General features: G+C 38.7%; 1 protein-coding gene across 1 annotated transcript; it reads left to right on the top strand.

The window, feature by feature from the left end:
* The first annotated feature begins 1,227 nt into the window (after window positions 1-1,227).
* LOC122097666 (fibronectin type III domain containing protein 3C1-like) lies at window positions 1,228-90,244 on the top strand. The gene is made up of 26 exons (XM_042668274.1): window positions 1,228-1,288; window positions 20,262-20,351; window positions 20,644-20,719; window positions 57,960-58,036; window positions 59,308-59,581; window positions 61,266-63,095; window positions 64,413-64,465; window positions 64,797-64,939; window positions 65,703-65,762; window positions 66,088-66,226; window positions 66,967-67,020; window positions 67,136-67,257; window positions 67,344-67,518; window positions 68,616-68,702; window positions 69,154-69,292; window positions 71,497-71,565; window positions 72,550-72,668; window positions 72,794-72,896; window positions 73,739-73,830; window positions 74,043-74,156; window positions 76,789-76,938; window positions 85,475-85,749; window positions 86,038-86,250; window positions 87,398-87,564; window positions 89,250-89,371; window positions 89,675-90,244. Exons 2-26 carry the CDS (start codon window positions 20,262-20,264, stop codon window positions 89,984-89,986), a joined length of 5,055 nt encoding a protein of 1,684 aa, XP_042524208.1. The 5' UTR covers window positions 1,228-1,288; the 3' UTR covers window positions 89,987-90,244.
* The last annotated feature ends 13,202 nt before the right edge of the window (window positions 90,245-103,446 follow it).

Here is a 103,446-nt window from a genome sequence, read left to right as displayed (position 1 = left end):
CCCTCCTAAGAGGATCAGGATGGGAGGGAAGTGCCTTTCAAAGGGTGTTCTGTCACCCTTTCTGACACTCAAAGGGGCTTCCTTTGCCCTGTCCAATGCTCAGAAGCAGAGACCTCTGATGTCGAGGTGTCTTTTCGACTACTGCTGCCCCCAAACATTGAATAATGAGGAGCGCTTGGGCTCACCACCCCCAATTCTTCTGAAGTTACGTCCTTCCTGGCGGTTTGTACGCTCTAGACGTGACGTCCAGGGAGTTTGGGGACACTCAAATGCTTAAAGCACAAAGACACCACTGCCAATATGGGGGGGGGAGGGGGCAGGGGTAATGGGATCTTTGTCAGCACCCGGTGAGGGGGGCAGTCAAGGAGTCACGAGCAGCCCTCCCCTCCTTCCCTTCCCCTTTCCCTTGACCTGGTGGGCTGGTTTAGTCTGTCCACACCCACTCGGAGCCGCGGACCTGTGACCCCGCTGAGGCGACTGCGGGGGGCCCCGCAGGCCGGCAGCCACTCTTGTTTTCTTTTCCTGTCACTTTTTCTTTCTTGCCCCTCCCTTCTCCGTCCTTGGGGCTCGGAACAGCTGCTGCCGTAGCTCCTAACTTTGTGCCTTTCTTCTGCCCCCAACGGCTGTTGGCGTGCTTGGAGACGAAGAAGGGTGGCCCCGCCAAGGGGGCGTGAGCAGACTCCACAGGGATTTCTGTGGCGGGAGGGGGCCCGGACCGTGAGGTGACCGGATGGAACGCGCCGAATAGCACGAGGCGGTGTGAGGCGGGGTGGAGGTTAGGGGTTGAGGGGGCGGGGCGGGGCGGGGCTGGGCGGGGCCACGAGGCCACGGGCAGAATTCGCCTGTTGCTGGGATGCTGATGGATAGGGTTACACGGCTGCTGGGGCCGCCTCAAGTAGGTGAGGGGATATTTTTGGAGGGAAGAGTTTCGGAGTTTGGGGTCCGAAACGGGGGTAAAGGGGAAAGGGAAGGCAAAAGTTTCTTCTACCTCGAGACCTCGGTTTAGCTTGGGACCTTATAAAAGGCGCGTTCCTTTGCCAGCCTTCGAGTGCCGCAAGGACCTTCCTTTCCGGCCATGTAGGTCCCGCCCCGCGCCCCCTTTCTTCGCTTAGCTTCACTTGCTTGTCTTTTGTATTTGTGACTACTTTTCCAGTCCTGTCTTTTATCCTTCTTAATCCTAGATGGAACCCTGTTGCTCAGTCACTTACGCTAGCTGAAACACACCGTCCCAATTGGGGAAATACCTGAAGAGTGACTTGCTTTGGGAGAATCGTTTTCAGTCTACTTTGTGAGTTGCTTGATTTGGGCGTTCCGAGGGTTCAGAAAACTATATACGGGAAATTTTGTCTAGTTATGCCCAGTGTGGTTTTTCATCCTGCTTTATTTGCCCTCCATTTTTTTATTTTTTATTTTTTCTTGCTTTTTGATAGACTGACTGGTAAGTCAGCAAGGCACTTATTAAACTAAAGGGAGAAATGTAAATGTCATGTGATTTTACATAGGACTGTTGCTCTACGTTGAGCATCTTTTAAATTAAAGGGATCATGATGTATTTGTGATTTAGAGTGGAAAGTTGTTTTAAAAATCATTCAGGTTCCCCCCCCCCTGCATTTTTACATCGTGCCTTGGAAATACCTGCTGTATCTCTGAATCATTAGCTTTTCTAAAGCCGAAAAGAAAACGAACTGATAAATTCCCTTGCCATCTCTACTGTATATTGTTATTATTATCAATTATCAATATTTTAATTGAATGGGTGCTCGATGAAACTCCTTAGGTCAAGTTGTCTGGGTTTTTCTCTTGTATAATTACAACTTACTTAATTTTGTTCTTTTTATAAGTCACCACTTGACAATAAACCAAATTACTTCTTTTCAGGGAGTTTTGCTGATGCCTAATTTGTTTAAGAATTTAAAAACTATTTTTTCAGTATTCTGACAAATTCTCAAAGAAATCAAGAAATTTAAACATTAACTCATAAAAACACCTGAAAGGGAAGAGAGGAAGGAATTTTTTCCTACCTCTAGGTGCCACAGACCAAACCTACTCCCCTTGCCTTGCTCTAGCGCTCTAGCACATGCCACCACCTCCCCCTTGGACATTCCACTTAATGAATATAAGTGAAATTTGATTCTCCAAGTAATATCTATGTCATATAGAGTGGGTGACAAGCGTATCACAAAGCTTTCGTGGTTTATTTTGTAAATGACCACTACAATTTTTGACAATACCTTATGCTCTTCATATTTGTGTTGCAAAGAGTGGAGAAATAGTTACTGGAATCTGGTGCATAGTTTTCCACCATCTATGTAATATATATTCCTATTAATCACAAATAAAGGAATAAAAGGTTCATAGAGTATGGCAAATTAAAAATAATGTATATCCTGAGAATACCTTTAATTAATTCCCATTAACAAAACTTTAAAGACTTGTCACCTACTGCTTTTCAAGCTCAAAAAAATAGAAGACTGATTTGTAAAGTTATTAATAATGTCTTTTTCATTCAAAACTAAAAAGAAGAATGATAGAATTTGTAAATCATAGCTTTTTTTCAGTAACTTTTCCACCTGTTTTTGTGTCCCTCTTGGAGCAAATCTGTGTTGAAATCATTCCAGACAGTGTTGGCTTCAAGTTCATCCTTCTTATGTGCCAGATTTAGCTAGAAGAACAAGTACCTTTTACAACTTTGCCTTCTCTTATTAAACCTTTGAAGGGCTTATTGTAAAATCATTTTAACCTCTTAATTTGAATTGGTCTATTCTCATAAGTACAAGCCTGACATCCTAGCTTCCCAAATCCAGCTTTAAGCTCTGGACAAAATTTCTTGTGTTTTATCCACTAAAATTAAATTGATAAAACTGAATTTTAGTTTCCTTTCAACTATATATGCAGAGTGCTATAAATTGAAATTGCAGTTCCTAATGTCATATATTTTGAGAAAACATAAATTTTAATGATCTACTTAACCTGTCAGCTTCCAAGAACTCTAAAACCTTAACACAAGAGAGGTATTGTGTGTGTTTTGCTTTTTATATTTGTTTTACGGTGATTTTGAATGTTTTCATTGGTGAATGAAAACAAAACTTATCAAACGCTCTTATTCTGGTATAACTGCATTACTTGACAAATTATGATAAAAGAAAAACTGATAAGTATAAATTCACTAAATATGCACTATTTTTTCTGTGCCAGTCTTGGGGCTTGAACTAAGAGCACTGTCCCTGAACTTTTGTGCTCAAGGCTCCCAGCTACCATTTGAGCCACAGCTCTACTTCCAGCTTTTTTGTAGTTAATTCAAGAGTCTCATAGACTTTTCTGCCCAGGCTGGCTTTAAACTGCAATCCTCAGATCTCAGCCTCATGAGTAGCTAGGATTACGGGCATGAGCCAACATTGCCCAGCTGCTCTATTTATTTATGTATGTTTTCTAAAAGGGAATAGTTTGTTATACTTACATGTTTCAATGACTTGAAATAGTTCATTGGGCTGCTGGCGTGGCTCAAGCAGTAGAGTGGCCACCCATGAACAACATTGAAAGAAGGGTACAAGCCCCCGTTCTGGCAAAAAAAAATCATCTATGTGAAAATTCAGATTTTTGTAATAACTGAAATATGCAATGTTTTATTTAACATTTTAATTTAATCATACTTTTTAATTCAGCATAATTTGATTTTCAGTTTCAATCTGAAAACCTAAATTCAGTAGCCTTTCTAAAATTAAAGAATTGGTAGCATTTTAAGATCAACCTTCCTAATGATAGCCACTGTTCCTCTATTTTAAAATATTATACTATTTTTTCTTTATTTTTTGCCTGTCCTAGGGCTTGAACTCAGAGCCTGGACATTGTCCCTGAGCCTCTTTGTACTCAATGCTAGAATTCTACCACTTAAGCCACAGCACCACTTTTCTGGCTTTTTCTAAGTAGCTTATTGAAGACAGTCTCATGGACTTTTCTGCCTGGGCTGGTTTCAAACCGTGATCCTCATATCTCTGCCTCCTGAGTAACTCAGATTACAGGCATGAGCCACCAGCACCTGGCTTACTATTCTATTAAATGCAGGAAATTTAGTAGATGTTGGAGAATAAAATAGTTTTGATCAAAATTATGTGACATCCAGGGCTAGGAAGGTGGCTCCGTGGTAGAGTGCTTGCTGGCATGCGTGAGGTCCTGGGTTCGATTCCTCAGCACCACATAAACAGAAAAAGCCAGAAGTAGCTCTGTGGCTCAAGTGGTAGAGTGCTAGCCTTGAGCTAAGAAGCACAGGGACCAGGCCCAGAGTTCAGGCCCCATGACCAAAAAAAAAGATTTCTATAAATACATCTCTTTTGCTGATGTCACAATCTTTTTTTTTTTTTTTTTTTTTTGTCAGTCATGGGGCTTGAACTCTGGGCCTAGGCACTATCCCTTGGCTCTTCAGCTCAAGGCTAGGGCTCTACCACCTGAGCCACAGCACCACTTCCGGCTTTTTCTGCTTATATGGTGCTGAAAAATCAAACCCAGGGACTCATGCATGCAATGCAAGCACTCTACCACTGAGCCACCTTCCCAGCCCTTTATAGAAATCTTAATCTAATACAATAACTTATTTCATCTTCATTCTTTAAAATAGTTTTACCTAACAGAAATCATTAATTTCATCAAAGGGCAAAGGGCAGCAACATTCAAATAGACACTCAGGCTCTTTCTAAGAATTGTGACACAAGCCCCACAACCGACCAAAAAAATTGTAACACATATAACATATAGCCCCCACAAATCATTGCCAGACTTTAGTTTTTTTAAGGTAGCATAAGTGTTTTTAATGGGGAAACTTTGGGGTTAGAAATGTCATGCTAGGGGCTGGGAAGGTGGCTCAGTGGTAGAGCCCTTGCCTTGCATGCATGAGGCCCTGGGTTCAATTCCTCAGCACCACATAAGCAAAAAAGAAAAAAAAAGCTGGAAGTGGTGCTGTGGCTCAAGTGGTAGAGCACTAGCCTTAGCTGAAGAGCTGAGGGACAGCGCCCAAGCCCAGAGTTCAGGCCCCATGACCGGACCCCCCCCCAAAAAAAAGAAATGTCATACTAGGGGCTGGGGTTTAGCTCAGCGGAAGAGCACCTGCCTGGTGAGTGCAAGGCCCTGAGTTCAGTCCTCAGCTCTGGGGGAAAAAAAAAAGCTATAGAAATGTCATACTACCACGTGGTTCCTGGCTCACTCTTGGAATCCTAGCTACTTGAGAGGCTGAGATCTGGAAGATTGTGATTTAGGTCAGCCAAGGCAGAAACGTCTACAAAACCCTATTTCCAGTTAGCCAGCAAAAAGCTGGGCTGCAGGCATGGCTCAAGTAATAGAATACCAACTATGAGCTGGAGGCCCAAGTTCAACTTACTTTTTTTTGGGGGGGGTCCGGTCGTGGGGCCTGAATTCTGGGCCTGGGAGCTGTCCCTCAGCTCTTCAGCTCAAGGCTAGCGCTCTACTACTTGAGCCACAGCACCACTTCTGGCTTTTTTCTTTTTTTGCTTATGTGGTGCTGAGGAATCGAACCCAGGGCCTCATGCATGCAAGGCAAGCGCTCTACCACTGAGTCACCTTCCCAGCCCCTCAAGTTCAACTTATTGATATTGGCAAAAGAAAAGAAAAGGATAAAAGCCATACTTGTTCATATTGATAAGCATTCTTCCCTGTAGTCCCTACCTTGTCCAAAAGACACTACATGAAGAATATAATTCTCTTTTATGACATCAGCCTCAGAAAACTAGACAGGTATCTATTTACAGATTTCTATATAACCCAATATTGAACTCAGAGCCTTGTGCTTTCAGACTTTTTACTCAAACCTAGCACTCTACCATTTGAACCACATCTCTGCTTCTGGCTTTTTGCTAGTTAATTGGCAGATAAGAGTATCTGAAATGATCTAGCTTTAGTTTTCTACAAGTAGTTAACCAATTTTGCCAGCACCATTTACTGAAGAGGCTGTCTTTCTTCCATTCTATATTTTTAGCTCCCTTATCGAAGATTAGATGGCTATAGGTTCATTTCTGGGTTTCAATTCTATTCCATTGGTCCTGAGGTCTGTTCTTGTGCCAGTACCAAGCTGTTTTGATTACTATGGCTTTATAGTAGAGTTTGAAATTTGGTATTGATATTCCTCCAGCACTGTTCTTTCTGTTGAGGATTGTTTTTGCTATTCGGAGTCTTTGATTGTTCCATATGAATTTTTGGATTGCCTCTTCTATTTCCTTGAAGAATGAGGTTGGAATTTTGATAGGTATCGCATTGAATTTGTAGATAGCCTTGGGAAGTATCGCCATTTTCATGATGTTGATCTTTCCAACCCAGGAGCATAGGAGGTTTTGCCACTTTCTAAGTTCTGTTTTGATTTCCTTTTTAAAGTTTTCATCATAGATGTCCTTCACTTCTTTGGTTAAGTTAATTCCTAGGTATTTTATTTTTTGTGGGGTTATTACGAATGGAGTTGCTTTCGTAAGATATGGAACCAACCCAGATGCCCCTCAGTAGATGACTGGATCAAGAAAATGTGGTATATATACACAATGGAATTCTATGCCTCCATCAGAAAGAATGACATTGCCTCATTTGTTAGGAAATGGAAAGGCTTGGAAAAAATTATATTAAGTGAAGTAAGCCAGGCCCACAGAAACATAGGTCCCATGGTTTCCCTTATTTGCAATAACTAGTATATGTCTGAGTCAAGCAGAAAAGGTCAGATAAGGTGATGTTAGGGAAATGAACCCTAAGATATGTATTCAAATGTTTTTTTTTCATGCGATTGTTTCTAACGCATTTATAAGATTATTTCTTTGTTGCTTTGTATGTCCCTACCCCACAGTATAACCCCTGCTTTCACTGTATTTGATGTTGGTGTAATTTGTGGAGGGGAAGGGGAAAAACAAATCGTTTAAATAGGGATACAGGTGGACCCATTGCAACAATGAGATGTACAAGTTGTTATGTCAAAAATGAACTTTACAACTTTGGTGCGGGTAGGGGAGGGGGGGTGGAGGGGGGAGGGGGAGCGGGGAGGATTGGGTTGGGGGGGCAGGGGGGGATGAGAAGGAATGGGAAGGGGAAACAAAGGAGGAGGCTACAATGCTTGATAAGAAATATACTCATTGTCTTGCCCATGTAATTGTAATCCCTCTGTACAGTATTTTCACAATAAAAAAAAAAGAGTATCTCAAATGTGTCTGGAAGTGGCACTGTGGCTCAAGTGGTAGAGTGCTATCCTTGAGCTGAATTGCTAAGGGACAGCACCTAGGCCCAGAGTTCAAGCCCCACAACCAACAAAAAAAAAGTGCCACCTTCAAATGTGTCAGTCTTAGCTAGCTTCAAACCTTAATTCTCAAATCTCAGCCTCTTGAATAACAAGAATTACAGGCCTGAGCCCCTGTGGCCAGCTCCACATCCATTATTTTCTGTACAAAAACTCCCAAGTTTGAGTGGCTGGAGTAAAATCAATATTTAGTTCGTGTGTGTGTGTGTGTGTGTGTGTGTGTGTGTGTGTGTGTGTGTGTGTGTCTGTGTGTCTGTGTCTATGTGTGTGTGTGTGTGTGTGTGTGTGTGTGTCTGTGTGTTGCAATTGATTTTTTACAATCTCTGAATCCTGCTATTTGTCCCAGTTGTGACAGTGGTACATATTTTTGTGAGGATAATTGCAGGGCCCCAGAACTCCTTATTTGAAGTAGGGAGCATAACAACTGAAGCAAAGAGGACAGTTATCAGTAGTCGTCCAGTTTTATGAAAGGTAATTTAAAATTCAGAGCAATGACTGTGTTCTATATGATAATACAGAGGGTCAAAACAAGAGAATTCAGATTTATATTTCTTGGCTTCTGAACTTAAAAGATTATTAAGCCAGGCATAGGTGGCTTATTTCTGTAATCCTAACTACTCAGGAAGCTGAGATCCGAGGATCAAAAAGCCAGCCCAGGCAGGAAAGTCCATGAGACTCTTAGCTCCAATTAACCACTGAAAAGGAAGCTGGGCACCAGTGGCTCACATCTATAATCCTAGCTACTCAGGAGGCTGAGATCTGATCATCACAGTTTGAATTCAGCCAAGGCAGATAAGTCCCTGTGAGACTCTGATCTCCAATCAAACCAGAAGCAGAGCTGGAGCTTAAAGTGGTAGAGCACAGCATTAAGCAAAAGAGCTCAGGGGCAGTGTCCCAGGTACTGAGGTGAAGCCCCAGGACTGGCTCACTCCTGTAAAATCTGAAAATCGCACTTCAAAGCCAGCCTGGACATGAAAGTCAGTGAGATTCATCTTCAATTAACCATCCAAAAAGTCAGAATTGAAGCTGTGGCTCAGGTGGTAGAGTGCTAGCTTTGAGGGGGGAAAAACACTTCAAGGACAGCTCCCAGACCTTGAGTTCAAAAATAAATAAAATAATAAATAAAAGACTAATATCTAGAAATGTTTTCATAAAAAACTTGTAAGCAAACAAATAGATGGCATTTATCAGTGACATAAAATTTCATTTGTAAACTTAATACTGTGTTGTTTATTATTATCAACACTACTCCTTATTTAAAACTGAATGACAGTAATTTTGTTTCCGTCATTAGCCTCACAGGTTAAACATGTTTTTTTTTTATGGAAATTATACATGAATTGAAAGCTAAAGGGTAAAAATTACACAGAATTTTTTTTGTCTGTAGTAGATAGAATTAACTTAAAATATAAAAGTAAATATATTTGGGTGTGTTCTCTTCTTTTTCTGATAGGATTTGCTAAGGGTCTGTCAATTTTGTTAATTTTTTCAAAGAACCAACTCTTTGTTTTGTTGATTCTTTCTATAGTTTTTTTTTTTTTGGATTCTAATTCATTTAATTCTGATTTAATTTTAATTATTTATTTCCATCTACTGGATTGGGGTTTATCTTGCTGCTCTTTGTCAAGGAGGTTCAGATGTCTCATTAAATTGTTGGTTTCAGATCTCTCCAATTTGTTGATGTAGGAACACTGTATTTGATGTCGGTATAATTTGTGGAGGGGAAGGGGAAAAACAAATCGTTTAAATAGGGATACTGGTGGACCCATTGCAACAATGAGATGTACAAGTTGTTATGTCGAAAACGAACTTTACAACTTTGGTGGGGGGGGGGTGTTGGGGGGAGGGGGAAGGGGGGCAGGGAGCGGGAAAGATTGGGTGGGGGGGAGGATGGGAAGGGATGGGAAGGGGAAACAAAGGAGGAGGCTACAATGCTTGATAAGAAATGTATTCCATTATCTTGCCTATGTAATTGTAACCCCTCTGTACAGTATTTTCACAATTAAAAAAAAATAGTAAATATAAGCTGGGTGCCAGGAGCTTACACCTATAATCCTAGCTACTCTAGGAGGCTGAGATCTGAGGATCACGGTTTGAAGCCAGCCTGGGCAGAAAAGTCTACGAAACTCTTCTCTCCAATGAACTACTCAGAAGAAGCTGGAAGTTGCACCATGGCTCAAGTGGCAGAGTGCTAGCCTTGAGAGCAAAGAGGTTCAGGGAAAATGTCCAGGGCCTGAGTTCAAGCCCCAGGACTGGCAAAAATAAATAGGAGATGAATTGGAAAAAAATGACCTTAAGTTAATCTTCTGTTCTGGTCATCAGATGATAATATCATGTTTAAATGTTAGAATAGGGGTAGGCAGAGTAGGAGTCAGATGTCAGGAAATACCTATAGTATATTTTATTTGTTTCATCCATAAGTGCTCTTCTTCTGAGCTGGGGTAGAATGCTTGCCTAATATGCACAAGTCCTTGGGTTCAACTCCCTGGACTGGAGATGGGATGGGGGGGACAAAATTCCTAAATAGCCTTCCTCAAAAGAAAAAGCTATCTTTTTTTTTTTTTTACAACTGGTTCCTTCTGAACACAACAATAACAACAAAAAAAGTCTATTTGTATTTTTTCTGCTGGTCTTGCGGCTTGAACTCATGCTTGGAGCTCTACCACTCCTCAGCTTCCAGCTTTTTGGTGGTTAATAGATTAAGAGGTTCACGGACTTTCCTACTTGAGCTGGCTTCAATCCACGATCCCCAGATCTCTTCTGGATAGCTAGAATTAGAGGCATAGCTATTCATATTTTTAACAATTATATATGTAGCCAAGTAATCCACTGCAGCCTAAAACTTTGCCTTTGTAATTTGATTTCTGAAATGTTAACAAGCCAAGCATGCACTTGTAACATTGACATGACAAAGAGAACTGTATATTATTGCTTACTAAAAGGTGCATAAACTTAAAGAACTCTCATCCTTTCACTAAGTCTGTACACAACTACCACACTGTCCTCTGGTGCTGCCCACCTTCACACTGCACAGTTACTTCCATAGGGTCCTTTGTGTGGTGACTGATGATGGGAATTAAGTGTAAAACTGGCTTCTTCTATAAGAATAGAGATGAAGTTGCATCTCAAATTATACAGTAAATGCCAGTGGAACACCAGTGGCTCACACCTAGGTAGTAATCCTAGCTACTCAAGAGGCTGAGATCTGAGGATCATAATTTGAAGTCAGCCTGGGGAAGGATAGCTGGTGAGAATCTTATCTCCATTTAACCACCAGAAAACCAGAAGTTGTGCTGTGGCTCTAAGAGGTAGAGCACTAGCCTTGAGCAAAAAAACTAAGGGACAGCACCCAGGCCCTGAGTTCAAGCCCCATTATAGCACAAAAAAAGAGTAAATGCCATCTTCTTGCCCCTCAAATGCAGAAACTAGTTAAGAAACCATAGCCTCTTTTATCAGATTGTATTGCAGTGTCATATGCCCTATCTCCTGAAGCCAAAACACACTAGGCCACTAAGTATATTTCTGTCACAGAAAAGAGTTGCATGTGTATTGAATGTGAAGTTTGTAACCCTGCACTCAACTGCTATCTAATCATCCAAAGATTTATCATGCACTAAGGTTCAGTATGTTTCTAAACGTTGTTCATTTTAGCGCATTTTGTTTATTACATAGTAGTAATAAGAACGTAGTAGTGATAGAATGTACCAAAACAAAGATGTTCTAGATATATTCACTGACAAAGATCATCCCATGTTTATTTTAATAAATCCAAACATTTTCCCCTGAGAATATTTTTCTATCCTAAATGAAATGACAATCTACGGCCATACCACCCTGAACGCGCCTGATCTCGTCTAAATGAAATGACATTCAAGGAAAATATCTTGATGCAGCTTACTAAAATGAGGTGAAAGAAATGGTAATTCTGGCACCAAGATAGTTACTTCTTGTAATGCAAAAAATATATCTAGACAAAAATAGTTTTTTGATTCCTTTCTCTTTTTTTGTACTGGTCCTAGGGCTTGAACTCAGGACCTGGGCACTGTCTCTGAGTTTTTTTGCTCAAGACTAATGCCCTATCAGTTGAGTACAGCTCCGCTTTGACTTTTTAGGTAGTTAAAGATAAGAGTTTCACTGGCTTTCCTGCTGGGCTGGCGTAACATCTTAATCCTCAGTTCTCAACCTCCTGAGTAGCTAGAATACAGGCATGAGCCACCAGGACCCTTCTTGAATTTCTTTCTTTTACAAACTGTGCTAAGGCAACTGTGGCATAGAAATAAATATTTGACATTGAAATGAAAAAGAAAAATTTACCTTAGAACCTTTTGGGCAGATGGTGGATGGAAAAGAAAAATGCTATACGTGTCCTACATACGTGCCACATGATCCCAAGGGCAAGCTAAACACATATTAGATATTCAGTATATAATAACAATATAATAAGATGCATACTTCATAGGTGATTGTAAGGATTAAATGTGTTGATACATAAATAGTACTTAAAAAGTTACCAGACATATGCTAAAAGTATAGTATATGTTATCTATTATTATTATTACTACTACTTTTTGTTGTTGTTGTTGGTCATGGGGCTTGAATTCTGTGACTGGGCACTGTCCCTCAGCTCTTCAGCTCAAAGCTAGTACTCTACCACTTGAGCCACAGTGCCACTTCTGATTTTCTTTTATAAAATTTTTTTTATTGTGAAAATACTGTACAGAGGGTTTACAATTACATGGACAAGATAATGAGTACATTTCTTATCAAGCATTGTAGCCTCCTCCTTTGTTTCCCCTTCCCATCCATTCCCATCCTCCCCTCCCCCCACCGAATCCTCCCCGCCCCCCCCCCCCCCCCCCCCCCCCCCCCGCACTTCCGATTTTCTGGCAGTTTATTGGAGATAAGAGTCTCACGGAGTTTCCTGCCCGGGCTGGCTTTGAACCGCGATCCTCAGATCTCAGCCTCCTGAGTAGCTAGGATTACAGGCTTGAGCCACCGACGCCTGGCACTACTACTACTTTTACTATTAGTTTTGTTTGATTAAGCCTCTTAAAATACTGAGAAGTCATTTAAGAAAATATATAAATGTAACTAGAAATAATACATTACATATTTCAGAATAGAGGAAAAGAATATGGGTGTACTCATCATAAAAAATAAAAGTTTAAGGTATGGATTTGCTAATCATCAAATTAGAAAATTGCTAATCACTACTCAATGTGTACATAAATTAAAATAACACATTATATCTCAAAAATACATGTAAATATATTAATACTTTTGTGTATGTGTACGAGGTTTGAACTCAGAGACTGCCCCTTAGCTTTTTCACCTAAGACTATACCCTACTACTTGAACTATATCTCCATTTCTGGGTTTGGTTTTTTTGTGTGTGTGATAGTTGATAGGAGATAAGCATCTCACAAAAGTTCCTGCCCCAAACTAGCATCCTCAGATCTTAGCTTCCCGAGCAGCTAGGATTACAGGTATGAGCCATGAAGCCTAGCCAAAAGAAAAAAAAGTAATTTTTCTATTAATGAAATTTGAGTGGATGTATACTTCAGGCTTAGCCTCAGAATTAAACTAGTATTTTGATACAGAGACTGAGAGTTGAGCTGTAAGAAGCCTGGAGAAAACTTCCATCTGATATTATTTGACCTCCTGTGCAATTTTATTTGGGGAAAGCGACAGATACACATAATTTTGCATCATCCCCAAGTAGCCTCACTCAGAACCTGTTTCCATAATCTGGATCCCATCATTGTAGTAATATTAAATTACTTTCAATCAATACTATAATAGTAAGCAATTTTATTTTGGGTCCAAATAAAATAGATTTCTCTGATATTAGCTATTTATAAATAATTAAATGAATAATAAATGCCCTGCATGATGTTTTTAGGTCCAATATTTTTTGTCAGTTGCAAGGCTTGAACTCAGGGCCTGGGTGCTGTCCCTGAGCCTCTATGTGCTCAAGACTAGCAATCTATCACTTGAGCCACAGCACCACTTCTGGTTTTGAGTTGTTAATTGGAGATAAGAGACTCACAGGGACCTTTCTGCCTGGACTGGCTTTGAACCATGACCCTCAGATCTCAGGCTCCTGAGTAGCTAGGATTACAGGTGTGAGCCAACTCCCAGCTCTCCTAGTTCTATTTCTAAAGTAAAAGTGGTTGGTTTTGTTTTTTTTTTGCATTACTGGAGATCAAACCCATGACCTTGCATATGCTAAGCAAGTGTTCTATCACATCCCTACATCCCTAGCCCAGAATATTTTGCTTTTAACTTTGAAGCATAAATCAATTCACCGTAAGCACCTAAAGACTGTCAATGATTATCTTTTTTGTGTGCCAGTACTACAGGAGCTTGAACTCAGGGCGTTCTACCCTTAATTGGCTTTTTTTTGGGGGGGTGCTTTGTTTTTTTGTTAGTTATGGGGCTTGAACTAAGGTTCTGGGCTCTGTCTCTGAGCTCTTTTGCTCAAGGCTAGTGTTCTACCACTTCAAGCCACAACACCACTTCTGGTTTGGAATAGTTATTTGGAGATAAGAGTCTCAAGGGGCCTTTTCTGCCAGAGCTGGCTTCAAACTGTGATCCTCAGATCTCAGCCTCCTGAGTACAGGGGTGAGCCACTGGTACCCAGCTCCTTGATTGGCTTTTTCAATCACAGCTGGGACACTACCTAGTGTGCTTCAGCCTCTAGCTTTTTGCTGGTACAACTACTTAAGATAATAAGACATTTTAAATAATTTTTTTTTGTCAATCGTGGGGTTTGAACTCTGGGCCTGGGTGCTGTCTCTCAGCTCTTCATCTCAAGGCGAGAACTCTACCACTTGAGCCACAGCACCACTTCTGGTTTTCTGGTGGTTAACTTGAGATAAGAGGCTCACTGATTGTCCTGCCTGGGCTGGCTTTGAACCGCGATCCTCAGATCTCAGCCTCCTGAGTAGCTAGGATTACAGGTGTGAGCCACCAGTCTGAGTGCCTGGCTCAAAAAAAAATTTAAGAGTCTTGGAATTATCTGCCCTGGCTGGCTTAGAACTGTAAGCCTCATCTCTCAGCCTACTAAATAGCTAAGGTTATAGGTGTGAGCTACCAGCACCCAGCAAATAGCAATGATCTTCAAGACAATGATTTCTTTCAATATTAAGCCTCACTATTTAGTATGTTTTCCTTTCCTTGAATATTGAGTATACACTTCATTAAATAAAAGTATTTTCAAATAATTGCCTATTTAAATGGGACATTTTCAGGTAAAAATGTTCATCATTTATTCAGTACTTCTAAAGCACCTGCTGTGTTCTCAGCAATGTAACATACAAACCAAATAAAAGTTACCTAATAAGGGATAAACCAAGACTTTGACCTCAAGTCTTTTGACTCACAGACTTACTGCTATAAAAAAAGAATTCCACCATCTCTTAGATAAAACATAATAAAAATATTAGGATGACATGTTTTCTTTCACCAAATTTCAATTTGCCTTCTCAGTGTCTTACATAATTAATATTGATGTCAAGGGAGTACAGAATATGCTTTCTATCAAGCCAGAAGTTAAATTTATACCACAGTTTGTTGACAAGAGTATATTCCAGAAATGATTTTTATTAATAATTGATTTCCAGTTTTAGCAACAGTTATTGGTAACTTTGGAATAGGACTTTGAGATGCCTGTTGTAAGGAATTTCTTTTTTTTTTCTTTTTTTTTGGTCCACTTGTGGGGCCTGAACTCTGGGCCTGAGCACTGTCCCTCAGCTCTTCAGCTCTAGGCTAGTGCCCTACCACTTGAGCCACAGCACCACTTCTGGCTTTTTACTTTTTGCTTATGTGGTGCTGAGGAATCGAACCCAGTGCCTCAGGCATGCAAGGCAAGCGCTCTACCACTGAGCCACCTTCCCAGCCCCTGTAAGGAATTTCTTTGAGAGAACCTTCCATTTGAGCACTAAGCAAGGAACATGAGGTTGTGAGCCAGAACAATGCATTCTGAATTGAAATATAAAAATTATGAAGGTGTAGAAGCATTAACATAAATTTAATTCTGAAAAAATAAGCATTGCTTCTTAATCAAATTAAATATTTAAGATATATTCACCACTTTTTTTTTAATTTAATTTTATTTTATTTGAGAACATACTGTACAGAGGGGTTACAATTACATGGGCAGGATAATGCATACATTTCTTACCAAGCATTGCAGCCTCCTCCTTTGTTTACCCTTGACCTCCCTTCCCAGCCTCCCCCCTCCCCCCCACCCAATCATACCCCCCCCCACACCAACATTGTAAAGCTGGTTTTGACATGACATTTTGTACTTCTCATTGTTGCAACAGGTCCACCTGAATCCTTAAACGACTTGTTTGTCCCCATCTCCTTCACCACTTTTTTTTTTCTTTTTTTTTTTTAATTTTTTTTTTTAATTTTATTTTATTTTATTCGAGAACATACTGTACAGAGGGGTTACAATTACATGGGCAGGATAATGCATACATTTCTTACCAAGCATTGCAGCCTCCTCCTTTGTTTACCCTTCACCTCCCTTCCCACCCTCCCCCCTCCCCCCCACCCAATCAAACCCCCACTCCCCCCCCCCCCACTCCGACATTGTAAAGCTGGTTTTGACATGACATTTTGTACTTCTCATTGTTGCAACAGATCCACCTGAATCCTTAAACGACTTGTTTGTCCCCATCTCCTTCACCACTTTTTTTTGTCAGTTGTGGAGCTTGAACTCTGGGCCTGGAGGCTGTCCCTGTGCTCTTCAGCTCAAGGCAAGCACTCTACCACTTGAACCACAGCACCACTTCTGGTTTTCTGGTGGTTAATTGGAGATGAGTCTCATGGACTTTCTTGGCCTGGGCTGGCTTTGAACCTCAGTCCTCAGATCTCAGCCTCCTGAGTAGCTAGGATTATAGCATGAGCCACCAGTGCCTGGCTACTCACCACTTTTTTTTTGGTCAGTCCTGGGGCTTGAACTCTGGGCCTAGGCATAGATTTTTTTTAAAAAATCCATTTTAAACCAATTACATATCTCTATTCTCTTACTATAGAATAACTTTTAATATTTATATTATTGCATTAAATAAACTATAAAAAGTCACGAAATAGAGTGCTCCCTGATAGTCCTTGCCCTTTAATACATTTTTATTGGAGTTAAATGTTTATAGTCCCATGGTTTAGCTTAAAGAAGTCTAAGCATGTCTATTTTGAAATTGTCCTCACCAATTTGTAAGACTTCTTATTTTAAGGAAAATATTATTTTTTGTGTTCTATAATTCCTTGTTTTAGCTAGACTTGATGACTTTTGTGCACATACAGAGAATTTATTAAGATGAATTTTGGGGCCATTGATGGCTCAACACCTGTAATCCTAGCTACTCAGGAAGCTGAGATCTGAAGATCACAGTTCAAAGCTAGCCCTGGCAAGGAAAGTCCAATAGACTCTTACATACAGTAAACCACCAGAAAGCAAGAAGTGGCACTGTGTCTCAAGTGGTAGAGCACTCGCCTTGAGCTGAAGAGCTCAGAGATAGCACCCAGGCTCAGAGTTCAATCCCCACAACTGACAAAAAAAAAAAAAAGATGAATTTTGGAGCATTAAATTTTAGCTATAGAAATACCACTCTATGTCTTATACTTGTTCTCTTGAGCCACTTTATTTTGAGCTGTGGCATGTAAAAGCATTACATTTATAGCCCAACTACAGTACAAAGTAACAAGAGAATAATGGTAAATATATGAAGAGAATACAATACCAAAACAGAAGCTTCTATAGGATTTTGTCAGGAAATTTTAAAAGCCTGAAAAGCAAAATTATTAAGGCTGCATTGAAAAAGGTACTTCACCTAATAGAGTAGTTAATTGACCTACTTAATGAGCTGGAAAATAGATTATGTTGGAATAGAGGCACTTAATGAAGCCACCCTAGAAATGCTCTACATTGTACAAAATCCTTGGCAACCAAACCATTGTCAAATTGCTCAGCATTATATAGTTATTTATCTTCCTTTGTAGAATGGATGAAAGCTGTAGTTCAAGCAGATGTTAAATTAGGTTCTAGATAAGAAAAGTACATTATAGGGCCTTTATTCCAAACTTTGCCCATAATAACACTTGTAAAAGTTCAGTTCTATGGCCTTTTAAACTTTATTCAGTACTTTATTATGTATACGAGAAAAGATAAATGTATCATGAAAATGTAATTGTAATATCAATCTTATTTGTAAACTTTGGTGTTTTTTAAAAAATTCAACTAATCATAGCCTTTAAGAAATTGAATAGCTAGCCATTAATTTAGTAATTAATTTTGAAATGATCGAGGTAATTAAGTTTTCCATGTTTTTTCTCTATGCCACCTAGGTAGTGGTAAAAATAAAGTGCTCTAAAAACTAAAAGGGGAACTTAATCCTACTTGCTTATAACAGTTAAGAGATAAAAATCTTTTAAAGTTTATATTTTAGGGCATCTAATGACAATTAGCTTTAGTTTCAGAACAAAAGAAAAACCATCTCAATCTGTACTTAAGGGTAGTTACCTCTCTCAGGCTGTCCACTGTTAATCTGTTGGCATATAGGTGTCATCTGAGATTGAATTAATTCTAGACCTAGGCTGGTACATAACTAGAGAAAAGGTAGAGCTGAAGTAATCAACCTTATTTAATCTTATTCAATTTTATTCAATCATTAAATAACATATTAAAGGATGGGAAAGGAGAGAGAGGAGGAGGAGGAAGAAGAAGAAAATGGAGAGGAGGAGGAAAAGAGAAGAATGGAGAGAGAGAAAGAGAGAAAAGTCAGCAATAGAAAGAACCAGAGAGAGAAAGAGAAACAGACAGAGACAGAAAGACTGATTTTTGGCCAGGCTCTGTTTTTAAATGCCATTATAGGCTATGTTTTCAATATTCCTCAATCCAGGCATTAGAATGAACTAGAAAGCATTGTCTTTCTCCATGAATGAAACCTGTACTATGGTAACAAAAGGGAGATTTAAATTAGCATAAAGTGCTTGTCACTATTGAATAAATATTTTAAAACATTAAATTGGTAACTCTCTCCTATATCTATAACCTAAGAAAAAATATTTTTCTTGCCAGATATACTCCATATTTTTTAGCATTCCAAATAATTTTCTTTCTTTAAAAAAAATCAAGTCTTTCATTTATGAGAATCTGCATTCACAAATAAAAAGCTTCCTAAGGCCACATTTAAAAAAAAAGCTTGGTCAGGAAGTGATGTCAGTTTGTTCCTGGAATTATGACATAGTGAACATTCTTTTACACTAACAGCGCATTTCATTTCAAGGCCTGACTGAAGCAGTTGGCTCTTAAGTATTCTCCTTCTTGACCGTCAAAAGATTCATTTTTCTTCTGATTTTTTGTCAAGATGTTCAAGATCCAGACAACTAGAGAGGTACAGAATATGTTGTCACTCAGTGCCGTCCATATTTTAACATGGGAACTATATTAAACTATATTAACCAAACTTTAAGATGTTTGGTTTAGTGTCTAAGAGTTAACATGATTAGTATCTGAGATAATTAAGGTAAATTTCTATGATCTTAACCTCTTTTTGTTGTTGTTTTGGTCAGTACTAGCAGTTGGAGCTCTGGGCCTGGTGGTTGCTAGGGTAGGGGGTGATACCACTGAACCACCCCTCTACCTCTGTTTTTCAATGGTTATTTTTAGGATAACACTGGTACTTGCCTGAATAGAGATTCACTTACTTTTAAACTTCCCTTGGCCACTGGGATCAAAGACCTTTGCCACTGTGTTCATCTTCCCTCCTATGAAAATGGAATCTCAGAGTTTTGTGACAGTTGCAAACCAAACCTCCCAGTTTCAGCCTCTAATGTAATTTGGGATGACAAGTAGGCACCACTGGCAACCAATATTGGGTTGAGAAGAGATCTACCTAACTTTATTGTCCAGGCTTCTCTTGAACTGCAATCCTCTCCCACGTAGCTAGAATTACAGGCACAAAACACAGTGCCCTAGTGATCTTATTATTTTTAAAGGCACTTCGTAATTCTTATATCTAGCTAAACAACTTGGTCATTAACATCATAGATTAAAAATCAATTTTTTTCAACTTTGGCTGAGTGGATCAAATAACTAATGGCTTGTTTAACTGAACAATTATCTTTGAAATTAGACTTTGTCTTCACATAAATGAAGACTAATAACTACAAACTTTATATTCTGCCATTTGAGATCAGTGATTATTTTGAAACATACCATAAAATACTGCCATAAAATTGGTCTCAAAATGAAAAATTGAAATACATTTTTCTAAGAAATATTTTGTCAGGTTTTATCATTTAAAACCATGACCGATTTCATTTAATTAATCTGTAAGTCTCATTTTCTTTTTAGATATTTCACTTATTGTGAAAGCCAATATCCTTAAACAAGATGGAATCGCAACTCGTTTCCACCTTTACTTACATGCCTCTTGTAACTCCCTTTATGAATCCTACACAGCAGGTATGAGTAGTTTTGTTTTTTTTTTATCTGTCTTTCATTAAAACTGGTTAAAAATGTTTTTGAATCTAGTATTAGTTTCTGTTTAGGAAGTGTATCATTTTATGAGTACTTACAGTAACTTCTTCTGTTTGTTTAAAAAATGACTAATGTAAATTGAAGTTCACAGCTATGCGTTCAATTTTGCAAAGGCTAAAACTATTGAATGTTAATAGCAATATCTTCTGTATATTAGAGTGGTTACTAAGAGTGAGTTCAGATTCCAAATTTAATCCTTTAATCTACTCAGGTGAAGTCCTATCTCGATATGTATGGTTTAAAAAAAAGATCACTAACTTTTCTAGAAATTAAAAAGGACAACAAAGATTATACTTTTACAAAGATGATGTTGGAAGTATCACAATGAAACTCATGATTTTTGTACAATTAATATTAAGTAATACATAAAGGTAAATGTTTTTTACATTCCCTACAAATGCTGAAATCAAAATTTGAATTTTTTTTTACTAGATGGAGAGTTACCAGGATGCCAGTAACACTCCACAAATTGTCACTTATCCAAAGAGATATAATAGATGGTCTTCTCGTCCACAATACTGGGTAAAACATGTTTGAATTCTATCTTTAGATAAGATATTTTTTTGTATTAAAGGAATTTTATTTTGGTGGGGAGGGATAGATAAGACAGTGGTCTTTTCACTTCAATACACCTCTTTTCTATGACCTTATAAAGTTTTATTTGAGTGGAGCAGAATTGTTCTTAGATATTGAATATCTAAATGCCCATTTATCTGCACATTATTAATGGTTCAAAATATTACTCAAAAGGATAATACTGATATTTTCATGAACTAAAACAAAAATATGTCATTAAAGAATTTCTTATTTCTAGATTATTTTGGTCCAAGTTAACCCTGGCGAGATTCTGACCATAAAAGGTGATGATGGAACTATTCAAAATATTCACGGTCAGTAAAAGTGTATCTTATTTTACATCAAAAGAGTGAGTTAATATATTAGTGTGAAATTAGTGAAACCCACTAGAGTTAGACTGAGTACTCTTAAAATAGCATAATCCTTATAAGAATCAATAAACAAAAAGGTCTCATCTTGCTAATCTTACTAGAAACCTTCAAAAATAAAATAGACAGATAGATAGATATAGATAGATACTATAGATAGTATAGATCAATACATAGATACAGATATAGATGAGAGAGACATATAGAGATAGAGATGGAGAAAATAGGAGAGATAGATGGAGATAGAGAAATAGCATATGCTATTGATAGAGGGATAAAGAGAGATAGAGATAGAAAGATAAAGTGCAAGAGAGACTTCAGTACAAGCATAAAATAGATAATAGATGAAGACATAGATGAGGGATAGATTGATACAAGAGAGAAAGATAGAGAAAAATAATAGAAAAATAGAGATAGTAAGAGAGATTGATACAGAGACAGAGATAGAAAGTGAAAGAGAGCTGGGCGCTGGTGGCTCACGCCTGTAATCCTAGCTACTCAGGAGGCTGAGATCTGAGGATCGCGGTTCAAAGCCAGCCCGGGCAAGAAAGACCGTGAGACTCCTATCTCCAATAAACCACCAGAAAACCGGAAGTGGCGCTGTAGCTCAAGTGGTAGAGCACTCGCCTTGAGCTGAAGAGCTGAGGGACAGTGCCCAGGCCCAGAGTTCAAGCCCCACGACCGACAAAAAAAAAAAAAAAAAGAAAGTGAAAGAGATACTACAGTACAGCACTAGGTAAAAAAATATAGAGAGATAAAGAAATAAATACATAGACTTTGAGAGGAAGAGAGATAAGGAGATAAAGGCATAAATAGATATATCAACCTAAGTATATAGATAAGAGGTAGAAAGACAGACACCAGGAGAGATAAGGTAGAGAACTAGAGAGATAAACAGAGACATGAATATAGATTCAGAGATAGGAAAATCAAAGATAAGTGAATAGATGAGAGATAGATGATAAAAGAGAGATATAGAGAGATGGAGTAATAGAAATAGAGAGCTATGGCATAGATAAAGAAATAGAGAGAAAGGGATGTACTACCAGCACTACATTGATCAATTGTTCAATAGATAGATAGAAAATAGATACATACATACATATAGAGAGAAATGGAGGCAGAGAGAAATAGACAGCAAAATGAGAGATACAGCAGTACCAACACTAAAAAAAAACAGAAGGAGTGAGATAGAGAATTATAGTGACACAAAGAGTGATAGAGAGCCAGAGAGAGAGATTTTGTGAGAGAGAGATGTAGTCATACAAGATAGATAAACAATAGAGGAAAAAGTGATACCCCAGTATAAGGAGAGACACATAGAGATAGGCAGAGAGATATAGATAGGTAGATAGATACATAGATGAAATATGGAAAATATAGAAACATAGGAAGAGATATATATAGAGAGAGAAATAGAGATAAAGAGATAGAGATTCACAGATAGACAAAAACAATAGATTAATAGATGAGAGATAGATGAAAGAGAGAGATAGATACACACACTCACACAGGAGTACACCAGTACCAGCACTAGATGGATAGATGAACACAAAGAAATAGAGAGATGGAGAGATGGAAAGATACAGCACAAAGTAGATAGAGACAGATAGATGGATAGACAGATAAGAAATAGGTGAGTGAGAGAGACAGACAGAGAAAGATAGAGATGGAGAAAACATATAAAAAGAGATAGAGATAAGAGAAATAGTATGCAGTACTGATAGATACAGAGATAGAAAGTATTGAAGACCTCAGTACCAGCACAAAATAGATAGATACATAGTTACATAGATGGAGACATAGATACAGGGATGGGTAGATGTGAGGGAGAGTTAAAGAGAGAAATAAAAAGATAAAGTGAACTGCAGAGATTGATTTATAGAGAAATAGACAAAAGAGAGACAGATAGAGATATACCACAGCAGAAGCACAAGATAAAGAGATAGAAAGCAAGATAGATACCCCAGTACCTGCACAAAATAGATAAAGATAGAGAAATAGAGATATAGAAACTAAGATAGATACAACAATACCAGCACACGCTAGATATTAGATAGATAGATGGAGAAGGAGATAAACACATTGAAAGATAGCCCAGTACAAGCACAAGATGATACACAGGTACATATATAAATAGATGGAGAACTACATAGAGATAATAAGAGAGAGGCATAGATTGATGAAAGAGATCAATGAAGGATAAAGAGAAATATTATAGAAAGCTAGAGAAATAAAGACATAAGCAGAAACTAAGATTCAGAGATAAAGAGATAAATAGAAGACAGATAAATAGGTAAGAGATGAAAGACAGATAAGATAGAAAGGATACATGGAGTAATAGAAAGAAATAGAGATAAACAGATGGAGAGAGAAAAATACAGAGATAAGATATACCAACACCAGCACTAGAGAGAGAGAGAGAGAGAGAGAGATGACAGTGTTGGAGAGTGATGCCTTAGTACCAGCACAAATTTGATGATAGACAGACAGACAGACAGACAGACACATAGATAGATAGATAGATGCATACTTGCATTGAAAGATAAATGCAGAGAATAGATGATAGATAGTTATAGATAGATGAGAGAAAGGAAGAGATACCCCAGTACCAACACTAGAGACAGAGTATGACAGAGAGGATAGTGATAGTAAAAGAGAGAAAGAATAAGAGAGAGAGCCTGAGGGATAAAGAAATATAAAGAGAGAAAGGGTAGTGTGATAGAATGATAGAGATAAAGAGATAGATAGATGTAGTCATACAAAATAGAGATTTAAAAAAAAACAGAAACTGATACCCAAGTACTAGCATAAAATACATAGATAGAGAGATTTATACATAGAGATTGCCCAGTACCAGTGCAAGATAGAGATGATAGATAGATAAATAGATAGATAGATAGATAGACAGACAGACAGACAGACAGAGATATTGAGATAGGAGAGGTGGATAGAGAAAGATATACTGAGACAGATACAGATAGAAATTGAGAAATATAGAGATAAACAGAGATAAATAGCAATTCAGAGATAGAAAACAATATAGATAGATGTGAGAAAAATGAGAGATAGATGAGAAAGGAGAAATGGAGAGAGAGATGAGTAATAGAAATTGAGAGATAGAGATAGGGTTCCCTTTTGGCCATATCCCCTCCAGCATCTGTTGATTATAGTCATTCTAATTGGGGTGAGGTGGAATCTCAATGATGTCTTGATTTTCATTTCTTTTATGGGTAGAGAACTTAGTAAATGGAAAGACTTAGAAAAAATTATATTAAGTGAAGTAAGCCAGGCCCAAAGAAACTTAGGTCCCATGGTTTCCCTTATTTGCAATAACTAGTATGTGTCTGAGTCAAGCAGAAAAGGTCAGATAAGTTGATGTTAGAGAAATGAACCCTACGATATATATTCAAATGTTTTTTCTTTCAGGTGATTGTTTCTAACACATTTATAAGATTATTTCTTTGTTGCTTTGTATGTCCCTCCCCCATGGTATAACCCTTGCTTTCACTGTATTTAATGTTGGTATAATTTGTGGAGGGGAAGGAAACAAATGGTTTAAATAGGGATACAGGTGGATCCATTGCAACAATGAGATGTACAAGTCGTTATGTGGAAAAACGACAGAAATATAAAGAGCAATAGAGAGTGAAACAGAGAGATACTAAGGTACCAGCACAAAATAGATAAAAAGATACATAAATACATAGATATGTATTGGAGACATAGATGTAAGTTAGAAAGATGAGAGACAGAGAGATAGGGAAAGAAAAAATACAGAGAGATAGGTGAATACATAGCGAAATAGAAAGATAGAAACAGAGAGGTTGGTAGAGACAAAATGCCCCAGTCGCAGAACAAAATAGACAGACAGAATAGAAAAGATAGTGAGATGAGAGATAGATAGGATAGATGAGAGAGTTGAGAGACAGAAAGATAGGTACAGCACAAAAGATAAAAAGATTGAGAGATAGAGACAGACTCAAAGATAGATAAGAGACATAAAGAAGACAGAGAGTGATAGAGAAATTGAGACAAAGATAGAGGGAGAAAGAGAGAGACAGAGGCTCCAGTAACAGCACAAAATAGATACATAGATACATAGATGGAGTCATAGCTGAGAGAATTCAAGAAATAGAGCTAGATTTAAAGAGAAATGGAGAAAAGGATAGGGAGGCAAATAAAATAGAGAATGAAAGAGATAGAACAGTATGAGCAAAAAGTAGGTACACAGATATACAGATACAGAAAAAGAAAGAGAAAGAGAGGTCAAGATAAATAGATATCCCAGTAACAGCACCAGATAGATACATACATGCATGCATATATGAATACATACATACAGAACAGCATAGACAAAGATACCCCAGTACCAAGACAAAACGGATAGGTAGATAGCTAGATAGCTAGATAGATAGATAGATAGATACATACATACATACATACATACATACATGGATAGATACTTATTGTAGATAGATATGACATAGACAAGAGATAGAGATAAAGAGAAATAGAGATTATATAGAAAAATAATAGGTGAGATTATTAGAGAAATACACACAGAGGGAGAAAGATAGAGATACCCCAGTAGCAAAACAAAATAGACAAATAGAAAGAGATTGATAAATGGATAACTAGAGAATTAGATAGAGAGATGAGAGATAGAAAGATGACAAAGAGAAAGAGAAGTAACCTAGTAGGGGCACAAAAATAGGTAGGGAGGGAGGGAGGGAGAGAGAAAAGGAGGTAGGTAGGTAGACTAATAGCTATACAGATACATAGGTACATAGATATATAAGTGGAGAGATCAATATATAGATAAACAAATAATGGATAGATAAAAAGTTATATGACACATGAGATATAGAAATGAGAGACAGGTACCCAAGGACAAAAGAAAGAGATAGGTCGATCGACAGATAGATAGATAGATAGATAGATAGATAGATAGATAGATAGATAGATAGATAGATAGACAGACAGACAGACAGACAGACAGACAGACAGAGAGATATGTGAGATAGAGACATAGATGGACGATGGATGGGAGAATACAATGTGAATACAATGTGAGAAACTTCGAGAAAGAGATAAAGGGAGAAATACAGACAGACCCATACCAGCACACAGATACACAGATGGAAACATAGATAAGTGAGGTAGAGACAGAGATGAGAAAGATAGAAAAATAGAAATAGAGATTGAAAGAGGAATATTATGATACAGAGACAAAGAAAAGAAGAGACACAGGCATACCCACAGCAGAAAAATACTAGACAAAGAGATAGATACACAGATATATAGAAAAGGAAAAAGAGAGAGACAACTAGAGAGCAAGATAGACACACCAAGTACAATACTAGGGAGAGAGAGAGAGAGAGAGAGTACAACTTAGAGAGATACCCCAGTACTAGCACAAAATGGAGGCAAATATACATGTATACATATATACATAGATGAACACATAGATAAATGTAAGATAAATAGATAAAGAGTGATAAAGAGATAGAGCAGAAATAGTAAAGGGATAGAGGAAAAAGAGAGTGACAAAGATAGAAATAAAGTAGAGATACTCAAGTAACAACACAAAATAGTCTGATAGAAAGGGAGAGAGATGATAGATAGATAGATATAGAACGAGATAGAGATACCTCAGTACTAACATAAAATGCATACAAACATGCATACATATATACATACATTCATGAAGACATAGATGTCAGATAAATAGATGAGAGTGATAAAGAGAAAAATAGACAAGGCATAGAAAAAAGTAAGAGAGTGACATGAAAGATCGAGATAGCTAAACGTAGAGATATTCAAGTAACAGCACAAAGTCTGATAGAAAGAGATAGACATACAGATAGAGATGGAGAGCAAGATAGTAAGATTCCTAGTGTCATACAAAATAAATAGACTGATAAGGAAAGATAATGATATAGATGTCCTAGTGCCAACATAAAATACAATAGATAGATGGATAGACAGACACACAGATACATATGATATAGATGAGAGAAAGACAAAGATAAACAGAAATGGATATTCGTAGATATATAGAGAAATGGAAAGAGTGAGAAAGATTATTAGAGAAATAGAGACAGAGAGGAAAAGAAAAAGATACCCAGGAACAGAACAAAATGGACAGACAGATAGAAAGACAAAAGATACCCCACCCAGTACCAGCACAAAATAGATACATAGATGAAAATATAGATAAATGAGAGAGTAATAAACATCAAAAAATGAAAGAAGGATAGAGGAAAAAGATGAGAGAGTGACAAAGAGATAGAGATACTCAATAATCACAAAATAGTCTGATAGAAAGAGATAGATTGATAGATGGATAGATACATAGATAAATACATAGCTAGAAACAGATATACAGATAGATAAATAGAGAGTGAAAGAGATACCCAGTGCCAGGCAAAATAAATAGAAAGATAAAGAGAGAGAAATAGTGAGATAGCAAGATATCCCAGTACCAGTATAAAAGATAGATAGAGGGGCTGGGAGGATGGCTCAGTGGTAGAGCACTTGCCTTGCATGCCTGAGGCCCTGGGTTCAATTCCTCAGCACCACATAAGCAAAAAGAAAAAAAGCCGGAAGTGGTGCTGTGGCTCAAGTGGTAGAGCGCTAGCCTTGAGCTGAAGAGCTGAGGGACAGCGCCCAGGCCCAGAGTTCAGGCCCCACTACCGGACCCAAAAAAAAAAAAAAAAGATAGATAGATGGATAGATAGATGGATAGATAGATAGATAGACAGACAGAGATCCATATTGGACACAAAGATAGATATGAAATAGATGAGAGAGATAAAGACAAAGATAAACAGAGAAATTGATAAACATAGACATATAGAGAAATAGAAAGGGATAGTGAGAAAGATTTTTAGAGAAATAGAGACAGAGAGGCAAAGAACAAGATACCCTGGAGCACAACAAAATAGATAGAGAGCAAGCAGAGATACCCCTGAACCAGCACAAAAAAGACAGATCACAGATGAAAACATAGATGTGAGATGTATAGATAAAAGAGGGGGGAACTAGAGAAAATAGAGAGGAAAAAGAGTGATAAAGAGGGAAAGGGAACAGCACAAAATAGTCTGAGAGAGAGAGAGAGAGAGAGAAGAGAGATTCATACATACATACATACACACATAGATGCATAGACACATAGATGCATTTGAGATAGATGGCCAAGAGAGACAAAAAATAGAAATAAAGACAAATATAGATATATAGATATATGTAGCAAACGAAATAGAGATAGTGAGAGAGATTGGTAGAGATACAGAGACAGACAAAGAGAGACAGAGAAACCCCAATAGCACAATAACATAGAAAGCAAAAGGAAAATACCTTAGTGCCATCACAAAATAGATATATAGATAGACATATACATACATACATACATACATAGATGAAGACATAGAGATGTGAGATAGTGGATAAGAGGGAATGATAGAAAAAGACAGAGAGAAAAGAATATAAGAGAAAAAGAAAGACAACAAAAAATAGAGAGAGGAGAAAAAAATCCCTGTGACAACACAAAATAGTCAGATAGGTAGAAAGATACATAGTGAAATACAGAGAAACGACAGATGATAGTAGATAAGTAAATAAAAGATATATACATACATATACATACAAACAGAGATGCATAGATAGATCAATACATAGACAAAAACATACATACATAGATTCATAGATGGAGAGACAGACAGCCAGACAGACAAATAGATAGATAGATGTGTAGATGGATGTATAGAAATTATAGATACAATAGAGATAGACAGAGGAGAGAGAAAGATAAGTATAGTACCAGCACAAAGAATGAGAGATAGATATACACATACATAGATAAATGTGAGATAGATATATGAGAGATGAAGATATAGAGAAAAAGACACTATGATAGATTGGTAGAGAGATAGAGAAAGATATAGAGAGAGAGAAGGAGACAAAACCAATATCTGCACACAGTAGATTTTTAAAAATAGACACATGGAGACGTGAATGAGAGATAGAAAGAGAAATTGAAAGAGAGATAGCAGGATAGAGATACAGAGAGATATGCAAGTACCATCAAAATCAGATAGAAGGATAGATACATAGAGATAAAGTGACAGAAAAAAAGAGATACTGAGACCCCAGTACAGGCACAAAGTAGATAGATACAGGTATGGAGACATAGATAGGTGAGAGAGATTTAGAGAGATAGACATAGACAGAGATTGAAATAGAGATAGAAGGGGCTGGGAAGGTGGCTCAGTGGTAGAATGCTTGCCTTGCATGCATGAGGTCCTGGGTTCGATTCCTCAGCACCACATAAGCAAAAAGAAAAAAGCCAGAAGTGGCGCTGTGGCTCAAGTGCCAGAGCACTAACCTTGAGCTGAAGAGCTGAGGGACAGCGCCCAGGCCCAGAGTTCAGGCCCCACGACTGGACCCAAAAAAAAAAAAAAAGAAAGAAAAGAAAAGAAAGAGAGATAGAAGAATAGAGAGGGAAAGAGAAAGAGATAAAGAGAGAGATATACCAGTACCAGAAAAAGATAGGAAGATAGACTTGAGAATGATAAAATGAGAAAGACAGATACACAGATAGATAATAAAGATAATAAGAAATAGAAAGACGACAGTAAGAGAGATTGATAGAGAGATGGGAAAAGAGAGAGAAATGTCAGTAACAGCACAAAATAGAAACATAGATTCATAGATGGAGACATAGATACACGAGATATACAGAGAGAGTAAAATAGAAATAGAGGAAGATTGAAGTAGAGAGACAAAACTAGAATGAGAAAGAAATAAAGAGACACAGAGATACACCAGTACCAGTAAAATCTAGAGCTAGAGAGAGAGAAAGTGAAGTAGACACCCTAGTGGCAGCAGAAGAGATAACAGCAACAGAGATATACATACATACACACATAGAGGAAGACATAGAGAGATGTGAAACAGATAGATGAGAATGAAAAAAGAAAAAGTAGAAGATGGAGAAAAGAGTGTGACAAAGAAAGATAGAGATTCCTCAAGAGCACAAAATAGTCTGATAGAGGGAAAGATAGAGTTAAAAGTTAGATAGATGAGAGACAGATGAGAAAGAGAGAAAAAAGGGTGGGTATCTAGTACCAGCACAAAAGATAGAGAGACAGATAGATATACAAATAGAGACAGAGAGTGAGATAGAAAGATACCCTAGTACCAGCGCACAATAGACAAACACAGAGAAAAATAGTGAGATAGAGCAATGCTCCAGTATATAAAGTATATAATTAGGTAGAGCAAGAAAGATGAGAGACAAATGAGAAATAGAAAAAGGAAAATATAGGTCCCTGAGCACAAAATGTAGGCAAACAGATATACAGATAGAAAAATAGTCAGAGAGAGAGAGAGAGAGATACACTAGTACCAGACAAAATAGTGAAATAGATAGATATAGATAGATAGATAGATACTTAGGTATTTAGACACTTAGGTGCTTAGATACATATTAGACATATAAATAGATGTGAGGTAGATGAGAAAGACAAAAACAGACAAATAGAAAAAATATATAAAAAATAAAAAGAAATATAGATGTATGAATAGAAATAGAAAGAGATAGTGAGAGAGATTGTTAAAGAAATAGGGACAGAGACAAAGAAAGACACCCCAATAAGCACAATAAAATGAGAGATGGTGAGAGAGAGAGAGTTAAATAGAGATACCCTGGTACTAGCACAAACATAGATACATACATACATTGATGAAGACATAGGTAGATGAGAGAAAGTGATCGTGATAGAAAAAGTAAAGGAGAAAGAGAAAAAGAGCAGAGATTGATGAGATAAAGAAAATAGAGAGGAGAGAAAGACAGTAACAGCACAAGGTAATCAGATAGGTACAAAGATAGATAGAAAGGGAAATAGAGAAATAGAGAAAGAAACAGAAAGAAAGGAAGGAAGGAAGAAAGAAAGGAAGAAAGGAAGAAAAAAGAAAGAAAGAAAGGAAGGAAGCAAGCAAGCAAGCAAGCAGAAAGTAAGTGCTGGGCACTGGTGGCTCATGCCTGCAATCAGGAGGCTGAGATCTGAGGTCACAATTCAAAGCCAGCCCAGGCAAGAAAGTCCGTGAGACTCTTAGCTCCAATAAACCAGAAGTGGAGCTGTGGTTCAAGCTGTAGAGCGCTAGCCTTGAGCTGAAGAGTGCAGGGACAGCGCCCAAGCCCAGAGTTCAAGCCCCACGACCGACCAAAAAAAAAAAGATATATAGATGAGTAGAGTGATAGAGAAAAATTAGAAGGAACAAGGAAAAAGAGGGAGTGACACTGTCAGAATTACATTGCCTCTTTAGTTAGGAAATGGAAAGACTTGGAAAAAATCATATTAAGTGAAGTAAGCCAGGCCCAAAGAAACATAGGTCCCATGGTTTCCCTTGTTTGCAGTGACTAGTATGTGTCTATTACAAGCAGAGTAGGTTAAAGGCTATGTACATACGACCACATGAGATAATGTTAAGCAAAGTGTACCCCAAGACAGGGACACAAGAGGTTTTTTGTTTGTTCTTGTTTTGTCTTTCTTGCTAGTGTTTTTAATATACTTACAATACACTATGTAATTCTTTTGTTTCTATTTTATGTTCTTCCCCCATGGTATAACTCCTCTTTTCACTGGATTTGTTGCCAGTGTTCTGCACCTTGTATATATATTATTGTAATTTGGGGAGGTGAAGGGATATTGCAGAATGCTTAAATGGGGTTGCAGGTTGACCCATTGTGACAACGAGATGTACAGGACACTATATTGAAAACAAACTTTACAATGTAGGGGGTTGGGGGGAGTTGTTGGGGAGGTGGGGAGGGAAATGACGGTAGGGGGAAAATAAAGGAGGAGGTAACAATGCTCACTATGAAATGTACTCATTACCCTACTCATGTAACTGTAATCCCTCTGTACAACATTTTTATAATTGTAAAAAAGTTCAAAAAAAGAGGGAGTGACAAAGAGAGGGATAGATAAAGAGACATACTCAAGTAACTAAAATAGTCTGGTAGAAAGAGAAAGATTGATATATAGATGGATACATACATACACGCATAGATGAAAAAATCCATATGAAATAGATGAGAGTGATAAAGAAAAAAAGAAAAATAGAATAGGGATGGAGGAAAATGAAATAGAGTGATAGAGATAGATAAATAGATTAACTGCACAAAATAATCTGATAGAGAAATTGAAAGAGAGTGCTAGATAGATGAGAAATAGAGAGATGACAGAAAGAAAAGGATAAGTACGTTGGCACCATCACAAAAGATATATAGGTAGTTAGGTACATAGATTTACAAATAGAGAAATAAAGATAGAGAATGACATAGACAGATACCCCAGGATCACAGCACAATAGAGAGAGAAATAGAAACTAAGGACATGCCCCAGTACTAGCATAAAGTAGATAGGTAGGTAGGTAGGTAGGTAGGTAGGTAGATAGATAGGTAGGTAGGTAGGTAGGTAGATAGATAGATAGATAGATAGATAGATAGATAGATAGATAGATAGATAGATAGATAGATAGATAGATAGATAGATAGATAGATGCATGCATACATACATGGATAGATACTTGTTGGAAAGTAGATGTAACAGACAAGATACAGAGATAAAGAGAAATAGAGACATATAGATATATAGAAAAAGAGAAAGATCATGAAGAGGTTGTTAGGAAAATATAGACAAAGGGAGATAGAGATACCCCAGTAGCAATACAAAATAGACTGATAGAAAGAGATTGATAGATGAATAACTAGAGAATTAGAGATGAGAGAAAGATGACTTAGAGAAAGAGAAAGATAAGTAACCTAGTAGGAGCACAAAAATAGGTAGGTGGGTAGGTAGGTAGGTAGCAAAATAGCTATACAGAAACCTAGGTACATAGATACGTAGGTAGAGAAATCAATACATAGATAAACAGATAGATGGATAGATAGAAACTTATATCGATACATGAGAGAGATAGATTCAAAAGAAAACACGAAAGAAAGATACATAGATCAATCAATAGATAGCTAGACAGACAGATAGATAATAGATAGATAGATAAATAGATAGATGATAGATAGGAGATAGACAAGACATAGAGACAGAGATGTAGATGGAAAATGGATGAGAGAATGCAATGTGAGAAACTGAGAGATAGAGACAGAGAAAGAGAGATAAATGGAAAAACAGAAACTGAAACCCATACCAGCACACAGATGCATAGAGACATAGATGAGAGAGGGAGAGAGAGAGATGAAAAATAAAGAGAAATAGAGATAGAGCCAGGTGCCGGTGGCTCACACCTGTAATTCTAGCTACTCAGGAGGCTGAGATCTGAGAATCATGGTTCAAAGCAACCTGGGGCAGGAATGTCCGTGAGACTATTATCTCCAATTAACCACCAGAAAACTGGAAGTGGCGCTGTGGCTCAAGTAGTAGAATGCTTGCCTTGAGCTGAAGAGCTCAGGGACAGCACCCAGGCCCAGAGTTCAAGCCCCATGACCAACAAAAAAAATAGAGATAGAGATTGAAAGAGAGAGATGATACAGAGACAAAGAAAGAGAGAAAGAGACACAGGTACACCAGTAACAGAGAAAACTATACTGAGAGATAGATACATAGAAATAGAAAAAGAGAGACAACTAGACAGCAAGATAGACACACTATGTACAGCACTAGGGAGAGAGAGAAGGAGAGAGACAGAGAGAAAAACCTACAGAGACACCATAGTACAAGCACAAAATAGATACATATACATAAATGCAAGATAGATGAGAGAGTGATAAAGAGATAGAGCTAAAATAGTAGAGAGATAAAGGAAAAAGCAAGAGAGTGAAAATAGATAAAGATAGAAATACTCAAGAGCACAAAATAGTCTGATAGAAAAGATTAGATATAGGTATCTAGATAAATTAGATAGATGGATGGATAGATAGAGATAGAGATGCCCTGGTATTAGCATAAAAATAGATAGTAGATAGAAAATAGAGAGCAAGATACCAATATAGATATACCTCAGTATTAGTACAAAATAGATTCATACACATAGATGAAGACATAGATGTGAGAGATACACAAGTAACACACAAAACAGTCTGGTACTTAGAGATAGATGATAGATGAGATATATAGATAGAGACTGAGAGAGTTAGAGAACAAGAAAAAGAAAGGGGAGTGAGTACTTAGAATTGTGCCACTGGTGGAAGGAAATCCTAAGAAAATACATTTCTTTTTATAAAATTGTAATTTTGTATTATCTTAAAGTAGTTGTACAAAGAAGTTCCCATTCTACAAAACAGTATATAAGTACAAAGTGTCTGACAACATTGTCACCCATCTCTCTTAACCTACCCTTCTCTCACTTTTTTTCTTTAATTGCGATTAGGTGATTACATAAATTTCATATATTTCACAGTGTTGTGGAATAGTGATATTTAGAGTCACAAACACATTTTAACTTTCACAAGGCAAATTGTCATTATCATGGTCTATACAGTTTGTGAATTCTTCTTTTTTTTTTTTTTGTGGGGTCTGGTCGTGGGGCTTGAACTCTGGGCCTGGGTGCTGTCCCTCAGCTCTTCAGCTCAAGGCTAGCACTCTACCACTTGAGCCACAGCACCACTTCTGGCTTTTTTCTTTTTGCTTATGTGGTGCTGAGGAATTGAACGGAGGGCCTCAGGCATGCAAGGCAAGCGCTCTACCACTGAGCCACCTTCCCAGCTCCACAGTTTGTGAATTCTATGAGCTTTTACAATGCAAGTTATATTTTCCACATCAGGTGATGTTTACATTTCTTTCCTTTTGCTCAGTGTAGGCTATTATAGAGATGCGTCATGCCATTCTTTGGGCCCTCTGCTGGAAAAGTAGAATCAAGTCTCAATAATGTCTTTTTAATTGTATCCTCCAGTATTATAAATGTAGGACAGTACTGTATCATTACTCTGTGAATATAAAATCCCTTGTACCTGCTTTATGATATGTAGTAATGACTGTGCTTTATTAGAGCTGCTTTTAATGATATCATTCAAGAATGTTTTCTTTCCAGATGATGATTGAGAAGCTAACAAAAAATGGTGCCAGGTAAAAAAGAAAAGAAAAAGATAGGTATCCTAGTACCAGCAAAAAAAAGATAGGTAGGTAGATAGATATGCAGATAGAGAAATAGATACTGGATAGATTTCCAGTACCAGCAAAAAAGATAGACAGACAGACAGACAGACAGACAGACAGACAGACAGACAGACAGACAGATAGATAGATAGATAGATGTAGAGGTATTCAGTACCACACAAAGTTGGTAGACAAAGAGAAATAGTGAAATAGATAGATGCCTCTGTACCAGCATAAAATGAATAGATATATACATAGGTGGATGAACGGATGGATAGATGGATAGAGAGAGAGAACAAGAAAACAATATATAGATGTCCCAGTACTCAAATAAGATAGATAGATAGATAGATACATACATACATACGTACATATGTACATACATACATACATACATACATACACATACATACACACATACATACATACATGAAGACATAGTGAGATAGATGGTGAAGAAAGAAAATAGAGGAGGTATAGAAGAAAAATGGATAGACTGACAATGAAAGCTAGACATAGATAAATACATAGATACTCAAGTAACAGCACAAAGTCTGATAGAGATAGATAAATAGATATACAGATAGAGATTGAGATAGTAAGAACCTAGTGCCATGCAAAATAAATAGAGATAATGATATAGAGAGATGTCCTGCATAAAATAGAGATAGATAGAGAGATAGTTACATAGATACATACTGGACACACAGATAGATATGAGATAGATGAGAGACACAGAGAGAAAAACAACGATAAACAGAAATCGATATATAGGGAGAAATGGAAAGAATGAGAAAGCTTGTAGGAGAAATAGAGACAGAGAAGCAAAGAAAGGGATACCCCAGGAGCACAACCATAGACAGACAGACAGAGACAGTAATACAGAAGATACCCCAGTACCAGCAAAAAAATACATAAATACATAGATGAAAACATAGATAAATGAGAGAATAATAAATAGCAAAACATTGAAGAGGGATAGAGGAAAAAGAGATGAGAGTCACAGAGAAAGAGGTAAAGAAGGAGATACTCAAGTTATCACAAAATAGTCTGATAGAAAGAGATAGATTGATAGTTACATTGATAGGTAGATAGACAAATATAAAGAGAAATAGAGATAGTGAGAGAGATACCTAATGCCAGGAAAAATAAACAAATAAACAGAGAAATCGTGACATAGAGGGTTGTCCCAGTACCAGTATAAAATACAGACAGAAAGATAGATAGATAGATAGCTATAGATAGATAGATAGATAGATTACACAAAGACATACATACACACTTCTTTATACATAGATCGATATACATAGATATATATATACATCTATATACGTGGGCACAAAGATTGGTGTGAGATAGATGAGACAGAGAAAGACAAAGATAAACTGAGAAATCAACATACATAGATATATAGAGAAATAGGGATAGTGAGAAAGATTGTTAGAGAAATAGAGGCAGAGAGGCAAATCATAAAAACATATATGCAAGACAAAGGGTACAGAGATCAAATCTATGTATCATCTTTTTCTAGTACTACTCTCTCTTTTGTCTCTATCTTCTTTCAATCTCTTTTTCTCTCTCTAAATCTTTGTATCTGTTTCATCTGTGTATGTATCTATCTGTTTTGTGCTGTAACTGAGGTCTCAGTATCTCTCTCTCTTTTCTATGTATCTATACCTCTATATATATATATATTTTTTTTTTTTGGTTCCAGTCGTGGGTCCTGAACTCTGGGCCTAGGCGCTGTCCCTCATCTCTTCAGCTCAAGGCTAACGCTCTACCAGTTGGGCCACAGTGCCACTTCCGGCTTTTTTCTTTTTGCTTATGTGGTGCCAAGGAATCGAACCCAGGGCCTTAGGCATGCAAGGCAAGCGCTCTACCACTGAGCCACCTTCCCAGCCCACCTCTATCTATTTTTTGCTGGTGAATCTGTCTCTATATCTCCCTTTTTGTCTCTCGATCCCTCTTTGTTTCAATCTCTTTATCTCTATTTCTCTATCTCTATTTCTCTCTCTTGTGCATGTATGTATGTATGTATGCATTCATGTATCTATGTATCTATTTTGTGAAGGTACTGGAGTCTGTCTCTCCTTCAATCTCTTTATCTCTGTATTTCTCTATCAGTCTTCTTTCTTTCTACTAACAGTCTTCTTTCTCTCATTTTATCTATCTCCCATCTATGTCTCTTTCTCTGTTTCTCCCACCAACCTATTTATGTTTGTCTGCCTGTCTACTGATCTCCCCATCTATATATTTATGTACCTAAGTATCTTAGTATCTATGTCTGTCTGTCTATCTGTTATCTACCTACCTACCTACCTACCTACCTACCTACCTACCTACCTACCTACCTACCTACCTATGTAGATAGTATCTATGTCTGTCTGTCTATCTGTTATCTACCTACCTACCTACCTACCTATGTCTGTCTGTCTATCTGTTATCTACCTACCTACCTACCTACCTACCTACCTACCTACCTACCTACCTATCTTTGTGCTCCTGTTAGGGTATTTTTCTTTTTCTTTCTCTCTCTTTCATCTCTCTGTCTAGTACTCTAACTTACTATACATCGATGTATCTATCTTTCTATATTTCTCTATCTCTCTGTCTTTGTACCTATCTGATTACTCTGCATTGTTACTGGAGTATCTATTTTCTTTTTTGGGGGGGGTCAGTCTTGGGCCATGAACTCTGGGCCTGAGCACTGTCCCTCAGCTCTTCAGCTCAAGGCAAGCACTCTACCACTTGAGCTACAGTGCCACTTCCGGTTTTCTGGTAGTTTTTATTGGAGATGAGTTTCATGAACTTTCCTGCCCGGGCTGGCTTTGAACCATGATCCTCAGATTTCAGCCTCCTAAGTAGCTAGGATGACAGGCGAGAGCCACCGGCGCCCAACTACAGATTCTTTTTCTCTCTTTCTCATCTGTCTCTCATCTATCTAACTTTTAACTCTATCTTTCCCTCTATGAGACTATACTCTTAATTGACAATTTCTCTATATCTTTGTCACTCAATTTCTTTTCTCCATATTCAATTTTTCTTTTTTCATTCTCATCTATGGTTGACATCTCTCTATATCTTCTTCTATGTGTGTATGTGTGTATCTATGTTGCTATTATCTCTGCTGCAACTAGGGTGTCTACCTCACTCTGTCTCTCTCTCTCTCTGTAGGTCTCTCTCTCTCTCTCTCTCTCTCTCTCTCTCTCTCTCTCTATATATATATATATATATATATATATATTCTACCTATGTACCTAAGTATTTATTTCTATCTCGTTTTTACTGGTACTGGTATATCTCTGTATCTCTTTATCTATTTCTCATTCTTTCTTTCTCTCTCTCAATCTTCCTCTATGGATACTTCTCTATCTGTATATCTCATGTATCTATGTCTCCATCTATAATTCTATGTATCTATTTGGTGCTGTTACTAGCATCTCTACCCTTTTCCCTCCCTTTCTCTATCAATGTCTCTCACTGTCATCTTTCTATCTCTCGTCTATCTGTGTATGTCTTCCTTTCTCTCATTTATCACTGTCATGTCTAACTACCTATCTGTTTCTTGTACTGGTGTATCTGTCTCTTTATCTTTTTCTCTCTATTCTATCTCTCTTTCAATCTCTTTCTGTAAATCTCTCTCATCTATCTATATCTCCATCCATGTATCTATTTTGTGTGGTACTGGGGTCTCAGCTCTCTCTCTCTCTTTATACATCTATCCCTCTTATCTATTTTGTTTTATTTTTGGGTCTGGTCGTGGGGCCTGAACTCTGGGCCTAGGCGCAGTCCCTCAGCTTTTCAGCTCAAGGCTAGTGCTCTACCACTTGAGCCACAGCACCACTTCTGGCTTTTTTCTTTTTTCTTATGTGGTGCTGAGGAATCGAACCCAGGGCCTCATGCATGCAAGGCAAGCGCTCTACCACTGAGCCACCTTCCCAGCCCATCCTCTTATCTATTTTTGATGGTACTTGTATATTTCTCTCTTTGTCTCTCTCTCCTTCTCTCTATCTATGTCTCATCTGTGTCTCTGTGCATCTATTTTTTAAAAATTTTTGTGTTTGCAGGTATTGGTTCTCTCTCCATCTGTCACATTCTTTTTTCTCTATGTCTCCATCTCTAATATATCTGTCTCACATTTATCTATGTACCTATGAATCTATCTCTCTTTCTTTGTGCTGGTACTATAGTTATCTTTCTCATTTGTTTATCTCATATCTAAACAAATTTCTATACATCCATCTACATCCCTATCTCTCCATCTATGAACTATGCATGCATGTATCTGTCTATGTATTGATCTATCTATGCATCTCTGTATGTGTGTATATGGGCATATATTTCTATCTACTTATCTACTATCATCTATCTTTCTTTCTCTCTGTATTTCTCTATGTATCTATTTTTCAACCTATCTATTTTGTACTGTCATAGGGGTATCTCTCTCCATTTTTCTTTGTCTCTCTTTTCCTCTGTTCTATCCTTTTCTATCTATCTTTTCTTTCATTCCCTCTCATCCATCTATTTCACATCTGTGTCTTCATGTATGTATGTATCTATCTACCTATCTCTTTATCTATTTTGTGATGGTACTGGGGTATTTTTATTTCGCTTTCTCTCTATGTTATTGTGCTACCAGGGTTTCTCTATCTTTGTCTCTATATCTCTACCAATCTCTCCCACTATTTTGTTTGCTACATATATCTCTATATCTATATTTGTCTTTATTTCCATTTTTGTCTGTCTCTCTTGGTCCTCTATCTCACATGAACCTATGTGTCCAATAATTATCTATGTGTCTATCTATCTGTCTGTCTGTCTGTCTATCCATCTATCTATCTATCTATCTACGTACTTTATGCTGGTACTTGGGCATTTCCATCTCACTGTATTTTTCTCTTCATCTTTGTCTATTTTGTGCTAGTACTGGAGTTGTGTCTTGCTCACTCTCTATTTTTAACTGCATCTCTGTCTTTGGTGCTGGGACTAGTATACTCATTCTTTTCTTTCTTTCTCAGCTTTCATTTCTCTAACTCTCTGTCTACCTATCTCTGTATCTATCTCAGACTATTTTGTGCTGTTACTTGAGTATCTCTCTTCCCCTCTTTATCACTCTTGCTATCTCTTTTTCCTCTGTCCTTCTATTTTTCTCTATTTTTTACTCTGTAAACTATCTCACATCTGTGTTTTCATCTCTATATCTATTTTGTGCTGGTACTGGTTTTGCTCCCTATCTATGTCTGTCTGCCTATTTTGTTGTGATCCAGGAATAGAAAAAATAAAGAAGAGATACCAAAAAACTAGAATAGAGAGTCATAAGGGAGACTAAGAAAACAGAGAGCTACTCCAGTAACAATGCAAAGTAATCAGATAGGTACAAAGATAGAAAGGGAGATAGAGAAATATGGAAATAAAGATAGATATATCAATGTATAGTAAGTTAGAGAACTAGATGGAGATATGAAAGAGAGAGAAAGAAAAAGAAAAATGCCCTAATAGGAGCACAAAGATAGGTAGGTAGGTAGGTAGGTAGATACAGACAGACATAGATACTAAGATACTTAGATACATAAATACATAGATGGAGAGATCAATAGACAGGCAGACAAACATATAAAATAGGTTGATGGGAGAAACAGAGAAAGAGACATAGATGGGAGATAGATAAAATAAGAAAAAGAAGACTGTTGGCAGAAAGAAAGAAGACTGAGAAATACTGAGATAAAGAGATTGAAGGAGAGACAGACTCCAGTACCTTCACAAAATAGATACATAGATACATGAATGCATACATACATACATGCACAAGAGAGAGAAACAGAGATAAAGAAATCTAGATAGAGATGAAGAGATTGAAACAAAGAGGGATCGAGAGACAAAGAGGGAGATATAGAGACAGAGAGATACACCAGCAAAAAAATAGATAGAGGTATAGATACATAAAAAGAAAAGACAGATATACTGAGACCCCAGTTACAGCACAAAATAGATACATACACTGATGAAACAGATAGAGATATTTAGAGAGAAAGAGATTAAAAGAGGATAGAGCGAGAAAGAAAAGAGAGATACACAATAGTACTAGAAAAAGAAGATAGATAGATTGATAGATAGATAGATTTGATCTTTGTACCCTTTGTCTTGCATATGTTTATATGACTTGGGGACAGGAAGGAGAAACACTGAAATGATGGGACAGCGGATGAAACAATTCGTCAGTGATACTCACTAGACACTATGTTGGAAATGAACTATACAACTTCAGGGAGAGGGGGAGTGAGGCTGGAGGAGAAACATGGGGAGAAAATGAGGAGGGTGACACTGTTCAGAGATATGTACTCATTACCTGACTTATGTAGCTGTAACCCCTCTGTACACCACCTTTACAATAAAATAAAATAAAAACAGATAGATGAAAGATAGAAAGAAGACAGTGAGAGATTGATAGGGAGAATGAGACATAGACACCAGTACCAGCAAAAATAGATCTATAGATACATAAATGGAGATATAGATGAGAGATATAGAGATAGTGTTAGAGAAGAGATAGAGATTAAAAGAGATAAAGGGATTGAAAGACAAAAGAGAGAAACACAGAGAGATATATACACATACCACTACCAGCAACAGAGAGAAAGAGAGACAGAGACAGACAGAGACAGAGACAGAGAGACAGAGCGCACAACACAGAGAGAGATGCTAGGACAAAGATAGATAGATGCATACATACATACATAGATGCAGACATAGATGTAAGGTACATAGATGAGTGAGAATGCTAACAAGAGAAAACTAGAAGAAGGAAAGGAGCAAAAAATCATGAGAGATAGTGACAAAGAGAGAGATAGTGACAAAAAAGAGATAGAGATACAAAAGTAACAGAATTAAATAGTCTGATAGAAAGAGAACTATAGATTGATTGATGATAGATAGCTAGATAGACTCATGAGAAAGAAATCAAAAGATAGGTACCCTAATATCAACATAAAAGTTAAATAGGTAGGTAGGTAGGTAGGTAGGTAGGTGGGTAGATAGATAGACCGACAGATAGATGGTAGGCAGAGGATACCCTAGCACCAGTGCAAAATTGACAGAAAGATAAAGAGAAGCAGTGAGATAGATGCCCCAGTACATAAAGTAAATAGATGATATTGTTGTTGAAGATGATGATGATGATGATGATACAGGAGAAGATAGACAAACAGACAGACAGACAGGTAGGACATTAGGGGATGAGAAAGAGAAAGAAAAATGTAAGTCCCCTAGTACCAACACAAAAGATAGATAAAGAGATAAATATATATATACAGATAGAAAGAGATAAAGAGTGAGATAGGTACCCCAGTACCAAAAACACAGAGATGGAGACAAATAGTGAGATAGATGCCCTAGCATAAAATAGGTAGGTAGGTAGGTAGGTAGATAGATAGATAGATAGATAGATACATACATACATACATACATACATACATACATACATACATACATAATACATGCATGCATGCATGCATGCATACATACATACATACATACATATTGGACATATAGATAGATGAGAGACAGAGATAGACTAAAAACAGAGATAAAGTAAAATAGAGATATATAGGTATATGTAGAGAAACATGAGACAGAGAATTAGAGAAATAGACAGAGAGTGACAAAGAAAGATAGAGATATCCCAGTAGCACAACAAAATGGGCAGATAGATAGAGTTCAAAATAAAGATACCCCCTAGATGCAAGATAGATGAATGAAAGTGACAGAGGGAGGAAATATAGAAGAAATAGAGAAAAAGAGATAGAGAGGTAGATGGACAAAGAAAAAGACAGGGCTGGGAAGGTAGTAGTAGAGTGCTTGCCTTGCATGCATGAGGCCCTGGGTTCGATTCCTCAGCACCACATAAGCAAACAGACAAAAGCTAGAAGTGGTGCTGTGGCTCAAGTGGTAGAGCGCTAGCCTTGAGCTGAAGAGCTGAGGGATAGCGCCAAGGCCCAGAGTTCAGGCCCCATGACCGGACCCAAAAAAAATAAAAAAATAAAATAAAAAATAAAGACAGAAGAAAAGGGATTCCCCAGTAACAGCACAAAATAGATAGGTAGAAAGTTAGGTAGATACATGCATACATACAGAAATTCAGAGAAGGGAAAAAAAAGGAACGAAAGAATGAATGAATGATAGTTTGCTAGATATATAGTTTGTTTGATAGATTGATAGAGACTTAGAAAGATGAGAGATCAAGGACGATGATAGAAAGTAGGAGCACAAAGATATATAGGTAGACACACAGACAGATAATAGATGTGAGACAGAAATAGAAAGAGAGACAGATGGATGGGAGAGATGAAAGTAAATAATGTGGGAGACAGAGGGGGAATGAGGGAGGGAGAGACAGAGACCCCAGTACCTATACAAAATAGATAGATACATAGACAAAGACATTGCTAGATAAGAGACATAAAGAGAGATAAAAAGAGATAAACATTGAATGAGAAGTAAACTAGATAAAAATATAGAGATGAGAAGAGAGATATTGAAAGAGATGTGATAGAGAAAAAAGAGATAAAGAGACAGAGAGATACACCAGTACCAGAAAAAGATAGCTAAATATGTATGTATGTAGGTAGATAGACAGACAGATAGATGTGAAAGATATAGATGAGAGATAGAAACATAAATAGATGAAAGGTAGAAGATAGTGTGACAGATTGAGGGGAGGGGAGAGAAACAGAGACCCCAGTACCAACACAAAATAGATACATAGTTACCTAGGTGGAGGAATAGATAGATGAGAGATATAGAAAAATAGAGATAGAGATTGAAAGAGAAAGGGATAGAAAGAGATAGAGGGCTGGGAAGGCGGCTCAGTGGAAGAATGCTTGCCTTGCATGCACGAGGCCCTGAGTTCGATTCCTCAGCACCACATAAGCAGAAAAAGCTGGAAGTGGTGCTGTGGCTCAAGTGGTAGAGCACTAGCCTTGAGCTGAAGAGCTGAGGGACAGCGCCCAGGCCCAGAGTTCAGGCACCATGACTGGCAAAAAAATAAAAATAAAAGAAAGAGATAAAGAGATAAACACAAAGGTACAACAGTAGTAGCAAAATAGACAAATGCATAGATACATAAAGAGACATAAGAAAAAAAGATAGTGAAATAATCACCCTAATAGCAGCAATAGATAGAGGCAGAGAAGTAGCAACATAGAAACAGATACTCCAGTACCAGGACATAAAAGATACAGATATACAGACAGATACATACATAGATGAAGACATAAATAGATTCAAGATACGTAGATGAGAGAGAAGGATAAAATGAGACAAAATAAGAGAGATAGGAAAAAGATAGTGAGTGATAGATACTATAGATAAAGAGAGAAATAGGAGAAAGATTATTAGAGAAATAGAGACAATAAAAGATAGAGATACCCCAGTAGCACAACAAAATACATAGACACATGTATAGATTGATAGGTAGGAAGGTAGGTAGATAGAGAGAGAGAGAGAGATGCATACATATATAAACAGAGATACACAAATACAGAAATCTATATATAGATAAATGGATACATACATTAGAGATACCCCAGTACCAACAATAAATTGACAGACAAAAGGAGTGAGATAGAGAGAGAATGATAGAGTGAAATAGAGATAGGAAGAGACAGAGAGAGATGGAAAGAGAAATAGAAAATGATACAGTAAAAAGAGATGTAGTAATAGAGAAAAATAGAGAAAAAGCAAGAGATACCTCAGTACCATCACAGACTAGATGGATAGATAGATGATAGCTAGATAGATAGATAGAGACTTACATAGCGACATACATAGAGACAAACATGAGATAGAAAGAAAAGAGAGAATTAATAGGTATATAGGCACACATAGAGAGAGAAATAGATAAATGAATGGCAAGACAGAGACACAGTATCAGCACAAAATAGATACATGGAAACATAATGGATGATAGAGAGATAGTTAGAAACGGAAAATATAGACAAAGATTGCAAGGGGGCGGGGCTGGGAATGTATCTTAGTAGTAGAGTGCTTTCCCAGCATGCATGAAACCCTGGGTTCGATTCCTCAGTACCACAGAAAAAGCCAGAAATGGTGCCACGGCTCAAGTGGTAGAGTGCTAGTCTTGAGCAAAAGAAGTTCAAGAACAGTGCCCAGGCCCTGAGTTCAAGCCCCAGGACTGGCAAAAGAGAAAGAGACACAGAGAGAGAGAGAGAGAGAGAGAGAGAGAGAGAGAGAGAGAGGCAGACAGACAGACATATCAGTACCAGCAAAAAAATAGATACAAGGGCTGGGAAGGTGGCTCATGCCTTGCATGCCTGAGGCCCTGGGTTCGATTCCTCAGCACCACATAAGCAAAAAGAAAAAAGCCAGAAGTGGTGCTGTGGCTCAAGTGGTTGAGCACTAGCCTTGAGCTGAAGAGCTGAGAGACAGCGTCCAGGCCCAGAGTTCAGGCCCCACGACTGGACCAAAAAAAAAAAAAGATACAGAAATTGATACATAGAGATAGTGAGATATACACCCCAGTATCAGCACTAGAGAGATAGATAGATAGATAGATAGATAGATAGATAGATAGATAGATAGATAGACCCCAGTTCTAGCAGAAAATAGATACATACATATATGTACAGCTACATAGATAGATACAAGTTAGATAGATAAGAGTGTTAGAAAGATATAGAGAAAAATAGAAGAGAGGGCTGGGAGGGTGGCTCAGTGGTAGAGCGCTTGCCTTGCATGCCTGAGGCCCTGGGTTCGATTCCTCAGCACCACATAAGCAAAAAGAAAAAAGCCGGAAGTGGCGCTGTGGCTCAAGTGGTAGAGCGCTAGCCTTGAGCTGAAAAGCTGAGGGACAGTGCCCAGGCCCAGAGATCAGGCCCCACGATGGACCCCCCCCCCAAAAAAAAGAAAAGAAAAATAGAAGAGAGATAGAGGGGAAAGTGGTAGAGAAAGAAAAGAGAGAAATAAAGAGACATACCCCAGTAACAGTACAGTCAGACAGGTAGAAAAATAGAGACAGAGATGATAGATAGATAGATAGATAGATAGATAGATAGATAGATAGATAGATAGATAGATAGATAGATAGATAGATAGATAGATAGATAGATATCCATACATACATACAGTTGTAGATAGATGAGAAACAAAGAGAAAGTTAGGTACCCTAGTACTAGCACAAAAAAATAGGTAGGTAAATAGATAAATACATACATACATGCACGCAAGCATACATACATAGAGGTGTAGATAGTTACATAGATACATAAGTAGATAAGAGATAGAAGAGAGAGTTAGACAGAGAGAGGTCAAAAGAGAAAAAGTTAGAAAGAGTAAGAAAAGAAGAGGGCCAGAGGTCTGGGAAGGTGGCTCAGTGGTAGAGTGCTTGCTTTGCATGCATGAGGCCCTGGGTTCCATTCCTCAGTGCCACATAAGCAGAAAAAGCTGGAAGTGGTGCTGTGGCTAATGGTAGAGTGCTAGCCTTGAGCTGAAGAGCTGAGGGACAGTGCCCAGGCCCAGAGTTCAGGTCCCACAACTGACCAAGAAAAAGAAGAGTTCCAGAAAGACATAGAGGGATATCCCAGTACCAGCACATGATAGATAGATAGATAGACAGACAGACAGACAGACATATATACATATATACATACATACATAAATTCAAGAAATCTAGAGTGATAGATAGGTATATGGATAACACAGAGATGAGAAACAGAGAGACAAAGAGGTAGAAAGAAAAAGAGGGATGGAAAGATAAAGAGTAAGAGAGAAAGAGGGGCAAGGAGAGAAGTAGAGAGATACCTCAGTACTAGCACAAAACAGATAGATATATAGATCACTACATACAGAGTACATGGAGAAATAGAGATACGTAGATAGAAAAATAGATACATAGAGAGAGAGAGATACCCCAGTGCCTACACTAAATCGACAGACAGAGGGAGTGAGATAGACAAAATGATAGTGAGGAGAGAGGGGGGGAGAGGGAGAGAGAAGAGACAGATACAAAAAGAAGAGATAGAGAGACTGAAAGAACTATATAGGTAGAGAAATGGAAAAGACAGATATAGTGGTAGAGATAGAAAGACATAAAAATAGAGAAAAAGAGACTGATACCCCAGTACAAACACAAAATAGATACATGCATACATACATGAAGGCATAGATAGATGAGAGTGATAGAAAAAGAAAAATATAAAAGAGATGGAGGGAAAAGAGAGATAGTGAGAGTGATAAAGGAAGACAGAAACAGAAATACTCCAGTAACAGTACAAAGAGAGGGCTGGGAAGATTGCTCAGTGGTAGAGCGCTTGCCTTGCATGCATGAGGCCCTGGGTTCGATTCCTCAGCACCACATAAGCAAAAAGAAAAAAGCCGGAAGTGGTGCTGTGGCTCAAGTGGTAGAGCGCTAGCCTTGAGCTGAAGAGCTGAGGGCAGGGCCCAGGCCCAGAGTTCAGGCCCACAACCGGACCCCCTCCCCCCAAAAAAAACAAAACAGTACAAAGAGATTCAGAGAGAGAATGATGGATAGATAGATAGATAGATAGATAGACAGACAGATAGGCAAACAGACAGTTACATAGATACACGATGGAGACATAGACATATTCGAGATAGATGAGAAACAAAGAGAGAGGCAAAAACAGAGAGATAGAGATGAAGAGATACAGATATACATATATAGAAAGAAATAGAGATAATGAGAAAGATTGTTAGAACAAAAGAAACAGAGACAAAAAAGGGAAGTAAGGGCTGGGATATAGCTCAGTGGCAAAGTGTTTGCCTAGCAAGGCAACATCCTAGGTTCAATCCCAACTACCAAAAAAGAAAAGACAAAAAAAGAGAAATACCCCAGTACCAGAACAAAATAGACAGATTGACGGACAAGAGATTAGATAGATGAGAGACAGAGAGATAAAAGGGAGAGAAAGTTAGATACCCCAGTACCAGCACAAACGATAAATAGATATGAGTTAGAGAGCCCAATGAAAAAATATAGACAGAGAGCTATAGTTGAAAAACGAACTTTACAACTTTGGTGGGGGGCAGCGAGGAGGAGGAGATGGGAAGGGATAGGTAGGGGAAACAAAGGAGGAGGCAACAATGCTTGATAAGAAATGTACTCACTATCTTGCCCATGTAATTGTAACCCCTCTGTATGGTATTTTCACAATTAAAAAAAAGAAGTTGCTATTTAATAAAGTGGCTTATGAATACAAAAAAACATAGATGAAAGATAGATAGATGATAGAAAGATAGTATGAGACATTAATAGATAGTGAGAGACAGATTCAGAAACCAGTACCAGAACAAAATAGATACTTAGATATATAGATGGAGATACAGAGAAAGAGAAATAGAGAGAGAGATATGAGAGAGGGATAGAGACACAAAGAGGAGATAAAGAAACATTCACAAGTACAGCCAAAACAGAGATACATACATGCATACATACATACATACATATACATTGGTGTATAGCTATATATATTGGAGACCTAGATAAATGCAAGATAGATGAGAGACCAAGAATGAGAGACAAAAATAGTAATAGAGAAAGAGATGGAGAGATATAGAGAGAAATAGAAAGAGATAGTGAGATACATTGTTAGAGAAATAGAGATAGAGATAAAAAAAAAGATACAAGACCAGAACAAAATAGACCAACAGACAATTATAAGATACATGAGAGACAAAGAAATGAGAGAGAAAGATAGGTATCCCAGTACTCACACAAAAGATATATAAATTGATTGATTGATTGATTGATTGAAAGATAGATGCAGAGTTAGAGAGATGGAAGCTAGAGATTAGAAAGGAAGAGATAGGTACCCTAGTACCAGCACAAAAGATAAGTAGGTGCATACATGAAGATATCAATAAATAGATACATAGGCACATAATTAGATGAGAGATAGATGAGAGTCAATGTCACAGAGATAAAGAAAAAGAGAGACAAAAGGATAAAAATGGAGAGATCAAAAGATACAGAGAAGTGTTGCTGTTTCTCAAGTGTTAAGAGCACTAGCCTTGAGCACAAAAGAGACTCAGGGACAGTGCCCAGGCCCTGAGTTCAAACCCCAGGTGGGGGGGGGGGATAAAGAAAAGAAAGATACAAACAGCAAAAAAACGAAACAAGGACAAGGATAGAGACAGAGGGACAACATGGAAGAGAGAAAAAGAGAGAATACATACATACATACATACATTGATGAGAGAAACTGAAATAGAGATAGAGATGGAGAAAACAGAAAAATAGAGGTAGATAGTATGAGATATTGACAAAGAGAGATAGAGTGACAAAGAGCAAGCAAGAGAGAGAGAGAGAGGCCTCAGTACCGGTACGAAATGGATAGATTGATACATTGATAGATGGAAACATAGAGGAGATACAAAAGGATATGTAAAAAAGTTAGAGATATAAAGAAATAGAAATAGATAATGAGAGACATTGAGAGTTAGAGAAACAAAGAGAGATGGAATAAAAGAGATAGATATACCACAGTACCAGCACAAGATAGATGATAGGGAGATAGCTCCACTGAGAGGTACACTGTACCACCACAAAAAAGATATCAAGATAAAGAGATAGTGAGATTGAGAGGTAATCCAGTACAACAGACACTATCTATCTACAAGGTAGATAGATAAATCTCTATATCTATTGCTACATAGATAGATCCATAGATATATACTGGGGCAGATAATTCAAGAGAGATAAGAGACAGACAAAAATCAGAAAGAGATACAGATATATAGGAAAGAAAAAAGGTAGATACATAGATTGATGGATAAATAGAGACAGAGACAAAGACATAGATACCCCAGAACTGGAGAGAGAGAGAGACAGAGAGATAGTGACCCTAGTACCAGCACAAAAGGAAGGGAGGGAGGAAGGGAGGAAGGAAGGAAGGAAGGGAGGAAGGAAGGAAGGAAGGAAGGAAGGAAGGAAGGAAGGAAGGAAGGAAGGAAGGAAGGAAGGAAGGAAGGGAGAGAGGGAGGGAGGGAGGAAGGGAGGGAGGGAGGTGAGATAGAGGGAGGGAGTGAGGGAGGGAGGTGAGATAGAGGGAGATGGAGAAAGAGAGACAGACTTAGAGGAGAGATAAAAAGGAGATATTGTCAGGGATTGATTGAGAAATAGGAGCAGAGATAGAAAAGGAGAGATAAAGAGAGTGACAGAGACTCCAGTACCAGCATAAAATGGATAGCCACATAGATACATAGATGGGTGAGAGAAATAGAGATACAGATTAAAGGAGGGATGAAAATAAAGCAAAGAGAAAGAGACAGATATACCAGTGCAAGCAAAAAATAGAGAAATAGAGACAGAGACTAGTGATAGATACCAGGAACCAAAACAAATAGATAGATGATAGATTGATTGATAGATACATAGATAGACAAATAGACAGACCTGAGAGACAGAGATAAGAGAGAGAGATGCCATTACCAGCACAAAAATAGATGATAGAGAGATAGAGAGATATAGTTAGAAGGAGAAGACGGATGGGGCTGGGAAGATGGCTCAGTGGTAGAGCGCTTGCCTTGCATGCCTGAGGCCCTGGGTTCGATTCCTCAGCACCACATAAGCAAAAAGAAAAAAGCCGGAAGTGGCGCTGTGGCTCAAGTGGTAGAGCACTAGCCTTGAGCTGAAGAGCTGAGGGACAGCGCCCAGGCCCAGAGTTCAGGCCCCACAACCGGACCCAAAAAAAAAGAAAAAAGAAAAAGAAGGAGAAGACGGAAATAAAATAGAAATAGAAGATACTGTGAGAGATTGATTTAGAGATAGCAACAGACATAAAGAGGTAAAAAGAAATCCCAGTACCAGCACCAAATAAATAAATACATTGATGGAGCATAGATAGATGATAGATGTGTAGAAAGAGGGGGATGGGAAAGTGGCTTAGTGGCAGAGTGCTTGCCTAGCATGCATGAAGCCCTGAGTTCGATCCCTCAGTACCACATAAACAGAAAAAGCCAGAAGTGGTGCTGTGGCTCAAGTGGTAGAGTGCTAGTCTTGAGCAAAAGAAGCTCAAGGACGGTGCCGAGGCTCTCAGTTCCAGCCCCAGGAAGGGCAAAAAAAGATATATGGAGAGAAATAGACAGAGATTGAAAAAATGAGAATGATAGAGTGACAATGAGATAGAGAAAGAAATAGACAGATATACCAGTAGTAGCAAAAGATAGACATATAGATACACAGATATAGAATGATAGAGAGCAAGACAGAGAGATACCCCAGTAGCAGCACAAATTAGACAGACAGACAGTGAGCAAGGTAGAGATACTCCAGTACCAGCACAAAATAGATACATGCATACATACATACATACATACATACATGCATGCATGCATGCAAGATGGATAGACCATAGTGATAGAGATAGAAAAATAAGAGAGCCAGGCACCAGAGGCTCACATCTGTAATCCTAGCTACTCAGGAGGCTGGGATCTGCGAATCTCGGTTCAAAGCCAGCCTTGTCAAGGAAAGTCCATGAGACTCTCATCTCCAATTAACCACCAGAAAACCAGAAGTGGCATTGTGGCTCAAGTGGTAGAGTGCGCGCCTTGAGCTGAAGAGCTCAGGGATAGTGCCCAGGCCCAGAGTTCAAGACCCACAAGCAACAAAACAAAAGAAAAAGAAAAGAGAGAGAAAGGGGAAATAGAAGAGACACAAAGAAAAATAGAAATACCTAGCACAAAATAGTCAAATAGGTAGAAAGATAGATGATAAAGAAAGATAGATAAGTAGGTAGAAAGAAGGAGGGGTGGATGGATAGGTGGATAGAGAGAGAAGAAGAGATAGTGATATGGACAGATACCACAATACTGGAACAAAATAGAGATATAAAGAAAGAGTGAGATAGAGAGATACCACAGTACCAGTTCAAAAGACATAGACAAACAGACATACTGGAAACCTAAGTACAAGATAGATGAGAGACAGAAAGATATAGAGAGAAAATATATATAGAGAGAGAGGTGGTAAAATATAAATACAGAGAGGTAGTAAGAGAGACTGATAGAGAAAGAGAGATACCCAGTATAAAACAGAGAGAGATAGACAGACAGACAGATACATAGACAGACATATATACATACATACCTATTGATGTGAGATACACAGATGAGAGACAGAGATAAAGAGAGATGGAGAGAGCTAGAGAAATAGAAATTAGAGATATCATTAGAGAGATTGATACAGAAATAGAGACAGAGATATCCCAATAACAGGACAAATTACAAGACATAGAGATAGTTATATAGATAGATGAGAGAGAAAGATAGGTACCCACCAGCAAAAAAGATAATGATGATGAAGATAGATAGATAGATAGATAGATAGATAGATAGATAGATAGATAGATAGATAGATAGATAGATAATAGAGAGAGATAGGGTTATAAAGGGAGATAGAGCAAAACAGATAGACACAGAGACATTGACAAATGAGAAATAGAAAGTTGTCTGATATTAATAGATAGGAAGAGAGAGACAGTGAAATAGAGACCCCACTTCCAGCACAAAATAGATACATACATGCATATATAGATGGAAACAGAAATAAAAGCGATAAAAGATATATTTAGAGAGACTGCTAGAAATAGATTGAAAGAGATAGAGGGATAGAGAAAGAAAGAAAAATAGAGAAATACACCAGTACCAGCAATAGACATAGATAGACAGATAGATAGATAGATAGATAGATAGATAGATAGATAGATAGATAGATAGATAGATAGATAGATACCTCAGTTAGATACAGACAGACAGACAGACAGAGATATAGAGCAAGATAGATACCCCAGTAGCCACACAAAATAGATAGATAGATGGATGGATAGACAGATGAAGACATAGATCGATCTGAGATAAGAGTGTGATGGAAAAATAGGATAGAGAGGAATGTAGAAACAGAGATAGAGATACCCCAATACGCACAAAATAATCAGTTAGGTAGCTAGATACAAACAAACATACATACACACACATATATGAGAGAAAGAGAGATGAGAGCAGAGAACAAGAAGTAAAAAGAGGAGAGAGAGAGCAAGGGAGAGAGTAGGACAGGAAGAGAGATAAAGAAACCTCAGGGCTGGGAAGGTGGCTCAGTGGTAGAGCGCTTGCCTTGCATGCATGAGGCCCTGGGTTCAATTCCTCAGCACCACATAAGCAGAAAAAGCCAGAAGTGGGGCTGTGGCTCAAGGGGTAGAGTGCTAACCTTGAGCTGAAGAGCTGAGGGACAGTGCCCAGGCCCAGAGTTCAGGCCCCAACCAGCAAAAAAAAAAAAAGAAAGAAAAGAAAAGAAAAAAGAAACCTCAGTACCAGCACAAAATAAAACAACAATACATAGATAGATCAATACATAGAAAGAGAGAGGGAGATTGGTTGATTGATTGATGGAGAAATAGATCAATAGATAGATACATAAGTAGGTACATACATACATAGATGAGAGGTATAGAGATAACCCAGTACCAACTCTAAATAGACAGATACAGAGCGTGAGAAAGAATGGCAATGATACTGAGAGAGAGCAAGAAAGAAACAGATATACAGAGTGGCAAAGATTTAGAGAAAATAGAGACAAATAGACATAGAGAAATAGATATTCGGACTGGGAAGGTGGCTCAGTGCTTGCCTTGCATATGTGAGCCCCTGGGTTTGATTTCTCACCACCACATAAGCAGAAAAAGCCGGAAGTGGCACTGTGGCTCAAGTGGTAGAGCGCTAGCCTTGAGCTGAAGAGCTGAGGGACTGTGCCCAGGCCCAGAGTTCAGGCCCCATGACTGACAAAAAAGAAAGAAAGAAAGATTCAGAGAGATAAATAGAAGAGAAATAAATGAGAGGTAGATGAAAGAAACAAAAGATAAATATACAGAGAGAAAGATAGATGGAGTAATAGAGAAAAATAAAGAGATAAAAAGTTATGCTAGTACCAACAACTAGAGAGACAGACAGACACATAGATATATAGAAGCATAGATACATAGATCACTACATAAAAAGATAGATGGATAGATAAATATATACATGCATACATATATAGATATATAGATACATAGATCGATGCAAGATAGAGGAAAGATACCCTAGTACCAACACTAAATAGACACATAGAGGGAGTAGGACAAAGAGAATGGTAGAGTGATACAGAGAGGAAAAGATAGAGAGCCACAGAGAGATTTAAAGAGAAAGAAAAATAGAATGATAGTGATAGGGGAATAGAAAGACATAAAGAAAAACACTTGTATCAACTAAAAGTAGAGAAATAGAGATATAGGTAGATAGCCAGATACATAGAAAGAGATAAAGATATATAGAGTAAGATAGATACCCCAGTACCAACTCAAAATAGAAAAAGAAAGACACATGGATTGGTAGAAAGATAGAGATTGATATACAAAAACAGACAGAGATTTCCCAGTACCAGAATAAAATAATTCAATATGTATATACATACATAGAAATCTAGTGAGATAGAGATGCACAACTATCAGCACAAAATAGATATGGGGAGAGAGCACATGCAAGATAGGGAAAGAGGGCTGGGAAGGTGGCTCAGTGGTAGAGCGCTTGTCTTGCATGCCTGAGGCCCTGAGTTCAATTCCTCAGCACCACATAAGCAAAAAGAAAAAAGCCGGAAGTGGCGCTGTGGCTCAAGTGGTAGAGCTCTAGCCTTGAACTGAAGAGCTGAGGGACAGCGCCCAGGCCCAGAGTTCAGGCCTCATGACTGGACCCAAAAAAAAACAAAGATAGGGAAAGATAGCCTAGCACCTGCACAAAACAGATAGGCTGGGAACCAGTGGATTATGCCTATTATCCTAGCTATTCAGGAGGCTGAGGTCTGAGGATGGAGGTTCAAAGCCAGCCCAGGTAGGAAAACCTTTGAGACTCTTATCTTCAATTAAGCACCAGAAAAGTAGAGCTATGGCTTAAAGTGGTAGAGTGCTAGCCTTGAGTGCAAAAGCTCAGGTTCAGCAACCAAGCCTAATTTAAGGCCAAAGACTGACAAAAGAGACAGACAGGCAGGCAGGCAAGCAGGCAGGCAGGCAGGCAGACAGACAGATAGATAGTAGATTAGAGATAGACAGACTTAGAGACAGATACAAAAAAAGAGATAGGTAGAGAAAAATGGGGATAGGAAGAGAAAGACACCACAGTAAAACTACTAGATAGATAGATAGATAGATAGATACTTACATACATAGATTGATAGAAATGAGAAAGAGAAAGATACCCCAGTACAGAGAGATAGATAGGTAGGTAGATAGATAGATAAATGAGAAATAGAGAGATGAAAGGGAAAAAAGACAAAAATTGATACCCCAGTACAAACAAAAAATAGACATGGCTAGAACAATAGATAATAGACAGACAAGACAGATAGATAGATCCATAGATCCATATATAGATAATACAGAGAGATAAAGAGATAGGAATAGAGATATAAGATAGATATGGTAGCAGAGACAGAAATAAAAGATACAAAGAGAAAGCTAGAAAGAGAAAGTGACATGGAAAGAGAGACCTCAGCAAAATCACTAGATAGAGACAGACGGAGAGATAGAAAGACAGATAGATAGACATAATAGATGGAGAGATAGAAAGACGAAGAGGTAGAGATAGAGAAAGGGAGAGATGTGGAGAGAGAAGAAGGAAGATGAGGAGAAGAGAGAAAGGGAACAAGGAAAGATAGAAAGATACCCTAGTATCAACAGGAGAGAGAGAGAGAGAGAGAGAGAGAGAAGATAGAGATTAGATAGATAGATAGATAGATAGATAGATAGATAGATAGATAGATAGATAGATAGATAGATAGATAGGTAGGTAGGTAGGTAGGTAGACAGACAGACTATGTCATTTGCCAGAGACATGGATGGACTTAGAACAAATCATGTTAAGTGAGGTAAACCAAGCTCAGAGAGACAGATGATAAATGTTTTCTCTCATATGGGGAAGCTGTATCTAAAAATATAACAGGACATGATAACCTACACAGGACTCTAGATATTCACACACAGTTAAACTAAAGGAGGATACTCTTAGAGGAAGAACCCAAAGGTGTAACTGCTCTGAATATTTAAAATACTATTTATCAGAACAAATTCCAGGAAATAGAAAAAAATTATGGTTATTGGTGATGGTGATGGTGGAGGTGGTGGTATTTGTTTTTGCTTTGGGTCTTTTTTTTCTTTTGGGCGGGGGTTAAAGAGGAGAGAGGAAGAGTGAACAAATGCTATCATGCTATTCAGTATACACTATGTACAAAATGATCTATGTAACTTGTGGGCAGGAATGAGAGTGGAAAACTAGGGGAAAGAGAAGGAGGGGTGACATTGTCCCAAAAAAATGTTCTCATTATGTGACTTATAAATTGGTAACCTCTCTTACAACACCTTAATAATAACAATAAAATTATATTTTTTTAAAGATGAATAAAAGAAAGATAGGCAGATGCATAGATACATACATACGTATGTACATATGGGGGGGGGGGCAAGAGGAGATGAGCTAGAGAGAAATCTTAGTATCAGAACTAAATAGATAGAGGGGCTGGGAAGGTGGCTCAGTGGTAGAGCACTTGCCTTGCATGCCTGAGACCCTGAGTTCAATTCCTCAGCACCACATAAGCAAAAAGAAAAAAGCCGGAAGTGGCGCTATGGCTCAAGTAGTAGAGCGCTAGCCTTGAACTGAAGAGCTGAGGGACAGCGCCCAGGCCCAGAGTTCAGGCCCCACGACTGGACCCCACCCCCCAAAAAAAAGAACTAAATAGATAGAATGATAGATGAAAGAGAGAAAGACAGAGATCCAGAGAGAGAAAGAGATAGATAAATAGAATATGTGTGAAAGAGAGATGGATATGAAAGACAGAGTGAAAGAGAAAGATAAACTGACAGCAAGAGAAATGAAGAGGAAACAATGATATAGGAGATAAAGGGAGAGATAACCCAGTACAAACATGATAAAGAGACATAGAGATACCCCAATACCAGCACAAAATAGAGACAGATATAGACAGAAAGACAGATATATGAGAGAGAGCTGAGAGACACAGAGCTAAAGAAAACAAAGAGATATAGAAGCCATACTGGTGGCTCACACCTGTAATCCTAGCTACTTAGGAGGCTGAGATCTGAGAATCTACACTCAAAGCCAGACTGGGCAGGAAAGTCCCAGAGACTTTTAATCTCCAATTAACCACCAGGAAACCAGAAGTGGTACTGTAGCTCAAGTGAGTAGAGCATTAATCTAGAGCTGAAGAGCTCAGGGACAGCACTCAGGTCCTGAGTTCAAGCTTCACAACTGACAAAAAAGATATAGAGAGCCACAGAGAAAAATAGAGATAATAAGAGATTGGTAGAGATACAGAGACGGAGATAAAATAAAAATATCCCAGTGCCAACAGAAATTGGATGGATAGATAGAAAGATAGATAGATAGATAGAGATAAGATAGATAGATAGATAGATAGATAGATAGATAGATAGATAGATAGATAGAATTAGATAAATGAAGGGGGAAGGTACCCCAGTACCACAACAAAAGATAGATAGGGATGGATGGATGGATGGATGGATGGATGGATGGATGGATGGATGGATGGATGGATGGATGGATGATGGAAAATGGGCAGATAGATGAGAGAGAAAGGGAGAAAGAGACAGAGATCCCAATACCAGAACAGAAGAGAAATATAGACAGATTGATGGGGTAAGAGAGAAAAAGAGATAAATTCCCCAGTACCAGCACAAAATAGAGAGGACAGAGAGAGATCAATATACAAATAACCTTCTTGTAGTTCATCTGCATTAGCAGTCTTGCCAATATTTTTTATAATATAAATATTGCCCATGTCATGTTTTAGGGGCTTATTTTTCATTAGTTGTGATTTGTCTCTGATAATTGTCTTTGTGAATAAACAACACTTTCAAAATGGCTTGTCATTGTTATGGCTCAGTGCTGTTTTGACCACTCAATGTTAACTGGCTCCTGTAAATAACTTTGTTTCAAGCAATTTCACTATTTATTATTATTTATTTTCTTAGGACCTGCTGATGTACCTCTGATGTCACCAAGTGGTACGTTACCTCCCATTTACCTACCACCTGGATATATGTCCCAGGTATGTTAACATAGTTTTTATTTGGCTGTTTAGCTCTAAATTATCATTTAACATTTTTCCCCATCCCACTGCTTGATAAAAGAAATTATGGAGCTGAATACTAGCTGCTCAGGAGACTGAGATCTAAGAATTGTGGTTCAAGGCCAGGCAATTCTGAGAAACTTTATCTCCAGTTAACCAACAAAAAGCTAGAACTGGAGGCATAGCTCAACTGGTAGAGAGCCAGCTGTGAGCAAAAAATCCAAGTGAGGGCAAAAAATGCCTTGAGTTCAAGTCCCAGTACTAACACAGACACACAAAAAAATTCTGGAATACTATTTTTTCATTTTACTGTTACCATTGCATTCCTGCTATGCTGGGAATACAGCCCAAGGCTTTTCCCGTACTAGGCAATTGCTCTTCCAATGAGCTATATCTCCAGCCCTTGTTATCATTATTACTAAAAAGCTACTGGTGTGTGTGTGTGTGTGTGTGTGTGTGTGTGTGTGTGTGTGTGTGTGTGTGTGTGTGTGTGTGTGTGTGTGTGTGTGTGTGTGTGTGTGTGTGTGTGTGTGTGTGTGTGTGTGTGTGTGTGTTGGTCCTGGGGCATGAACTCAGGGCCTGGGCCATATGTTTGGCATTTTTACCCAAGGCTAGTGCTCTACCACTTGATCCACAGCTCCACTTCCAGCTTTTTGGTGATTAATTCAAGATAAGAGTATCCTGGACTTTCCTGCCCTGGGCTGGCCTTAAACTGAGATCCTCAGATCTCATCCTCGTGAGTAGCTAGGATTATCAGTGTAAGCCACTGGCATTCCACAAAGCAATCAGTTTAAAAGTAATTGTTAAAAGCTGGGCGCCAGTGGCTCACGTGTGTAATCCTAGCTACTCAGGAGTCTGAGATCTGAGGATCGCAGTTCAAAAACAGCCCAGGCAGGAAAGTCCATGAGACACACTCATCTCCAATAAACCACCAGAAAACCAGAAGTGGCACTGTGGTTTAAGTAGTAGAGTACTTAACTTGAGCTGAAGAGTTGAAAGACAGCACCCAGGCCCAGAGTTTAAGCTCCATAACCAACAACAACAACAACAAAAGTAATTGTTCAAAATGACTGACCTATAACCAAATCCATCTTGGCCTTTTACAAGATGCCTAATTTACCTGCTGACTTTGGATCACTTTGATAATCAGTAATCCCCCGTTTTTATTGATTCCAAGTATGTTCATCCATCTTAATTAGCTATTACAATAGCTACAATAATGACTTACTTTCCTGTGTCCTCTATCTTAGGTGGTTGAGGAAAACGGAATTCGAAAAATTGTTGTTGTGCCCCAGATAACTGACTACAACCTGCAGGTGCCTGCTACAACACACGGATCCCAGTATATGACACATCCACCCGTTCTATATCCACACGCTACTCAGATGATGTATCCTCCAGCTCAAGGAGAATTTCCAGTAACTTACTTCCAAGAACCTGTTGTGCAGCAGCTGCTGCCACCACTGCCACCACTACCAGCTCTTCCACCAGCACCAGCAACGTATATGTACCAAGATTACCACGGTACTGTATACCTTTTTTCAACAGAAACTATTGTACATTCGTTAAACAAATTGAGAGCACAATAACAGGGAGTTAATTGACCTAAAATATAATATATTTATGTGGGAAATACCATGGTGCAACTTCTTTGTGCAGCTAATACACACTGATGAAGACACTGGATGACAGGAATGTAAGACATATTCTGTTGAGGGGAGAAAGAGGAGCCAAGTGGGTAAATGATTATTAATAAAGTTAAAGTACATTACATGCACGTATGGGAAAAAAATCTGTTGAATTTGTTTTAAGAAAAGAGAGAAAGGGAGAGTGATAAAGAGGTGAGTTTGATGCATGGATAGAAATATCACAATGAAATTCCCTTGTACAACCAATATATACTAATGAAATATATGCTAATAAAATGAATAGATTTAGAAAACTTATAAAGTGGAAAAAAACAGAAATAGCAACGTTTCCATGAACATTTGCCTTGTGTCATCAATCCTACATATATGATGATACACACTTAGGTTTGTTTTAGGCAAAGTGTTTCTTAAACAGAATTTCCCATAAATATTTCTTGTACTTTTTTATTTTATTTTATTTGTCGGTTGTGGGGCCTGAACTCTGGGATTGGGCGCTGTCCTTCAGCTCTTCAGCTCAAGGCTAGTGCTCTACCACTTGAGCCACAGCACCACTTCTGGCTTTTTCTGCTTATGTGGTACTGAGGAATGGAACCCAGGGTCTCTTGCATGCAAGGCAAGCACTCTACCACTGAGCCACCTTCCCAGCCCCCTCTTGTACTTTTATATAGTATGAATTTATTGATACTTATTTTTTAATGATTTTTTACTGACTGAGTCTATAAAATCCAACCTGAAAACCATAAAAGAACTTGGTCAAGAGCCAGGCACCTATAATCCTAGCTACTCAGGAGGCTGAAATCTGAGAATTACAGTTCAAAGCCACCCCATACAGGAAAGTCTGTGAGATTCTTACCTCCAATTAAGCACCAAAAAGCCAGAAGTGGAGTAGTGGCTCAAGTGGTAGAGCACTAGCCTTGAACAAAACACTCAAGGCAGCACCTAGACCCTCAGTTCAAGTCCTGGGACCAGCATTAAAAAAATAAATAACTTGATCATTAAGACCTTAGTCTAAGAATATAAAAGGCATTAAAGGGTCAATATTCCAACCATCTTAAAACCTTAAAATCTGGAAGTGGCATTACTACCTGGAAAAAAGTATATAAATTGTTTATATTTATCTTTCTATACATTACAATATATTATAACACGCAGTAACACATATGCATATATCTAATACCCTATTAAAGCCAAATAAGAAAACTTTGAAGCCAGGCTCTGGTTGCTTATACCTGTAATCCTAGCTACTCAGGAGGCTGAGATCTGAGGTTCGTGGTGTGAAGCCAGCCTGGGCAGGAAAGTGCATAAGACTCTTATCTCCAGTTAACCACCAGAAAATCAAAGCGGTGGTGTGGCTCAAGTAGAATTGTGCTAGCCTTGAGCAGAAAAGCTTATGGACAGCACGTAGGCCCTGAGTTCAAGCCCCATGACCAACCAAAAAAAGAAAGAAAAGAAAACTGAAAAGTAAAGCCTGGCTTTAAGTGTTATTTTGTTGGTTAAGTTAAAAAAAATAACAACTTGATATTTGTAATTATTATAATTTTTCAACATCATTCTTTTAGAAACCTACTCTTATGGAAGAGCAAATTATAACGAATTTGATGAAAGACCTGCTAAGACAGGTGAATATAAGAAAATGAAAGACCGCCCAGGTGGATGCAAAAACAAAGCTACTAGCATTACACCTGCTAAATATACTCCAGATGTTTACACTGTAGACAATGCTCCCCACATCTACACTGTAGATGAAAGTTGCAGCACTTACACTGTAGATAATACATTGAGCACTTGCACTGAAAACAGTACTCTAAGTACTCACACTTTTGACAATCTTCCCAACACTGACATCCCTAACGAAACCCCCAGCATTTCTACTGACAATGCCTATAACATGGTCACCACCGACACTAATTTTTGCTCTGACACCACTGACAGCACTGATTGTGCTTCCACAACTACCACCTCTGACATAATTGTAAGCCCATCCGTTTTGGAGAATCCTTCAGGTTCTTCCTCCTCAGCCAATGCTGCCAACACTCCTATCTCCGAAAATGCACCTAGTATCATTGAGAATTCTCTAGCCACTACCAGTGCTCCCAGCACTACCTGTGATGAATCCAGTGCTCCCAGCACTACCTGTGATGAATCCAGTGCTCCCAGCACTACCTGTGATGAATCCAGTGCTCCAAGCACGTCCACTGATCCTAGAATAATCAATGATGAGCATAATGCTCCCCTTACAACCAGTGCTTCCAGCACAACCGATACTGAGCCCAGTGCTTCAAGCCCATCCAGTGCTGACCCCAGTACTCCCAGCATAACCAGTGTTGAGCCTAGTGTTCCTTTCATATTTAATAACACCAGCACATCCACTGCTGAGCCCAGTGCTCCCAGCACATCCAGCCCTGAGCTTAGTGATCCTCTGATATCTAGCACTGAGCTCAGTGCTGTAAGCCCATCTGGTGCTGAGCCTAGTGCTCCAAGCACAAGCAGTGTCGAGTCTACTGATATCCTTACACTTAGTGCTCTTACCACATCTAGCACTGAGTCTAGTGCTCCTCTCACACTGAGTGAGCTCAGCACAACCAGTATTGAGATCTGTGCTCCCAGTACATCTAGTGCTGAGCCTAGTGCTCCCCTTACATCCAATGTTGAGCTTAGTACTCCCAGCACAACCAGTGCTGAGCCTAGTGCTCCTCTCATATCCAGTAACACCAGCACAACCAGTGCTAAGCCTAGTGTTCCGAGCACATCCAGCACTGAACTTAGTGCTCCTGTCCTATCCAGCACTGAACAAATTGCTCCCCTCATATTCAGTGCTTCCAGCACTGAGCTCAGTGTGGCAAGCACATCGAGTGCTGAGCCTAGCGCTCCAAGCATAACCAGTGCCGAATTTACTGATCTCACATGCAGTGCTCCTCTCGCACTGAGTGATCTCAGCACAACCAGTGCTGAGCCTAGTGCTCCCAGTACATCCTATGTTGAGCCTACTGTTCCTGTCATATCAATTGTTGAACCTAGCACTTCCAGCACAAGTGCTGATCCTAATGCTCCCAGCACAACCATCACCGAGCCCAGTGTTCCCAGCATCTCCAGTGCTGAATCTAGCACTCCCAGCATATCCAGTGCTGATCTTAGTGCTCCCAGCACATCAATTACTGAGCCCAGTGTTCACAGCATGTCCGGTGCTGAAAGCAGTACTTATAGCACATTCAGTGCTGAGCCCAGTGCTCCTAACACTGAATCCACTGAGTCCACTGCTCCCACTACATCTGGAGCTGCCAAGGCTGAGACTAATTATGGAAAGAATCAGACACCAACAGATGGAGAAAACAAACAAAAATCAACTGGAAAACAAAATCAGATCCAATCATCAAGTGAACCACTAAAAGGTAAATCTAGGAGTTTCTTTGCTGATGAGTGTTGAAATCTTTAGGAATATCAGTGCCTTTTAAATATTTAAATGTCATTTTCTACTTCCTTTTCTTTATTTTTTGTGCTTCTACCTGTAATTGTCATTTATTTTAAAGTTATTATTATTATTATTATTATTATTATTATTTGGTGGCAATGAAGTTCAAGCTTAGAGCTTCACATTTGCCAAGCAGACGGGCTACTGCTTGAGCAATGTTGAACAATGTACCAGCTCTGTTTTGTTGTTTTATTTTTTGCTTATTTGACTGATGTTCTACCACTTGAGCACACTTCCAGCCCTGCTCTTGGTATTTTTCACACAAGCTCTTGCTTCCTGCATATGCTTGTCTGGACTTCAGTCCTCCTATTTATACCCACTCAACTTTCTTTCTGCTGAGATAGGGTCTAGTTAACTTTTTTGCCAAGGCTGGCCTAGAACTGAAGTCTCCTGATTTCAGTCTCTCAATTATCTGGGATGATAGGCACACACCACTGAAGCCTGGCTATTACTATTTTTATGGAAAAATAATTACAAACTGGAGACATGGCTCAAGTTGTAGAGCACCCGCTGAGAAATAGTTGTAAAAATTTATAGGGTACAATGTGCTGTTTTCATATACGAAAATGACATAGAATTATTCAACCAACAACTCACTATTCTCTCCCTTCCCACTCTACCCCTTCTCCATCATTCCATTTCTACTTCTGAGTATCCAACTGTATTAGGTCCACATATAAGTAAGATCATTATTTTCTTTCCGTGCCTGATTTATTTCACTTAGTGTAATATCCTCCAAGTTCATCTGTGTTGTAGCAAATCACAAGATTTACTCTTTTTGAGACTGAATAGAATGAAATGGCAAATTAACCTGCTTTTTAAAATCTTGAAGAGAGTTAGGGATGTAGTTCAATGACAGAATTCTTGCCTAGTGTACGTAAGGCCAGAGATTCCATTCCCAGCACCACAAAAATAAAATAAAAATTTAATTGTACAAAATTGTACAATTTAATTGTACAAAATTGCATACTCCTATTTTTGCCTGTCAGTGAAATGTCACAAATTACAATGCTAACCAATTTATATGATTTTTATTTTAGGTGAGGGTTTTTATTTCTCTTTTGCTAGAATTTGTTTAACACACTTTAGACTGTTTGCTTCTTGTAAAGTAAATAGCTGTTTAGTGTGAGTATTTGTCTCAGGCATGATATATTTGTAGTGAGATAATAAATATACCACTACTTTCTTTTATTTTTACCAATGTAATTTTGTGTTTATGGTGTTTGTTTACTTTTAGAATGCACAAAGCAACCTGAGAAGTCTCGTCGTTTCAACATTGAGAAGCCCATTGTAAGTAACTAAAATGAAGGAGCATTCCTTTTCATTTGCTTTCGTCAGTCTTAAGCCTAAAAATTTAGTGGGATGTTTCCATAGTACCATTTTAATTTGTAGCTTTAACTGGTTAAAATTTCATAATCTCTTTTAGCAATCCAATAAATAAAGGGCCTTTTTGGCATTATTACAGACAGGATTCATGGCTTACTGAGACTGATCACAGTGTGTAAGAACTTAATATGAAGAGAACAATCTACTTAGAATCAAAACAGACTAAAGGAAAGACTATATTATAAATCACAGCTTATAATTTTTAAGTTTGATCCTCATGTTTTTACTATTTTAGGTTTCTGATATTCAAAACAGATCTGCTGTGATTACATGGAATCTATATGGTTCTGAAGAATTTGACGATACTAGACCTCCAGTAACATTTGAACTGGCAATGTCTACAACAGGGAAAAATGGAAAATATAAAAATATTTATACGTAAGTCATTTTAATCATTTCTGCTTTCCTACACTTCAATTCAGTTGTGCTATCTTAACATATAGACCCCCCCAAATTATACTTAACAGGTTGAATTCTCACTTTTTCTAAGCTTTGAATATATTTGTTTGCAGAAGTCATTTTCTAAATAGTATTAGGTTACCAAGTCAGCCCACAAAACTCATTAGATTGTAAGACTGTTAAAACTGAATACTTTCTATATCAACTAGCTCATTCAGTTTGCAGAGTTCCTAATAAGAAAGAAATTTTTAGCCAGTCCTATGGCTTGAACACAGGGCCTGGGCACTGTCCCTGAGGTTTTGTGTTTTTTGTTTGTTTGTTTTATTTTTTGCTCAAGGCTGATACTCTGTCTCTTGAGCCACAGCCCCACTCCTTACTGTGTGTGTGTGTGTGTGTGTGTGTGTGTGTGTGTGTGTGTGTGTGTGTGTGTGTGTGTGTGTGTGTGTGTGTGTGTGTGTGTGTGTGTGTGTGGTTTTTGGGATAAAAGTCTCATGAACTTTCCCTGTCTGGGCTAGCTCCAAACTATGATTCTCCGATCTCAACTGCCTATATGGCTATGATTATAGACATGAGCCACCGGTGCCCAATTCACTGTTACCATTTTGCACACATATAAAGTGGGTTCAAGTCCAGTTTCAAAGAGAATCATGTTTCTTTGTCAGTTGAATGTATAAGATAGGAACTGTTTGCTTAGCTTTCAAATATGCATGATACCCATTGTAAACAAAAGTTTTCTTCACAGTGGTGACAAACTTTCATTTAACCTACATACTCTACAACCATCCATGACCTATTTTTTAAGGTAAGAACGCCATCCTACACAACTGACACCTAACCTATAGTGAGCCAAAATTTCCTGGTCTGTACCAATTCACTACTTCTAATCCCTATAGTCAGCCTAACTATTTCAAGCAAATTGATCTTTCTTTTAAGCTTCAAAACAACCTCCTTCAGATCTGGTATAGTTCACTTTCTTCATTTAGAAAAGAACTTTGGGAGCCATCTGCAAGTACCCAACTTTGCTATATGAACCCATATTTTATCATTATTCTTAGGAAGTCTGTCTGAAAATGCACACTTGTGATTTCATATTTGAAAGCTTATAATAATTGTCATTACATTTTTAGAGTTGCAGCTAGAAGAGGATCAAATTATAAAATCTTGTCTGAAGTGGTTAATTTTACAACACCAGGCTGTGAACCGGATCGTCCACAAGCACCTAAACTCATTAATCGGTCAAAAAGCACTCTGAATTTGCAGTGGAAAGTAAGGATTTGATTGATAAAAGCACTTCCTACTGGGATCTGAATTTTAAGTAGGGAATTCTGCCTATCTGCCTTAACCTTTTTCTCTAGTATCTTTCTTTACCACAATATTTCTGTTCCTTCTATCTGGATCAAACGTCAAATAAATTGAAAATAATCAACAATAATTATAATAATTAATTAAAGCCTAATTAGCACTTTCTACCACCTAAACTTAGTTATTTATTACCATACTAGTAAAATCTATCTCTCAGGCTAGGAAGGTGGGCTCAGTGGTAGAGTGCTTGTCTTGCATACATGAGGCCCTGGGTTCGATTTCTCAGCTCCACATAAACAGAAAAGGCTGGAAGTGGTGCTGTGGTTCACGTGGTAGAGTGCTAGCCTTGTGCTAAAGAGCTCAGGGACAGAGCCCAGGCCCAGAGTTCAAGCCCCGTGACCGAAAAAAAAATCTCTCATTTGACCTAAGTGTTGATTTTCTTCATGACATACATAAAATACAACAGAGCATAGAGCTAGACATATTTTATGGAGGATATTTTAACTTTAAATTTTGATTCCTTTTAAAACAAAGTATATCTATAAAATTCATATCAGCATATTAATTTTATATCTATAAAATTTTAGATTTGTAATTAATGTTGTAATGCATTACTTATATGTACATGTACACAATATACATAGCATATAAGTATATACATATGTAAATACAGGCCATTATAATTGTCTTTCTGGTATTTTTAGGGTTCAAATGAAAATGGTTCCAAAATTAACAGCTTCCTTCTGGAATGGGATGAGGTATACAGTCTTATTTTTTAAAGCACTTGATTATGTGTGATTATTGTTATGATGAATTTGTCTTGTTAACCATTGTACTTTCTAATATTCTAATTTTTCTGCATGTGTTCCTAAGGGGAAAGGCGAAAATTTCAAAAGTTGCTATACAGGAACAATGAAACAGCAAAAGTTCCTAAAACTGACTGCTTCAACAAAATACTCATTCAGATTAGCTGCCAGAAATAACTTTGGCTTGAGGTACATTGAGTTATTTGCAGCATTTAGAAGTCTGTACTTCCATAAGAACCTGAAACTAATTTATTCATCCTAATCTAATTTTGCAGTGATTTCAGTGAAATCGCAGCCTTTTATACATCCGGGTCTATGCCCCCAACACCTTTGCCTCCTAAGCTAAAGGAAGCTGATATCTTTAGTTTGTCACTAGAATGGTGTGCACCAGCCAACGTAAACTCACATAGCCATCTTACTTATGTATTGGAAATGGAGGAACCAGGAACTGTAAGTTTTCTTTCACATATTGTAATCTTTAAACTCATTATTATGTACATTTTACATACACTTATCACTTGAAAAAATATAAATTTGATTAGTTATGCTTTCTACTTAATCAACTGAATCCAGAATTGAAGGATTCCTGAGTCCCTAGATTGTCAGTGGGGAGGAAGGGTCAATGTGGACCATTTTTTAGCAAGCCTGTGTAGGTTCTCTAGTCCTGAAAATTTGGTAAAGGCAATGGTAGCCAGAATCACAGCACAGAGACTCAAAGACATGTATTATTATATAGATCTTTTACACTTTAACACAATCCCACCAAGCTATGTTTTTTTCTGGTCTTGGAATCCTGATGGGAATGTGTATTTCATTCCATTCAACTTTCAACTTTATTCTAAAAAGGCAAGCCAATTTTAAAAAGTAGCTGTAAATTATTACATATGTATTCATAGAGATGATAGGTAGTTGGATAAGATAGATAAGACAGAGAAAAAGAGAGAGAGAAAGAAAGAAGGGGAAGAAGGGAAAAAGAGAGAGAGAGAAAGAGAGAGAGAGAGAGAGAGAGAGAGCGCCAGGTGCTGGAGACTGACACCTGTAATCCTAGCTATTAAGAAGGCTGAGATCTGAGGATCACAGTTCAAAGCCAGCCCAGACAGGAAAGTCTGTGAGCCTCTTATCTCCACTTTACCACCAGAAAACTAGAAGTGGTACTGTGGCTCAGTGGTAGAGTTCTAGCCTTGAGCAAAAGAGCTCAGGTAGAGCTCCCAGATCCTAAATTCAAGTTCCACGACTGACAAAAAAAGAAAAGGAAATATATAGATAACAAGATATATTTTATATATATATATATATATATATATATATATACGTTGAGAAGTGTTTTGTTGTAATTAGTATGCTAAGAAATTTCACATGTGTTATCTTATTAACTCCTGAGGAGAAGGGTCCATTCAAAGTAGAAATTATCTCCATTTCTTAGCATGGAGATATTGAAGTTCAGAAAGACTAAGGCACTTGCTCAGGACCACCCAGATCAAAAAATAACTCGAAGCTAGACCTTGAATCCAGGCCTGACTGACTCCTGAATTTGTTGTCATTTCCAGGGATTAGGTTTTAAACCTACATACAATGGTGAAGACTTCTCATGTACTATAACAAATCTACAACGAAGTACTACATACAAGTTTAGGGTATGTAGCTATCATTTATACATTTGTGTCACGTTTTCAAATAAAATTATACTCTGCTGGAGAAAAAAAAATGTTTTCTTGCTGGGTACCGGTAGCTCACACCTATAATCCTAGCTACTCGAGGCTGAAATCTGAGGATCACAGTTCAAAGCCAGCCCGGGCAGGAAAGTCTATGAGACTCTTATCGCCAATAAACCACCAGAAAACCAGAAGTGGCACTATGGCTCGAGTGGTAGAGCTCTCACCTTGAGATGAGGGACAGTGCCTAGGCCCAGAGTTCAAGCCCCATGACTGGCTAAAAAATATTTTCCTTTGAAATTAAGCCTTATTTTGCATTTAGTTCACAGAGGTTCTCACTCAAAGAACTTGCTTTATATTGCAAACTACACATTATCAAATGTGTAATTGTCAGTTCCCATAGTCAGTGAAGTATCTTGTTTCATTCAAACAGATTTTTTCCTATAATATGGAAGGACGAAGTAATCCCAGTAATGAAGTAAAATATACTACCTGTCCGGACAAGCCTGGAGCTCCAACACAGCCATACGTAAAAGGAAAGATTCATGCACACAAAGTGAAAATTGGGTGGCGTAAGTGATATTCTATTATTTAAATGCTTTGCTACCTCCATATTAATATTAACTACTGACAAAAAATGTTTCTCAGATTTCCCTAAGGTTTAGAGAATATTCTTTTAGTCAAGTGTCAGTGGCTTATACCTGTAACTCTAGCTACTCAGGAGGCTGAGATATGAGGATCAAGGTTTGAAACCAGCCTGGGCAGGAAAGTTTATGAGACTCTTACTAACCAGCAAAAAGCTAAAAGTGGAGCTGGGGCTCAAATGGTAGAGCACTAGCCTCAGGCTAAAAATCTTAGGAACAATATCCAAACCCTGAGTTCAAGCCCTAGGACTAGCCGCCACACACACACACACACACACACACACACACACACACACACACACACACACACACACACACACACACACACACACACACACACACACACACAGAGGAAATATTCTCTTAATAGAAAGTAGGGTGTGGTTCAAGTGAGAGAGTGCTAACCTTCAGTAAAAAAGCCAAGCTACACGCGGTGCTGGTGGCTCACACCTGTAATCCTAGCAACTCAAGAAGCTGAGATCTAAGGATCATGGTTTGAAGTCAGACTGGGCAAAAAGTCTGTGAGACTCTTATTTCCAATAAACTACTCAGAAAAAGCCAGAAGTGACGCTGTAGCTGAAGTGGTAGAGCACTAGCCCTGAGCACAAACAGGCTCAGGCACAGTTGCCCAGACCCTTAGTTCAAGCCCCAGGACCAGAAAATAAAACCCAAGCCAAAGTGTGAGGACCCTGAGTTCGAGTTTCAGTACTAGCACACAAAATATTTCCTTAACCGCATTGTTGGTGGGAGTGTAAACTTGTTCAACCACTTTGGAAAGTAGTATGAAGGTTCCTCAAAAGATTCCACATAGAGCTCCCCTATGACCCAGCAATCCCACTTTTGGGCATTTACCCAAATGTTTACAAACAAGACCACACTAAAGCTACCAGCACAACTATGTTTATTGCAGCACTATTTACTATAGCTAAGATATGGAACCAACCCAGATGCCCCTCAGTAGATGAATGGATCAAGAAAATGTGGTATATATACACAATGGAATTCTATGCCTCCATCAGAAAGAATGACATTGCCCCATTTGTTAGGAAATGGAAAGACTTGGAAAAAATTATATGAAGTGAAGTAAGCCAGGCCTAAAGAAACATAAGTCCCATGGTTTCCCTTATTTGCAATATCTAGTATATGTCTGAGTCAAGCAGAAAAGGTCAGATAAGGTGATGTTAGGGAAATGAACCCTAAGATATGTATTCAAATGTTTATTTTCTTTCATGCAATTGTTTCTAACACATTTATAAGATTATTTCTTTGTTGCTTTGTATGTCCCTCCCCCACAGTATAACCCCTGCTTTCACTGTATTTGATGTCGGTATAATTTGTGGAGGGGAAGGGGAAAAACAAATCGTTTAAATAGGGATACAGGTGGACCCATTGCAACAATGAGATGTACAAGTCGTTATGCCGAAAATGAACTTTACAACTTTGGTGGGGGGGGGGGGGTTGTGGGGAGGATTGGGTGGGAGCGGGGAGGATTTGGGGGGCGGGGGGAGGATAAGAAGGGATGGGAAGGGGAAACAAAAGAGGAGGCTACAATGCTTGATAAGAAATGTACTCATTATCTTGCCCATGTAATTGTAACCCCTCTGTACAGTAATTTCACAATAAAAAAATATTTCCTTAATCATTTGTATATGAAATACCCTGCCATAAAAATGAAAGTAGTTGTAAACCATATTATTTTCTCTAGTTCTTCATTGAATTTTCTGTGGCTACTAGCTCAGTAATTTACATGCAAACCTCTTACTGAACTTTATGTGGGGAAACTTTATTTCAGGTAAAATTACATATAATACAGAGACTATAATTAACAAGCCACACCAATGATAACTGTCAGCTTGACAAGAAATTATATTTATGCAAATGTAAAGTAGAGAAACGCATTTTATCACACCTACATTTAGCATTTAAGTCTCTTTCCAAGTAACTTGCAAATATTTAAATGCCTCATGTTCAATATTCAAAGCATGTAACCTGCATTGTATTTAATGGTCTTAATATCTATATAGTAATATGCTAATATATTTTATGTTCATATTTTTCTCTGTGAAAATTTGTAACTTAGAGAATATTCCAGTGAAATTGAAGACACATTTTAATTTTATTTTTCTTTTCAGAATCGCCTAAAGATAATGGTGGAGCACACATTTTAAGTTATACTTTAGAAGTTAATGACAATGCACATGGTAAGACATCCTGATTTTTTTGTTTGCTTATTGTCTTTGCCAGTACCTTGGCTTGACTCTTTCACTCTTGCTCGGAGTACATGTTCATGGCTGGTGATCTACCACTTAAGCCACACCTCCAGCCTAGCTCTTTGCTGGTAAACTGGATATGGAGTCACCAACTTTTCTGCCTGGGCTGACTTTCAACAACAGTCCTCCTAAGTCTCAGACTTCTGAGTAGCTAGGAATACAGGCATGAGCCACCAGTACCCTCTTAGGTATTGTGATTTTTTTTATTTCACTTAGACATAATTTTAGACTCACCCAGAAGTTGCAAAAATAATATATAAAGATCCCATGTGAAGGTTTTATTCAGTTTCTCCTAAGATTAATATCTAAGCAGAATGCAATTATCAAGACGTGGAAATTAGTATTACTAAACTCCTGTTAACTAAACCTACTCAGATTTTTCTAGGGGTTTGGGGTTTGTTTTGGGCGAGGAGGGAGATTCTTTGTTTTGGTTTTTATTTTTTGGTCGGTCATGGGGCTTGAACTCGGCCAGGGAGCTGTCCCTCAGCTCTTCAGCTCAATGCTAGCGCTCTACCACTTGAGCCACAGCGCCACTTCCAGTTTTCTGGTGGTTAATTGGAGATAAGAGTTTCACAGACTTTCCTACCCAGGCTGGCTTTGAACCAGGATCCTCAGATCGCAGCCTCCTGAGTAGATAAGATTACAGGTGTGAGCCACTGGCACCCGGCTCTCTAGGGTTTTTTTTGTGTTTGTTTTGGGGGATTTTTTGGGAAACAAATCATTCTTTACTGATGTCTAGTGTGCTCATGGTTACTTCTATTGGGATTTCCATAATTAGCTATTATAACTAGAGAATTGGAACAAAGTTAATTTCCAAAGTGTTTATTTCCTAGTATATATGTGAGCTATAATGGGAACACAAAAGGTCTATAAGTAGCCTATAAATAAATTGGATAACTGTTCTTTTTCACTCAGAAAATGTTTGGAATATAATCTACAGTGGCTCCATTCGGGAATTTTTATGTGATCATCTGCAACCTGATAGGATATATAAACTGAGAGTATTTTGCACTTCACCTGTAGGACATAGCCAGGTGAGGAAAGAGAGAAGAAAAAGGTTTTAAATTGAAGATTGAACTGAATTGTATTATATGCTAAATGTTTTACAAAACTAACCTTGAATGTAGTATAATCATAAGTTCTTTTGTATTTCTCTTAGCCTTCAGATGAATTGACTGTTCAAACACCTGCGCTTGCTCCCTCGAACCGTACTCAATCTTCAAATCATAAAAAGAAGTCCAAAGAAACAAGCTCTCGATGTGGTGAGATTGCCTTGCATTATTTCAGTCTTACCTAAACTTTCTGCTCTATAACTTGTTATTATTTTTACATAGTAAATATTACTATGCATGGAAATGCTACAGTAAAACAGTTATCGTTTAGCTAATATATGTTAATTTTAAAACATTTTTAAGTTATTGAAGCAAGCCAAGCACTGGTAGCTCATACATGTAATCCTAGCTACTCAGGAGGCTAAGGTCTGAGAGTATCAGTTCAAAGCCAGCTTGGGCAAAAAAGTCCAAACTGCAGTTAATTACAAAAAGCCAAAAATGGAGCTGTGACTCAAGTTGTAGAGTGCTAGACTTTTAAAAAAAAAAAAGGCTAAAGATCCCTGAGTTTAAACCCCAGTACTGGCACAATGGGAACAAATGTTTCCTTTTGGTACAAACTCAAACATAGATTAGCAATTTAATTCTTAGTAATTGCAAGCCCCAGTTTTTTAATGTCTGTACATCAAACTAAGATGTTAAATTGCACAATTTTTTGAGTCTTCTGCTACATCATTGAGCATTTTAAGATATTTTTTGTTTAGACTTTTGTTTTTGGAGTTTTGTTTTTGTTTTGTTTTATGGGTTTAATCTCAGAACTTCGGGCTTGCTAGTCAGGTGCTCTACCACTTGAGCCATGCCCCTGCCAGACTTTAAGCATTTGAAAATACACAAGTCATTGCGTATTGTTTTAAAGGAATTACGCTTAAAACTACTTGTAAGGGCTGAAGTGTAGCTCAGTCGTAAAGGTTATGCACAAGACCCAGAGTTCCATCCCTAGCACAAAGAAAGAAAAAACTATTTGTAAAAATAAGTTGATTTTGTCCATTTTATAGCTAATCCTCCTGCTACTGACAATTCTGAAGCACCTATGCTTATCAGAAACACAGAAAATAACCAAGATTTTGGCCCTGAACATGCAGACACAGTGAGTAAATTAATTCCTGAAGAATATAAGTTTCCAGCTAACAGCAACAAATGGAGGAGAAGAATTACACTCTTTGCTTGGCCTATGTATACTTTATTTCATTTTGTATGAATATGTGCTTCAATGGCAGTTCTTGTCGGGGTAGGGTAACCCCTTCTACAAAATCATTTCCATGTTTGCTTATTTTTGCTTGCTTGTTTATTTACTTGCAGCTTGGATCCCATCCTGTACCATGTGAAAGTGCATCAGTCCCACGTCCTCCCGCACAGTGTAGTGCACCTGTGCTGACCTGCAAGGGTCCAACCTGTATTGTAGTTAGCTGGACAGTAAGTTATCAGTTTACTTTCATTACTTTTGCAGACATAAGAGCACAGCACAGAAACATACATGGGGGTATGTACATTACACATACAAACAAATGGACTAAAGGATGCTATATCCCCTGAATTTCAATGGTGTAACTCCTCTGGGAAAAAAGGGAACATATTAATGGTGTAGAACATTTTGAGGACTAGAAATTCTCAAGGAGTCAGAGAGTAGAATTAGGGTCCCACAAATCTGGTCTATAGTTTCTAGAACACATTTAGAAACTGATGCCAATGGTATTATGAAGACTACTGTAATAATCTTGCTCTCTACATCCTATATTTGAGGAAAATAATACATTTCGAAGCCTGAATCGATCACCAGTAGATTAAATAATAGATTATGATATGAAATCTACAAACCTTGAGACATACTAAGTAAGTACACTACCACAGAGCTAGACACTCAGTCCAGAATTTAGTATTATTTAAAGAGCTTCATTAGGAAACCTCTGCTGTTTCTTTGCATGTAATTGCAATATGGCACATAAGATTATGACTATAAGGTACTAACCCTTTTTTATTAATACATTTTTTTACTGTGAAAATACCATACAGAGGGGTTACAATTACATGAGCAAGGTAATGAGTACATTTCTTATCAAGCATTGTTGCTCCTCTTTTGTTTCCCCTTCCCATCCCCGCCTCCCCCACCCCTGCCAAAGTTGTAAAGTTCTTTTTTCAACATAGCATTTTGTACATTTCATTGTTGCAATGGGTCCACCTGTATCCCTATTTTTTCCCTTCCCCTTCCCAAATTATACCAACATCAAATACAGTGAAAACAGGAGTTATACCGTGGGGGAGGGACATACAAAGCAACAAAAAAATCACCTTATAAATATGTTAGAAACAATAGCAAGAAAGAAAAACCATTCAAGTCCTTATCTTGGGGCTCATTTTGCCTAACATCAACTTATCTGAACTTTTCTGCTTGTCTCAGACATATACTAGTTATTGCAAATAAGGGAAACCATGAGACCTATGTTTTTTGAGCCTGGCTTACTTCACTTAATACAATTTTTCCAAGTCTTTCTATTTCCTAACAAATGGGGCAATGTTATTCTTTCTGATTCCCCTCAGCAGATGAATGGATCAAGAAAATGTGGCATAGGTACTAACCCTTAAAAAGCAAACTTTTTACATCCATGTGACTATTTTCCCATTCAAACTAATTAAGCTAAAAAATGAGAACTGTCACAAGTGGCTCACGACTCTAATCCTAGCTACTCAAGAGGCTAAGATCTGAGGAACTCAGTTCAAAGCCAGCTTGGGCAGGAATGCCTACAAAACTATTATCTCAGCCGGTAGTGTGGCTTAGTGTTAGAATGCTTGCCTAGCATGCATGAAGCCCTGGGTTCGATTCCTCAGCACTACATAAACAGAAGAAAAAAAAACAGAAGTGGAGCTGCTCAAGTGGTAGAGCGCTAGCCTTGAGCACAGAGAGGCTCAAGGACAGTGCCTTGGCTCTGAGTTCAAGCTCCAGGACCACCAGAAAAAAAAAAGATTATTATGTCCAGCTTTTCACACAAAAAAAATGGAAGTGGAGCTGTGACACAAGTGGTATGGTGCTGCTAGCTTTGAGCACAAGACTGGCACAAAAAAATGAGAACTAGTCCAACTATTTAGCCACCTAGTATATTAGAATTTTTCTTCCCTTTTTATGTGGACTTATGCAAAGAAATTGTCACGACACAAGTCTTAGCTATTAGCAAAGAGATGACAGAGCTAGTCGCTTCATTATATAAAGGCCAGAGAGTATCAAGGCTTTGTTTGATCATACTAATCTATAGTAATATTAAACAAAATGGACTTTTCTGTTTGCTCACTAAAAAATGCCTATTTAAAAGTAATTTTAATACTTTTTTGTTCAGGTCTTAGAGTTTGAACTGAGGGCCTAGGCGCTGTCCCTGAGATTTTTTTTGCTCAATGCTAGCACTCTTATCACTTGAGACACAGCTCCATTTCTGACTTCTTGCAGATCAATTGGAAATGAGTCTCACAGACTTTTTTGCCTGGGCTGGCCTCAAACTGTAATCCTCAGATCTCAGCACACTGAGTAGGTAGGATTACAGGCAAGAGCCACTGACACCCAACTTTAATACATTTTGAAAAGGTTTTCATCTAAGCCAGGTGCCAGTGCTGCACATCTGTAATCCTAGCTACTCAGGAGGCTGAAATCTGGAGGACTGATGTATAAGGCAGAAAAATCCTAGAGAATTCTATCCAAAGTAACCAGTAAAAAGCCAGATTGGAGATGTGACTCAAGTGGTAGAGCACCATCCTTGAGTGAAAAAGCCGAGCAAGCACATGATGCCCTAAGTTCAAACCTTGGTATTGGTAAAAATAAATAAATAAAATAAAAAAACAAAAAAGCATCTTTCTAATATGTGGGCAAATAGCAAATACTTTTTCTTAATTTTACTTGAACCTTTAATGCTAATTAGTGTCCTGTCTGTGTTAACATGTGTCCCTATCACACATCATTGATTGATTATAAGATTTCATAACCAAATCCTGTTGTGACTCTCCACAGTGTCTAATATAATGAGCACTTAAATAATTAAATTTCTGTGTTTATTGAATCTTTCAGGTTCCTGAATGTAATGGTGCTGAAATCACTGATTACAAAGTAGAATTGGGACAAACTGAAGAATCTATGCAATTGATTTATACTGGCATTTGTCTGCGATATGAAGTAAAAAGTCTCATTCCTGCAACCACATATTTTTGCAGAGTTCAGGTAAAGCTAATACTTCCTCTTATGTAAACAGGACAATTGCTAGTATTCTACACGCTCCATATAGAGAACACTTGCAGCATTTCCAGTGGAGAGACTAGAGGAGAATCCAAAAGGGAGGGACTTCTACATCATAAATATTACTCAGAGTGATAACAATCTGAGCTCCTTCTTGTGGCATTTAAAGCCCCACTGAACTTCCCATCCCAACCTGAGCTATCACAGTTCCTATTCAAATTCAGTATTCAAATTTCTCTGAACTTAGCAATCATTTGAAATCACTTGTCAAAAACAGTAATTCCCACACCAGCATCCAGATCTATTGAATCAAAATTGCTAATCCAGAAATCTTGCTAATTGCTATATTTAACAAGCACTCGCTACAGTTATCATTGAACAAAACTCTATAAACTCCTTCAAAGTCAGTGAATATTCCATGCCTTCAGTGTGCCTTGCATATCTTTCCATACTGTGCTATCGCCTGTCTTGTCTTTCAAACCCTAAAACCCTAGCTCTTGCATACATCTTTCCCCTGAAAATGATTTCTTCTTCTTATGATCAACCAGAATTCCAACATACATCAACTTAAAATTTTTGAGAAACAGTCCAAATTTGAAGTAATGTGACATGTACTCCCTATAAAGTTTAAGCAATTCAAAATATTCCAGGAGGATCTGGGGGTATACCTCAGTGGTAGCATGTAAAAGAGTCCTGGGTTTAATCCTCAGCACTGACCAACAAAAGCACAAATCTGAGTACAGACATGCAAACCTGTAAGTCTGGCACTCTGGTGGCAGAGGCTGGAGGATTGTGAATTATAAAGTCTAAGCTCCATCTCTGAGAATGCCTATCATGTCCTAACTACTATTCTAACCCTTAATTTCTAAGAGATTAGCATTTTAGATCCCACATATGAGTGAGATCATGTGTGTGAGATGTGTGTCTTTCTTTGCCTAGCTAATTTCAGTTACAATAATGATTCCCACTTCCATCTATAATTGTTAGAATTGACAAGACTTTTTTTTGTGCCAGTCCTGGGGCTTGAACTCAAGGCCTAGGTGCTGTCCCTGAACTTTTTGCTCAAGGCTAGCACTTTACCACTTTAGCAACAGTTCCACTTCTAGCTTTTTTGATAGTTTATTGGTGATAACAATCTCACTTCCCTTCCTGGGCTGACTTCAAACCACAATCCTCAGATCTCAGCCTCCTGAGTAGCTAGGATTACAGGTGTGAGCCATTGGTGCTGGTATCTTTTTATGGCTAAAACTAGCATCCTGTAGTGAGTATGTACTACATTTTCTCTATCCATTCATGAGTTTATGGACACACAGGTTGTTTCTATTTCTTATTATACTAGGGCTATTCAATTCCTGAGGTTTTTTGGTTTTTTTATTTTTAATATTATTTATTGTTATTATAAAGGTGATATACAGAGGGATTACAAATACATGTAATACATGTACAAATACATGTCAGATAATGAGTACATTTCTTTTCATACAGTGTCTTAATTTTCCTTACTCTCTTCCAGTCCCTCCCTTCCATCTCCACCCATGATTGTCCAGTGAGCTGTTTCTATTTCTTGACTACTATGAATAGTACTGCAGTATACAACAGTCCCTTGTTATACTGGACTATGTGGTTCTAAGGAGACCTCCATTGAGGAAACATTACACATACTCAAGATGCACAGAATTGTATATGCTTGACTCATTTTTCGTGTGTGTGTGTGTGTGTGTGTGTGTGTGTGTGTGTGTACTGGGACTTTAATTCAAGGCCTCATACTCTTGGTGGGCTTTCTTGCTCATGGCTGGCCCTCTACCACTTGAGCCACACTTCTATAGCCCATCAATCTTTTCTGCCTTGGCTAGCTTTGAACTATAGTTCTCTGACTCTCAGCCTCCTGAGTAGCTAAGATTATAGGCGTGCGCCACTGGCACCTGGCCAATTTTTTTCTTTAAAGAACAAATTTAGGGGGCTGGGAAGGTGGCTCAGTGGTAGAGCGCTTGCCTTGCATGCCTGAGACCCTGGGTTCGATTCCTCAGCACCCCATAAGCAAAAAGAAAAAAGCCGGAAGTGGCGCTGTGGCTCAAGTGGTAGAGCGCTAGTCTTGAGCTGAAGAGCTGAAGGACAGCGCCCAGGCCCAGAGTTCAGGCCCCACGACAGGACCCCAAAAAAAAAAAGAACAAATTTAGCTAGATGCTGGTGGCACACATCTATATTCTTAGCTACTCAGGAGGCCAAAATCCAGAAGATGAGTTCCAGGCCAGCCCAGACAGAAAAGTCTGCTGGACTCCATCTCCAAAATAACCAAGCCAAAAGCAGAGCTGGAGGTGTGGCTCAAGAGATAAAGCACCAGCTGAACAAGCTCAATGCCCTGAGTTCAACCCCAATACTATCAGTAAAATGAACAAATTTATTAAAATTATACATAAGTAAAATTGAATAAAACAAGAATAGTAAAAAGCAAGGTTGTCAGCAAAATTAAGATGCACAATAATTTTTTCAGTATAAAACAGTAACAACTAATCCAAACTATTAACCAGTAACCAAAGTTAAATGTGTGTTTTTGAAAGTAAGGGCTAATATAATTTTTTCCAAGTCTTTCCATTTCCTAACAAATGGGACAGTGTCATTCTTTCTGATGGAGGCATAGAATTCCATTATATATATGTATATATATATATATATGTATATATATATATATATATATATCACATTTTCTTGATCCATTCATCTACTGAGGGGCATCTGGGTTGGTTCCATATCTTAGCTATGGTAAATAATGCTGTGATAAACATATTTGTGCTGGTAGCTTTAGTATAGCCTTTCCAGGCCCCAAGAAACGTAGGTCCCATGGTTTCCCTTATTTGCAATAACTAGTATATGTCTAGGACAAGCAGAAAAGGTCAAAAGCTATGTACATATGACCATATAAGATGATGCTAAGCGAAATGAAGCCCAAGATAGTGATTTTATGTTTCTTGCTGTTGTTTTTAATGTGCTTATAATGTACCACGTGATTTTTTTTTGTTTCTTTTGTATGTTCTTCCCCCATGGTATAACCCCTGTTTTCACTGTATTTGATTCTGGTGCCCTGAATCTTGTATATACAGTTTTCTGATTTGGGGAGGAGAAGTAAAATAACAAAATGCTGAAATAAGGATATAAGTTGACCCATTGTAACGAGATATACAAGACACTATGTTGAAACAAACTTTACAGCAAGGGGGAGGGGGAGGGGGAGGAAGGAGTTGGGGAGGTGCGAGGGAAGGGATCTTATCTTAGTGGATAAACAAAGGAGGAGGTAAGAATGCTCAATAGGAAATGTGCTCATTACCCTACTCATGTAACTGTAACCCTTCTGTACAGTATTTTTACAATAAAAATATACACAAAAAATTAAAGTAAGGGCTAGAGATGTAGCCCAGTTGCTTAACATGCATAAGGCCATGGGTTCAATCCCCAGCACCACAAGGAGAAAAGAAAATAAAACAGCCACCAGTAATCACTGAATGAAAGAGGATGAGGCAGGAAAATTCCAAGCTCAAAGCCTGCCTGGGTTATAAAATAGGATCTTCATCTTCTTCATCATGATCCTCTTCTCCTTTTTTTATAGAGATAAAGGATTGAGGCTATCCTCCTCCATAAGACTAATTGGTTCTCATGATGATGATCTTGAGCAATCTGACTACATTTGAGCCTGACAGTACTGGTTCATTATCTTCATTTGGTATTCTTGATCAATTTCTCTGTTCATTTTCTTCCTTGCTTCCAGTGTTTTTCAACTCCCTTTCAACAGCTATTCAAGTTTACCCAAGCATTACTTCCAAGTCAAGTTTGTGAGCTTTCCCTCACCCTATTCCCAACCCTGTGAAGCCTACAGTGAACACCAGCTGGGTGTTTGGTCCCTAGGATGCCCTTAAATGTTTGCTTTAGTACTTCAATTAAGTATATTCACTTGCCTTTTCACAGTCCTGGAGTTTGAACTCAGGGCCTGGGCACTGTCCCTGAACAATGTTGTTCAAGGTTAATGCTCTAACACTTGAGCCACAGCTCTACTTCCAGCTTTTTGGCAGCTAGTAGGAAGTCTCACAGACTTCCCTTCCCAGGCTGGCTCTGAACCATAATCCTACGATCTCAGCCTTCTGAGCAGGTAGGATTACAGGAGGGAGCCACCAGCACCTGGCCTTGAGTTGATTTTTATGATGTTGTCTTTTTACTGGCAGTAATTTTCCAAGCACCACTTACTGAAAAGACAGTCCCTTCTCCAACACCTGTAGTTATCACCTTTGTCAAAAATCAGTTGGCTATAGATAGTAGTTTCTTGTAGTGATCTAACCTGTTTCATTAGTCTATATATTTGTATTGATGCCAACGTGTTGCTGTTGTGATTACTATAGTTTTGTAGTATATTTTGAAGTCAGATATTATAATGTCTTCTTGATTTGTTTTTTGGCTCAAAATGTATATGCAGAGGCTTTGAGGTGTTTCCTTGTTCTATGAAGAATATTACTGGTATTTTGATAGAGTTTGCATTGATCTATAAATCACTTCAAGTAGGGTGATATTTTAACAATATTGTCTCTTCCAATTCATGAATACAGATTGTCTTTCTAGTTTCTTGTGTCCTCTTCAACTTATTTTTTTGTTGTTGTTGTCAGTCGTGGGGCTTGAACTCTGGGCTTGGGCGCTGTCCCTCAGCTTTTCAGCTCAAGGCGAGCTCTCTACCGCTTGAGCCACAGCGCCACTTCCGGTTTTCTGAGTGGTGCATTAGAGATGAGTTTCACAGACTTTACTGCCCGGCTGGCTTTGAACCGCGATCCTCAGATCTCAGCCTCCTAAGTAGCTCGGTTTATAGGCATGAGCCACCAGCACCCGGCCCTCTTCAACTTCTTTTTTTTGGGGGGGGGGTGGAGGGGGGTCCAGTCGTGGGCCCGAACTCTAGGCCTGGGCGGTGTCCCTCAGCTCTTCAGCTCAAGGCTAGCGCTCTACCACTTGAGCCACAGCGCCACTTCCGGCTTTTTTTCTGCTTATGTGGTGCTGAGGAATCGAACCCAGGGCCTCATGCATGCAAGGCAAGCGCTGTACCACTGAGCCACCTTCCCAGCCCCCTCGTCAACTTCTTTTTTTTTTTAGGGGGGGGGTCCGGTCGTGGGGCCTGAACTCTGGGCCTGGGCGCTGTCCCTCAGCTCTTAGGCTCAAGGCTAGCACTCTACCACTTGAGCCACAGGGCCACTTCTGGCTTTTTTTTCTTTTTGCTTATGTGGTGCTGAGGAATTGAACCCAGGGCCTCATGCATGCAAGGCAAGCACTCTACCACTGAGCCACCTTCCCAGCCCCCCCTCGTCAACTTCTTTAAACAACGTTTTATAACTTTCACTGAAGAAATCTCTCACCTATACTTAAATTTATTTCTAGGTAACTTTGAAGCTATGAAATAGCTTTCTTGATTTCTATTCCAAGTAATTGGTTATTGGCATGCAGCAATATTCATTTTTGTATGTCTATTTTCTTTTATACAACTTTGTTAAATTCATTTATTAGTTGTAATAGTTTCTTATGGCATCTTAGGGAACTCCATGTAAAAGTTCATGTTATCTCCAAACTGACAATTTGACAAGGTCTTTTCCAATTAGAATGTCCTCTCTTTCCTTTTCTTACCTGATTGCTTTTTCCAGAACTTTAGCACTATATTAGTGATGAAAATAACATTCTTGTCTTATGCTAGATCTTACAGAGATAACTTTAATTTTCCCTAGTTAGCATGTTACCTGTTGCTTCATTGTACATTTGTTATTCAATGTTGAGGTACATTCCCTCTAGGCCTCCTTTGTTCAGGGTTTGTTGTTTTTTATTTTGGGTTTTTGGGGAGGTTTTGGTGCTAATATTGGGCCTTGAACTCGCTTGGCTTTTTTTTGCTCAAGGCTGGTGGTCTACCACTTGAACCACATATCTACTTCTGGCTTTCAGTGGTTAATTAAAGATAAGAGTCTCGGGCTGGGAAGGTGGCTCAGTGGTAGAGCACTTGCCTTGCATGCATGAGGCCCTGGGTTTGATTCCTAAGCACCACATAAGCAAAAAGAAAAAAAAAGCCAGAAGTGGCACTGTGGCTCAAGTGGTAGAGCGCTAGCCTTGAGCTGAAGAGCTAAGGGATAGCACCCAGGCTCAGAGTTCAGGCCCCACGACCGGACCCAAAAAATAAAAAGGTAAGAGTCTCACAGACTTTCCTGCCCAGGCTGGATTCAAATTATGATCCTCAGATCTCAATGTCCTGAGTAGCTAGAATTATAGGCTGAGCTACCAACACCCAACAGTTTGCTAGTATTTTGTAGAGGATTTTTGCATCTGGGTTCATGAAGGATATTGGCCTGGAGTTTGCTATCATCGTTCTGTCCTTCCCTAGTTTTGATATCCAGATAGGGCTATCCTCAAAAAAAATATGTTTGGAAGAATCCTTCCTATTTTATTTTTTACAGTAACTTTAAGGAAATTGATATTAGATCTTTCTTAAATGTTTGGTGGTATTTAAAGGGAATCCTGGGTTTCCCTTTGTTCAGAGATGTTTTTATTATTTAGTCATTCTTTCAGTTTATCATTACTGGTTCAGCTTTTCTATTCATAATTCAATCTTTTTCTTTTTCTGGTGGTACTAGGTTTGAACTCAGGGTCTCATACTCACTTGGTTTGCTTGCTCGGCTGGTGTTGTGTCTTTTGAGACACAACTCAAGCCAGCATTTTGCTGATTATTTTAAGGATAGAGACACAGATTTTTCTGCCTGGGCTGGCTTGGAACTGCAAACTTCTGCGCCTGTTGAGTAACTACGATTACAGGTGTAAGCTACTTGTGCCCTGCTCATGATTCAGTCTTTATAAAGTATGGGTTCTACTTCCAGCACCAAGAAAAAAATCTTGGTAAGGTACAAGTATCTAGGAATTTGTCCATTTTTTTCTAGGTTATCAAATATATTGATACGTAGGGATTCATAATAATCTCTAATGGTAGTTTATATTTCTGTGGTGTCAGTCTACTTTCTTTGATTCTTGTCTTTTCCTTAGTCTAGCTAAAAGTTGTTCTATCATGTTTATCTTTTTGAAGAACAAGCTCTGCGTTTTACCATTCTTTGTGTCATGTTCTTGGTCTCCATTTCATTTCTTTCTTATTTGATCTCCTTTTTTCTTCTAATTTTTCATTTCATACTCATTTTCCTACCTCATTGTGATACAAGAGAAAATTTTATGTATTGATGGCTATAAATCTCCCTTTTTGTATTGCTTTTTCTGTTACAAGGGTCCTGTCTTTTCCATTTTTGTTTCAAGAGAAACTTAAATTTTCTTCCTGATTTCTGCCTTCACCTATTGCTACTTCAAGATTAAGTTGTTTACTTTCCATGTACTCAAATCATTTATGATGTTTTTCTTGTTAGTAATTTCTAGCTTTCATTGGACTGTGATCAAGAAGAACAATTAAAAAAAAGTATTCTGGGCTGTGTGTGTGTGTGTGTGTGTGTGTGTGTGTGTGTGTGTGTACGCGCGCGCGTGTGCGCGCGCGCATCATTCCTAAGGCTTGAATTCAGGGTCTGGGTACTATCGCTAAGCTTTTCTTACTCAAGACTAGTGCTCTACCACTTGAACCACTGCTCCATTTCCAGATTTTTTTTTGGTAGTTAATTGGAGATAAGAGCCTTACAGATTCTCCTGCCTGTGCTAGCTTTGAACCACGATCCTCATATCTCAGCCTCCTGAGTAGCTAGAATTACAGGTGTGAACTACTCGCACCCAACTTGACACATTTTATAGTCTGATATAAGATCTATACTTGAGAATGTTCCACATGCTGCTGGGAAGAATGTATATTCTTCCATCTTTAAATAAAATATGCTGTAGGTGTCTGTTAGGCTCATGTGCTCTAGGACGCAATTTAACTCTGTTGATTTTCTAGGTGATTCCCTTTTAAAATGAGGTGTTAAAGTCTCCAACTATTGTTTTGAGTAGTTCTCCTTTTGGAGATATATTTGTTCTATATATGTGGATGCTCTTAAAATTGGGTAGATTTATCCATGTATAATTATTTCCTCTTGCTGAACTGACCCACTTAGTATCCTTATATGATGAGTTTCTTTGTCTCTTCTTACTGATTCTGATGAGCAAGCTATTTTTTCTGATACAAGTACAGCTACTGCTTTATTTCAGATCCATTTGCATGGAATATATTTGTCAATTCCTTCTTTTTCAGTCTATGCATGCTATTATAGTAAAATGAGTTTCTTGTAAGTAACCTATAGCTGGATCTTGTTGGGTTTTTTTAAACTGTTGTTTTGCTTTGCTTTGCTTTGCTTTTGTTTCAGCTATCCATTTTCATACTCTTTATGTTCACTTATCTTCTTCCTACAGATACAACCTAAAATTTTTCTTAATTTCAGCAACTTAAAACCATACTATTAAGAGTTTGACTTGATGAAATTTTGTTTTATTATGAAACTGCCTGGCTATGTGCTAAAATAAAGTAATAATCTCTAACAAAATATATCTTTTCCAGGCTGTAAATGTCATTGGAGTGGGACAGTTTGGAGAAACTGCTACTATAACCACACCAGCAACTGTACCCTCAATAGTACAAAATTTACAAGAAGTTCCAGACAAAGTTCCTGAAAACTTAGCATCATCTTGCCTTGCTATTAAGTGGGAGGAACCAATTTGTAATGGTTCTCCAGTAACTGGGTACAATATTGAATATGGAGATAGGAGAATTATGACTATTGACACTGTAACAGAGTATATTCTGAAAAATCTACAACCAGACACCATGTATAAGTAAGTCCCTTAAATTTTACTTTTGAGAAATTTGAGCTATATAGTCATATATTTTATTTAATCTACATAGTATTCCTTTTGAAAGGAGTTTACTGGATAGGAAAGTTTGGAATTGCTAAGAGCCTTTTTCCTATCAATATTTGTCAATAGCAATGGGGAACAGACTTTTCTTGCAAAAATTTATCTGTAATATTTAGTATAATATGATAGATAAGGTGCTCTATAAAGTTACTAGAGATTTAATTTATATGTAGAATAATGTATTTTAATTTTTCTTTTTGCCACTAGAATTCGAATTCAAGCTATCAATCATTATGGATTAAGCCCTTTTAGTCAGCCAATAAGAAGCAAGACCAAACCGCTTCTACTTAACCCTCCACCCCTCGAATGTGCAATTTTGGGGCACCAGAGCCTCAAACTTAAATGGGGCAACAATTCAAACAGAAGAATACTTTCCAGCCTTATAAGCTATAATTTGTTCATGAAAGATCGATCTGATAGGTAAACTATTTTTACTTTTTAGCATATATTATAATAAAATTATTTAAGATTTTATATCTTTTTTTGTTGGTTTTTTTTTTCATTTTTATTGACCATGATGGGGCTTCAAAATCAGGGCTTGGTCACTGTCTCATAGATTTTTGCTCAAGGCTAGCACTCTACCACTTGAGTCACAGCTCCACATCTGTTTTTTGTTTGTTTTGTTTTGTTTTGTTTTTGTCCGTCGTGGGGCCCGAACTCGGCCTGGGCACTGTCCCTCAGCTTTTGAGCTCAAGGCTAGCACTCTACCACTAGAGCCAAAGCACCACTTCCAGCTTTCTCTGCTTATGTGGTGCTGAGGAATCGAACCCAGGCCTCATGCATGCAAGGCAAGCACTCTACCACTGAGCCACCTTTCCAGCTCTTGTTTATTTTTGCTTGTTTATTTTTTTAGTTTTTGGCTGGTTAATTGGAGGTAAAAGTCTCATGAACTTTCCATCCTGGGCTGGCTTTGAACCACAATCCTCAGATCTTGTCCTCCTGCATTTCTAGGATTACCCGTGTGAGCCACCTTCACCCAGCCAAGATTTTATGTCTTAATCCTATACTCCAAAGTAGTTTCAATGAATTAATTACATGTGAAAGCAACCCAAAGACAATAGCATAGTATAGCTGTAACTGTTTATTGTTGTCTCTTCCAATGCACTTGTTTATTTATCTAGCACAATTCATCAGAAAATAGAGGTTATGGTGGGTGAACCAGAACCTTGCCATTATATTATCTATCACCTGGCTATTTTTGGTTTTGTCTCTTACCTTTCTGGCTTTAAGTTGACTTCTTTAGTCAGCTAAAGTGATTTTAGTGAAGTTTTAAAATAAGCTTTTAGTTAGTTATATAAAATGCTATTTGTATAGGCTGGGGATGTGGTTTAGTGGTAGTGTGCTTGCTTAGCATGCATGAAGCCCTGGGTTTGATTCCCCAGTACCACATAAACAAAAAAAGCCTGAAGTGGCACTGTGGCTCAAGTGGTAGAGTGCTAGTCTTGAGCAAAAGAAGCTCAGAGACAGTGCCCAGGACTGGCAAAACAAAAACAAAAAAATTGCTATTTGTACATATATCATTGTTGATTGGTAATATTGTTTTCCTCATCTCTATTCCCTCCCCTAGATTTTCTGTCATTTACCATGGGCCTTGTCAGACTCACCGAGTACAGAGATTAACTGAATGTACTGAATATTCATTTAAAATCCAGGCATGTAATGAAGCTGGTGAAGGACCAGAATCTGATATCTATGTTTTTACTACCAAAAAAACCCCACCAGCTGCACTTCAAGGTGAGTAGTATGAGCCATAATATTGGTATTACTTTGAGTCCCAATAGCTCATACAAAAAAAAAACAGCAGTAAGGAGAATTTTAAAAATAAGTTGGGAGCCAGGCACTAATAGCTCACATCTATAATCCTAGCTACTTAGGATGTTGAGATCTGAGGATCACAGTTCAAAGCTACTCCAGGCAAGAAAGTTAGTGAGACTCCAACAGCAAAAAAAGCCAAAATTGGGGGCATGGCTCAGTGGTAGAGCATTAGCCTTGAGCAAAGAAAGCTCAGGGACAGCTTCCAGGCCCTGAGCTCAAACCCCAGAACCAACAGACACAAAAAATAGTTTGTGGTGGTATATTCCTGTTATATCAGCTACTCAGGAGGCAGAGGCTCAAGGCCAGCTCAGGCTAGTGAGACCATTATCTCAAAAACAAAACATGGACTAAAGGATTGGGGCTCTAGCTCAAATAGGAGAGTGCTGGCCTAACAAGTGCTAAGCCCTGAGTTAAACACTAGAACTACAAAAACAATAAATAATGTAATACCAAAAGAGGTAAGAATTATAGATTCAAATTTCAACTTAAGATCTTTTGAGACTCTTATAATCAATATTTTTAAATATCTTGGAAATCACCCAATTCAGCCAACCACTCTACCATCAATACCATTTTAATAGTAAAAAATGAAGACTTCTAAGGGCTAGGAATGTGGCTTAGTGGTAGAGTGCTTGCCTGGCATACATGAAGCCCTGGGTTCAATTCCTCAGTACCACATAAACAGAAAAAGCCAGAAGTGGTGCAGTGGTTCAAATGGTTGAGTAATACCCTTGAGCAAAAGAAGCTCAGGGATCTTGTCTAAGCCCTGAGTTTAAGCTCCACGACTGGCTAAAAAAAATTAAGACTTCTAGATGGCAATTAACTTAGTGACAGGACCCTCTAAGTCAGTTGCTACAGCCACAATCAGAATTGCAGACTACTGATTCCCCTAAAAGTGCTTCTTGTACTTTCTAATAGTTATATATGCCCTGCTATCTGTCTCATTTTATTTTTATTTATTTATTTTTTTTTGGGTCCAGTCGTGGGGCCTGAACTCTGGGCCTGGGTGCTGTCCCTCAGCTCTTCAGCTCAAGGCTAGCGCTCTACCACTTGAGCCACAGCGCCACTTCGGCTTGTTTTTCTTTTTGCTTATGTGGTGCTGGGGAATCAAACCCAGGACCTCAGGCATGCAAGGCAAGCTCTCTACCACTGAGCCACCTTCCCAGCCCTCTCATTTTATTTTTCAAATGATTTATCATATAAATCAATTTGTAGACAATATATCATAGTTAAAGCTAAACATAAATAAATATATATATAGGAAGTTTATTTCTGAAGCTCTGAGTTTACTCTCCTTATTTTGAAAAGTAACATAAAATACATTTGAGCACCAGTGGCTCAACACCTGTAATCCTAGCTATTCAGGAGACTGCAATCTGAGGATCATGTTTTGAAGCCAGCCCAAGAAGGACAGTCCATGAGACTCTGATCACCAATTAACCACAAAAAAGCCAGAAGTGAAGTTGTGGCTCAAATGGTAGAGTGTTAACCTTAAGCACAAAAGCTCAGGGACAGTGCCAGACCCTGAGTTCAAGCCCCAGGACAGGCACAAAAAAATATTGAGGAAAAATGGAATCTTCTAAAGTGACATTCTCTTTTTCTAGCTCCGAGAATACATCGACTAAAATTCAATGCTTGTGAGATAAAATGGGGGTCTTTGGAGCCAATCAATGGAGACCCTATTGTTTACAACCTTCAAGTTATTACCGATAAAGGAACTGAACAGGTATACTCTTCCTTAGCCCATAATTTTTCTAATTGGCACTGGTGGCTCACACCTATAGTCCTAACTACTCACACCAGGCTGAGATCTGAGGATTGTGGTTTGAAGCTATCCATGGTAGAAAAGTCCCCATGAGACTCCATTAAATTACTCAGAAAAGCCAGAAGTGGTGCTATGGCTCACAAAAAGGTTCAGGGAACAGTGCACAGGCCTGAGTTCAAGCTCCAGGACCAGCCAAATAATAATAATAACAAAAATAAAAAATAAAATATACTCAGCATCTAACTCTCTTTTTTTCCCTTTTAGCTATACAAAGGACCAAATACTTCATTCAGTTATTCAAATTTCGTCACAAATACAAATTATCGGTTCAAAGTCTGTGCCGGGCGTCAATATAAAACTTCTGCTGGCAAACAAGAGCTCTGGGGACCATTCAGCCCTACCTCTCTTTTCTTAACACATAGAAACAGTAAAGGAGGAAGAGGAGGGAATGACCGCAGAGATGATAAGCTCCGGATAGAGCTAAGTGATGAATCATTTATTTTTATCCTTGTGATAGTATTTGCTGCTTTGGCCCTTTTGTCTGCAGCTTCCATTCAAAAGTTCTTGATAAGCTAAATTTATTTCTCTACATTCTGTCCATTATAGAAAGATCAAAAAATCATAATCAATAGACAAATTGTTTGATAAACCTCAGGGATTACTTAAAAGAAACATTAATTTGGCCGAAACTCTAAATTTTTTTTTACCAAACATTTAATATTTGAAAAATTCATGTGACAGAAGAGAATTTTTTGAGGAAATAGGTATCTTTTAAATTTCATGAAGTTAGAAAAAGAACACTCTACCACACCTCTCATGGACACTATTTCCTGATTAATTTTTTCAATTCCAAACCTCAAGAATTCTGAGAAGACAACGATATTTTGAACATTTTTATTTTAAAAAACAAAATGGAAAAATCTAAAGACATGTCTACTTACACTTATATGAGATAATAAAAATACAAACCAATATCCTGCACTGTAATTTTTTCTAAATAGTGTATACAGCCATTGCTCTGTGTTGTGATAATTACTTTGATGGTGGGGAAATTTTAATTTTAGAATTTCAGTGTAATAGGAAATAGAGAAAATAGAAATAAAGGGTGGGCAGTCATTTGCTATAATTTTAAACTAAAATGCTTTCTTTGTTGGTTACCCCTGGCATCAGAATTATCATATATGTAACGACTAATGTTTACATGACATATAAAAATTCTTTTCTCAAAAAGCAAAGTGCTGGTGGCTCATGCCTATAATTTCAGCTACTCAAGAGGCTGAGATCTTAGGATCATAGCTCAAAGCCAGCTCAGAGAGAAAAGGTTATAAGTATTTTATCTCCAATTAATCACCAAAAGGTCAGGAATGGAGCTGTGGCTCAAGTTTTAGAGTGCTAGCCCTGAGCAAAATGCTCAGGGACAATGTCCAGTCCCTGAGTCCAAACTCAAGTACTAGTGCAGTGCCAGTGGCTCAAGCCTTTAATGCTAGCTACTCAGGAAGCTGAGATCTGAGGATCACAATTGAAAACTAGCTGGAACAGGAAAGTCCATGAGGTTCTTATATCCAATTAACCAGCAAAAAAAACTGGAATTGTACCTGTGGCTCAAATGATAAGAGCAGAGCCTTGATCACAAAAGCCAAGAGACAGCGCTCAGGCCCTGAGTTCAAGCCCCAGGACAGGTGCGTGCATACATGTGTGCACATGTATGAGTACACACACACAGTACAAGAAAGAGAGATGGAGGGCTGGGAAGATGACACAGTGGTAGAGTAGCCAAGAAATAGCTTTTAAGTGTCCATTCAGCCATTAAGAACAATGAAATTGGGGCTGGGAAGGTGGCTCAGTGGTAGAGTGCTTGCCTTGCATGCATAGGGCCCTGGGTTCGATTCCTCAGCACCACATAAGCAGAAAAAGGCTGTAGCTCAAGTGGTATAGCTCTCACCTTGAGTTGAAGAGCTGAGGGACAGTGTCCAGGCCCAGATTTCAGGCCCACAATTAGAAAAAAAGAAAAGAGAGGGAAGGGAGGAGAGAAAAGGGAAGGGGGAGGGGGGAGGGAGGAAAAGGGAAAGGAAGATAGCAAGGAGGGATGGGAGGGAGGGATGGAGGGAGGGGAGGGAGTGAAGAAGGTGAAAGAGGAAGGGAAGGGAGGGAAGGAGGGAGGAAAGAAGGAGAGAAAATGGAAGTGAGGGAGGGCAGGAAGGAAAGAGAAAATGGGAGGGAGGAAGAGGGGTGTGAAGGAGAAGAAGGAAATAAGAAAAAAGAGAAAAAGAGGATTGAAGGAAGGAAATAGAAGGGAGAAAGGGGAAAGGGGAGAGGAAGGAAGGGAAGGATTAAGGGAAGGAAGGGAACGAGGGAGGAAGGAAGGGAAAAAAGAAAAGAAAGAGAAAATGTAGTATAAAGTCAGACACCAGTGGCAAATTCCTGTAATTCTAGCTACTTGGGAGGCTGAGAATGAGAGTATTGCAGTTGGAAGCCACCAAAGTTGAACAGAAAAGTTCACATTATTCCATCTCAACTCATAGTGCAGTTGTTCATGTCTGCCATCCCAAACTATGAGGGAGTCTGAGTTTGAGAAGATCCTAGCCACACCTGCCTGAACAGAAAAGTCCACAAGATGATAGCTGGATAGTAGCTCAGGCATACCCTGGGGGGAGTAAGAGCCTATTCTAAAAATAATGAAAACTAGGACTGGAAGCACAGCTCAAAGGTGTCTGTCCCACCCAGCCTAGAATGCATGAGGCCCTGAATTTAAACTCCAGTGCTGCCAAAAAAAAAAAGAAGAAAGCATTGTATATACAATTAAACAATCAGCCATAAAGAAGAAGAATAAAATCCTGTCATTTGCAGCAAAATGAAAATAAAGGACATTATGTTAAGTGGAATAAACCCAACATAAAAACACAAATGCTTGGGCTGGGAATGTGGCTTAGTGGTAGAGTACTTGCCTAGCATACATTAAGCCCTGTGTTCAATCCCTCGGTACCACATAAACAGAAAAAGCTGGAAGTGGCACTGTGGCTCCAATGGTAGCCTCGAGCAAAAGAAGCTCAGGGACAGTGCCCAGGCCCTGAGTTCAAGCCCCAGGACTGGCAAACACACACACACACACACACACAGAGTCACAGGTTCTTTCTCATATGGAAGCTAAGGGTGGGAAGGGGAAAGGAGAGAAGATAATATTGAATATCTGAAATCCTACTTAGGAAGCTGAGATCCAAGGATTAAGTTTCCAAGAAAGCCCAGGAAGGAAAGTCCCTGAAACTCCTATCTCCAATTAACCATCAAAAAGCCAGAAATGGAGGTGTAGCTCAAGTAGTGAAGCCCCAGCCTTGAGTGAAAAAGCCAAGAAAAAACACAAGGCCCTGAGTTCAAGTCCTACTACAGGCACTCACATTCATGCACACACATACACACACACATACACACACAGAAACATGAGAACGTGTGTGTGTGTGTGTGTGTGTGTGTGTGTGTGTGTGTGTGTGTGTGTGTCTTAGAACTCAATGCCAAACTGGGAAAACCTAATCATGAGTGGATCTTAATGGTCCCTGTTCCCCAGGCCAATGCCTGGGTAAGGCCTCTGGACATACATCAACACCAAGTTGACATCTATGGGTCTGTCCAATTAAACTTACTAATGGGCATCGCCTGAGTCATACTACAGTGACCATTGGGCCACAAATCCATGTCAGCAGCAAGTAGTCTGTGATAGTGTGGGCCTTGGCATTACACATGTAGTACACTGATCTTGATAAGTTCATTCAAGGTGTGATCAAGTCTTGCAGTGTCCTTGGCCATAGGATTTCCCTATTCCATTCCTCCCCCTGAATCAGCAACAAGAATGGAAACAATAACTGTCTACTTGAGGGAAGGAAGAGGAGAGGTCAAGTTACAGCACAGGCACCTGGGGCTGATTCCTGCATGAGATACTCAGAACCAGGCAGAATTCAGCAATGACTGAGCCTGTGGCTATGAGATAAAGCATCAAGATCAGTAAGAGCTCCAAATGGCTTGCGAGGAAGACACATCCTCAGTTCATTCTGCAGATTTGGGACAAATCTTGGCTCAAACAGAGTCTTAATAAAGGAAAGAATGGCAGCTATTACTTTAGAGAGTTTTTTTTATTGTGAAAATACCGTACAGAGGGGTTACAATGACATGGGCAAAGTATTGAGTACATTTCTTATCAAGCATTGTTGCCTCCTCCTTTGTTTCCCCAGTCCTATCCCTTCCCAACTCTCACCCCCCACCCCCCTCCCCACCGCCAAAGTTGTAAAGTTCGTTTTTCGACATAACGACTTGTACATCTCGTTGTTGCAATGGGTCCACCTGTATCCCTATTTGTTTTTGCCCTTCCTCTCCACACATTATACCAACATCAAATGAAACGCGCGTGTGGGCGCACACACACACATATACACACACCCCTAATGCTTCACTTTTTAAAAAAAGTTTTTTTAAAAAATCTAGACTCAGAGTGCCTTCTGTTGGTGAAATATCAGGAATGTCCACAGATTCCGAGAAAATAAACAGAGTTCTTAGAATTTCTGAAGAGACATGCACGAAATCAGATTATGAACACTGAAAAAATTACCTCCTACTTCAGTGAACAGGAACTTGGACACCAACAAGCAAAAATTATAACCTCACTGAACCAACAAAGTCTCTAGAAATTGACTATAGCAACTGATAGCTGAAATGTCTCAAAAAAGTAACAGTTGGGTTTGTTTAGAAAGAAAAGGGCTAGCCGGGCGCTGGTGGCTCATGCCTGTAATCCTAGCTACTCAGGAGGCTGAGATCTGAGGATCGCGGTTCAAAGCCAGCCCGGGCAGGAGACACCGTGAGACTCCTATCTCCAATAAACCGCCAGGAAACCAGAAGTGGCGCTGTAGCTCAAGTGGTAGAGCGCTCGCCTTGAGCTGAAGAGCTGAGGGACAGCGCCCAGGCCCAGAGTTCAAGCCCCACGACCGACAAAAAAAAAAGAAAGAAAAGGGCTCTGTACAGTATGTTCAAAAAAAAATTTTTTAATTAAAAAAAATAAAGAAAAAAAAACAAAATAGCCAAGCAAGAGAGTGGAGCCCTGAGTTCAAGCCCCAGTACTGGCACAAAAATTACTTAAAATAATAATTTTTTTGCAAGTTCTGGGGCCTGAATTCTGGGCCTGGGTGCTATCCCTCAGCTCTTCAGCTCAAGGCTAGTGCTCTACCACTTGAGCCACAGTGCCACTTACAGCGTTTTATGCTTATGTGGTGCTGAGGAATCAAACTCACGGCTTCATGCATGCAAGGCAAGCACCCTATCACTGAGCCACCTTCCCAGCCCCAAATAATAATTTTTAAAAGAATGAACAGAAAAAAAATAGCCCAAATAATGAACAAGCATTTCACTCAAAAGAAGCCCATAAATCCAATAAACATTTAAGGATATACACCACAAGATCTATTATATATTACTTATATATCTTACACATATACCATCTTAAGCTATATATATATGGGTGTATGCACATATGTATGTATGTATATTTGTACACACATTTATGTGTGTTTAACCTATGAGTCCACAATTCTACTTTTGGATATATGCCTGGAATACCTCCTACACATGTACACAGGAGACACAGAAAAGGGTTCACAATTGCACTGTTTAAAATAGTAAAAATCTGGAAACATTACAAATGCCTACCAGGTGGAGTGTAGACAAGTAAATTCGGGTATATTCCAACAGTGTAATATTGCGCAGCAATTAAAATAAGACTTTTTACTAATATGTCATGACAGAGATAACTTAGACATATGGCATTGCTTTTAAGAAGCTAACAATTGAGATAAAATGTACTTTTTAGACATATATGTAGTTAAAATAACAAAAGATAGTAAAGAAATCATTAACAATGTCAGGAAGATTGCTTTAGGAGGAGGGGAGGAGGGGGTGATTTTCAAGGAATTAGATGGCCGTGGTGTTATTTTTTTAAGTCCAAAATTTAATTAATAAGGTCATGTATAGAGTTGGCCATAAGCCAAAAATTATGATTAATATAATTCTGGACAATTTTGCTTCTAAAGAAGAAAAATAAAAATGTGATGTATAATCTGCATAGTATGCATCATATTTTTAAGAAATACATATATTCTCTTGGAAATTATTTGGAGGAATAGCCATTTCGTAATTTTTGTAACAATTTAAGTGGTTTGGCTTGCCTGTATTTGTGTGTGTGCATGTGCACTTGAGCTTTTTCAATCAAGGTTAGAACTCTACCATTTGAGCCACAGCTCCACTTCCAGGGTTTTGCTGCTTACAGATTAAGAGTTTCAAAGACTTTACTGCCTGGGCTGGCTTTAAACCATGATCTTCAGATTTTAGTCTCCTTACTAACTAGATTTTTATAGGCATGAGCCACTGCCACTAGGCTTATATTTTTTTTAATTTTCTATTTATTTATTTTTATTGTGAAAATACCATACAGAGGAGTTACAGTTACATGGGCAAGATAACGAGTACATTTCTTTCTCTTTTTTTTTCTTTTTTTGGGTCCGGTCATGGGGCCTGAACTCTAGGCCTGGGCGCTGTCCCTCAGCTATTCAGCTCAAGGCTAGCCCTCTAACACTTGAGTCACAGAGCCACTTCTGGCTTTTTTCTTTTTGCTTATGTGGTGCTGAGGAATAGGGCCTCAGGCATGCAAGGCAAGTGCTCTACCACTGAGCCACCTTCCCAGGCCGTCTTTTTTTTTTGAGATTTTTTTTTTATTGTGAAAATACTGTACAGAGGGGTTACAATTACATGGACAAGATAATGAGTACATTTCTTATCAAGCATTGTACAGGCTTATATTTTTTATTTTTCAGGAAAAATATTTAGGGGCTGGGAATGTGGCTTAGTGGTAGAGTGCTTGCCTAGCATACATGAAGCCCTGGGTTTGATTCCTCAGTATCACTTAAGCAGAAAAAAGCCAGACGTGGTGCTGTGGCTCAAGAGGTAGAGTGCTAGACTTGAGCAAAAGAAGCTCAGAGACAGTGCCCAGATCCTAAGTTCAAGCCCTGGGACTGGCAAAAAATATTTACTTACATTGCATATAATTAATATAAAATTTTTAATTTTGCAAGATGTGATATTTCCCAGCAATATTACCTAAGCCTATTAAAAGGCATCTCTATCTTCAGGGGGAACGCTTAGCCTTAAAGAAAAAGTTTCCAGAAGCCAGGCACTGGTGGCTTACGCCTATAATCCTAGCTACTCAGAAGGCTGAGATCTGAGGATTGTGGTTCAGAGTCAGCCCAGGCAGGAAAGTCCATGAAACTCTTATCTCCTCCAATTAACCAGAAAACTGGAAGTAGATCTGTGGCTCAAAGTGGTAGAGCACTACCTTGAGTGAAAGAGATCAGGGACAGTGCCCTGAGTTCAAACCCCACATCTCACACACACACACACACACACACACACAAATCCAACAGGACCATGTAGGAGAATGAGAAGGGGAAAGGGAAAAGATGGAGGGTGGATAATTTTAAAATACAATGCAAGTATATATGAAAAAATCTGGACATTAATCCTAAGCATCCATCTTTCTCCTCTCCCACTTCTGGTTACCCTAGAAACACTGACAAGAGATTATTTTGTATATATTTTTATTGTAAAAATACTGTACAGAGGGGTTACAGTTACATGAATAAGGTAATGAGTATATTTCCTATCAAGCGTTGTTACCTCCTCCTTTGTTTTTCCCCTACCATCTCTTCCCTCCCCACCTCCCCAACTTTTCCCTCCCCACCTCAAGAAGTTGTAAATTTTGTTTTCAACACAGTCTTGTACATCTCATTGCTACAATGGGTCAACCTGTATCCTTATTTCAGCATTTTGTTATTTCCCTTTCCCTCCCCAAATTAGAAAAATGTATATACAAAATTCAGAGCACCAGGGCTGGGAAGGTGGCTCAGTGGTAGAGTGCTTGCCTTGCATGCATGAGGCCCTGGGTTCAATTCCTCAGCACCATATAAGCAAAAAGAAAAAAGCCGGAAGTGGCGCTGTGGCTCAAGTGGTAGAGTGCTAGCCTTGAGCTGAAGAGCTGAGGGACAGTGCTCCCAGGCCCAGAGTTCAGGCCCCACGACCGGACCCCCCCCCCAAAAAAAAGAAAAAGAAATAGTAACCTTTCTGTACAACACCTTAATAATAACAATAAAATTAGGGCTGGGAAGGTGGCTCAGTGGTAGAGTGCTTGCCTTGCATGCATGAGGCCCTGGGTTTGATTCCTCAGAACCACATAAGCAAAAAGAAAAAAGCCAGAAGTGGCGCTGTGTCTCAAGTGGTAGAGCGCTAGCCTTGAGCTGAAGAGCTGAGGGACAGCGGCCAGGCCCAGAGTTCAGACCCCACAACTGGACCAAAAAAAAATAAAATAAAATAAAATTATATATTTTAAAATAAAAAAATTCAGCGCACCAGAATCAAATACAGTGAAAACAGGGGGTATACCAAGGGGAGGAACATACAAAAGAAACAAAACAATCACATGGTACATTATAAGTATATTAAAAACACAAGAAAGATAAAACCACTTATGTCACTATCTTGGGGTTTACTTCACTTAGCATCATCTTATATGGTCATATTACATAGCTTTTGACCTTTTCTGCTTGTCCTAGACATATACTAGTTATTGCAAATAAGGGAAACCATGGGACCTATGTTTCTTGGAGCCTGGCTTATTCCACTCAATATAATTTTTCCAAGTCTTTCCATTTCCTAACAAATGGGGCAGTGTCATTCTTTCTGATGGAGGCATAGAATTCCATTGTGTGTATGTGTGTGTGTGTGTGTGTGTGTGTGTGTGTGTGTGTGTGTGTGTGTGTGTGTAACACATTTTCTTGATCCATTCATCTGCTGAGGGGCATCTGGGTTGGTTCCCCATCTTAGTTATGGTAAATAATGCTGCGATAAACATAGTCTGACAAGAGATGCTTTTGATTTTTTTGTTATTTCTGAGATAATATATGAATGTGAAATGAGTTATTCTTAACTTTTTCAAAGTAAAATGGCTTTATTTGGGAGATGGGTGTTGGCTCTCTCTAAATCAGTGATGGAAGGAAGGAAGGAAGGAAAAATGAGAACTTGAACATTATGCTATTTAAGCAACAGAAGATAAAAGAATATAGAAATAGAATGGAGATGTCCATTACATAAGAGTCCAGTAACCTCTTGATGTGCACCTTGATCTTCTGGCACAATTTAGCAACTTTCCATTCATTTTTCCAGATGTCTGTTGTCAGATGATGATAGAGATCAAAGTGCATATTCCAGCCAGGTGCTGGTGGTTGACACCCAGCTACTTAGGAAACTATGATCTGAGGATCAAGGTTCGAAGCCAATCTGGGCAGGAAAGTTCATGACTCTTATCTCCAATTAGCACCAAAAAGCCATAAGTGGAGGTATGGCTCAAGCAGTATAGTGCCAACCTTGAGCAGAAAAGCTAAGGGACAGTGCCCAGGCCATGAGTGCAAGCCACAGTACTGGCACATGTGAAGTGTGCGCGCACACACACACACACACACACACACACACACACAATCATCACTGTATGTAGTGATTATTCAATTATTGGTTCTTGTGACAGATCTCAAAACCAAAGGCCTAAATTACAAACCCCAAGCAACCAAATCATGTTGCCAAATTCAGCTGGGCCACGTTAGTCATTTATTTTCCTTTCTGCTTTGTTTTACTTGTCCTATATAGGTAGAAGGAGAAAGAGAGAAGCGAGGAAAGAGAAAAAAAAGAAAGAGTGTGTGTGCATGTGTATGTGAGGGAGAGAGAGGGAGGGAGGAGAGAGAGAGAGAAAGAGAGAGAGAGAGAGAGAGAAACATGCCTGTCTTGGGGCTTGAATTCAGGGCCTACAATGCCATCCCTGAGCTTTTTTGCTCAAGGCTAGCTACCACTTGAGCCATAGCTCCACTTTTGGCTTTGTTGATGCTTAATTGAAATAAGAGTCTTACTGACTTTCCTGCCTGGGTTAGCTCTGAACTGCTATCCTCAGATCTTAGCCTCTTGAGGAGCTAGGATTACAGAGATGTGCTACCAGTGCCCAGATGAACAAGTGAAATATTTATAGTACAAAACTTCTCTTGTATCCAAGAGAACATCAAGGACTATCTGTCCATGACAATAAACCTAGCTAACGAATTATATGCATTATTATCAGTACTAGTCATGGATTTAGACTTTCTGGGATTCCAGAATAAAGGTAGTGTTATGTGTGACTTCTTCAAAGGTCAGATACAAATTTAGAAACCACTTTTTTTTTGTTGTTGGTAGTGAGGCTTGAACTCTGGGCTTGGGTGCACTCTACCACTTGAGCCACAGCGCCACTTTTCTAGTGGTTTATTGGAGATAAGAGTCTCTCAGACTTTCCTGCCCTGGCTGGCTTTGAAGAATGATCCTTAGATCTCAGTCTTCTGAGTAGCTAGGATTACAGGCGTGAGCCACCTGCACCTGGCTAGAAACCACTTTTTAATGGCATTATTTTCACTGAGAATCTGCCATTCACAAAGTTCACATGAAGAAAAACTGAGTTATCCTGCCTGGAACTTCTCCCAAATAACCTGTATTCCCCTCATCTGAACAGGCTTCTGGCTACCATTATCAGGAAAACATATTCAGATGCTAGTGGCTCATGCTTGTAAATCTAGAGACTGAGATCTGAGGATCATGGTCCAAAACCAACCTAAGCAGGAAAGTTCATGGACTCTTACAAGTAGAGGTATGTCTCAAGTGGCAGAGCACCAGCCTTGAGCAAAAAGCTAAGTAAAAGTGTGGTATGCCTGAGTTTAAGTCCCACTATTGGACCAGGAGAGAGAAAGAGAGATAGAGACAGAGAGTGACAGAGAGGAGAGACAGATACAAAAGAGAGATGCACAGAGAGACAGAGACACAGACAGACAGACAGAAAAAGAAGGAAAAATAGAAAACAGGATGTACTGGATGGATGGTAGCTTGGTGGTTTTCTGGAAGACTTCCAGCAGTCCAGGCCTTGAAGCAATTTCACAATCTTAACTATCTTGAAGCCTCTCATCTACTGGAGTCTCTAGACTCAGCTTCCTGCGTTCTGTGCTCCCAGCCACACTTGAACTCTTCAGTCACCTTTCTAGAATGTTGCTAAGTGTGCCTTGGGCTGGTAGCCCCAGGAGCTATCTCTGTGTGTGTGTGTGTGTGTGTGTGTGTGTGTGTGTGTGTGTGTGTGTGTGTGTGTGTGTGTGTGCCGGGCTTGAACTCAGGGCTTAGGCTCTGTCCCTTAGCTTTTTCATTCACTCAAGGCTGGTACACTACCACTTGAGCCACGGCTTCACTTCTGGCTTTTGCTGGTTTATTGGATATAAGACTCTCATGAACTTTCCTGCCCAGGCTGGCTTTGAACTGCAATCCTCACAGCTCAGCCTCCTGAGTAACTAGGATTACAGGTTTGAACCATCAGCAACCAACTCTAAGATACAGACCACAAACAGGCAACAAAGCACTAGATGAAACTTTATTGGGACTAGGAGCCCAAGAAGAGCAGTGCCTAGGAATAAGTAAGACCATAGTCCCAGATGGCTCTGAGAAGTGGGGGAGGGGACTCATGCACACAGCCTGCCTGTGAGCCATGAACTTTGTGCTTAGTCCCACAGCCTGCACATGTGCAGTAGGCCTGCATGGCTCAGTTGTCATGGGTTAGGAAGGTTTCCAACCAGATTGAAGAACACTGTGGAGCTATCCAGGGAGACTGTGGGGCAGAGTGATCTGGAACAACTGTAGACAAGGTTACCTAAGGGTCATGTGAACCATTGCTCAGTATGTAGAATGGCTAGGACTGAAACAAAGTCTCCCCAAGCAAAGCGAAGGTCCAAGCAGTGGCCATGACAGCTGTGGAATGAAGAGACTTTGGGACATAGGCAGCCGGAGCAGAGCCTCTTCTGGGTGCCTGAGGCTGTATCAGAGTCTCCTAGGATACTATATAAATAGTGAGGAGCTGAACACAGCCACCACAGCTGGAACATTACCAAAGAAGTGGCTATTTGATTGACAGCTGGCTTGGCCTACATACAGGTAGAAACATTAGTCATTAGGAATTAGACATTAGGAATGTCAGAAATATTGTTCTGAGGTCTGTAACCCTTGAGAATCTCTGAGAGACAACGAACAGTTCCCATCCACCCTCCATTTCTGCCCAAACTTCTCCTGGGAAATTGCCACCTGAAATGCAGAATACAGAAGAGAGTCTGACAGCTGTGTCAAGCAGCTGAACCTTTGACATCTGACAGCTTCAATCATTTTAAAGGGGGGGAAAGCATAAAAGAGATGATTACAACCACGATCTAACATGAAATTGACATTTTTCTTTGAGGAATTTTTACCTAAGAACAATTAAACCCTAACTAAATACTCAGGGAAAGTTCAGTCTTTTTGATGTGTTTCTGAAAGACACATATAGCTGGAATAGGAAGATAAATAACCAAAATTGATAATATTTCATAATAATCGGGGGGGAAGTATTGAGTAGAAGAATGGTGGAAAACGATGTGGAAGGCTGAGTATGGTGGTCATCCCAGCTACTTGAGAGGTAGAGATAGAAGGATTGAAGTTCAAGGCCAGCCTGGGCAACAGATTAATAAGACCTTACATCAAATAAGAAGCCAAACATGATGGTTCATGCCTGAAATCACAGCTGCAAGAGAGTCTATTTGAAAGAACCACCATTAGAGGCCATCAAAAGGCAAAGCTTGAGACCCTGAGAAAGAACTGAAACAAAAAGAGCTGGAGGGCTGGGAAGGTGGCTCAGTGGTAGAGCACTTGCCTTGCATGCATGAGGCCCTGGGTTCGATTCCTCAGCACCCATAAGCAGAAAAAGCCAGAAGTGGTGCTGTGGCTCAAGTGGTAGAGCACTAGCCTTGAGCTGAAGAGCTGAGGGACAGGGTCCTGGCCCGGAATTCAGGCCCCAAGACCAGACCCAAAAAAAAAAAGAGCTGGAGACATGGCTCAAGCAGTAGAGCATTTACCTAAAGAGAGAGGAAGGACAGTGAAAAAGCACATATGGAGACATAATCTCACATAGTGAATCAAGTTTTCTCATGTGTCCGTATGGCACTAATATTCTGTTGAAAACAGCATCTATTGGCCAGATGTAGTGAGGTTTGCCTAAATAATCTCTGTACTTGGGAGGCTGAGACAAGACAATCAAGATTTTGAGGTCAGCTGAGGCTACATTGAAAATTGAAGGCCAGCCTGAGTAATACAGAAAGACCCTGTCTTTCCAAGCACTGGTGGTTTATGCCTGTAATCCTAGCTACTCAGAAGGCTGAGATTTGAGATTTGTGGTTCAAAGTCAGCCCAACCAGGAAAGTCTGTAACTCATCTCCAGAAATCCAAAAGTAGAGCTATGGCTCAAAGTGGTAGCTTTGAGCAAAAGTCAGGAACAGTGCCCAGGCCCTGAGTTCAAGCCCCACAACCAAAAAAAAAAAAAAGACCAGAGAAAGAGAAAAAGAAGTATTTCTCAATTTTAAGCATCTTGGAATGTGTCCCCTGCAGATAAGCTCTACTGTACTATAGTTTCATTTAGAATGCAAATTCAATTTCACAAAGTTAAATCTCTGTTCTATAAGAGCATTTTTCCCTGGGAAAGAATAAACATATACCCTTTGGATGATCCAAAACTGACGGACTTTTGTCCTGGAGTGTCTACCATGACTTAATGTTAGCCCAATAAGTTCCCTTCCCATAGTTTAGCATGCTCTTCTTCTAGGCAACACTAGGCCCATTTGGTACAGGCAGTAAATAATAGGCTTCCACTGCCCTTTACTTTGAGATGGCACTCCTTTGGGGCAGTTACAGTCATATAAAGGAACCAGTTCCCCTTAGAGTGACCTTCAAGTCTGCACAACTGCACACCCCTTATCTGCCACTTGGGCAGCAGGCATGAATCCTAGCTTACCATGATGAAGCCCCTCATCCACACATCCACACTAAGGTCTCTGACCCCTAGCCTCATAAGTTATATAGGTCACCTCAGACAATAGCCT

The sequence above is a fragment of the Dipodomys spectabilis genome, unplaced genomic scaffold (genome assembly GCF_019054845.1).
Source record: "Dipodomys spectabilis isolate Male_0828 unplaced genomic scaffold, ASM1905484v1 ptg000424l, whole genome shotgun sequence".
Classification (NCBI taxonomy): Eukaryota; Metazoa; Chordata; class Mammalia; order Rodentia; family Heteromyidae; genus Dipodomys; species Dipodomys spectabilis.
The sequence above is the reverse complement of the archived record's forward strand: the minus strand, read 5'-3'. Positions and strand labels throughout refer to the sequence as shown.

What these genes read in the sequence shown, in the direction of transcription:
- LOC122097666 (XM_042668274.1), top strand. Translation starts at nt 20,262, where the DNA reads ATGGAGAGTTACCAGGATGCCAGTAACACTCCACAAATTGTCACTTAT. An exon ending in CTTCTCGTCCACAATACTGG is followed by an intron (nt 20,352 to 20,643) that starts GTAAAACATGTT and finishes TCTTATTTCTAG; the next exon opens with ATTATTTTGGTCCAAGTTAA. An exon ending in CATATTTTTGCAGAGTTCAG is followed by an intron (nt 76,939 to 85,474) that starts GTAAAGCTAATA and finishes TATCTTTTCCAG; the next exon opens with GCTGTAAATGTCATTGGAGT.